Source organism: Juglans microcarpa x Juglans regia, chromosome 6D (genome assembly GCF_004785595.1).
Source record: "Juglans microcarpa x Juglans regia isolate MS1-56 chromosome 6D, Jm3101_v1.0, whole genome shotgun sequence".
Classification (NCBI taxonomy): Eukaryota; Viridiplantae; Streptophyta; class Magnoliopsida; order Fagales; family Juglandaceae; genus Juglans; species Juglans microcarpa x Juglans regia.
In genome coordinates, this window is record NC_054604.1 from 24,533,498 (window position 1) to 24,677,676 (window position 144,179).

The window sequence follows — 144,179 nt, forward strand, 5'->3', positions numbered from 1 at the left end:
TTGTTTGGTTTATACTTACATATGGTACCATTTTATGATATCGCAGCTTTTGATGCAGATGTGGATGACGAGCCTTAAGCTTGGCTCCGTTGGCGGAGTGATATGGGATTACTCCTGTTTCTCGAGATTCGCTTTATCAATTATTTATGTATTGCCTTTGTAATATATTTGGGATAACTGTATAACTTTTAAGGATAATTTGTTATAAATATTTGTATTTAAAATTCTGGTACTTAGTTGACTTATTTAGATTATCTGCTGCAATTTTTACTGTGCACTTTTGCATGTTGCACACACTTGGCACTATCATTGGGATGCGTGACCCGTGTTGTCATCATCCCGACGTCACGATTCCTTTTTTTTTTTTTTTTTGTACGTGGGAGTCGGGGCGTCACAGCCCTAGCCCTAGCCCCACCCATTCTTTCCCTCCCGTCGAGCCCTAGCCCCACCCCCCTCTTTCCTTCCCTTTCTCTCTCTCTCTCTCTGTATTTGTTGAAGCTGTGTGGATCTTTTATTTTGCAGAAGATCTGTCTCGCTGCCCCTTTGAACAAGGTAATGGTTCTTCGAGAACAATTTCTAGTCCAAGTAATAGAATCACAAACTTGCCGAAACGTGGTTGTGGTTCTTTTCTGGATTTCGCTTCATGTGCTTGGTTGTTTATTTAATTTTTGAGTTTTTAATTAAGATTTTACTTGTTCCCATGGTGCTTAATGGATTTGGAATTTTGTTCCCAGCATGTCAGGGTTGGCTTGATGTATTTCCGTTTATTTTTCAAATGGCTTGGCTTGATGATAACATTGCGGATGTTGAGGATCGAAGGGTATGAATGATAATTATATCTATTTTTTATTGCTTATTTCTCTAGATTCTGGTTCTTATTGTTTCTGCATAAATTGGTAAATGCAATGGCTTGGCTTAATGATGTCATTGTGGATGTTGAGGATCGAAGGGTATGCTTGATAATTATATCTGCTTTTTATTGCTTATTTCTCTAGATTCTGGTTCTTATTGTTTCTGCATAAATTGGTGAATGCAATGACTTGGCTTAATGATGTCATTGTGGGGTATGCTTGATAATTATATCTGCTTTTTATTGCTTATTTCTCTAGATTTTGGTTCTTATTGTTTCTGCATAAGAACTCTCCACTCCACTTAAATGTTTTCACCATTTTTTAGTGTCTAATTGTTTATGTGAATCAATCTTTTCGAAAGCATATGCTCTAATTGTTTCTGTGAATTAATAACTTCAAAGATATGCAAGCAGAATTATCAAGCTTAACAAAGGAATTTAGAGCTAGAAAGTTTGGAAGTTAAAATTAAGTGTACTTTAGTTCATGTATGCCCATGGCTCAGACAAATGTTAATCCTAAAACATGAGATGTGCTTTGTGCACTTTAAAGCATAAGTGTGAAAATTGATACCAAACTGTTAAACCCTTTTAGGACTAAGAAATTAATACCAAACTGTTAAACCCTTTTAGGACTCAAAAATCATGCACTTTCATGGTCTCCTTGCATACCAATGTTCAAGTTTTCCAATTTTGTGTCATTGTGGAAGTCATTGTGTCATTATGGAAGGGTATGAAAATAGGAATAATTTTCCAGTTTCATTGTGTCATCGTGAAAGTCATTGTGTCAGTTTCAACCATTGATTGTAATAATTTTTCAGTCACATGCAACAAGCAAAACAATAATGTATTATCTGAGTATTACAGGTGATGCTATCAAGTTGTTCTTGTACTGTTCTTCTAGCAGTTTCAACTATGGAGTATACTTAATTTCTTGTACTGTTCTTCTGGCAGTAACGTAATCCAGAATCAAGCAATATGAAATACGATGACAGCAGTGGCAATTCAAGTTATTGGACACAGAGGCCATTTTGCTACTGTGAGATGCTATCCAAGCTAAGGATTTCGGGCAAGGCTATCAATTTTGGCAGGCGATTTTACAACTGTCCAAATTATAAAAGCAACAAGCAATGTGAATTTTTTCAATGGATTGATCTTGAAGTGGAATTAAACACATGTTGCAAGATGATGTTGGACCTAGCTCAAAGAAGGAACGACATAATAGTAAACCAAGAACGTATAATTACTGAACAAGCCAAATTTACCACTATGGAGAAGAAGTATAAGAAAGTTTTATTATTGTCATGATCCTGTTTTGTTGTGATTTATGTTGTAATCAATTTGTATCCTAGTAACAATTATGGTGTGTTATAGGCCATTTCTATCTTTTGTAGTGTTCTACTTTTGGAATGTAATAATACTTATATTTTAAGAAATGTAATGATGCTTAACTTTATGTATTCCAGAATCTGAAAATTCTTGCTCAATCTTGACATTTCCATAATATAGACATAACATTTCCATTAAATCATGAACATAAATCACATACATTATCCAGAATCTGAAAAAACAACTCTATTACACTTCCCATAAAATCATGAACATAATATTAACATGATCCATAACATTTCCATTAACATGATCCATAACATTTCCATTAACTTGCTCCATAACATAACATTAACTTGCTCCATTAATTGAGCCTTAATTTGCTCCCTCTATTAATTGAGCCATCACCGCAGTCCTGAAATTCTTCACTCTCATTAACTGTAACATTAAAAAAAAAAACAATTACACACCAATTTAAACAGCATCATCACGTTTGAAGCACCAACGTAAACAACGTAAACACCAACCAACCTCATGTTTGAAGCGACGAATCCAAGCTTTGAGATATGTTCCCAGTTATATTTCCAAGATCCCTACATAAAATATAATAAACCATAAAAAAATATTTAAGTAGTGATTAAAACACAAAATATGAAAAACACAAATTTGCATTTTATAAACAAACCTCACTGAAGGACAGTTGTTCTTAGTATGACCCCCAGTTGTTTGAAGCGGTGGATCCAAACTTGAAGTCTTGTTCCCAATTGTATTTCCAAGATCCCTACATAAAAGATAATAAACCATAGACAATTATTTAAGTAGTGATTAAAAGACAAAAAATTAAAACAAAAATTTCAAAACTTTATAAACAAACTTCACTGAAGGACAATTGTTCTTAGCATGACCCTCAGTCTTGCAAATGCTACAACGTCTTTTCTTCGTGGTTTGAGTTTCTTTCGGATTTTTTGCTCTCAACGATTTTGGTCGGCCTTTTGTTGACACCCGTGGAGGATCCAACAAAATTTGTGTAAAATTTGATACAACTTGTGATTTTAACATTTGTGAATCAGTGAGTGACATGTTTCCACCTTCTGCTTTTTCTTTTCCTTCAATTTCTTTCATCAAGAGCAACTCCTTGTGAACACTGTCTAAAGCAAGAGAGAAATGGTTACATCTATGTATTGATTGTGATTCAAGTTCTACAATATCGTAGAATTGCATCATCAACTTATTTTTTCTCATGGTTGGATCATCCTGTATCATTACAACTCCATCAGAATTTGGTATGTCAATAATAGTCCGGCTCTTAGCATTGATGCACCATCTCTCTAGAATATAATGATGTGGCAACATATCTAATTTTGATTTCCTCCCAAGGACACATAGAATATGCCTACAAAGAATCCCCATAAATTCAAACATATGACATGTACATATTACCTTCGCTTTTCCACTCTCCAAAGTTACATAATAAGTAGGTTTATCTTTGTCATTCGGTGCGACTCTGTATATCTTACTTTCACCCTCTTTATCAACTTTGGTTGATTTGTACTGTTGGCTATTGAATAGCTCATCTTGGAAGATCATGAAAGACTTCCTTGTATAGACTGAGGCCGCATATTCTTCAATTTTCCATAACGTTTTCATAATTGCCCGTGTCGATTTTGTTCGCACGTCCTTCTCTTTCTTCTTGAAATAACGTGCATCTAAGGCTTTCTCGTATTGATGCACAAATTCACTCACCATCGTGCTCGAACGAACATAATTTTTAAAAAATTTATTCATACTTTCGCTCCTTTGAGTTATTGACATACCGGCACAAAACGTTATTTGCAAGTAAGCCAGAACCCACTTCTCCCATTGGTTGTAAAGATTTTACAGCCAATCATTATCTATTAGACCGTACTTCGCTAGTATTGCACTCCATTCATGCTCAAACTCATCCATCGTTATTGTCTCATGGATACAATGACGGAACTCGTATTGAAAATCCGGAAACTTGTTATATACATGTTCTAAATGTTCTGGAAATGTTTGTAAAATATGCCATAAACACAACCTATGAGTTGTATTTGGGAGTACCTCACCAATGGCCTTCGCCATCGCCTTGTCATCATCAGTAATTATGGTTAAAGGGGCACGCCCAAGCATTGCCTTTTGTCATGTTCTCAATAACCACACATAGGGTTCAGCTGTTTCATTAACTAACAATGCACAACCAAACATTAAAGTTTGGTGATGATGGTTAACTCCTAAAAAGGGCACAAATGGCATTTTATAAATATTTGTCAAGTACGTCGCATCAAATGTAACAACATCCTCAAAATATTGATATGCTCGCCTTGATCTTGCATCTGCCCAAAAGCAATTGCCCATACATCCATTCTCATCAACTTGCATGGAATACATAAACCCAGGTTCTTTACACTGTCGATCAAGGAAGTAGGCATACAACCTTTGTGCATCTCCTTCTTCAAACAATTTCCTTCTTTTATTTCCCAAATAATTCTCGACCTCCTTACCAATACATCCAATGTTAAAATCACCACTTGATTCTTTACTCAAAACTGATATTATTTTTCTTGTTGGTACATTGGTCTCATTCAAAGTCATAATAAGTTTTTTTTTTTACATGCATCACTGTTCTATGTCCACGAAGCAAACTAGTACTTCTCGGTGTAAGTAGCTCATGGTTGTGTTCAACGACGAACTTGAATATTGTCTACTTCTCACCATCTTTTTTTATACACGTTGTTGCTTTACACCCAATTTTTGTCTCAGCAGGTTCATGAATTTTTCATTCTTTTTGTTTCCGACTTTCATGCAGAAATCCCACCCTTGAGCAAACATACTCTACTAAAATTCGTTTTCTGTCCTCTTTTGATAATCGAGTATGGTTGGTCTTCATTGCAAAACATTTTCGTCTTACATACACCTTGTAAATGGCTTGGGCGTCTTCTACTTCATCGAACTCCTTCCCAACAAATAGCTCAAAAAGATCACTACTCAAGCTAGAAATCATATTTACTCTATCTTCATCACCCACATTATCTCCATCTTCCACATTCACTCGGTCTTCCACCGCTCGATCTTCCACATTCACTCGATCTTCCACCCCTTGATCTTTCACATTCACTCCATCTTCCACATTCACTTCATCTTCCACATTTTTCACATGTAGCACATTCATATCACATTGTTGTACTCCAATTGTAGCCCCGATACTATCATCTTCAACTTCTCGACAGTTTCTACTCATCATTATTTCAACTTCATCACTATCCGAACTTGATAGAAAATCCTTCATTAAAACATAAAACAATGAAAAAAGTTAAAGTTGACAGAAAATCCTTTAGTTGAAGTTAGATAATGGTATTTTGCTCAACAGTGAAGGAAAATATGCTGGAGTGGTTTTGTGTAATACTAGAAACGAGTTTATGCAATGAACTATGAAATTTTGTTAGTTTTGTATGAAAGTCTTAAACAAACTGATGTCATCAATTATGATCAGCCACTTAGTCAAACTAATTCCATTCATGTTCTCTTGGCCCTTTCCATTTGTCTATTGTGTTTTGTAAATTAATATATGGTCTCTCATTAACTAGAGCACAAGAGGAAATGGACAATAACAGTTTCAAGTTCTTTGTGCATTCTTTGTTTCCTCCAAATATCAACTACGACATTGTTAATATATGGTCTCTCATTAACCTCTTTTTCAATTTTTTTCTTGTAGAAACTTCAATCTATCTAAATGCAGAACATCAAAATACAACTGAAACACAGGAAGTAAAAAAAATTAAATATGATCTGAAAATGCAAACCATGTGCGATGACAGGGCTGCAACTGGCTGAAGGGTGCGACGGGTTGAGACGAGTTGCGACGGGTTGAGACTGGCTCCCAAGGGTTGAGACGGGTTGCGACAGGCTGTGGAGGTTCGGGTTGCAACAGCCTGAGACGAGTTTCAACGGGCTGTGGAGTGCAGAGGGCCTGAGACAGGTATAGACAACATGGTGGGCAATGGGGATTCGGGAGGAAGTGCAGAGGGGGAAAACAAATCGTGTATATTTGATTTTTGCTATTCTACAGTGTGGTTCATGAAAATTACATAAGGGTTGCTGACGTGTTTAAAATTTATTCGTTGTCGTTGAAAGCCCAAAACGGCATACCCGTTATGAAGAGGAACTGATATATATATATATATATATATATATATTCATCCATTTAATTACTTCAATCTTGCTTCAAGTGCGGGGCCTAATTGGCTCAAACATAAAGCGATCAATCGAGAAGATCGATCATGGAAGCTGTAGAACAAATAAACTAGGTAATTAATTAAAGTACATTTGACCTAACAAATGACTAGAAATTATATATATATATATACACACACATAGGTCCTTTCGTATATTGAAATATAATTATTTATTTGTTTGTATGCTTCTTCTTTTTTTTTTAGAGAAGAGCCAATAGCCACCCACATAACAGCTTCGTTCCAATTTTATTAATAAGCCTTCATTTGTGGTTGAGAAATACTGTGATAACAAAAGGACACTTGGAGTTTATAGAATATCAAATAAAAAACCCCATGCATCAAAACAAACAATAAAAGAAAACCAACCTATACCGAGAACAAGAAACCATCTAAACATGCCTAATATAAGCCGTATCCATCTTATCCAATCTATACAAACCTTTGATAGTTCTAGGAAGCTGGGAACTATATGTTCGTATGTTTGTAATGGAAGAAGAATATATGTGGTAATAGAAGTAATTAGGCCGGCCACGCATTGAATAAAGTAACCAAGGACGTTATAAATTCTCTTTCTATTTCCCTGGTCATTTCGCTCTTCTAGATAGCTAGACATACATGATCAGAAAGTGATCGAGGATCAGGTTCTTAGAAGCTTAATTGTCAAATATTCTCCTTGTTTTAAAGTTAAACTATCGTATAAAAGTTATGCTTGAGAATGGATCTTCTTTTTTTATATATATAAATATTAAAATAGTACTCGGTCATTGGGTTTTTTTTTTTTTTTAGATAAATTAAGTTCCAATACTCTTATTATAGCTTTTTACTCCACTCCATCATGTGTTTTCAACTTTAATCAAATCAGTCATGTGAGAAGAATCACTAATAAGGCAGCACATGCTTGAGCTCAAAATGCTTTATTTGTTTCTAATGTAACTGTGGAAATGAAGGATTTTCCTTCATGTATATCCTCATTGTTTTAAAGACTAATGAATAGAACAAATTTCCTTTCAATTAAAAAAAAAAAAAAAAAAATCAGTCATTACATTACAAGTCCACCATTAATAATCCTTTAAAATGTCAATTTGGCATTAATAAGTAGATGCCATGTATCGTAATATAAAATATAAATAAAAAATAAAAGTTTTTATGTGCCACTTGGTAATTACCACTTATCCTATAGATAAAATGTAAAGCTAATAGGAATAAATATATTTTAATCATTTATATTTTGTCTTTACGCTCTTCTCACGTGTGATCCAAACTCATTTCTAATAAATGCGCCAAATAGGTAAAATACTTAATTAAATATGGTAGAGTGTGGTAACTCTCTCTCAATAAATAAGCAAATTATGTGAAATATTTAATTAAATAGATTAGAGTGTGAGGACCTCCTTAATGAATGAATCTAACATATAAAATATTTAATTAAATAAAATAGAGTGTAGAGTTATGATTCGAATTGAGAATTTCTATTATGATATCATATAAAATCATTACTTATTTAAAAAATTTAAATTAATATAAAGATAATTTAGATCGAGATTTCATAATTTATATTTAATATTTAACAAAACCCATATCGCATAGCTAGCAAGGAAAGGGCACCACTTACCAAGGCATGACACGAGCTAAATCTCGTGACACAGGCAACAATACCTAGGTGTGACAAAGACATGCATCTCTCTCAAATGCGTTCCTATAGTCAGTCTTTTTATAAAATTTTCGAACTTTTATAATCTTTGAGATAAAACGTGGCATGCATGATGCATCTAATTATTAGTACTGATGGAGTACTATGCTAGCGCGTTATTAATGATGTATTAGTGGAACGATTTATAAATTAAAGAAAAAAGATATTTATAATTATGAATTGTATAACTGCCGAATAATTATTTTAAAAAAAGTGAATAAAGCATAAGACTCACATGAAAAAAAATTAATTTTTTAATAGTGAACTCTACTCTTTTTCAAAACGATTACGTATTATTTATGTACTTTACAATTATATGTAGAATTATTCTTAATTAAAATTAGAGTATATATAGAAACTAATCTTTTTAAAAACAAAATCACAAATGAATAATAACCTTTTCTTTTTTTGGAGATTGCGCGACTTATTTAAAACTAGTCCCAGTGATATGAGCTAACTAGATCATGCTCTAAAACACCAAAAAGAATGAGAAAACACGTGAGAAAATCTATTCAACAGCTCAATATATATATGATTTTGATATACATCAGTTACTATTCACTTTCATACTCCACAACTGACAATTTTTTTTTTTTACATTGAGCGTGGGATGTTTTCTATAGGGTATAGTGTAAGGTGTGGGGTAGTGAATAGTAACTTATGATAAGAATTATTCATATATATATATATATATAGCTACTTTTTTGGGGGTAAGTTATAATTAATAAATGTATTACCGAATAAAAACCAAAACATAACCTTATATATATTCGTTAAATTATGTGTTTGATTCAAATTTCTTCATTGAACTACTATATATCTCTCTCAATTCTTTTTTTCATTGTTTTAAAAGGTACCTTCGGCCTCTTTTATTGTCTTTGCCTTATAATATATTTTTCCGCACAATACTTACGGAAATTATTAAAATAGAAAATTTGTTTTATATATGGTAACATGGCATCATGTTAAGCCGGATGAAAAGAAATTAGATAGATATGTATGACACGTGTAATTAACTAGATCTACGGGAAAAGCAACCCAAAAAATGAGTCATGTCACATGTTATATATGTCTTTGAGAGAGATATATATATATATATGTATATAATATATACATATATATACATTATGTATGTATACACACGCACATTAATATATTTTATGAAAAATTATATTTTTAATTCGGAGTACAAAGCACGTCTAATAAAATGTTTATATGACATAATTTGATTTAAGAAATCAATTTTATGATTTGGAAAATAAATTTACAAATCAAATCTTGCAGTTTTTCTTTTGATACGCTTCTCATTAATCTGAAATATTACAATGCTTGCTTATCTTTCAACACAAGATAAGCAATGAACACCCTGTACTTGTAAAGCTAACTTAGCTAGTTAATGAGTGACTGCATTACATTCTCTATGAATAAACTTCACATACCACTCATTTTTAAACTTAAAAGACCTCTTTTACATCTTCCACTATCTGTCTATACCAAGCCATATTAGTTTCCTTATTTTGTATTGCATTTATTATTGAGAATGCATTTCCTTCGAACATTACTTTGGAGAAACCTAGCTCAATACTCAATTCCACAGCTTTCCAAAGAGCCAAACATTCATCAGCTACACACAGGTTGATAGGCACAATTTCTTTGATATATAGCAAGCTGAAGCCATAATCTCTCCTCTGCTATCTCTTACTATAACCCTCAATACGGCCTATTTTATTTTTATTTTTTGCAATCCACAACAGCATTAAAATTTACTTTGTAAACACTCTCTCTTGGCACTTTCCACTGTTGCTCCCCCACAGAATTTCTCCCCCCTCTCAACTGTTTCTCTATTCGAGATCCGCCTTTCGCTTCTTTAAATTCCTCCAAACTTTCCAGTGCATACCCCATCACTCTGTTAGGACTTAAAAAAGCAAATAAGAATCTATTCCTTCTAAACCAAATGCCTTTCGTAGTAAGAGTTGTTTCCTCCAACTGTTTCAGAATATATCAATTTTTATAAAATTAAATTTATTTTTAATTAAATTATATAATTATATTGGTTGATTGAATTTATTTATTTTTCGATCTTGTAAGAAGGTAATTTTATTAGATTTTTAATCTAAATTCAAATAACAAAACAAAAAAAATAACTAAATAGTAAAATAATAGTAAAGGAACGTAAGAATATCATTTTCATAGCATATTAAAAAGGCCTGTAACATCACATAGGGCTTTCCAAGAGCAAAGAAGAAAGGGATTTGGGGACCTTCCAATTACTTGGATTCTCATCATTCACCCATTGGCCCAACCGTAGTTCACTGTTGAGGGGGACATATTCTCCACTCCACTCCTATATATACGCAGTTAACGCATTCGGTTCGGCCACTTAGCCATGGCTTCCACGTACGTTAAACAAGCGATAGGTGAACTCGACAAGGACTCCTTCGTGAGCCTCCTCTCGAAGCTCATTGGCGAAGCCAAGTACGTCCAGAACAATCCCCCGGAGCTGATCCCTGAGGAGGACAGGGTGGTCAAGCATGTCTTGGACGTCCTCCTTCCCTACAGTACCACCACAGGGGAGGACCTCTGCTTGTCAACCATGTTACCTATTATCCAAGCAGAGGCAACGTGATTGTGGAGTACCCTGGAACTGAGCCTGGGAAGATCTTGTCCTTTGTGGGATGTCACATGGACGTGGTCACTGCTAATCCTAATGATTGGGTATGGTTCTTGTGCTTAATTTCGTGTCATCTTTTCTGGGTTTTGATCGAATTGTCAATTGAATCCCGTTTCATGATCACAAATGAATCTGGGATGGATAGTTTGATTGTTTTCTTTTTCAGTATTATATACAGGGGGCCGTTATGAATTGGTTTGTGCGTAGGATATACTTTCCGTAAGTTATTGGATTTATATATGTACTATTTACTATTTCTTGTATTGTAACTCGTTTATGTGATTTAATTTTAGCATTTCATATTTTAAGGATTATAGGGCCGGGCTGTATGTCAGTTGACTCCGGTGATTGATATTACATCCCATCAACATAACAAATTTGTATGAAAATCAATCTCGTTATAAAAACTTCCTTTCTATGCTCATTCAGAGTTTGCATTGTCTTTCGTGGATTTTATACAAATGGCTTTTACTCCACTCTTTTACCAGATAAGGGATTTACCAATGTCAAGCTTTTGCCCAATTTGTTCTTTTTTTTCTTTTTTTTTTTCTTTTTTTTTTTTTTTTTTGCTCTCTTTGGTTTGTTCTCGCTCATTTATCGGGAAATAAGTACAGAAGTTTTTATTCATATGAGCTGTTTTTTTTTTGCCTGCGGTAAACTCTTCACTTGTTAAAAGGTATTTCTAACAAGTGAAGAGTATTCCTAAATCTTTAATAGGGTTTCAATTTACCCCATAAAAGGGGAAAGAAAAAAAAAAAAGAAACTGAAAGACATCTGTGATTCTCAGTTTTTAGCCTCATGAGAGTACCTTTTCAATGGTTGATCTTGAATGGTGTTGGCACTTTACAATGTATGAAAGATTAGATCTTTCTTCTTTTTTTTTTTTTTTTTTTTTTTTTTCAATTTCTTTTCTAAAGACATTATTTATCTTTGTGTTCTCTGCAATGTACTTGAACTGTTTAGGATCTTTACTTTTTCTCATTGAGCTTTATCCATTATTTATCAATCATAAGTTCAATGAGGCTTCAGCTTAGTTCTGTCTTCTATGTATGAAAAGAATCGTTCCCTTTTCTTCAGATTTGAACATATGTAATGTTTACTTTGGAGAAGATAGTAAAATCTATGCCCCTTTAATTATATACAAAAAAAAAAAAAAAAAAAAAAAAAAGATTGTACAAATCTTTGTTATGGAAATAGGGGTTTTTAAATTTTGTTTTCCATGTTTAGAATGATGGATTTTTCTGTATCTGGTATAGTGATTATCTTTATGCATCTTGTGATTCTCATTTTTATAGGAATTTGATCCTTTCTCATTGAGCATCGATGGGGATAAACTTCGAGGCCGGGGAACTACTGATTGTTTGGGGCATGTTGCCCTGGTAACCGAACTCATGAAGAGGCTAGGGGAGACAAAACCCAAACTGAAATCAACTGTAGTTGCTGTCTTTATAGCCAATGAAGAGAATTCTGCCATTTCAGGCGTTGGTGTGGATGCACTTGTGAAAGATGGACTGCTCAATAAGTTGAAGGAAGGCCCACTGTAAGTAAATGGCATTTATTGTGAATGAAAAGTAAAGCATGCTTTGAAATTTTTACGTAAATGCTTATCAGAGTTTAGTTTAGTTGTTGCATTTTTCACTTTTCTGCTCAGGTTTTGGATTGACACAGCAGATAAACAACCTTGCATTGGTACCGGTGGCATGATACCTTGGAAACTTAAAGTGACTGGGAAGCTTTTCCACAGTGGCTTAGCACACAAGGTATACACACTGTTATGATTGTCTAAGGATCACTTTTGTGTAAATTTTTTTTGTCCATATGTTTCCCTAAAAGACAGTTGCTAGGATTCTTACAATTAAAGTATTTACCAAATTTAGTGGATCAGTTTGCTGGTTTTCTGAGACTCTGAAAATGTTGGATGAAAACAGAAGAGAATAAGGAGGAAGGAACAGTTATCTTTGTTTGCAGATGAAAATGAATTTAAGGAATTACAATTTAGAAGTTCTTGTCTTATATACAACTTTCTGCTCTAGAACTGAGCATTAGTAATGTCTAGTTAAGCAAATGACTTGGAGCAGTTTGGATAGACATGATTCAAGTTAGGATTCCCACTATGAAAAGAGTAAGGAAAAAAAATCTTTGAGTTGAGGTAGCTAGAGAATGCTTGATTGCAAGAGCTAGGAGCAACTAGGAGCAACTAGGGTCGTCAATGGAGTGCATGTGATACCCCATATGATAAGTGATGGTAGGTGGTGTTTGGGGTCCGATATTGCTTGGGAAGAAGAAGTTCTTTCTCTTTATAATGTTCCAATGAGGCTCTAATTGTATCATTGACTAGTCCTTTTAGAGTATAAGCCATGTGGTTTGGGCCTTCCATTGGGGCTTTACAAATGGTATCAGAGTCTATCCTAACTAGAAATGTGGGACTTGAGCCGTGCCATCTACGACGGATAGGCCCGACGAGGATGTCGGAAATTTAAGGAGGGGAGATTGTGATACCACATATGATAAATAATGGTAGGTGGTGTATGGGATCCCACATTGCTTGGGAAGGAGAAGTTCTTGATCTTTATAATGTTCCAATGGAGTTCTAATTGTATCATTGACTAGTTTTTTTGGAGTATAGACCATGTGGTTTAAGTCTTCTATTGGGGCGTTACAGTGCATGTTGCAAGCTGACTTGACATGAGGTGGGTTTCGTAAGACAATATGTAGGACTTGTAAATACATACATCTGAAGTATGACAATTTGTAGCAATTTCCATTAAAGAAATCAGAACAGTGTGCCTTAAAACAGGGTAGAAAGGAAGGTGCTTGCCTAAACAGAAATAGTGACATAACATTTCCAGTTTTTACGCGCCTAGTTCATTCAGGCTTTTGAACAATCTGCAGGCTATAAATCCTTTGGAGCTAGCAATGGACGCACTCAAAGAGATCCAATCACGGTTTTATAGGGACTTTCCTCCCCATCTTCAGGAGCAGGTCTATGGATTTGCAACTCCTTCAACCATGAAACCAACCCAGTGGAGTTGTAAGTATTTTGGCTATACTGAAATTTTGAGGCAAAAGAAATTGCTTTAATTTTAGCAGGCTCACCTTCTTTGTTGCAGATCCAGGAGGTGGGATCAATCAAATTCCAGCTGAGTGTACAATTTCGGGAGATGTCAGGTTTATAATCATCTTGAAACTTTTTCAATACCTTTATCAGAAATGATGTCTCATTCAGAATCTTAATTTACCTTAATTAGAAATGATGTGTCATTAATAATCTCAATCTTTCTTCCTTATTTTCTATGGTTTTCAGGTTAACTCCCTTCTACAAGTAAGCAGCTTGCTTCCTCTTTATATCAGAAGTTGTTGCTTAGAAGCCAATTTCTTTAATCTGTAAATTTAAAGCAGCCTACAAATATAGGGACAAAAATTTAACTTACTAGCTCTAAATTTCATTTTCTAATTCACTATTCAGTGTGAAGGATGCAATGAACAAGCTACAAGAATATGTGGATGACATTAATGACAACATGGAGAAGCTGGATTCACGTGGTCCTGTTTCAAAATATGTTCTGCCTGATGAAAACCTGCGGGGAAGGTCTGTCTCTCTCTCACCTTCTTCCTCACATGAATTTAGACAAGTAATTCGGATACTCCTGTAAAAACTTTGCAGTACTGGAGTAGCGTTTTATTTGGTATTACATTTTCTCTTCTAGTTCTACTCTTTTTCTTTTTCCCATAGTAGTTAAATGGTTTTTTTTTTTTTTTTTGGCCTACAGCCTTACATTAAGTTTTGATGAGGCAATGTCTGGAGTTGCATGTGATCTTAATTCACGTGGCTTCCATGTATTGTGCAAAGCAACAGAAGAGGTAGTTGGGTACGTAAAGCCTTACTCGATTACTGGAAGTTTGCCACTCATTCGTGAACTGCAGGTGAGTATCTCACTTTCTTCTGTGGCTTTCTCATTTTTTCACTATACTTATCCGTCCTTTCCTTTCTCTTTAGGAAGAAGGATTTGATGTGCAAACTGCAGGCTATGGTATGATACTGTTACCATTTCTTTTTCATGATCACTCTTCAAAAAATATAACTCTTCAAGAAATATAAACTATTTCCTTTTCAAGGTTGCAGTTATTTTTTTTTTTTATAAGTAATCAAAGATATTGTATTCATAGAACTAGGCAAGGCCCAGGTACACATGAAGTATACATGAAAAAAGGCCTAGCTAGAGGTTACAATAGAAAGGAGAAGATCATGGATACTAGATTCGTTACAAACTATAGCCCCCGCCCATAGGAACAATGACTTAAAAAAAAGAAAGCTTTAAGCTCAACCAAAGTTCTCTCATGATCATCAAAACATCTAGCATTTTTCTCACTCCAAATACACCAACACATGCATATTGGTACCAATCTCCAAATTGCCGCTACCTGAGAATCACCATGAAGGCCTCTCCAACTTGTTAGAAAGTCCACCAATCTACGAGGCATAACCCAAGACAATCTGACTTTTAAGAAGACATCATCCCATATAGCCTTGACCACCTCGTAGTGTAGAAGCAGGTGATCAACTGACTCCCCATGCTTTTTACACATACAACACCAATCTAAGACAACAACCCGACATTTCCTCAAATTATCTGTTGTGAGAATCTTGTCCAAAGAAGTTTTCTAGACAAAGAAAGCTGCTTTTAAAGGAGTTTTCGTCTTCCATATGCTCTTCCACGGGAACATCAACAAACCGGGGTTCAGTAGCTTATGGTAAAAAGAACTGACAGAGAAAGTACCTTTCTTAGAAAGATTCCAAAGTGTCTTGTCTCCGGAACCCCCGGGAATACTTGCGAAATATAAAGCCGCAAAAAACTCCGTAAAAGATTCCAATTCCCAATCATGAGCTGCCCTAATGAAATCCACATTCCATTGAGGGGCGCCATTTGAAAAGACCAAGATGTCGGCAATCGATGCCTCCTTAACTCTAGCAAGCGCAAAGATGACAGGGAAGGTATCTTGTAGACAGTGGTTGCCACACCATATATCAAACCAAAAACGGACACACGAACCATTGCCTACCACAAAATGTTCATGACCCTGGAAGGTCCCCCAAAGGCTTCTAATGTTTTTCCACAAGCCCACTCCATGAGAACCTCGTACCTCATTCGAGCACCAGCCTCCCCAAGCTTCCCCAAATTGAGAATCTATAACGGACTTCCAAAGTGCCTCCCTTTCATTTTGATACCTCCATAACCACTTATTCGAGAGAGCTTAATTTCATCAAGTGGCAAATCCCCAACCCTCCTCCCGAAATTGGGGTACAGGAAGCGGGAACAAAGACAAAAAATAGGTGGGTAAGTTAGAAAGAGTGCTTTTAATCAAAATCAACCTACCAGCTTTTGACAAGTATAGCCTCTTCCAAGCAACCAATCTACACTCCACCCTTTAGACTACATCGTTCCAAATCCTTTCAGATTTAAAAGAAGCACCCAACGGTAAGCCAAGATACTTCAAAGGAAGTGAAGATATCTTACATCACAAGGTGGAAGCTAGAAACTCCACATCAGGGGCAGCCCCCACTGGCACTATTTCCAACTTTGCAAGGTTAATGCTCAAACTTGACACAACAGCAAAGCAAAGGAGAAGCCCCCTCAAGTCTTGGACTTGTCTAAGGTGTGCACCACAAAAGATGAGCGTGTCATCAGCAAATAATAAATGAGAAATGCGGAGATTGCCATTCCCCACCGAGAAACCATGGAGCAACCCACCATCCACCAGACCCGCAATCATCTTGCTGAGCGCTTCCATGACAAAAAGGAAAAGAAGAGGAGAAAGCGGAACTCCCTGTCTCAGGCCACGAGAGGAGTTGAAGAAACCCACTGGAGAGCCATTAACCAAAATAGAGAAACGAGCTGAAAAGATACAAAATTCTACTCATTTCTGCCATTTCCCCCAAAACCGCTTCTTTCAAGTATGTAAAGGAGGAACTTCCAGTTTACATGGTCATATGCTTTCTCCATATCTAACTTGCATAGCAGCCCAGGTTCTCTAGACTTCAATCGACCATCCAAGACTTCATTTGTGATAAGTATCGAGTCAAGAATTTGTCTACCTTTGACAAACGCATTTTGCGGTTTCGAAATAAGTCTTTCCACCACCGAGCTTAGTCTATTTGCTAACACTTTTGTTAGAATCTTATACATCTCATTCACAAGACTAATGGGGCGATAGTCTCTCACATCCGTAGACCCCACCTTTTTAGGAATAAGGGCTAAAAAGGTGGCATTGAGACTTTTTTCAAATCAAGCATTAGAATGAAAATCAAGAAAGACTTGCATAATATCCTCTTTGACCACCTCCCAACAAACTTCAAAGAAACCCAAAGTAAAGCCATCCGGACCGGGAGCCTTATCACTTGCCATACCTCTGATAACACTGCCCACTTCCTCTTCTATAAAAGGCCTTTCTAATCACCCCCACACTGCGGGTCTAAAGTGGAAAAAGACAAACCATCCACTTTCGATCTCCAATTATGCTCTTCTATTAAGAGTTGTTGATAGTAATGTTCAATGTGGTTTTTAATAACCATCTGATCCAAAGAAGGATCTACCATCAGTGTATCAATAGCATTGTTCCTCCTGTGAAAGTTAGCCATCCTATGGAAGAATTTCATGCATTTGTCCCTTAAGCCAGAGTACCCTTGATTTCTGTCTCCAAGAAATCTCCTCCATGAAAGTAACCCTTTCAAGATCAGCAACTACCTGGCTTTTACAAATTTTCTCAAGTTCAAAGAGGATTCTAGCCTCCTCCTCACCTTCCAGACCCTATAATTTCTCAATAAGAGAGCGCTTCTGCTGAAATACATTGTCAAAAATTTGCTCATTCCACTGTTTCAGGTCCTGTTTCAACGCCTTCAACTTTTTTGCCATAATAAAGCTTGGAGAGCCTTGGAAACTATAGGAAGTCCACCATTGTCTGACCCTGTCTACAAAACTGTCAGTTTTAAGCCACATATGCTCAAATTTAAAATACGTTATGCCCCTTGGATGCCTCTACAATCTAAAATGATGGGAAAGTGATCGGAGCATAAATGGGGTAATCTTCTTTGAGCTACATCCGGGATATGAGACTCCTAATCGAAGGTTAGCAAAAATCTATCGATCATCGACCAAGAAGGAACATCACGATTATTGGACCAGGTAAATGTGCCTCCTGATAGTGGAATATCCATGAGCTCCTGTTCTGAAATGAAATCAGAAAAATCACTCATAGCAGGAGTGATGTGGGGAACTCCCGACCTTTCGCTTGGAAAGCGCGAAGTGTTAAAGTCCCCCCCGATGCAATTTGGTAGTTCCCACCAACTAATGACCCCTGCCAGTTCTTCCACAAAAATCTTCTCTCAGAATCAATATTTGGGCCATAAACCCCAACAAAAGCCCATTTGAAGCCGTCTTCAAGATTAACAAAGGTGCATGCAACCGAGAAATCACCCACACACTCTTCCACCCTTTCCACCACCCTTGTATCAAACATAATGAGAACTCCCCCAGAAGCTCCTCTTGAAGGTAGATAAGACCACCCAACATGTTTCCCTCTCCATAAGTTTCGAACTACTTGTCTTGTGATAGCTTCCAACTTAGTCTCTTGTAAGCAAATAATGTCCCATTTCTATTAGCGAAGTAAATTTCTGACTTGGAGCCGCTTAGTAGGATCATGCAACCCCCTCACATTCCATGATATTATTTTTGGCTTCATAGAACAACCGTTTTGCCCCTCCCCTTACTACGCTCCCGAGTAGAGCTTTTCTCACCTCCATACTCTTTCATAGCTCCATCAAGCCTTTTGAGCTCTCTGTCCCTTTTTTTTGCCGAAGCCACAAATTGATCGGACTTGGATTGGGCGTTCACAGCCTCTACAGTTGTAAGGAGGGCCATAAATTCAGCTTCAAAATCCACATAAGAGATTCCTACCATATGCTTAAGGACATTGCTCTCTGAATAACCTAGTCAGACACATTGGGATGAGAAGAGAAGATTGGAGTTGGTTCAACCTCCCCCACACTGTTATTAGAAAACAAAATCAAAGTGTCAGCATCTTCTACCATATTCAATCCCAAAGAAACTGCTAACTCCGGTAGAGATTCCTCCACCAAAGAGTCAAGCGAAGGGTTAGAGGGTATCGGCGACATAATCTGAGCCACCACAATGGGTGGAGGCCCGTCCAAGAACTCCCCGAGTTCCAACACACCTTGTGCAGGGCCATTGACACCCTCGGGAGTTGCTGTCACTTGGGATAACAACTCTGTGGCTGCCATCACCCCCATAGAGTCCACAGAGGGTACCGGCGACGTGTGCCACCACAAAGGGTGGTGGCCCATCCAAGAACTCCTCGAGTTCTAACAAAGTTTGCGCAGGACCAAAGGCTACCTCGGGGGATGTCTTCTCTTGGGAAATCGAAACTGAGGTTGCCGTCACGTGAGTCGCTGGCGTTGGGGAAGCCGAAAGATTCTGCTTCAGAGTAGATTCCGGTAAAGGAATGGCTCTACACAGATTCAATGAGGTCACTGCCACCTTCGACGACACTAACTCCATCACCCCAGAACACTCCGATGGACCCACCGCCACCTCCGACGAGGTCGCCTCCCTCGCCGTCGACCCCTAACCCACCGCTGACAGTGGACGTTGGTAAGGCGAAGTGGCTTCTTTGTAAGGAGCCCTACGTCTCTAGGCTACTGACCGAGCCCTGGGCCTGAGAGCTAGGTTGGCCCAAAGCGATGGGCCGTAGTGCCACTGGGCAGCTGGCCTGCTCATGAGGCCCATCAGAAGGCCTCTGGGTCATAGGAACGCAGGCCCGCGAAAGAGACCCAACAGAGGGCTATTGGGCTACTGAAGAGATGGCCTGCGAATGTGGCCCATCAGAAGCCACTCCTTTACCCTTAGGCCCAGAAACATGAAACAGCCCATTTGAGGGGCCTTGTCCCTGGCCTATTACAAGAACCATCTCCCTCTGCAAAGCCTCCTCAACACTGCGTTTAATCATTCCCATATCAAGAAGTAAACCCCCCACTTGCATCTCCATCTCAGCCAAGGCATGCTGCAGAGTTGACAAACTTGGCCCCGACAAGCACTTGCCCAAACACACCTCCTCACAGTGCCACACCTTCTCCAGACTTAACCCCTCTGCAGGTTTTGGAACTCGAGACAAGGCCTCTTTGTACGAAGAGAAAACATGATGTCCCTGCGGTGGAGGAGGAGGCAACCATGGGAGGCTCCCTCTGTTTTTTCTTCCCAGAACAGAGGAGGTTGCAAAAAACTCCTTCAGCAACTCTCCAAATTTCCTCCAACCAGTCCCTTCCCTCCCTTCCGAGATCACTAGAAAGCCACGCCGTTTCTCTTGGCCAAACTCTGAAAGAGAGAAATATCTCCCAAAAGAGTTACGTTGCCTCTGCAATACCAACACTTGCGAGCCATTTCTACGTGATCTGATGAACACAGAGGAACCCTAAAAAACAACCCCTTCCTCCACCATAGCAGCCAACCATCCCAAAGAGTCTTGTTCAATAAAAATGTGATTCACAGCGCGACAATTGCTCTCAGTGATTCTCCACCACCTTGTGTTCATCTTCTTAAACTCAAAGCACTTCTGATCAATAACAACATTCGTACTCGACCCCATCATAAAACAACCACTCAAAAAGTACTAAGAATACAAAGACTAAGCTAAAAAAAACCAACGCTGGATCAACCAGCGAAAGCAAAACAGTGACGAAGAAAAAACATTTTTCTCAAGTGTACGAAGAGAAAAACATTAGGAGAGAGAAAAGGGAAAGAACAAATACTATCATATACCTATCCTTCTTCATTAAAAAGATATATACCTATATATCTAAAAAAAAAACAGCTTTTAGAGGGGCCTTAGTCTTCCAAATGTTCTTCTATGGGAGAAATTAGAAATATGCAAAAAAATACAACGGTAGAGCATACTTGCAAAAAGTTAGAAATTAGTCATAGTTATGTTCTATGAACTAAATATAGAAAATGTGAAATTTGATGAAAATTTACCAGTGTTGTTAAAAGTGCACTAAAGTGCTTTGCTTATTGTAGTCGAACATTGAGAGAGAATACTTCTTCTTGTTATTCATTGATGTTCAACAGTATATACATACTACATCCAAATGACAATTATACCCTCATAAGTTACACTAATTGCAACTATGTACTCTACACTCCCCCTCAAACTAGGGCATATATATCATATAAACCTAGTTTGGAACAAATAAGGTTTAACCAACTATAACACAGTGGTTTGGTAAACATATCTGCAAGTTGATCAACAGACTTCACAAAGGGTGCAGAAATGTCACCACTTAATATCTTATCCTGAATGAAGTGACAATCAATCTCAATGTGTTTAGTCCTCTCATGGAACACAAGATTAGATGCAATATGCATTACAGCTTGATTATCACAAAATAACTGAAGAGGGACAGGAGCTGGAAACCCAATCTCATGAAGAAAGTGTTGCAACCATGTCAGCTCACTGGTAGTGTAAGCCATTACTCTGTATTCAGCTTCTGCACTAGATCGAGCTACCACTGTTTGCTTCTTACTCCCATGTAACCATGTTACCTCCCACAAAGGTACAATATCCAATAATCGATCTTCTATCTGAAGGAGATCCTGCCCAATCAGTATCTGAAAAAACTTCAATTCTAAGATGTCTATTTGGTCTATACAAAAATCCAAGGACAGGAGCTCGCTTTAGATAACGAAGAATATGGATTACAACATCCCAATATGAGACCCTGGGCGTTTGTAGAAATTTGGCTCACTACACTCACTGCATAAGAGATATCAGGTCTAGTGATAGTAAGATAATTCAATTTCCCAACAAGTCTTTGACACCGACCTGGATCTCCAAACAACTCCCCTTAAATTTTCGATTTGGGTCCATAGGAGTGTCAATAGGCCGTGCACCCAATATGCCAGTTTCTTCCAGAATGTCAAGTACATATTTTCTCTGAGACAGGTTAATACCTCTTTTAGATCTACCGACTTCAATTTCAAGAAAGTATCTAAGTTTGCCCAAGTATTTTGTTTAAAACTGATCATGTAAAAATTGTTTCAGCCTAATAATTCCAGATGAGTCACTCCTAGTAATTACAATGTCATCCACATATACAACCAATAAAATATGACCTGCATCACTATGTAGGTGAAATACTGAGTGGTCCGTTTGGCATCTATGAAGACCAAATGCCAATATAGCATCGGAGAACCTCCCAAACCATGCTCAAGGAGATTATTTCAAACCATATAATGTCTTTTTTAACTTGCACACAGTAACTTGACACTCCCCCTGAGCAACAAACCCAGGTAGTTGCTCTATATACACTTCTTTATTTAAGTCGTCATGTAGGAATGCATTTTTAACATCCAAGTGAAATAAAGGCCAATCCAAATTAGCAACAAGAGAGATCAATACTCGAATAGAAGAAATTTTGGCAATTGGGGAGAAAATCTCATCATAATCAATGTCATAAGTTTGAGTGTAACTCTTAGCAACCAAACAGGCTTTCAGATGTTCCACATAACCATTAGGATGGAATTTGATTGTATATGCTCATTATAGCCAACAGGTTATTTACCAGGTGGTAAGAGGAACAAGATCTCATGTCCCATTATGGTGAAGAGCATCCATTTCATTTTTCGTAGTTGTCCTCCATCCCGAATCAGATAAAGCATCTTGAAGTGTTTTAGGATGAGGAAGTTTTGAAAGTTGAGAAGTAAAACATGAAAATAATGGAGATAAGGCATGACGAGAGACATATTCGCTAATCGGATGTTGAGTAACACAAGAACGAGTACCTTTTCGAAGAGCAATAGATGGAGAGTTTGGAGCACTAGGTAACTTAGGATCTGAAGATGGAGACAAAGTTGGTGGAGGCATGGGAGTCAGGGGCAGCAAGAGACGCGAGTACACCTGTAAAGGAACAAGGGAAGGCACTAAGGAGGTTTGGGTAAAAGTGGGTGAGTGTGGAGGAGAGAGGGTAAGAGTAGGTAATGATAGAAGATCACACTCAACAATCAAAGATGTGTCCAAGAAATAGGGTATGGACTCAAAGAACATGATATCAACATTCGTAAAGTAACGTCTTAGAACAGGACTATAGCAGCGATATCCTTTTTGAGTCCAAGAATAACCAACAAAGAAACACTTGGTAGCACATGGATCAAGCTTATCAAAGCTTGGGCCAAGGTTATGAACATAGCAAACACACCCAAAGATTTTTGGAGGGAGAGAAAAAGATGGAGAGGAAGGGAACAAGATGGAGAAGGGAGAGGAACCATCGAGAATTGATGAAGGCATACGGTTAATAAGGTGACACGCAATAAGAACACCATCACTCCAAAAACGTTTAGGAACATGCATGTGCAGTAAAAATGCTCGGGTTACGTCTAACAAATGACGATATTTGTGTTCAGCCACCCCATTCTGTTGGAATGTATAAGAGCATGAAGTTTGATGAACAATTTCTTTATTACTTAAGTAGCAAAGGCATTAGATTGATATTCTTTAGCATTCTCATAACACAAAACTTGAACTTTTTGTCTAAATTGAGTTTTAATTTCTTCTCGAAAGACTTTGAATATGGAAAGAAGTTCAGATCGTGGCTTCATCAGAAACAACCATGTCATACGATAGTAGTCATCAACAAATGTAACAAAATACTAAAACTTGTTTGATACAATGTTGATTGATCCCCATATATCAGAGTGAACCAATTCAAAAGGAGTAGATGCTCGATTATCAACTCGAGGTACAAAAGACACGTGATGGTGTTTACTAAGCTGACATGCTTCACAAGGAAAGGAATACACATTTCCAAGATTCCTAACTTGACGTTTCAAAACAGAAAGAGATGGGTGTCCAAGGCAGCAATGCTATTCAAAAGCAAATGATGATGAGGATGTGAAGGCTCAAGTGGGTGACTGATTGACATCAAGGTAATACAGGCCACTAGCTTTCATGCTACGTACCAATCTTCTTCCCTGTCTTAAGATCCTGAAAAATACATACAGAGGGATAAAAGGTCACAGAATATTGAAGAGTTTGAGTAATTTTACTAATGGACTACAAACTAAAGGGAAAACTAGGAGCGTATAGAACATATGACAAGGTTATAGAATCAGTGAGTTTAGTGCATCCAATGCCTATAACTTTAGCAAGAGTAACACTCTTTGGAAATGTCATAGTATCTAACTTAGATAAGGAATAAGACAAAACGGTCAAATGTTCATTAGCTCCTGAATCGATGATCCATGGATCTTGAGTAGATGAGACAAGACATGTAGATGTTGTACCTGAATGGGCAAGAGTAGCTATGGAAGATGAAGTATGATTAGCAGACTCAGATGGTCTAACATGTAGATCTCAACAATAGTCCACCAAGTGGTTAGTGCAACCACAATGGGTGCGCTTACGAGATTCACGACCTCAAGTGCGATTACCTCTGGCATCACATCCCCCACGTGCACCTCTACCACACCGGCCTCCATGCCCACTTGGAGCAACATAGGAGGCAACTAAAGCAGATCTCTCATTACTCAGATCAGAAGACAACTGAGACTCTAGTCCAGATAATGTGGCTCGCTGAAGTCGGGAGAACATATCAGGAAATGAGGGAAGCTGTGGACTTGCCAAAATTTGAGAACACACCAACTCATACTCAGGTTTTAAGCCAACAAGAAACCGAATAACATTAAACTCTTCACGTAGCATACTTGAACATCAGAAGTGATGGGTTGATACATTTTGAGTTCTTCACATATGCTCATCACTTGAGAATAATACTCTGCCCAAAGCACCTTGTTCCAACCCAAAGAATTGTCGACACAACTCATAAATACAGGTTATGTTCCCAGCACCCGAATACATCTGTTTGAGATGCCTCCATACCTTTTGAACGGTGTCAAAATGAATTAAGCTAGTGCAAATATTAAGCTCAATACTGGTCAACATCATGGACAAGATTTGAGCATCTTCTTGCTCCCATTGAGCAAATGTAGAACTAGTTGAGCAAGGCATTGGATCAACCAAGTGGGTATGAAGAAGACCCTTGCCTTTCAAAAACATTCCAACAAATTTTGACCACAACATATAGTTTTTTTCCATTCAACTTCACCGAAGTCATAGGTATACTAAAGTTTGGTGCAAAAGATAGTGACTCAAATTTAGTTTTCATGGAGAAAAGTATCACAACAATTCAACTTGGAGACAAAATCCATACAGAGTATGAAATATGGATGAAAAACTGAGAAATACAATCTGAAAAAGTAGAAACCCAGCTTAAGAACCCAAATTCTGAATCTGTATCGGGTGGAATCAGCCTGTATCGGGTTTGAACCGGTCTGTATTAGGTTCGAACCGGCCTATATTAGGTATGTTTCGGGTATTGCCAGTACCGGCTTAAAAACTGACCTTAAACGGGAATAAGTTATTCTAAACGAGGATAAGTGAAGCTGGGTTTACCATATTCTTGTTACCAAACGGGTATTATTCTGGATAGGAATAAGCTCTTACTCCAGGTTGGGGGCATACGCAGTCAAGTATTAGATAGTTGAGACTTGCAACCAAACACCTCGAGACTTCGACGTCGCTGGCAATAGACAGACCTTCTGGCAGCCGATGACGACAGGAAACTCACCGGAGTGCACAGACAACGCCAGCAAGCTCAATTCTGGTGCCTAGTACGCGAGACAATACCTGAGGTCACCGGAAACACCTTGAAAAAAGCTGTCGGCCACCACGAAAAACCACACTAACCACCACAGACAACGACGGTGATACCACACTAACCACCACTAACCACTCTGTGCCACTAACCACCACTAGCTCCATCGCACAACCACCACCAACTGACAACTCAACTCTCTGATACCATGTAGTCGAACATAGAGGGAAAACACTTCTTCTTGTTATTCATTGATGTTCAAAAGCATATACATACTACATACAAATGAAAATTATACCCTCATAAGTTGCACTAATTACAACTATGTACTCAACACTTTTCAAAAGTGAAGCGCATTTACAAAAGCGCACTTTAAGCATTTTTTTTGGGGGTTTTTTGTGTGAGCTTAAAGAGAAAAAAAAAATGCGTTTTTTTAATTTCCTTAAAAAAAACTATAAAATATCATTTCAAGACCCCAAAAATGACGTGAACAAATCTTCTTAAGTATTTAGATGATATTGAAGGTCATTTACATAACATAGCTCCACATAATGTCATACATGATGTATATGCTTTGAACTCGATATAACAGTCCAAATTGGCTCTCTTGATGGAAAGGTATTTGATTGCTTATGGTAGCATACAAGTCTATACCTACAATTCTTGAACTGTTTTGGTCATGATCCTTTTGGTATATTTTGATTCAAGCATGTACTTCAATTTGATTATGACTATCAAATAATTTTTTAATGAGTGGCTGTCAATATCATATATGTGTATTTTCGTGGGCTTTTTGGGGCAGTAGGAGCTCTCTAGTATGGGTTAGGGATTTTATTATATACATTCAGTGTACTTAGTTACTCCTATTGATATATATATATATATATATATATATATATATATATAATACTTATCAAAAAAATATCATATATTGTATATCAAGAAAAGTACTAGAGAATTATATAAAGTGTTATGTTTAAAGCTTGCCACCACATGGATGGGGCCACCCTCATGGTGGCCATTCCATTTTTTTTTTTTTTTTGTTTTTTTCAAAGTTTGATGTATTTAAATAAATATTTTTAAAAAAATTATTCATTGTTATTTAAAAAAAAAAAAAAAAAATTAGTTGACACATGACAATCTGTGAAGCTGCCACGTGTTTTCAATTAGCATTGATGGATGAAAAAGGTTAACAAAGGGCCTCTTTCTAATTAGCTCAGTCATACAACATTTGGCTAATCCTCAAAAAAATTTTACAGGATCTTAGACCTAAGTACCCCATAGCACAAGGGTGTTAGACCTGAATTTTCTAAATCTGTGTAACTAGTTGACTACTTGATTTTCATGTTGCATTACTCTAATAAATTGAGTTAATAGGCTAAATATATTAGCATCTTGCTTTTTAAACCTTTTTTTTTATTGTATTTTGTGGGTTTTTGTTATTGTACATTAATTTTAAAAACATGAACTTTACTTCAATCAAGCGCGTGCTTGCGCTTTGCGCCTAGGCTCTAGAAGGTGTTTGTGCCTTAAGTGCACCTAGCGCTTTTAACAACACTGAATTTACCTTAATAATCTCATGCTGTAAATGCCATTACTTTAGTGCATGTTGTAGAGATAAAAAAAATTAACAATATTTTCTCAAGTAAAGGATATAACTGCCATAGGCTACAGTAGTCCATAATTTCCTTTGCTCTTCTCATGCACCTCTTCTTTATCTTCTAAATTTACATCACAGCATTGGACCATGGAATTTAGCCTATTTAGCCATGATCAAGGTGAGTGAATTTAGGTGGGGTTATTGCCTAGGGTGGTGCATAGTCTCTAAGGCTGTAGGAGTGACAATATGTGACACGACTTGTAAATCCATATGAAAACAACATGAAATTTGTGGGTTTGGGATTGATATAAATGGGTTCGGGTCAAAATGGGTCAACTCAATAAAACACGATTAATAAACGGGTCAACCAGCATAATCATTTTAAATTTTTATTTGAATGCTACAATTACAATATGCTTATGTTGGGATTGTAATATTGGTTTTATTAAAGGTTAATATCTAAAACTATTGACAATTTTTGTTAGTACGTAGTCTTATTTTTTAGAGATATTAACTATAATGTGGCTACTAAAAATTCTAGATATTAATTTTTATTTGAAAGTTTGTTAATCAAATCAAACAGATTATATGGGTCAGTTGAACTTGTTTGCATGAAGCGGGCCATGTAGTGTTAACCCAATTCTAATTTATGCGGGTCGTGTCGTGTCACCTGTTGTTTATATAGGTTGTGTTTGGATTTTAAGGTTTGGCACATTTAATTAAATGGGTTGTGTTCAGGTTAACTCATATAGTCAAATGTTCATGACTTGACACGACACGACACTACACAAACACAATCTGCGAACAAGAATTGTCACCCAGTCTAAGGGTTTAGCAAGCAGTAATCAGATTTTTAAAATCAATGAGGATAGAAGGGATATTAGGTGCTCAACCATGCTAGGAGGACGTTACTGAGTATCAGCACAGAGAATAAATGCCAGCAGAGCTGCTGACACTTTTAACGTAGGTGTTTTTTATACTGACCACTGGTTTACTTGAAGCATCATTCCAATTTATGTGGTCCGTACCCACTCAACACATTGGGTGGATTATGGGGATAGAGACATGATATTGGTGATTGTTAAGCCTATTCCTTTCTAGAGTAAGGAGAAGCGTTGCTTTCTGCAGTTTGAGGGTTGCTATTTTTTGGTAGCTTTCCATATTTTGATTGAGTGTTACGATGTTAATACTGTCTTGGTAAGTCATGGTTTTTAAATGCTAATAGATTTAATTTCCACAGATAGATTCCTCACATGGATCACATCTGCACTACATGTTTATTGATTTGAATTTCACATAACTTCGATGCGTTCAAGAAGGAAGAAGATCTGATTCATCGCATTTGCATCATATTTTCAGGTTTAATGGCCACATACCATGCCAAGAACGAGTACTGTCTTCTTTCAGATATGTGCCAAGGCTACCAAGTCTTTGTCAGCATCATCTCTCAATTAGAAGATTCTGTGAAATGATATGTGCTAATGATAAAACCAAATAATGGCGCTTGACTCTGTTTTGGACAGATTAGTGATTATATGATTGTCCAAACTTGTTTACGTTATTGGCCTGCTATTGCAAAGTGAGCTACCAACTGTGCAATATGCCAATATGCCTGTTTTTCTGATCTGGAGTTTTGTTCACTTAAGATTTGCTTATCCTTATAACTCAAGGTTTATTAGTGAGACAGTAGATGGATGAACTGTAACAAAAGAATTTAGACGACTCCTCACTTGCAACTCTCTGGAGAATGACTTTCTATTTCTTCACTTGCATAATTCATTGACTGTTTCGAGTCCCATATCTGTCTCAGATTGAGCCGTTTGGCCACTGATAGAATGTATGAGAGTTCAGCAATCTCGTACGAGTAAACCTTGGCTGAAAGGTAAAATTTTACTTTTACCTTTCGAAACCTCTTTTATTTTTATGTTTAAATTATTTTATGTAGTTGTATAATAACTATGATATAGATAGTTGTCTTTCCATCATTTCTCTTTTACTTTTACCTTGAAATTTGAAGAAATATCAGAACTAAAGTGGGATATGCAATATAAATAAAAAATAACCATTGGTATTGAATTTTAGTATGTTTAAGCATTTGCGTCAATAAGTGAGACACGAGTCGCAAGAGGTTAAAGAGACCGCTGGCCAACTATGATACAGAAGCCTCTATTTTGGCTAACAATGCTGTAGTTCTCAAGCTATTCAACTTGATTCAAAGTATTATTTTATATAAAAGTATTAATTACCTTTTCATTACTTAATTGCTCCATTTTTCACTCTACTTATGACCTCCACACTAACGTGGCACAACAATAGTCAACAAGTCAAGTCAAAGCTGAGGCCCCGTGGCAAACACAGGTGACGAAAATGAAACAAACTACACAGATGATAGTTTAGGTATGCAAATCAACTTGTATAGTACTTGGTGAATGTGTGCTTTAACTTTGTAACTTATACATTGTTCATATACAGAGCCTATTTTTCTATGCCATATACAGAGTTAGATACCTTAAATCGAACTTGAAAACTTCTACAACTCTGCCATCTGATAGTATGCTAATTTCCTTCACACTCTGGTTATTCCTTATTGAATAGCTCCTTCATATGTTATTCTGAGTTCTTTCCTTCTAATTTAAGCTGCTGGATTCTTTGCCGTAGTCGCCGCCGGTGGTCATGTATTTTCCAAAGGCCATGTCCCAATATAACGGCAGAATATATGCCATGGGTGATAATGGGAGCAAGAATGTTATTCGTCTGTCACATTTGCATCAAAAGTAACAGAGACCAGATATATCACTTTCAGGTTTTAGATGAAAGTTAAAAGCTGAATTAAATATTGTTAGAATATTATTTTTTAATATTATTTATGTTTTGAGATTTGAAAAAGTTGAATTGTTTATTATATTTTGTGTGTGAATTTAGGAAAGTTGTAATGATAAGAGAAGATGAAACAATTTCACCATCCAAGCGGGGCCTCATTCTCTTGAAATGAAATTATAATCTTCACAATAAAATGACCATCATGTAATTATCAAAAAATGACACCATCATGTAACTAGAATTACCTGGATCCATTCAAAACCAAGGTAAAGTGCCAACAGTCCTTCCAGGAGGGGAGAATAGATCTTTCTCATTTGCCTCTTCTCATACCATGCTGCAATTATTATCCAAAATCAAATGGAGGAATTAGGATCAGACGTCACAGCAGGGTAGAATTTGTATGCAGCAAAATACTTCACTGGTATTTCACTAGCTTTTATCATTTTCAAGGTGGAAGGTTTCATTGAGATGGGAATAAGAGAAGAAGAAATATTGATTTTTTTTTTTTCTGCAAACACCCCCCCCCCCCCCCCCCCCCCCCCCCCCCCCCCCCCCCCCCGGCCCAAGAAAAAAAAAAAATTCTCTCAGCAATTAAATGGTACATAATGCTATTCAAAGTATAAATTAACAAGACTCAGATGGATAATGAGGATGATTAGACAATCAGTAGATCGTCTTTTACTCTACTCTTAGCACTTTATGGCAAACTTTTTTCAGTCGCTTTGGACCAAACTGAGTGATGCCCAGATGAGTGGTACATTTATTAGCGTGCTAAAAAGTAAACTTTTACTAGTTACCGTATGGACACCATATGGAAACAGATCCAAGGAATGTCGAGGACCTCAAGGCTTTCTTTCTCAATCCCACCTACGTCTCTCTAGCTTTAGCTTCCAGGATTTTCTTCATCTCTTCACTTTCTCTAATAATATGTATCTGATGTATACCCCCTATTTACTTGGATAATATCTTTTGATCATTAATAAAATGTATCTCACCCGTACATCCCAAAAAATATCTTATCAAAAAATGAATAAATCTCCGCAAAGACCAAGTGAGAAAGCATGGATCATGTCTGATAGGGAGAAAGATCAATAAATACTGATGTAACTTTTGCAAATGAGTGAAAATGTAGGTAATAAGTTTGCAATTAACTCTATAAAAAACTAGTTCTTAATATAAAGAAATTAGTGGTTAGATTGAAGGTTGATCGTGGCTACTTCCATGAAAATAGTCAAATATACTTTACATTGCCATTCTAGCTGAAGTGGACTGACCACCACAATCACCATCAAGATATTTTTCTAAAGAAGTGGTTTCAAAACCATGGAAAAGAAATAAGCTCATTTTCAAAATTAGTACCTGCAAAGAGCTTCTTCAGATCTTTGCGACCTGTTCGAGATTGCAAAACTGGAGCAACGACATACGTGGGGTCTGAAGAAAAAATGAGCAACTGGTCAATCTAACTTGAGGGTTTAAATTCAGGGAACATTTCATTGATAAAATGATTTATTTGGACATCAAACCTTTGGGAGAAGCAGCTGCATAATAAAGAGAACCTGTCAAGCAAGCTGTAATCACAGCTGCAAACGCCTGAGCAAATGGGACAAAAGGAGGTAGCACCCCGGTCTACACTTGGAAGGAACTTAAAATAATTAGTCGCATGCAATATTTCATTATCGCTACTGATGACAGGAAGGAGCATTACTTGGGTACGTACCAGAGATGCCATTCCTTGAGCATCAGTTACCAGATCAGTGCGCCTTAGAAATATATCAGCCAATGCTCCCTTTTAACTCACACAAAATACAAAATATGTATTTAGTAATAGTGAAATAAAACAAAAACAGAAATTAAAGTATCATGATTAAACTTCTTCCTGCAGAAAAGTGATTCATTATCTGCATAGCTTTCATCTTTCTGAGATACAATAAACTAAGGGCATGTTCAACAAAATTATTGAAAAAAAGAAAACAATAGGTAACCTAGTTAATGCCTTCCAAGATTCCAGAAGTTTCTTGCTATGCATGTGCCTAGATCATATGGATAAATGTGAACTATGCTAAATGTAGCATGTCAGGCTTCCGGATCTTGAAACTTTCAGAAGTCTAGTGGGTGGATTATAGCATCTACCATTTGAAACTTCTGGAATTCTCGCAAAGTAACAAGGTCAGCTTTGAAAGGTATGATGAAACAATCACTGGATGTAGCATCTTATCAGAAAGTGAAAGGATCTGATCTACTCATTTATTCACCCCAATCGATCTCATCCACTCATTTGCATAACAGGACACATTCAATAATTTTTGTTAGTGGATGTAAGCCAAACTCCAGTTAACAACTTAATCGTTAACTTAGGGATTCAAAAATATTACAAACAGAATCTACTAGTGCTTGTACCCTATAGACAACTGTGACACATATCTCTCAAAGTTAAAACCTTATTCCTGGATTCTCTAAACATTTCCTTGACTTGAAGGATTACATCTCCACAGTCTGAATATCTTCAGCATAAGGATAGGCTGATAAGAAACTCAGATAAACTAGTACAGAAGCCTATAATGATTATGATGAGCATGATCATGAAAACAAAGAAAACAATGACAATGGTGATGATGATGTTGATCCCCAAGGCCAATTCATAGTATCTCTTAACCAATACATTAAGGATAGAAATTAACATATCTTATGAGAACAAACCTGAACAGCAGCCCTGTAGAAAAGCTCCTCTCCCACTGAGCTTGCAGCAACGATTAGTATAAACTGCAAAAGGAGGGAGGATGATTAAAACATTTCCTGTACAGAATGACATTCATAGAGTATGTCATAACCGCACAGCTATTAGAAAATCTACCTGCCAAGGTGACATTCCATAGAAGAAGTTCCATAGCTCCTCATCCTCCACATCTCTGATGGCACGAGCATGAGGTGACAACTTCACAACTTCATCCTATATACATGCCGATTTTAAAGGTAATAATTGTGTGTCCATATGTAATAGTGATGTTTCTAATTCCAAAAAACAACTCTTTGTAAAACTGAGTGTAAACCTTATGACCTCGGGTAATTTATGCCAACCCCATACCCCCGCAAAAAAAAATAATAATAATACTAATAATAAAATCATAAATTTATACAGAACAAACCGAACCGAAGATGCTCTGTTCATTGAGATACAAACAATGGAATTGCTCAAGATACAGGAAGCCAGGAGGCAATATAAGAACAAATCACAAATCAACTATTAAGTCAAAACTTACATCTAGTATAAACAGAAGGGCCATGATTGGAGGAGCTGCATATCCAAGTCCTTCCACTATGGCATCTAATGACGAATGGAAACCTCCCATAGAATCTATGCCAGTGATTGAGCATATGAACCTTCCAGCTAGAGCCATTGCGACATAGATACCTGACATAAAACCAAACCAGAATAAATGTTATGTGGGAAAAATAAAACTTTTCAGAAAAAGAAACCCAGGAACAAAAACATGGGCATTCCATTGTACTACGGATTATTATGGTTTTATGCTTACTTTGTAGCATTAACCATTTCTGAGATATAGTGGACATGCAAAAACCGAGAGCAAAATGGAACGAATAAGTGAATGGAATGGAACTGACCGATTCCGTAGCTGAGTCGGACGACGGCGCCAATCTTCTCCCAGACGGGGAACTCGGCCTCGCCGAAACGCTGATCAAATGTGGTGACCTCCATGGCCGGGCCCGTGAACCTTCCTCCTCTTCGACTCTCTTCTCGCTCTATTCTCCCATCAACACCCTCGCCATTCCGCTCCGCAGAGTCCCTAACGCACCGCAGTGGAGCCCTTCCTCCGTCAAAGCACAGCTTCTTCTTCTGTCTGGCTGGAAACTCACCGAGCTTCGAGCACAACCCAGCTATTCCGGGCAACGACGTCGTTGAAGTAAACGACATCAATGGGAGCTCTACTTAGTAAAGGGACTGTTCTTCTTCTTCTTCTTCTCCGTCTTCTTCTCGTTCATCGAACATAGCTTTGGGATGAGTTCTGAGGACTATCTGAGCTTTCACGGTGGCAATACATTTGGGTGCTCGATTCATTGGTCGTGTGCAACACAGGCCCCAGAATATCCTACTGACCTATAACAGCCGAACACGTGGAGATAATGCTGGCAACCTTTTGCAAACTTGGAAATTTTGTAATTATCCAATCTTTGCTTCACAATTCCAAATTTTTCTTCTTTCCTTTTTTTTCCCTGCCTTGCGTTTGATAGTGAGAATAGATAGTAACATATTTTTAGATATTTTATGAATAATACTGAAAAAATAATAATAAAATATTAAATAATAATAAATAATAGATAAAAATAAAAATAAAATATTATAAAAATATCTAAATAACGCTATTCCACCTCTTTGCATTCAAAAATCAAAATTATCCTTGGGGCCTTTAGGCTTTATGTCACATTCTTTTAAATTGTCAATTTTGCTATATTATTATATGAGTACCGCTAGAGACACCGCTGGAAACTCACGCTACCGTTAATTTTAGAATGTGTTTTTTACAAAGATTTTTTTAATATTTTTAAATATTTTAAAAAATAAAATAAATTTAGAATATTATTAAAAAATACTTTTTTAATCATAAAGTAAAACAAAATATATTAAAAAATATCTCCTTAATCAGGAAGTAAAATAAAAAAATTATTTTTTGTGTTTTTTATTTGATTTTGTGATTAAGAAAGTATTTTTTAATGATATTGTGAATTTTTTTATTTTTTAAAAATATTTAAAATTGTTAAAAAAATTATATAAAAAAAAGAACTAAAAAAAACACAAAAAATGCATGCTAGAGCCAGCGGTAGCTCCCATGGTGGCTCTAGCATTGTTCTTATTATATTTTGCAATTCTTGCATATTTATTAGATGGACCATCGAGTAATAACATATATTATTAAGATCCATAATACCTTATGTTGGGTTTAAATGAATTTTGATATATAGCTTGGTGTATAAATATTTAGTTTGGATTAAGAAATCATCACAACTCATCTTATCTCATCATATTATTACAATTTTTTCAAATTCTCACATAAAATGTAATAAATAATTCAATTTTTTCAAATCTCAATTCAATTTTTTGAATTTTAAAATAATAATAATATTAAAAAATAATATTTTAAAAATATTTTATTTAATTTTTAATTTTTATCTAAAATCATCTCATTTCATTTCATTATCTGAGGCTTAATTTAATATGGGGTCTGTTTTAAACAAAAAAGGTTCAAATATTGATATTTTTATGCTAATTGAAATGTTATAAGTTTCCACATCAACAATCTATTTAAGGTGTCAATAAATAAATTCATAAATTAATTTATAAGATTTAAATATAGAAATAAATTTGAAATCATCAGGTATTGCGTCATCGTCATTCAATCTAAGTTTAAGGACCACCACCAAAAAATGAAACGACGATTTTGACATTGAAAGTTTTGATCTCATATCAAATGGGTCTTTGTCTTGAAGGAATGAGAGATCAAAGGTGGGGCCAGCCCCTACTGCCTTTTAAATTTTTTCCAAAAAAAAAAAATACTTTCTCCTTCCAAAATTAAAAATATTTATTTTATCTTTAAAATAGAATAAAATATTAACTCCTAAAAGCTTGATCGACAACCCTTGAAAAGGTTAAAAAATCCTTCTCTAAAATTTTTAAAAGAAAAAATCTATACAATTTTTTACTATTCACACAACCTCTACACACCATACTTTTTTTTTCTTTTATCAAATATTTAATATATAAATAATGAATAGAAGAATTGAATTAGTTTAAAAAGAATAAACTCAAAAAAAAATTTTTAAAAATGTGGTGTGTGGAGGTTGGGGAGGTTGTGTAACATTGCTCAAAAAGAAACTTTCCATATCATCAAAAAGAAATTCTAAAAATTTCTTTAGTTTTAAAATAACCCCAAACTATAATGAATTTCTTAGTGAAGCTAAAAAATTTAGCTTGAATCTTTAATAAAATCATAATTTTCTCACTTATAATTAAAGTCTAACTCGAAAAATCCTCTACACTACAAGAAAAACGAGCTTTTGTGGCCATTTAGTTACGGCGAAAAAATTATTTGTAACCAAAACAGACTCATTTTGGCTGTAAATAATCATTTCGCTGGAATTAACTGGTCACAAATAAGTAATTTTCTTGTAGTGTTAAAAATTTAAAAAAAATATATATTTTTTTAAAACCACCAGTCATTAACGCATGATTTTTCTATTAATATATATTTGATTTCAATTGTCAACCTCTTTATTGCTCGCCTTCGTGATCATAATTTCAAATAAAAATATCGAGTTTCTTAGTTGAAGAAAGAAAATCATAATTCGTAATTCATAATCTAGGAGGCGGCTTCTATATCTAAGAATTTTGTCTTTATAATTTCGTAATTCACAGATTAATGTTCCAGCTAGAAACTGATAATTTGAAGAACAAATGCTAATTATCAGTGATATGAGGTTCAATTTTATTAGGTTTTCTTTTTGGTACGTTATATATAGTATATATTCAACATTATTAATTGAGCTATTCAACGTCACATATATAGCCGTCATTACAAGAAAATAGATCTTGTTATTTTAAACGAAATAATTATTTTCAGTTAAAATAAATTTATTTTTACCGTAAAATAATAATTACAAATACTTTTTTTTTTTTTTTTTTATAGTGCGTTTCAATTCGATTCTTACGAGCGTGCATGCATGCCGCCAATTTCGTTTTCTACTGATCAATTAATTATGTAGATAGAGACGTTAACTTATCATGTCTTCTAATGTCAATAAAATGAGTAGTACGTATAACAACTAATATAATTCACACAGTACTAATTTAGTACCGTATATTCAAGCCCGCCGGCCTGATCATGATCATCAATCTAATTTTTCATAAAATTGAGATGAAAATAAATATTTTATAGATATCATATGACTTCACAAAGATTACGTGCAATCACCATAATTAATATTCTTCTATCTCACCCCATTTTTTCAGCTTGCATGTACAGATCACAGAGATTACTGGGATGCATATATGGGACGATGACATGCATATATGTGAGAAATATCGTAAGACAAATGTAGAACTTTGGAGCTGGGAGTCTGAAACACATGCAGAATGTTATCTTCCCGTTTCGTACTAGATCTCCTCGAGCACCTCTCTTTCTCACTCATTAATTGATCCCTCTTTCTGTCACTCTCGCACTGATCACTGTCAATTGGGGTGACGTGCCATGCACTTGGCCATCGGCAGCACGGCCTGCCTCTCTGTGCCTCGCTGGCCAAGCGCCTAGTGCTAGGTTTAGCATTTTTGTCTATGGCAGCCGCCTACACTAGGACGACATACACACTACGGCCTCTTCCTCACTCTCTCGGTCGTAACATTTTGTTACGATTGGTTGAGTTAAGTATTTATCATTAAGGTGTAAGAATATATGGACGAAAAATAGTTGGTGTTTCAACAAAGAAATGTCCTCTAAACTGGCCGCATGCGGTGGGAAAATAAGATTTATATCCCAATGGGAGGGTAACACGTATGCAGCCTAGCATAATTACTCATGTAGTAGAGATTATATCAAAACAGTCTCCCATTCAACTAGCTATTTCCTTCAGTCCCCCCACCCCTCTCTCTCTCTCTCTCTCTCTCTCTCCCCTCCCCCAAATCTCTCTCCTCAAGCCAAAACTAAGATTTTCACCCCGACAATCATAATATTACAAGACACAGGATCCAGCTTAGAAAAGCAATCAAACAGCGATCGAGCATTGTTGAAAACCCCACAATTCTTGTACATATTAACCAAATTGTTCCCGATGAAAGTGTTAGGATCGAGCCCAAATTTCAAGACAAAACACTGGATTTGTTGGCCTTGAGAGACGGCCAAAAGGGACAAGCAAGACGTCAACGTTGACACCAATGAAAACTCGTAATCTGGGTTGTTGTGATTGGTTGTGCCATCTAAGAAGAGACGAAGATGGTGTTCTAGGTCGGGCCAAGAAATCATTACGATTTTTAAATCGTTGTAAATATCCCAATAATCATTGAATTTGATCATTTGCGGCGATTTTTAAATCCATACATGTTCGATGCAACAAAAGAGCCTTTTTTTTTTTTTATCAATTTTAGCAATTAGAAAAAATCGTCGCAAAAACTTTATTTCCATTAATTTTTTCCGTTGCAACTGTTCAAAAAATTGACGGAAATGGTCTTTCTGTTTACCATTAAAATCGTTGAGAAAAGTCAATTACGGCGATATAGTTCATCGCAAAAGGTTAAAAAAAGGCCTCAAATAACTCAATATTTTTTTCAGCAATTTTAAATTATCGTTGCCATTATGTATTTCCAGCGGGTAAGTTTCACAGATCCATTAAAGTAGCAATCCATTTCTAATTACCTCGATCACAAAGCACCTCACAACTTTAAGCCACCAACACAGCCAACAATGACACAATAATCTTCTTTATTACACATTCTTACAACACAAAATAGAGAGATGAAAGAGAGAGAGAGAGAGAGTTAGAGAGATACGGTGGAGAAGAGATGACCTACCAACGAGGACGAAGAGCATGGTGGTTATGGTGGCGGAGCAGGACCGAGGAGGCGTAGAGATGAGAGAGAGACCAGGAGGTGCTCGGCATCTTGGAGTGGTTCTTGAGAGATGTAAGAGAGAGAGAAACAGAAAGAGGGCCTCGAGCTATTGGGCTAGAAGTGGAGGAGAAAGGGGCTCTGATGGAGGACTGTTGATGAGGTTGAGGTGTGAATGGTGGAGAACGACACCCCTAGTGGCGATGATTTCCAGAGAAATCCGAGAGAGAGAGGTGATGCCAGATTCGAGTAAAAGGAAATTTCCGACATAGGGGCTGGGAGAGAAGAAGGGGTGGCTGTCGAGGTGAGGTGGCGGTGGAGTGGTGGGGTCATTGGCAACGGGCTGTGCGCGGTGGCGTGGGTTGTGGGAGAAGAGGGATTGGGGAAACAGAGGGGGGAAGAGGGGGTGGAGTGAAAAGAAAGAGGGGAACGCGGGCAGTTTAATTTTATTAGCTTTTGCGGTGATATTAATTCACCGTAAAAGCTACATGCCGCCGCAAATATGAACTGATCATTTATGACGGATATCAAAATTGTTGGAACTACTCATTTCCGGCGATTAAAGATTTACCTGAAATAGTATTCTACAATTTTTCATAAATTTTGTAAAGGGCTCTTTGCGGCACTTTTTATTTCGCCGTTAAGAAGCTTTAACTCGCCGCAAAATATCTATTGTGGCAATTTTCGTATTCGTCGCAAATAAAAGCGACAGTCATAAATTTTATTTGCTACAACAAAAAATTGCCGCAAAATGTATAAAAGTCGTCGCAAATAAGTGAACAGTAAATTTAGCGTCAACATTTCCAATACATTATGTTGGATTTCAATGGCGAAACAAAAATCGCCACAACTAGTCCTTATTTGCGGCAATTTTTTTTGCTATGATATTAAAATCGCTGGAAAATGTCTGATTTCTTATAGTGGGGTGCACGCCCCTCAAATGGTTGTGCCATCTAAGAAGAGATGAAGATGGTGTTCTAGGTCTTAGGGAAGTTGAGGAGGGTAGAAAGTTATGGTGGAGACCCATTTGAGATTTTGGATCAAAATTAATAAAAAAAAATTGTGAGGGGGGTCATTCCCAGTGTTGGGCCAGATCACACAAGCCCGACCCATGAGGTCTTGATGGGTCTAAAGATAGCCCGATAGGACAAAATCAGTATGAGAGAACATAATGGGCCGAGTCGGGCAAAGAAGGGCGAGGTCGACCCAAGATGCCCATGGAGAAGTAGCAAGGTAGCATGCGGGGGCTTGGAACTGAGTCAGAAGGTATGACACTTCTACTGGCCGACAATCCGCACACACAGAGTCAAGGACAACCTTGACACTTGGGCACCGACGGCTAGACAAGCTTGGAAGGGGGCGCTCTTGACCAAGGTCACACCGCATTTAATGAAGGACGGAGACGGACATGCTACAACATGGACCTAGGGTTATCAGCTGTCACTACGATCAACCATGGACGACCTGTCACATGGCAAGGAGTTGTTAGAGGACACAACCTGAGTACAAAGCGACACCACTACGATCAGCTTGTCAAGGGATTGCCCCTACCAAGTTTATATATATCCCCCTCGGGAGAAAAAAACTTTCTAAGCACTTTCATTTGATCTCTTATATATAATAGATTAAGAATCCAGACTAACTTAGGCATTGAAGTTATCCCCCAGCACCTCGAACCCTCTTTTCCTAAATTTGTAGGAACGTATTCACCTATCGCGGTGCATCCTAGAGATCGCCTCGACCAAACAAGAGAAACACAAGATGCACCTCGAGCTCTAGGAGTTTGGGGACAAGGAGATGGCCAAGCGAATGGGCACGTCATCCTCCATAGACCAGTTGGTCACTAGCATGGACCTAAAGTATAGCACGGAAGTCATGGATTCCCCCTTCTACCAAAGTTCAAGATCCCCCAAATGGAAGCATATGATGGGTCTAGGGACCCGCTGGAACACTTGGAGACATTCAAATCCCACATCCATTAAAGTAGCAATCCAGTTCTAATTACCTCCATCACAAAGCACTTCACAACTCTAAGCCACTAACATAGACAACAAAGACACACAATATTCTTCTTTATTACCCACTCTTGCAACATAAAATAGAGAGATGAGAGAGAGAAAGAGATGGTGAAGGAGAGATGACCTACCAACGAGGATGAAGAGCATGGTGGTTGTGTTGCAGAGCAGGACGGAGGAGGCATAGAGATGAAAAAGAGACCAAGAGGTGCTCGGTGGCATGGAGTGGTTCTTGAGAGATGTAGTAGAGAGAGAACCAGAGAGAGGGAAGGCCTCGGGTTGCTGGGCTAGTCTTGGAGGAGAATGGGGCTCTAACGGAGGACTGTCGATGGCGTCGAGGTGTGAGTGGTGGAGAACGGAGCCCCTAGGGGCGGTGATTTCCAGAGAAATCCGAGATAGAGAGGTGTTGCTAGGAGAAACAGAAATAACTCAACCAATCGTAACAAAACGTTATGACCGACAGAGTGAGGAAGAGGTCGTAATGTGTATGTCGTCCTGGTGTAGGCGGCCACCATAGACAAAAAGGCTAAACCTGGCACTTGGCACTTGGCTAGTGAGAGATAGAGAGGCAAGCCATGCTACCAATGGCCAAGTGCATGGCACGTCACCCCAAGTGACAGTGATTAGCGTGAGAGTGATGGAAAGAGAGATCAATTGAGTGAGAAAGAGAGGTGCTCGAGGAGAATAAGAAAACTTCATGAAATGCAAAGGCTCACAGGGCGGATGGCAGCCTTGAACCGCTTCATCGCTTGCTCGACTAACCAATGTCTTCCTTTCTTCAAGGTCCTAAGGAAAGCATGAGACCGGGTGTTCAACGAGCTAAAGGAGTACTTAGCTCACCTGCTGCTTCTCAATCAGATCAAGCCGGGCAAAAACTTGACCCTGTAACTAGCCGTATCGCCACATGCCGTGTTCACCATGATAATCCGCGATGTAGAAGAGGGGCAATGGCCCATCTATTACATAAGTCAAGCGTTCCGTGGAGCTGAGGCCAAATACCCACGAACAAAGGTGTTAGCATTTGCGCTGGTGGTCGCTACAAGAAGGCTAAGGCCGAGTTCACCGATTTCCCAGAAGAAATACAAGTTGCACCTCAGGGAAAGCCCTAGCAGGTTTACGTCGACGGCTCATATTGCTGAGCTAAAGGGGTGTAAGGGTGCACATTGTCATAGAGATTGGAGAGGAGCGCGACTATGAGATAAAGCTAGTGAATACAAGGCATTGCTAGCGTGAATGTCGGTGGCCAGGCTGCTAGGAGCCACAGAAGTCGAAGTAAAAGCTGATTCTCAAGTGGTTGTCAATCAGGTGTTGAGAGAGTTCACCACGAGAGGAGAAAAGTTAAAGAAGTACATTCAGCAAGTGAGCAAGGAGCGCGACCTTTTTTATTGCTTCCACATCTATCAAATTTCGAGGGAGAAAATCAAAAGCCGGACTGATTGGCAAGGGCTGCCTACCGTGATCAGGACAGTTGATGCCCTGGCTATTGGGATTCGAGTATCAATTATCTCTCCCATGCCACTCGAGTGGGCCACAACTATCATGAAATTTCTTAATGAAGGCCAAGTACCAAACGACCAGGAGGAAGCGCGAAAGGTTAGAAACAGAGTTGTGCAATTCACACTATTGGAAGGAGTCTTGTATAAAAAGGGTTTCTCTAAACTCCTCCAAAGGTGTATCTCGCCAGAAGAGGCCCAGTATGTATTGGCCGAAATATATAAGGGAATATAAGGGAACTATGTAGGCAAAAGGGCGTTGGTCACAAGAGTAACACGGGCAGAATACTATTGGCCCCATTCCCTTCGAGACGCATAAAGCTTTGAGAAAGAAATGCCAAAAAAGCCAAGAACACGCTAAATTTCGTGAACCATAAGCTGAGTCCTTAGACTCGCCATGAAGAAGTGGTTAGGCCAGAGCATCTCGAGCTCTGTCCAAATGGCCAGTTGGACATAACTCCCTCGACTTGCTAAACTGTGTAAAAGGAAAGGGAAATGGGTAAAGATGAGAGAAATGCACAGGCGAGAGGCACAAAGTCCATATATACATATAGAGAAGTTACATCAGTGGCCTTGTCAGGCTAAAAAGAAAAAAGAGTCTGGGCAATTACAACGATCAAGGCGGAGGAGGGGTGTCTGGAAAGGCAAGCAGCATCACGTCCTTCCCAAGGGTTTTGACAAACTTGAAGACTTGGTGGTCGGGCTTGAGGGAAGCCAGGTTCATTGTGCTAAAATCAGCCACATGGTGCTAAACCAATATAGTCTCTTAGCTGCTCTAGACCCTCATTGCAGTCATATTCCCCGACCTCATCCCGAACAGCTCTAATACCCTTGATTTGGGACATGACCGCCCCCCAGTACGTGCAAATGGCTGCCTGGTTGGACTCCATGGCCGAGATTTTAATGTCTCTAGCTAGGATGGTGTTCGTCGTAGCAACCAGCTTCACCTTGAAGGTGCGGACCTGGCCCTCATGTCACTGCACAAGAGCTTTCTTGCAACGAACTCACTGGGTCAGCTCAAAGTGTCTAGACAGTAGCCACGAGCGTTGCCTGGCTTCTAAAGCGCGCTCTTTAAGTTGTTGATCCCTCTCTTCCAAGAGCTTCAGTAGCCCCCTTCGTGCCTACTGCAATTCCTTTTCTCGCCTTTGTAGGTCCTATGAAATCCCAGCACACTCATCCCTGAGACGCCGACACTCCGACACAACTCAGGAAAGCTCCTCCTTAGTCCTGGCCAACTCACCCTCAACTAGGGCCTTCTCATCTCCAAGTCCTTTGCGCTCACTTAGTATGTCCAAATCCTCTACCAAGGTGTCGCATTCAAGGGTCAACTCCTCCACCTCCTGGTTTGCCTTGCGAACTTCCATATAGGCAAGGAGGGCCAGGGACCAAAGTGCCCAGTTTTTCGCCTCGAGCTCCCATGCTCCTCCACGATCACACCAGCTAGTTGGTCTGCAGCCTGAGTTATAAGCAGTGTTAAAAGGAGAAGAGTTTCAAAGGATTGAAGAAGTGCAAACAAAAATACCTGGGCGAAGAGAGGCCTTAACTTCTGAGCCTTCTGCTTAATTGCCTCAATGTGAGTTCTCTCAAAACCTAAACCCGTCGCCTAGGCCCTCTCTGTCCCAGCATACGAGGACAAACCGACACTCCCCCAATTGCCACGAAGGCCTAGGTGCGTTCCGGACGGATTCGAAGGAGGGGCTTACGCCAAGATCCTTTGGTGCTTCACTGTTGGCATTAGCCTTCGCAAGCTCAAGTGCTGGCTCCACCAACATCAACTCCTTGAACACAGCAGGCCTCAATGAGGGTCCCTCAGTCGTAATAGGCACATCTTCAGCTGTGGGGTTGGCCTCCCTGTCGGGAAAGTGTCCAAGAGAAGACAACAAGATCGATACACGGTCATCGCTCAACTCCACGAAAAAAGGAAAGCTTGGCCTGGCCTCCTTTCGATCGACTAGCCTGGAATCGATTGGGGAATAAGGAGCATCTGTCACGTTGGTCGAGGAGATGGGAGTAACGGCCTTTTCTAGTGAGAGTGATTCTTCGAAGGAGGGGAACAACTCGACCTCCAACATGGGCCCATGGGGTTCAGGCCTGATAAAGGCATTGAAGAAGGCCACTCGAAGGTTGTCGTCACCTTCCTCTTCAACAACAGCATGACCCAAGGTCGACGAGACCACGGGCAACACGAACTAAGGACGCTGCACTTCCTGCACAGGGGCTTGACAGTAGGAAGAGGTTAGGACCTCAGAGTGGTCAGACCGTCCGCCACCTCCGGTGACAGGACGAGACCTGAAGCCCCCTTTCATTGCTTTTCCCTATCGTTGGTCGTAGGAAGGCTGGAATGGCATTTTCGACCCCGGGGCAAAGGGGAATCCCCCTAGAAGTCTGGATGCAACACCTACGAATAGTCGAGAGAGAATAGGAATCTCTGGATGTTGGCCTCTATTAATACCACATTAGTTTCAGTGACGAGGGCATGGGTTGCTACCCAGGCTTGCACGGCCGCCAGCCTGGCCTCCTCTCTTCTGTTCAACCTAATGGCAAGCTCTTTCTATTAAGCACATACGACCAGATGGCCTAGACCGAAAACTCCTGGTGGACCTCATCTCCCTCAGGATACTCCCATCCCGAGCCAGAGATGAAAAAGAATCGTTGGGACTAGTCTTTAAGGTGGGAATACCGCTTCTCCAGGCTGGCGATATGCTTTTTGGGGGAATGTACCTGGAAGCTACAGAAGCTCCCATCGAGGTGCAGCACCAAGTATAATGACAGAAATTTCTAAGCTGTTAGATCAGGATACTCCTCGGGACCAAAACTGAGCACCCTTCAGAAGATCATGCAGCTGGCAACAATAAGCTACCAAGCATTCAGGTGGAGCTGCGCCAGGACCAATCCTAGGAAGTTGAGAATGTCTTGGATGGGTCAGTAGAAAGGGAGATGAATACTGTTCGCAAACATCAAGGGATAGAGCACTACTAGAGATGCCATCCCATCAGAGTCCACCGCAGCAACGTGATGCCCAGGGATCTCCAAAACTACCGACTCTGAAATGTTGTACATCCTCCTCAGAGCACAGAGTTCATCGGCGGAGACTAGTGACTCCAAACTCTGCCTTGGGCGTCGGAAGATCTTTTGGGAGCCATCGAGAACTAGATGAAAGAATGAACGAACCAAAAGAGTGAAGGGAGAAACTAGGAAATTAAGCTCGAAGGAAAAGACTGGAGGATGAAAAGCATAAATGATAGAAAATGAGGAAAATATGGGGGGTTTATACAGAGAAGGACATGACGGTTGGCCTTTAGCAGGCAATGAAGTGACCCCGAGCCAGAAACACAAGGGACGTGCCAGGTCTCGAGAAACGCGCAGATGGCATTGTGGAACCCAACCAACTAAAACCCAAGAAAGCATGAAATGTAAGCAACGGGCGCATAGGAAGCACAATCAAATACCTCACCCAGTGCATGGGCGAACTTCCCGCTACCTCAAACCAACGGATAACAAAGGGGTGCGAAGAAACCGAAGTGCAATCAAGACATTGATGATGTAACCGAACAAATGCAGGGTGCCAGACATGCATTAGGGGAAACTGGCCCGAGAAGGGCGGAAGGAAACATTTTGAATTCTCACCATATGCATATGGTCGGAATTCACAGGGTACTGTGAAAGGGTCATTCCCAGTGTTGGGCCAGACCACACAAGCCCAACCCATGAGGCCTTGATGGGTCTAAAGGCAACCCGATAGGACGAAAACAGTATGAGAGAACAAGATGGGCCAGGCAAGGCCAAGAAGGGCAAGGTCAGCCAAGGAAGCCCATGAAGAAGCAACAAGGTAGCACGCGTGGGGTGTGGAACTGAGTTAGAAGGTTTGACACTTCTTCTGGCCGACAATATGCACACACAGAGTTAGGGACAACCCTGGCACTTGGGCACGAACGACTGGACAGACCTGGAATGAGGGCTCGTCTGACCAAGGTCGCGCCGTATTTAATAAAGGATGGAGACAAACATGCCACGACATGGACCCAGGGCTATCAGCGGTCGCCACAATTAGGCATGGACAGCCTGTCACATGACAGAGAGTTGGTAGAGGACATGACCTGGGTACGAAGCGACATCACCACAATCAGCTTGTCAAGGGATCGCCCCTGCCAGGTATATATGTATCCCTCCCTCGAGGGGCAAAAAAACTCTCTCAGCACTTTCATTTGATCTCCCATAAATAATAGATTAAGAATCCGACTAACTTAGGTATTGAAGGTATCCCCCCCCCCCCCACCCGAACCCTTTCGCAGGAATGGATTCACCTACCGCGGAGTTGCTCGGGCTGCAAAACACAACATCAACAAAAATGGACTTGGTTCTGAAAGGAATGATCATGAGATGATATCATGAGACCTATTGCCTGCAAAATAATTCTTTGAGGATTGGTAGTTTTGGAAGGAAAAAGATAAAGGTGTTTATTGATAGAAGGAAAGAAAGAAGAATTGGAAATGCAATATTGAGAGCTCACAACCTAAGAAACAATAAAAGAAATGTTTGGCAATTGCAAATCGAGTTCCAAATCAAGTCATTGATCTAGGGAGATTTGTCAAAATTTCATAGTAAACAAACATGAATTTCATAGCAGCAAACAGGGAGTTAAGTTCATTAAAATGGACTCACAGGCTGAAGGCTTAAGAGTAAGGGAAAAGAGAGAAACATACTCACATGAGGGAGAAAAAGATTATGTAACTTATACATAGACTCACGGTAAGTATAATAGACTAATGATGTGCCACCCTCCTATTAGAGGTGTAAAATGCACAAAAACACCCCGTTCGGTTTGAACATATTCTCTTGATCAAAATGGTGATAGTCCCGTAAGAGTATTTGTCCCACAAGTTGGTGTTGACAGAGAAATTGTAACTAAATGATTTTACACATGTGGTCTCTATGTGGTCACCACAAGCACTGGCTGGCAAAGGACACACTTCACACTTCCTCAACCAATCCTATATCCATAAATCCTACTGCGTGATAAATGTCGGGTCTCGTACTTATCTTTGCATGCATGAGGCTACCCACAACATGAGCCTAGGAAATTTAAGTATTTCGTTTGTTTCATTTTCATATTTTGGGCACATACTTTTACTAAAAGTATGACTTTTGTAAAAATGTGTATTTAAGGATTTATAATTTTTCATACCAAATATTTTTAAGTATTTTTTTAAATATTTTTCTTGATCTAAATATAACATTTTTAAATTTTTATTTTTTAAAATTCTTATGCCAAGAACATAGGCGACCTCACCCATGTCTTTCATTTCAAATATAGATCTTAATTTATTTATTTTCTTATCCATCAAATCCAAACAATTATTTGGTAACAATATATTATCAACATATAATGATAAATATTATTACTTTATTGTCATATTTTCATATATATATATATATATACATATACAGTGATCCAGTTGACTCCTTTCATATCAATTTTTGAAATTGCCTATGAAACTTCAAGTACCTCTTAAAGACTGCTTAAGTCCATATAATGATTTCTTTAACCTGTAGATTTTCTCTTCATGTCCTTCAATTTGGAATCATTCTAGTTGAATTATAAAGATATGCTCTATTAACTCATCATTAAGAAAATTCATTTTTACATCTAATTAGTGTAATTCCAAATTCATTTTAGCAACAATAGACATGATTATTCTCACAGATGTGAACTTCACCATGGGAAAATATGTATACACAAAGTTTATACCTGGTTGTTGAGTGTATCATTTGGCCATTAATTTTGTTTTGTATCTTTCCAAACTTCAATTAGCATTGAATTTCTTTTTGAGAATTCACTTGCAATCAATGGTTTTTCTACCCTTCAGAAGTTCTGTTAACACCCAAAAATTATTTTTATTTATCGATTCTAATTCATCTTTCATAACTTCAAGCCATTTATCTGAATCGACACTTTTGATTGACTCATAAAAATTTTCTGGATCATTTTCTAAATTTTCCAAACTAGTATTAAGAGCATAATGATCTTGAAATAAGACTGATAGTCGTCTGGTTCTTTTACTCTCATTGTCTCCAACATCAATTCTTGAAGTGACCGAGTAACACTAGTGTTTTCATTATCAGATTATGTAGAGACTTGTTAATTTTCAAGATCATTCAATAAATCTATCTTATCAACCAGAGTAATCAGGTCTGTATTTTCTAGAAAAACAACATTCCTACTTTCTATCAATTCTCTAATAGAGTGAAAAAATCTATAGTCACTTCCATTTTCTACATACCCGATGAACTTGCATTCCCAGCTTTTACTTTTCAATTTATCCCTTAATGACCTTGGGATGAGCACTTGTGCCTTATAACTCCACATTTTTAGTTTGTTTAAACCTAGTTTATGTCTAGTCCATATCTCGTAAGATGTAAGAGGTTTTGTCTTTGTTTCAACTCTATTTAATATGTATGCTACAGCTGACAATGTCTCTCTCCAAAAATGTGTTGGTAGATTAGCATATGGCATCATTGATCTTGTCATATCTAATACAATTCTATTTCGCCTTTCTTCAATCTCATTTTGTTGAGACTTGTATGACATAGTATAAATATATTTTATACTATTCAATTTACAGAAACCATCCAAAATTTCAAATTCTCCTCCTCTATCACTGTTAAAATTTGTAATGAGCCTACTCAATTGAGTTTCTACTCCTACTTTCTGTTTTTTCAATTGCCTCAAATTTGTGTATGAGTAAATAGATATGTCTATATCTTGAATAGCTCAGTGAAAGTAATAAAATACTCCATTATCTCGTGTGTTTTAGCTCTAAAAGGCCCACAATTATAAAAATGTATTATTTCAAGTAAATCAATGGATTTCTAACATTTGAAAAATGATTCACTACTCAGTTTGCCTGTGATAGATGATTCACACATATCAAAATCATCTGAATTGATTTGTAGTATTAATATATTTATCCACTTTTATACATATTGATCATTTTAGTTTTATTTATATGACACAATCTTAAATGTCATAAATATGTATAATTGGTAGACATATTCAAATAATCAGAAATAGACACTTTATTATTAATATCAATATCAATATACAGTATATACATATTGGGATTTTTCACAAAATTCACTGATACATCACTCTTACAAATAATAACGGTTTCAGACTTAAGCTCAACTGTATAGCCCTATTGATCTAGTACAAACACATATACTAAATTACTTCGAATACAATGCACATAGAATACATCATTAAGTAAAATAATAGAACCATTTACATCAAACTTGCATGTACTTTGCTCCAAGACATCACAATGTGTTATTGCCCATATACTCTTTACGCCCATATTGTTCCTGCAAATATGTCTTATTGCTGTAAAGTCAACCTACCAAGAATCTGACTCTGGTTCCATGAGTATTACTTCTAAAATTGTCATCACAATTTCCTTACACTCTTTCCATTTTCTCTTATTAGGACATTATGATTGGTAATGTCCATTCTTTCTACCGAATGGTTTACTTTGTCTCTTTTTCAACCGTTCTTTTTTCTTGAATTTTTTCGCTTCATCTCTTTTTGTGGAGAACTTATGTCTTGACCATCATTAAATTGGATGATCCATTCTCTTCGTTCCTCTTCATCATCATTTCTTGTTCAAGTACCAAATGTACTGGAATTGAAGTCATTATTATTTTCTTTTCACTATGTGTTAAGAAAATAACAATATGATCATAAGATAAAGGAAAACTATTGAGATTGGTTGTAACTTAAATTTAGTGAGAGGATGACCAACATCGAATAATTTTTCCACAAAGAATTTCGTTTGAAGTACATGATTGCTCACACTTTGATCCTCTTTCATGCAAGTCCTATTATACTTGTCTAACAATAATTGTATATAAGTATCAAACTTTAATTGATACCTGTCTTCAATTGCATCCATGAATTCCTTAGTAGTTTCATAGCTTTCGAAATTAGGAATTATTTTGTCATTCATGCAATGTAAAATCAAGGTTCTTGCCCAAGCATTGTGTTCTCCCAAATTTTCCATGATTCTTACATCACTTCCACTTCCACTTTGGTCATTTTCTATATTTTTAGATGTCTTTATTGTTATTAATGTGTATAAGGTTTTTTTTATAGGTTAGAAGAAAACTAATATCCCTCTTTCAGGCTCAAAAATTCTCTTTCATTTAATTTTTCAATCCTCAAGGGATCAATACTTTTTTTCAGTTCCATAAATAACAAAGTTTAAAATTAACAAAAAAAAGTGTAGAAATGATAGACGTCCTCTATTACAAATATAGAAATACAATAGTTCAAAATGTGAAAACCAAATTAATTACAACTTAATTAAGAAATTAATAATAATTACCCTTGAATTTAATCCAAGGTTGTTTCCTAGAAGTCCTCATGTTGTACTTCAAATAAGGAGAATAATGGAAGTGCTGCATGTTTGGTGCAGTAGACTAGTTTTTGGTATGGTCAATGAAATGGGCCGAAACAAAGATCTGTTGCAAGCCGTTGGTGCCACTTAGGTCCAAATGAAACAACAACATTTGGTGTTGCCAAAACAACGTCGTGCTGCTTCTTTTGAGGGGCTCCTAAGGTTCTTGGAACGACATCGTGTTGTTTTTATGTGGAACGATGTCGCCCATTGCTAGAGTTGGAACTTCAGACAAAGCCAAAAGTTTGATAGTTTTTCTCCTCAACCAGCTGAATGAAAATGTTGCTTAGCATAAATATATTTGAATCCTTTTGACCGTCAATCAAAACAGCACCATCTTGACCAACAATGTCGTCTTCTTCCTCTTGGCTAGAAGAGTACGTTCCAGAGGAAAAAAAAAAAAAACTGAATTCTCCCCTCTTCCCATGTATTGGACAACAATGAGGCAACATCTGAAGTGTCCTTGACACTCTCAAACCTCGGTAGTGGTGAGGGACTCCAACGATCGGCCGAAAAAAGTTTTTGAATCTTCTTGGCTATTCTTTGTTTTGGGTAGCACTGCTAATTTCCCCCTTTGTGTGAAAAAGTTTTAGCAGTTTTCCTTAAAGTAATAACTAGTGACCAAGTTTTGTAGATTATCAATATATTCAAGCCCTCCAACCGTAAATTTCATAGTAAACGTGAATTTCATAGTAACAACCAGAGAGACCAAGTTCATAGAAACTAACTCACAGGGAGAGGGCTTGAGAGAAAATGAAGAGAGAGAAATAGACTCACAGGAGGGGAAAAGAGATTTTGTAACTTGTAGGTAAACCTAAGTATAATAAACTAATCATGTGTCATCGCCCATTGGGGGGTGTAAAATGCACAAAAACACCCAATTTGGTTTGAAGATATTCTCTTGAATAAAATGGTGATAATTCACACGAGTATTTGTCCCACAAGGTTGTGTTGGGCAGAGAAATTGCAAGTAAATGATTTGTGCACAAATAGTCTCTATTTATAGACCACAATGCACTGTTTGGCAAATGGCACAACCACTGATAAGGGGCACAATCGTTTGACTCAATCAAATGGTTGTATTTTTGAAAATTCCTCAACTTACACCCCCAATTAGAACCATCACTATAGGGAGGATACAAACTCAAGGGGTACACCGCTTGGTGTGTGATCACCACCCATCAAATCTGCATAAGGGTAGTGGTTTCATTTCGTTGAATTACTCTTATATGATGTGGCATGTACTAGGTTTTGTGTTGAATTTTAATATGAACTCACCTTTGCCTATTAGCGTTAACCAAATACAAGATTCAATAAATTTTCTTGTGTAGTTAGGTCAAGTTATGGCTCAAATCTTACTTAAAAGAACGTCTAGGGCTTTCTATAATCTAGGCCCTTCCTATTCAATTCCCATCAAGTAGACTACTATTATGGTCACACCTAGTTAGGGAGGATAAGCTCGATTCATTTATTAAATTAGCTATATATTCGTGAGATCACACTTGAGAAGTTCAAATTCATTATTTCTTATAGTATTATCTTTAAAATGATTAAATACTTGAAAAGATCATAAGAAGAAATCGTGTTGTTAATAGTACTACACGTGTTGATTGAGTATTTATAAATATAATTATTGATAGATGTATATATAATTAAATATTTACAAAAACACAAAACTTGTTTATTAAATTTGTTTATGTAGTCAAAAGCATGCAACCTTTGTGCAAGTTTTTATTCAAAAAGTAAAATCCACCTAGAAGAATTTACAAAAATCTACATTTTATGGTGGATCTCACTTTTTTCGAAGAGATTGGTCAAAGTTATATGCCCTAACCTTATATCTAGCATTAAGTTTTAAAACACTAATCAAGAGTCATCCACCATAATCAACCCCTATTCAAGTTATGCCAATTAGCACTATATCATTTACCAACCATGCATTGGGATGCCTTCCTAAAGATATGAGTAAGTTGCATTCAATCCAGATTATGTTCCACGATATTTTATAAGGCGATAATTAGTATGTGCTAGGCAATGAATATGTTTATTTATTTTTATATTAGCTAGTAAAAAGGGTAAGAGGGAGCAACTGGAGGCAGCTTCTTTATCTGGCCGTAATCAAAGTAACACCTTATCAATTAGGAACCAGACAAGAGGGGCCTAGACGGTATGGGTGGCAATTCATGTTTGCAGATTGTATTCGTGTCGTGTCAAATCATGAATATTAGACTATATAAGTCAACCTGATCACAACCCCATTTAATTAAACGGGTCAAACCCTAAAACCCAACTCGACCTATATAAATAACGGATGATACGACATGATCCGTTTAACCCATCTAGTAATTAACATTTATTGGGTTAACCTGGATACGACCAGTTTTATCAATTTCAACCCATTTAACCAATTTTAACCCGTTTAATTTGCTTAAACCCATTTAGCCTATTTCATATAATGGGTTGAGCTAACCCATATGTTTAGTTTTTAATCGAATTAATATAATTTCACATATAATACATGGATAACTATATAAATTATTCACAATTATAACCGGATTCATGATAAAATATTTTGTTATCAATATCCAAACCAATAATATAAAACATTAATATTTTAATAAAATAAAATTACATATAAAAAAAAAGTTCAATAGCTTGAGATATTAAGTAGTCTAATACTAATATTAATATTACATATATAACACCCATAACTTTCGAGACTTTTAAATTAGGAAAGATAGGGTTATAATTGAATTATGGGTTTTTATTTTTAGAAAGTGTAATTGGGTTAGACCAAAAATTAGGCCCAAGCCCACTAGGTTGGCAGCGGGAGAGCAAGCCCAAGCACTATGCTTGCCAAGCCCATTGATAGTTTACGAGAATGAGCCTTGTAGGTTAGGCTGAAACCTACTTGCACTACACCTCTAATTGAAAGCACAAGGCTAGTCCCACTCCAACTACAAATCATTTAACCTAACCAAAACTCCTAGGTTGACCATGACTCCAAGTTCCATTCAGACACCTCATTAAGCCTATAATACTAAAAGTTCCATTCCTCCAAACCCTATTTATAGGACCCTAGGGGACGACCTACACACTTTGCTACCCAAGTTTGTGCGGCAATGTGGCTCCCTAAACACACTCTACATTACATTCATTCGGCCACTACACCCAAGCACTTTCATGCCACGTGCTACCCTTGTTGTCAGTAAGTCTCCTTGTTTCCCACACCCTCTCGCACATGCACATGCAATGGGTTGAGTCGTTGCATGCCCGAGCACTCACACACATGTCAGTGCCATGCACATCATCAACCACCACTAACACCACCATCACGACACAATGTCTCTTAACTACTTCCACTCTATGACACAACCACTGAGGTTTGTTGGAGCTGCCCAAAACTAGCTTTTGAGCCACACAGAACTAGGGTTTCAAAGCCAAAACCCTTTTGGTTTGCCCAGGTAAATACTCTCTTCCTTCACTATATGCATTAGATCCATAAGCATATCATGGCATATTAGTATTAACTAAAAGGAAAGAGAGTTCACATTGGATTAGGGTTAAACAACTTGCTTGATTGATGCGCATGAGAGTGTGTTACACATAGTCCATTAGTGATTTAGGATTGTAGGCATTTCACATGCTATAAGAGTAGTCTCGACTATAATGTTTCAAATTAGTGTTTGTAACACGAGGAACTTAGGTTCAGGTTCAGTGATGTCACTTGAGAAGGAAAAAAAGATTAGGTGAGTAACGAGGAAGAGTGGGCGAGTAAGGCAAACACCAAACTGAGCAAGCACTGCTTGGTGAACACTGCACCGAGCAACCCAGTGCTTGATGAGGATTGTATCTAGTAAATGTAGTGATAGGCAAGTAAGGTAGATGAGGAACTGTGACAACCAAGAGACTTAGATACCTAGAGATTTTCATGCAGGAAACATATCACGCATAATGTTTAATGGCTAAAGAATTTTACATTATTGCCTAAATAATTATAGGTTGAGTTTAAAGGTTTGGAGACGCACACAATTAGCTTAAATTCCACAAAGACTAAGCCTCCCCCACCTACATTCTATACCTGGCAACGATGTCGAGACCACCCTGTAAGGGGGTGCAAACCCCTATAAATGGGATTTGGGTGGAGTCCCCCCCCCCCCCCCCCTCTTTTTTTTTTTCAATTTAATTTTTTGTTATTTTTATTTGTGATTTAAGATTTATTTTTTTTTTAAATCTTTCCATTTTCTAAATATTTTAGAATCTTAAAGTATTTTCTATTTGAATGATAAATTCATATGATGTGTAATAAGTATGATATGAGTCGGCTTTTGATTCACTATCAAATGTCATATTTACTCTAATTAAAAAAAAAAAAAATTCTTATCATCAGTTACTGTTCACCACCCCACATTATACACCCTATGAAAAACACTCATACACCTTATGAAAAAATTCTCACACGGTCACATCCTATGAAAAAGCTATAGGTTTGACTTGTGGGAGTGAATAGTGATTAATGCATAAAATTTCTCTAAAAAAAATGTCATATTTTCTATATCCTTAATCGATTAGACTATGATGGACAAAAGTATTTAATTGCAATTAAAAAAAAATTATTTTCATTAGCCACTATTTACTACTACATACCCTACACCTGAAACTCTATGGAAAATATTCATACATCCTATGAAAAATATTCCTACACTCAATAAAAAAAAACTATAAGTATGAAATGTGAAAGTGAATAGTGATTGATATATAGAATTCATCCTAAGAAAAAAAAAAAGTGTCTTGGGTTAGGTATCAATATTGCAAATGTCAGAAACTGCCGTGACCATTTATAAATAGACAAAAATTCAGTTATTGATTTTGTAATTAATCATCTGTTTATCCAAATTTTACTTTTGCACTGTATGATTGGACATGGTAGTAGGGGTGTAACCGGTCCGGTCTGGTCCGGTTTTGGACAAAATCTAGAATCGAACCGGTATGTACCGGTTTTTCATTTTTCAAAACCGATTACGCCCCGACTACCCTCCTAAACTGGTACATCCGGTTTTACCGGTTTCCGATCCGGTCCGGTCTGGTTTTCTGGTTTGTTTAAAATGTAAAAAATATATAATAAATTATTACTTCTTATAATAAAATGTTATTAATAATTTAATATATATATATTACGTTTAACGCATATGATCAATTAAATTTTCATCTTTAAGATTAAACTTTTATTTTATAAATTATAATAAAATTATCTTATATATAATTATATTAATAACATATGATCAAAAAAATTACAAATATTCATATTTAAGATTAACATTTTATGTTATAATTTATAAATTATAATATGAAATTATTTCATATATGATATATAATTATATATTATATATAAAAATTTAATATGTAATTATATATTATATATAAAACTTATATATATAAATATTTTGTATAATATATAAAATTAATTTTTATATATATATTTTTTTTAACAGGTCCGGTTCGGTCCGGTCCGGTTTCGGAAACTACGGAACCGAAACTGGACCGGTTCTGGCCGGTTTTCATAATATAGGAACCGGTTCCGGATCGGACCGGTTCAAAACCAGACCAACCGGTCCGGTCCGGTTCGGTCCGGTCCAGTTTTTTGATTTCTCGGTTTAAATTTATACCCCTACATGATAGTTTTCACCGTAACCTGCTAAATGCTAATACCTTTGTCCTTTTCAATGGAATTGAATGAAATTTATGTAGGTAAAAGAATAAAATAAAAAAGGAACAGGCTAATCAAATTATTTATTATTAATTCATACCAAAAGGAATATTGATTCATCCCCATCAACGGGATTTGCAATTGAATTTTGATTTCATATTCCATTGAATTGAACCATTCACTAATAATCGAATGAAATTGATATAAATTTATATAAAAATAAATATATAAATAGATATAAATTCATATAATCTATTAGATTTATTTTACGATAAAAATAATTTTATAATATTATAAACTGCATCAAAATAGGTTTTTTAATAAATTTATTTTTGTATATTCATTGTCTGAAGTTTTTCTCTTCCAGCTCTTTTTAGAGAACCTAACTCCTAATTATACTGCATTTTTGGTATTGATTTCAGACTCGGACCAACCTTCACTGAAAGCAAACTTCGTGGGGGCAGATCCAGATGATAGTGGGTGTACAATCGCTTCATCTCACCAACCCCAGACACGCGCATGCACACACCCTGTCTCTTCTTCCCTACAACATACGAACACCATAAAAATAGGTACATTTCCATTGGACGATCGCACAGAGATAGAGACCCGCACGGGTTTGAGACCAGAAGTGGCCTCCTTTTTGTCGTACCCAACCTCTCTCTCTCTCGTGGCTCTCAGTCAGTCCCTGCGCTACGATTCGATTCCCTTTCGTTGCTTGCTTATTTCCAGGTTGTGTTATTCCTTCGAAATCCCTTTCAGACTATCGTCCTACTCCTGCTTTCAGGACCCATTAATCTCTTTTCATGGGTACGGTAACGGTTACACTAACTGTAGCTGTGTCTTTGATTGAGCGGGTATATTCTATCTCTGTAACTCTACATGTGGATCTAACGATTTTCTTTTTCTTTTTAATCAGATTCGATTTTTTGAGACACGCGGCCAGATTCTTGGTATTTATTAGGTTCCGATTGTTTTTGCTCTTATTTGGTTGGATTCTCTCAGACACGGTGAAAATCCGCTCCAGTAAGTTTCCTGGTTTTATTCAAGTAGTTTGCGTCCCTTTATATTTGTTATGGGTTCTGTTCTGTTTGAAAAACACGTTTAATTGCAAATGTAATGAATTTGTCCAACTTCTTTTCGTTTCAAAGATAATCCATCAAAACCAATTCCAGACAGAGAAGTGCTAATAGTTGCCATTTCTTGCGTGTCATTCTGGATTGATTTGAAAACAATATGAATTCACATTAGATGACAGTGACATGTAACCGCATAAACTGAAACTTCATCATATTTAATGCAAACAAAGAATTGGTCCGCTAGTAGAAGCTGTCAGATTTCGTTTTAGCGTGTACGAATTTGTTGGTGTGTTTTTTTATTTCGGTGAGATCATGGATGCGTAGTTAGAAGCACAGAGATCTTTAATTACTGTATAATTTTTATCTGTATCAGGAAGCCTGTTATAATCAGGCATCCATGGTGAAAAATTGATCTTGCATCTAATATCACTGTACCGACGTGGAGAAACAAAATTGGGATTCTCTTTTTGATATCGTTCAAGCATCCCAGGAATCTGGAATTGTACTTATGTTTAAGATCTTATTTTATCTGCAAACGTCCTGTTTTGCACTCTTCCTTCTTTTTTCTTTATTTTCAATCTGATATTTTACTCGAAGCTTGGAAAACTATCCCAACTGGTATGTGTATTTACGTATCAAAAAAGGGGATTTGAATTCGAAAGGATATGTTGTGGTTTCGTTGGTTAGTCACATGGGCATCCTCAGAACTTTAAAGAGCAAAGTAGTTTTTGCATATGCTTTAATCAATTGCATTAGTTTGGGTAAATAACAAGAAAATGAATGCAGCATAATGTTTCATTCCCTGCACTAGTTGGTCTGTAAATTAGGATGATTATTATGTATGGGTTCTAAATTCTACTTTCCTTCAACACCACAGCTAAATGTAAAAACTGTAGCTTTCATAACATTTGTCTTTGATGGCTAGAAATGAGGGATTCTAATTCATTCTAACAGAAGAATTAGGTATAGGGAAGTATGTCAAGCATATATATATATATATATATAGGGAAGTATGTCAAAAGGGATTTCCATGAATAGGGAAGTATGTCAAGCATGTGTGTGTGTGTGCGCGTGCGCGCGCACAACGACATGCAATACCATGTTTTAATGCATTGGTCTCTAGGCAATGGCAATGGAGAGAAAATACTTGACAATGGATAGATACTATACACACTCCCATTTCCTTCTCTCCATTTTCTGTTCCCATCCTCTCTCTTCTATCAAACAGACCTAAACAACTTGTTAATATATTTAAGCTATTACAAGTATGAATTTCTGCAACTAATATTCTATCATATTTTTTGTTCTTGATTTGAAAAGTTTGAGGGCCCCTTGTTTAGATTATTTTTCCTTAAAGATATTAAAAACCATCAAGTCCAATACTGATGATATTACACATGCTTCAGCCAGATATTAGGCTTTAAATATTCCAACTCACATGTCCTGTAAAATTGTAAACAAGCCGCCCAACTGAGTATTGGGCTGTTCAATCTTTTTGTATTTAGGATGGGGCCAGCTCAAGATATATTTGAGCTGCAGAATTTTCACTTAAGGTCAATTCTACATATTCCATCTTCTTTTATGTGCCTAACAGAACTCGTATGTCTCTGACATTTGTTGTTACAAGCTCAACACTCTGGAACTCCAATTCTTTTCCATACACACTGACATTGTGATACCACATCAATGTGAACCTTAACCAGGCAGGTTGAGCAATCGTGATTGAATTTTGAATTGTTAAGAGTAGGGAATGAACTTGGTTATGATTGCTAGCTTGTTTCTGTCAGGCTGTATAAAAATTTCAGTGGATTCAATCATGTACTAGGCTCATTCTTCATTTTGCATTAGATTATTTTGAAAGTTTAACAAAATTTGTCTGTTGAGTATGTTTTAGCTGACAGTTGAAAAAGCTCAGTTGAGTGAGCATACTAACTCTCTGGGAAAATGAGATGGTTTTTCAATTTATTTGTGTGGGTTCATGGATTTATATTATTTCTCCTTATAATTTTCAACACATTCAAAATTTATTTTACTTATAAAAAAAAAAAAAAAAAAATTCAACACATTCAAAATGTTACCTCACAGGCAGCGTACTAGAGGGCGTTATTTAGGTTTATTTGCTGTTGGAAAGCATAGGATCTGTTGCAGGTGATTTTTGTGGAGTTGTCCTAGACCTGGCTTCAAGCAAAGGCCAGTTCAACAGTTAGTGTTGTTTCTTCTTAATGTTAGGAAATTTCTCGGACAAACTAGTAGTTTTTTAGTAGTTTAAGATAACACTTTCAATAGAGATCAGTTTTTGAGGTTTATGTTATCTGTTAGATTCCTTATTCCTTCTATATGTCCCTATAAGAATATTTTTTTCCAACAGTGATTCCTTTTTTGCAATATTTCATCTGCTAATGCAGAACCAATACACCCATTCCTACTCGTTTCATCTTGTTGCATTATCTTTTATTTTTGAATGGATGCAAATGGAAAACTGTACTCATTTTCTGTCACAAGCACTAAGCTCTAAGTAGAAATATTCTCCAGCACTGTTTGTTACATTCATAAAAGTTCCTCTTTTATTATATGCTAGATATGCTTTTTTTATTCCCAATATTTATTCTTGTGTGCATTTGCAACTGTTCCCTTGTAAAATAGAAATTTGCAGATGGGGGATGTCGCAAAGGATTTGGCTGCTGGGACTGTTGGAGGAGCAGCACAATTGATTGTCGGACATCCCTTTGACACCATTAAGGTCAAGCTCCAGAGCCAGCCTGCTCCACTTCCAGGCCAAACTCTCAAGTATGCAGGTGCAATGGATGCTGTCAGGCAAACAGTAGCTGCTGAAGGCCCTAGAGGTTTGTACAAGGGTATGGGGGCTCCACTGGCCACTGTGGCTGCCTTCAACGCTGTCCTCTTCAGTGTGAGGGGACAAATGGAGGCATTATTGCGATCTCAACCAGGTGCTCCCCTTACGGTTAATCAGCAAATTGTCTGTGGGGCAGGGGCTGGAGTTGCCGTTTCTGTTTTAGCTTGCCCTACTGAATTGATCAAGTGCAGGTCAGTACAACAGTCATTACTTTCTCTATCCTTGTATCGTGTGATCTGATTTTGAAGTCCCTGAGAGTGAACTTAGATATCTTTTAATTCTATGGGAGAATTTTCAAAACCTTCAACCTTACTTGTTATTGGATATATTGTAAAGAACAGGTTGCAAGCCCAGAGTGCATTGGCAGATTCCAGTTCAGCCAGTGTGGCAGTGAAGTATGGAGGGCCAATGGATGTAGCCAGGCACGTTCTCAGATCAGAAGGTGGTGTAAGGGGTCTCTTCAAAGGATTAGTTCCTACCATGGCACGTGAGGTTCCCGGAAATGCTGCTATGTTTGGTGTCTATGAAGCTCTGAAGCAGTTTTTTGCTGGTGGTCAAGACACTTCTAAATTGGGAAGAGGCTCTTTGATTGTGGCTGGAGGTCTAGCTGGAGCTTCCTTCTGGGTGTCGGTCTACCCAACTGATGTTGTCAAGAGTGTAATTCAGGTAGATGATTACAAAAATCCCAAGTTCTCTGGCTCCATTGATGCTTTTAGAAAGATCATGGCCTCAGAGGGAGTGAAAGGCCTGTACAAGGGCTTTGGACCTGCCATGGCCCGAAGTGTTCCTGCAAATGCTGCATGCTTCTTGGCATATGAGGTGACAAAATCAAGTTTGGGATAATCGCTTCTTCCGGTGTTATTGGTTGAGGATTTGGTTGAATGTCTTCATGTTTGGATCTTGCTTATATCTCACAGCAATCACTCCAAGAATTTAATGTTAGCCGATCGAGAGATTGTTTTGCAATGATGGCAAGCTCTTTGCAATCTGTAATTTCATTTGGTTGCTGGAAGAAACATTCTTTCATCATTTGATATATAAAGGCACCTGTTGCTGAACCTTGCTTATAAGATGTTCTCGGATATGAACTTTTATGTGAGCACATTAGATGGTGGTCCGGTGGACATATAGAGCTTTTGGTGCCGAAGAAGGCCCCCCACGAGGGTTTTGTTTCCACGTTTCAGTCAAGGCTTGGCCATAGTTGTGATAAATGACTTCACAAGGTCTGCCCACTTTACCATTATATACTTGTATTTAGGAATTTTAACTTTCTTTTACCCATCAAACATGAAGAATTCTACAACCAGCTTTAGCTAAAACCTATTTGGTGCTTTTACATGTTTCAGAAGATAAGAGGTTTTGTTTTTATTTGGGGGGTGGTGGGGGACTGACATTATGACAAACTTCATAAAATGTGGACGTTGGAAGACATAACACATCGACATGAAAAACATAAAAACTATTGACTGTGTTTTTCTCATCAATCAACGGATTTATCCTTTTCCTTATCTTACGGCTACACAGGTACTACAGTGCTCCAATAATTAGGTAGGTCGAGCTGCTTAAACAAACACGATTTTTTTCCCAATTTTTTCAAACTTTTATTTGTAAATTTTGCCTTTTTTGTGTGCAAAACAATTCTGCAATTGGAAATGTGGACCAAACTGATTCAATCTTTCAGCACTCAATAATGATACTAATCAAAGGAGATGAGATTTGAGTACTGAATTTGAAGAGATGATGTTCAACTAAACAGAACTTCTACTTTCTTGGCCTTCGGTCTAACTGACATCGACACTGTTATCTCAAGGACTCAAATCCCCTATCTGCAAATAAAGACAAAACAAAAACAATGGGAACAGAAAAAAAAACACAGAATTTCTATTGATAATCAGCATCACCAACGGCATTGTGTGTGTGTGTGTGTGTGTGTGTGTGTGTGTGTGTGTGAGAGAGAGAGAGAGAGGGAAGACAGCCCTAGCAGAAAGAATAGAGGTGCATGCGTACCATTTGCAACATGCAGCTCAAATCAACTCTTTTTCTAGATGTACATACCGTATGATAGAAAGACAGAACCAATATATGTAAAAACAAAAACCCACCCAATAAAAGACAAAATGATCACAACCAAACTAGCCTGTTATGCACGTCAACCAACCTCTTCCATCGCCCCTAAAAAAGCCACCTTCTTTTGCTCTTGCTCTTAAAAGATCACTAAATTGCTGCTTTACAACGCTAGTTGCTGAATATTACTGCCATCCTGTCGAATCTTTGACTCGAAGAAAATCCTTACTGTTGAGTAGATATCGGCAGGTTCAGCCATTGCACCATTGCCAGAATCCCCACATGCCTGCCTCTTAGTGACAGGCGGGATGAGAGAAATCCCGAGTTCATCAATTGACATGAGAAGTCGTTCTGTGAAAGGATTTTTCCACATCATTGTGTTCATGGAAGGTGCAATAAAGAATGGCTTGCTGTAATCCCATGCTCGGACAATGCATGTTAGTAAATTGTCGCACAATCCCCCAGCGATCTACAATAAGAGCAAATCATATGCCTTTAAAACATACTAGGAAAATAATAAAAATTTTGACTATTCAAATAAAATAACAAACAAAATACACAAACAGGCATGCAGAGGGAGTAGAGAAAAGGGCATAACCAGCCATATGTGTCATTCTTAGAGGCAAAAGGATCTCCCTGAGACTTGCATGATCTACTACTTTGATATACATGTACAAATGTACATGTGTACTTTAGACTATAACCAAGCACAGGTATCAGTCCACCCTTTTTTCCTTAAAAACAAATGTGAATTCGTAAGATACATTCATTGCTAGAAATAAATTGAGACTTGCACTCTCCATTCTCACTTTATAGGCCTCTAACTTATGTTCATATAGTAATTCACGAGGCTGCTTGTTGAACTCAGATGATAGACACTCACCATACAGAATACTCGCATGAGACTTTGTACTAAGCCTATATGCATGCAGTATGGGCCCCAACTATGTAAGGGGAAAACAAGTTCCAAAGTTGATGACATCTCAATTATTAATCGCTGCACTCCTAGACACCCAAAACTAAGCAGAGACAGACAGACATGCATTATTGAAGACTAGTATTTTGCAAGCCTACAAAAAAGGCCTAACAACAGCAACCATTCAAGCTCAGTACTCTAATCAAAAGAATGGAAGAAGCACAAGGTATGGAAACATTTCTCTATCCCATATAAAAAAGTACCTTGATAAGCCTATTGAGCATAAATTTCACTCTCAATACATGCCATTATATCATTTTCTTCATAGCTTCTTATGTATTCATATTAAACCAATCAGACAAGCAACATAGCTAATTTTCAGTGACAGGCCCAATATGAATAACGTAACCTTGTTGCACTTATAAGCCAAGCAGTTCTATTCCAATGTCCATTCGTCCCCTCAGATTTATGAAGTGCTTCGACTAAGAAAAGAAACCACTTTCATGCATTTTCCTTTCTTTTAACTCTTTTTGTTCAACAACCAAATTGGATAGTAGAGTTACTCAATTTCCAGGTTGTGAAGTAATCAACCGTCTGAGTAAATGTGTGCCATGTCCAATAAAAGTGTTAAATTGTATCTCATTGACAGTAAAAGTTCAAAGAGGGACTGTTTCTCTGAAATTTCTCAAATATATTACCTTGCCAAGTGTGTTGGCTGACAATGGAGCAATAACCATTATATCAGCCCATCGGCGCAGCTCAATGTGAAGCACATTATCGCCAATTCTATTCCAACTAAACCATTCATCCTCTTCAGTATATAGAATTACATCCTTGGGAAGTGACACCCTATCTATGAAATGCAAAGATGCCTGTGTGGCAACTGCTCTTACTTCTGCCCATTCTGAAAAGCAATGGCAGAGCTTGCCAAACTTTATGGCTGCCACACTTCCACTAGCAGCAAGTAGAATCCGTGGCTTCCTGGGAATAACTTTGACTTGTATTGGAATCCTTTCTCCACGGACAGGTTCTGAGCATGCCATAACCTATTCATAGGAATGCCAACAATATTCTTATCCAAGATTCACGTTGTATCTCAACATATATGCCACAAGCAGATCGACTTGTAACAAAACTTTAACTAGAATTGGTAAATATATTTTGAGCACCAGCAGAATTTGCAAAAGTAACTAACAATACATTTCAATAAAATTCTTTAAAAATTAGAGCCAAACTGCAGAGTGAAGAAAAAAAATTCTGTAACAACCATGCACAGATCAACTGAATATACAAAGCAACAAAAATTGTGCAGTGTGAGCACACATTAAACTGCTATTAATGTAAGCAACAACAAGTAACCTCCTGTTTTAATTGCTCCATGCAGAATAAACATTCTTTAGAACAAAAATAAACAGCAGGGGGAAAACATAAGGTATTACACTGATTGATTTCGCTTAGGCATTGTTGCTCCAGGGGAGCCATTGGTGCAGAGTTACACGGTGGCAAATAAGAAAAATCTTAGTATAAATTAAGATTTTAAATGTAAAATCGAGACATAAAGCAAGCTATTGAAATTGAATCAATCACATAGGTACCTCCTCAAGCTAGACATGCTTGTGCCTACAAGAATATCACTCTTATATAAAAGACAGACTCGCACATCAAAACAAAATAAAAAAATAAACAGAAAGAAAAAGAGCGGACAAGAACATAAAAGGTGCATGTTATACTACAAGACAGATTACTTGGTAATCTTACAAGAAATCTCCTCCACTACTATGTTCAAACCAAAGAAAGAAAAGGAAAACTGAAGAAAGGCATATTCCAGCTAGATGTAGTTGAGACATGAGTTCCTTTCTCCCACTCCATTATATTGAGAGCCAATTAAGGAGCACAGCTTATCATGAGTTGCAAAACAAAGGGCCAACACTAACCAAAACAAGGGTGAAATGATTAACCATTGTGTCATGGACCGAGACTCACAGACACCTGCTTACTCGCGAACATGCGAAACACTTGGCACCTAAAACTCGTGAAAAAATTACCAATCCAACAACGGCAGTTATAAACTATAATTCTGAAATATGAGAAATCAAAACAATCAAGGAGGGGACTGATGAAACACTAGAAAGCAAAATGATAACCTTTGACTACCCAGAAAAGGTGGGAATAAGACACTGTACACATCAAATACACAAACCGAGAGAGAGAGAGAGAGACTACAAGAGAAGTCCACTCCATAGATAAGGAGTTAAAAAGTATGAAATTGCGAAAATTTGTAGGTTCAGTTGTAACAAAACAATCACATGAATCTAATAAGCACCATGATTAAGCATAATTCAAGCTATCACTACTTATCAGAAAAACAATGCAAGCTATCACGATTAGAAGTCCAAGATATCCCAAGTACCAAATCAATGAATCTATCATTAAGTTGGTTAAAAATACAACATTAGCATACTTACTAAATCAATCATACAAGTTACAGGAACGAGAGAAACCTGACATAATGTCTAGCAACCAATTTATAAATAAAGAGAACAGCGCAATGAAGCAGAAACATCAGGTGTGAATCACAAACAACAGGATGGGACATGAAGGAACATGCTAGAGCACCTAAAACATTGATTCAAATAAGAATCTTCAGACACGTCATGCATGGAGAACTACCAACAACGCACGTGTAATAATCAGCATGTAGGAACACTGAATCGAAAAGAAAATGATGCTTTGATCACAAAGATAGTACCGGATTTTTATTTCTATTTTAAGTAATGATTAACAAGTAGTAATCGCACAAACCAAAGTATTTACCACGGGAAATTTAGAATTGTAAGAAAATTAAGCAAGTACAAGTGACAGAAGCAAAAGTAGCATGAAGTAGCTAAGACATCAAATAAAAACCCCAGCCTATATCAACAGCCAGGGCAACACAAACATACATTAACAAAAAGGATACAATTTTTTGTTCGAATACAAGAAAAAAATTCTTGCGGGCTATTGACAATGACACCCCCATCAAGAAACTCTAAAATAACGGTAAATGAAAAGAAATCAGCATGATCGGTTATCAGAGCATATGTTGACTATGTTGGTAAAGAATGCAAGAAACTTTCAAGAAAATTTAATGGATCTTCTTTTAGCATTCTTTAATATCAAAAGAATTATCTTGGTTTCTTTTCCATGGTATTTCTCAGTAATCAGACAGATAAAAAAACTGAAGGTTCTCTAAAATAAGTGAAAATGTAAAGATTCACTGGCCAATGCAAGGGTCGTATGGATTGAGGGGTAAACAACAACTAAATATTTTGTATTTTGTTCGAATACAATTGAACTTACCTGTACTAGAGAGTTTAAATTCCCAAGTGGTGTGAGTCCTTTTAGGGTTCTTTTCCTACAAACTCAACAAGGTGAAGGGCTAAAGGAACCGTATTTCGGTCAAGGAAACGTTTCTGTTGTCTCCTCCACCAAGTTTCAAGGCTCAAGCCTCCACTGCTCTGTTTCAGGCTCGTATTTCTTTTTTTCCCCCCAACTCTCTCTCTCTCTCCCTCCCTCTCATACTCACGCATTTATATCTTAATCGGTATTGCCGGGGCGGGATAAGTCGGATTCGTACCGGATCAGATTTAGGATTCTATTCGTTACATAAAATTAAATTATCTCATCTCATCTCATCTCATTATTATAAATTTTTTAAACTTTTATATAAAATATAATAAATTAATTAATTTTTTAAATTTAAAAAAAAAATAATATTATAATAATATTTTATTTAATTTTTAATAAAACATCTCTTTTCATCTCATATAAACTGCGTAACGAAATGAGGTTTAATATTTTAATTACTCTAGTAGTTAGCTTAAGTGATAAAAGCCTTTTGCTTGAAGGTACGGTCTTTTTAGATTTAAGATTCAAATCTCACTTAGTGTAAATAATTTTTAAGGACTATCATATTAGAGGATTTTTCTGAGATAAAAAATCTCTCCAATTCAACTGGTTAATTTTGTATATGATTTTTGTAGTTTGAGAGTTATGATAAGAATATCGGTTTTGAATAATCTTAAATTGAGTTCAAATTATATATTATTCAATCTTAAGTCAATATGTTTAATTAAACAATTCATACCTTTTAATTTTTTTTGGATACAGGGGTGGGAGGTCGAATCTGATTCTCCTATTTGTAAACCAGACCTTATGCCATCTGATCTAAAGGAACTTGGCATTCTTTTAATTAATTAACTTATAAAGATGCTTAAAAAATACCAATGTTACTTTATTAAAATTGATATATTAACCTATGAGATAAAATATATAACAATTTATGCTAGCTATTGAGCATATTTAAATCTGTCAAATCATGAATAAATTTTAAAATACAATTCGATAATAAACTCGAGTTTGGTTCTATCTACATAAAACGAAAATAATATAACATACCATCAACTAATTGCTCAAATGTAACTCATTTATACGTTTATCAAAAAGTGGCATGCAATATTTTAAGTTTTACTTCTTAGAAATTCATTCTCATTAAGAATTATGACAATTATATTTATTGTTTTTACACAAAGGGAATATTCCTTTATTATTATGTTTCTCTTCATCAAAAATCTTGTTTTAGGATTGGAAATAGAATGTATTTTCGGGAAGCTTTTAGGCAGCCAACATTTTCTTACAATTTTCATCTCATCTCATCTTATTTTCTTTCTAAACATCATTCAAATACAAATACTTTCAAACTAATCATTACATTTTTTCCAGACTTTCAAACAAAAAATCATTCAACTTTTTCAAATTTTAAAATAAAAATAATATTCTAATAATATTTTTTATTCAACTTTTTATTTTTTATTTTCCAAAACCCAATAAATACTTAACTTAAAAAACTATCTCAATACTATTAACAAACTATCTCACTACTAAAAATATATATATATATATCTTATTACTGTTCATAAAATTCTCATCTAATCTAATTGTTCAATCATCCCCTAAGTAAGAATTTGATTGATAGAAAGACGTAAGAAAAGTGGAAGCAAGAATCCTAACAAACATTCATAATCTTATCCTTAAAAATATTCAAATTTTATTATTCATGGGTAACGGATTGCGGGAATCGTTTACCATTCTTCATAATCTTAGAGTCAAAATTAGATAAAATAAAATGCTTTTTAAAAATGATAAAGAATAATGCTACTTGGCTATTTGAAACTTACCGTTCTGATGACACTCTTGACGTGGCATCACTATGTGATGCTATGTAGTTTATTAAAAAAATTAAATGCAAAAATACAAAAGGGGTATAAAGAACCTACAGTTATAGTGATGCCACGTAGTTTATTAAAAAAATTAAATGCAAAAATACAAAAGGGGTATAAAGAACCTACAGTTTCAGTCTTCATCTTTTTGTATTTTATGTTTAAATACAAAAAGGGTAGAGGAAGCCTAGAATTTCAGTTTTCATCTTTTTGTATTTTCGAACACCCTTTTGGTTTAAATATAATTTGTTGTATTTTTAATTAACCACGTGATACTATGTGATGGTGCCACGGTACGTTAAGAAAGTCATCTTAACGATAAGTTTCAGATGACGCAATAGCAATACACAAATTAAAAATACAGCATACTAGAGAATTCTTGATAGATCAAGTAGTTGTTTCATCTCAAGTGATAAGACCCCCCTATCATGTACAGGAAACGACGCCTCCATGTTCTCTTAGAATGATGCATATAATTATTTATCTCTTCATGTTCTTGTATTGTTCTATGGCATCTATCCAATTCAACTTCCTCCATCTTGGATAGCTTAAACGACTGCTAATATTTGTTAGCTTTTATTTTTTTATTTCATGAGACGAGTTTTAAGCCATTTAATATCGGATTCACCTACCAATTAAGTGAAAAAAAATTCTTCTCTCTCGTCTTCTTTGTAAGGCAGCCAAGGAGAAGGGGTAGTCACTTTCTACTCCTTAGCAGTAGAGTGGTTCTTTCCTATAATCAAGTAGGTGATCGGAGAGAGTAATCATGGAGTAATTTGGTGCTAAGTGGAAACAATTGAAGCTCAACAACGAAGAATAAGCATAAATAACGATTAAGGATGATGAACTAGATGAGGGATGTAAGTGGGAAGAACACAGTCTGATCAAAAGAATTTGCATTGAATGACATATCAGTAAAGATGTCATTCAAACCACTATGTTAAAGTTGTGGAAGGTAGACATGAATATCAATTTTTAAGGAGATTTGTTCGAATACATACATTATTATCTTTGCAACTCGATATGACAGAGATCGTGTTATGGAAGGAAGACCATGGTTGTTTGATAATCATCTTTTTGTTCTGAACCAATATGAATGCACAGTGCAACCACACTTAATGAATTTTGATTATGAACAATTTTGGGTTCCATTGGCATCCATGAATTGACACATAGGAGAACAAATTGGTAGCACAATTGAATTAGATTTGAGGAAAGCTATAGCTCGGGGCCGTACCATAAATGTCAGTTTATAAAGTATGTGGGTGCCAATTAGATATGCGAAGTTACCGAAAATATGCTTTAGATGTGGTAAAATTGTTCATAGTGATCAAGGTTGTTTGAATGGTGATCTAAGTAGGAACTACATCATAGACAAAGAAAGCCAATTCGGACCATGGTTAAGGGCAGAGATTGGTAGCCGTCGCAAGTTGTTTGGATTCCAAGAAAATAGTGAAGAGATTAGGAATTCATTCAACAATCAACTTCACAAATCGCAACAAATGGAAGCAATCAATCCAATGGAATCCAAGGCTAATGCATGGAGGAGCCCTTCCAAAGCACAATACTTCAGAAGAGCCAGTGCTTGTAGGAGAAAATTGCGGCAATATAGGGGGGATGCAAGGGTAATTTGAAAAAAGTAGATGCGATGAGGCAAGTAGCAGATCAAGGTTTATCCTTGAAAAATAATGAGAGAAGCACGGGAAGGACTCAAGGGATCAATGGGGATTTAGAGGTAGTTGGGGAAAATGTAAATAAGCTTATGGAGAGAAATGTTAATTTGGGCCTATTGGGGTCCATTTCCCATAGCCCACTAGCAAATAAAATAACTAAAATGCCCAATATCAGATCTGAAGTAAAGTTAGCCCTTTAAACATAGTTGAACCAGTTGAATGAAGATGGGATTGTCACAGTTCAAGGTTAGAAGCAAGAAAGGGTAGCTAGAAGAAGTTGGAAGTGAAGAGCTAGGGGCATTGGAGGTACACGTGAGTCCACATCTTTACCCTTTCTTAAAAAAGGCTCAAATTTGGATCTGGGTGTAGGGATTTTTGAGGAAGAGAATGGGAAAAAGTTTAAAGTTGCTCAAAATAATGAAAAGTGTGGAAAGAATTTGTCATTGGCGGAGACTGCTAGCTAGCCCCACCAGGATTAATGTGTTTACTTAGTTAGAACTGCAAAGAGCTTGGAAACTTTCGGACAGTTAACGACCTTTGCATTACGACAAAGGAAAAGAAACCCAAGGTGGTGTTTTTAATGGAGACATTGCTTAGGTCATCTAAATTGGAAGGTCTGAGAAGAAAGTTAGGATTTTATGGTTGTTTTGGACTTGATCAAGTTGGAAGTTTGGGGGATTAGAAATCTTGTGGAAGTCAGATAGAGGATTGGAAGTTCTTAATTATTCCTTAAGACGTATTAGTGTTTAGATTACTAACGAGAATCTAAATACTAGGTGGTTCCTTACTGGATTTTATGGTCATCCAGAATTGAGCAAAAGAAAAGAATCATGGGAGCTTTTGAAGAGACTTCAACCCATTAACACAGCTTGGTTAGTGGTTGGAGCTGTGTTATTGGGTTGGCAACTTTAATAAAATTCTTTTATACTATGAAAAAAAAGGGGGAAGAGCTAGGCCTGAGAATCAAATGGAGTTGTTTAGAACAACTCTTGAAGAAAATCAATTGTTTGGGATATAATGGGGATATGTACACTTGGAGTAATAATCATGCAGATGAAAGCTTTACAAAAGAAAGATTGGACAAAGCAGTGACAAATAATTTATGTATAGTGGAGTTAGGGTAGAAGTTTTATCTACTATATATTCAGACCATAGACCTCTTGTGATCTCCTTTACAAAGGGTTTTAGTAGGCTGTATAAAAGTAAGAACTTTTAGATTCGAAGCTAGTTGGATTAAAGAAGAGAAATGTGCATATATCATAGAGCAAGAATGACATGTCGGTGTTTTATCTTCTCATCATTTGGAAAGAGTACAAATCAAGGTTTTAAATATCGTGTCATATTAGCCGGTATGGTCGGTATTTACCGTGCTAGAATATTAACCGACACAGGGGAGATAGGTGTTTTGTGTCGGATCAAATATTAGCCATTTCGGTGCGTTTCAGTCAATACCGGCTCATTTTTGGTGTACCAGTCGAATTTGTATTTTTCTATTTTTAGTATAGTTTCATAATTTTCACTCCAATTCTCATCTGAAAACTATAATTTTCTTAACTTTTTTTAATCATCTTTTCTGGAGACCTGAAAATCAAATTCCTACTCCCCTTTTCGTGATGAAAATGAGTGATTTTTTTTTTTTAGTAGTTGGATTTAGAACTTAGAAGTATTATTGAGTTTTATAAATATATATTTTAACTTTTTAAGACTTGCATTGATGTTATTTTGAAATATAATTTATACATATATAATTAATTTATCTATAAATAGACTATCTCAAAACGGTACCGGTACAAAAATATTTCATTTTAGTGCCTTAACTGAAATGGGCACCAAAACGGTATTCAAAACTTTTGTACAAACTACTGTAGTAGTGCTCTGTCCAGATGTAGTAACCAAAGAAGCCCAATTACTGAGAAAGCAATCAAAGATAAATTTGATCTCATTAGAAGGTTACAAGCAACATAGGGGCCTTATAATGTAGAATTGATCAAGAATCTGAATAGTGAAGTAGGTGGTGCTAGAGCAGGAGGATATAAAATGGAAGTAAATGGCCAAAAGAAATTATTACCAATTTGGAGATAGACCAAGTATTTTCATACTTGTGCCACTCAAAGGAGAAAGAAAAACCAGATTTCACATATCAATTGACTTTGATTCAATTCTTTGAACAAATCAAAAAAGGATTCAACTGGCTTTTCAAAACCATTACACACAAGTCTATTAAACAATGTATCCCACAGCAGCTACTATTGAGAACTATTTACAACATGTGGGACACAGCAGCTACTATTGAGAACTATTTACAACATGTGGAGGCAAGAGTGACAGTAGAGACGAATATGGAGTTACAGAAAAGATTCACCAGATTGGAGGTGGAAGAAGCACTTAATCAAATGACCCATTTTAAATCCCCAAGCCCCCATATTGGGTTTGAGGCCTTTTTCTACCAATTCTACTAGCTTTGGTAGGGGATGAGGTTAGCACAACTGTCCTTAAATTCTTAAATGATGATAAATTTGTCCCTGGTGTAAATTCTACTTTTATTGCTTTGATACCTAAAGTGCACAATCCTAAGTCTGTCAGTGAGTTTCATTCTATAAGTATATGCAATGTGTTATATAAAATAATTGCAAAAACTATTGCTAATAGATTGAAAAAGGTGTTGCCAATGATTATTTCCTCAAATCAAAGTGCCTTCATTTCTGGAAGGCTTATTCCTGACAATATCATTATGGCGTAGGAAGTTTAACATTAAATGAAAACAATGAAAAAAGGCAAAGGAGGAAGTATTGCTCTTAAATTAGACATCTCTAAAGCTTATAATGGGGTAGAATGGATGCATTTGGAGGGAATTATATAGAAAATAGGACTTCGTTAGAAGTTGGAGTTAGTTATGTGGTGTGTTACTACAGTAAATTATTCAATGTTAGTAAATTACTCAAGTTAAACAATAGTTCTTACAAGGGGATTAAGGCAAGGAGATCCATTATCTCCTTACATTTTCCTCTTATGTGCAGAAGAGCTTAGTTCATTGATAAATTTCTCAAAAAACAAAGGTGATATCCGAGGCATATCAGTGACACAAGGAGGAATTAGGATCAATCTTTTTCTTTTTGCAGATGACTATATAATTTTTTGTAGAGCCAATCTAAGAGAGTGGAGGAATGTAGCATAGCTACTGGAATAGTATAAACAAGCTTCAGGCCAATGCTTAAACATACAGAAGACCAACATCTTCTTCAGTAAAAACACCAGTAGGGATATTAAGGCACAAATAGTGAAAGAATCGGGAGCACAGTTGAGTGGGGATTCTGAGAAATATTTAGGGTTGCTCTCAATGGTTGGAAAGTCAAAATATAAAACCTTTGGAGGGATCAAAGAGAGAGTATGGAATAAAGTTCATAATTGAAAGAATAACTCTCTCACCCAAGTAGGCAATGGTATCCTCATCAAAGTTGTGATACAAGCAATCCCTTCGTATGCTATAAATGTGTTTAAACTTCCAAAGCAGTTATGTAAAGAAATAACTAACATTATGACTAGATTCTTGGGGCTATATGAAACAGGATAGAAAGATTCAATGGAAAAAGTGGGACCAAATAGGTAATTCTAAAGCTGAATGAGGCCTTGGTATTAGGGAAAAGTGGAGACTTCTTACTAATCCTACTTCTTTGGCAATTAGAATGAAGGAAAAATACTACAAAAGAGGAACCATCATGGAGGCAAATCTAGGAGCATGTCCATCACAAATTTGGAGCAGTATATGGGGGATTCATAAATTTACTAAGAGAAGGGCTAAGATGAAGGGTAGGAAATGGTAGTAATATAAATATCTGGGGAGATAAGTGGTTGTCTACACCGAGTACATTTAGTGTACAATCTCCAGTGAGAATTCTTAACAAGGAAGTTAAAGTTAAGGAGCTCATAGACAGTGAAAAAGGTTGCTAGAACACGACTCTAATCAATGAAATATTTGAAGAAAAAGAGATAGGTATTATCTATAGTATGCCTTTTAGTAGATTGGGATTGGAAGATAAACTGATATGGGGTCCTACTAAGAATGGTCTTTTTTCAATTAAGAGTGCATATTACTTAGAAGCTAACAAAAAAATAAGAGAGAAAGGAGAAGCATCAGGAAGTAAAGGGAGCTCTATTGGATGGAAAAAAAATCTAGGATGTGGATGTGCCAAATGGAGTTAGAGTTTTTATTTGGAAGGTAGTTGGTGATGCTCTTCCTGCAAAAAATAAGCTGTTTTTGAGAAAAATAACTGATAATGCTAATTGTCCCATCTATGAGACAGTGGGGGAGACTAATTGTCATGCTGTGTGGAGTTGTGCTGCCTCTACTGATGTTTGTGCAGAACCTCAAAGTCCGATTCATAAAAGGCACAACAAAAAGGATGTTTTTTTTTTTTCCAGTATTTGGGAGGATATGATGAATAGTTTAAAAGCAAATGAAGTGAATGTTGTGAAATGTTGTGCAAAACATACAAACAATGATGAAAATTAAAGTATAAGCAATCACAATCAAGCACACGACACACAATATACATAGTTCGGCAAATTGTATACGTCCACAAAGCTGTAGAAATCTTATTAACCAAAAGAAATTACAATCACTCAATCTCAACTCACACTCTTTAGGGCTTTTTGCTCTTTTACATAAATGCACTCACTTAGACAATTGTTCTCTATAAAAAATATGCTGAAAGTCGTATAAAATAAGTCAAATATGACAAATATATAGCAAACAACATTGGAAACCCTAATCTGGCAAGATCAACGTCCTTCGCTCGAGCGGCGTGTCGAGCACGCTTCGAACGAACAGCCAAATCAACATTGACTCGAGCGGGGTGTCGAGTGGGACTCAAGCGAACTCACGGGTCGAGCTTCGCTTGAGCCCACTGTCGAGTGCAAGTCAAACGAACTCACGGGTTGAGCTTTGCTCAAGCGCACATCCAACAAACACCTTTTTCAACTCTAAAACTAGTCTCCACATACATCCCAACAGTGAAGGAAGTTGATGTTATTTTAAGAAGAATCTAGAATAGAAGGAATAAATTCATTTTTAAAAAGAAGCTTGAGAGCCCAAAATTAGTAATTGTTGAAGCAAAAAATGAATTAGGAGTCTTTCAGCAAGCTCAAGGCATATTGAGGAAGCAAACCAATTCAACTGAAAGAGTAGACAAAGGAGTAAAATAGTAGAAACCATGTAAAAAATTCTTCAAATTTAACTGGGATGCATCTTTAGATTTGAAGAACAACAAGATGAGAGCTGGTATAATTATAAGCGATTGGAAAGGAGAGGTACTTGCAACACTATGCATGAATGAAGAGTACTAACCATTCCACAAATAACAGAAAATAAAGCTTTATGGAGAGCTATGGTTCTATGTTCAGAAATTGGATTACACACAATGATCTTTGAAGGTGATGCTAAATTAGTGATTATAGATGTTAACAGCTCAAAAGAAATCATTCATGGTATGGCCAGCTTATTCAAGACATTAAATGTTTTGGTAGTTGTAGAGATCAGTGGTTTATCTATTCACACCAAGAGAGGGGAACACTGATGCCCATTTATGGGAGGTTTGGATAGTGAGTTGAGTTGAGTTGAGTTGAGTTGAGATGAGATGAGATGAAAGTTGAATAAAATATTATTAGATTTTGTTTTTTTTTTATTTGAAAAAGTTGAATTGTTTATTACTATTATTCTTATTTGAAAACTTGAAAAAATTATAATAATTAAATTAGATGAGATGAGTTAAGAGTCTTCTTGAATCCAAACAAGGCCTTAGTAGGCAAACGAGAATTATTATGTGAAGAGGAGAGGTGGTAGTTTGGATTGAAGAGTATCCAAAGTTCATCAAAATTTGTTTTCTCATTGAGAAACAATGTACAGATTGTATCCATAATTGATGAATGAAGATCAGCTATTCTTTAAAATAATAATAAAAAAAAATATCGAATTCCCTTGAGAGGGATGAAAAAAAATCAATCTCTCACACTTACATGGATTCTTCAAAATGTAGATAGTAGTACAAATAAATGAAAAATAATTTATAAAGGTAATATTAGTTTATAAAAATACTCTTCATTTAAAATATGGTTCTATAAAATATTGTAAAAACTATTGTGCATGTATCATTACAATTTACTCCAAATAAATTATGATGCAATAATTCGATGGCACTCCACCTGTTGGTGCTAGAAAAATCATACAACAAGCCGAAAGGAGAGAAGTAGTCATTCCCAGCCCACTAAGTCGAATGAGTCTTGATTAGTGTTGTTTGGAGCCCCCAGCAGTGTTCCAGTGCGGCTATACGATGGCGATGCATATGCCCATGGCAGTGAATAGAAAATAAGTGCAGAGAAAGTAAGAGTAAGGGACACACAGATTTACGTAGTTCGACATGTCGCCTATGTCTACGGGCGTTTGGGGAGGGAAATTTCACTATAATATACTTGTTTACAGTCTCTTATGACCTCTCATTTCTCATTGCACAAAGAAAGTTGGAGCTCTTCCTGTTGGAGACACTATCTTCCTCAAGAGGTTGCTAAAGAAGAAGAAGATCTGATCTAGAAAGAGAGAGCTTGAAGTCTTTTGGACAACCCCTTATATATCATTCTCTTCCTGCATGGTCCTCGGTAGTTGGTGAGAGATGACTGTTGGCTTTGCATGTCTGAGTCCCTTTCCCTGACACCCCATGCCTCCTGACCTTATTGACTCTTGACACATTTATTATTATTGGATGATTCTTTATTATCTAATGGTGATAAATGTGTCATATATTACATAATAAGATGAAAGTAAAATGAGAATGTAATGTATAGGATTACTCTTGTCGAAATGCATACGGAGAAATCAGAAATGTTGCACAAATGGACCCAAAAAAAAAAAAAGAAGCCCTCCCAAGTCACAACAGATCATCCTACCGTCGGGTGGAATTAATCCAATGTAACTCTCTGGGCCATACAGACTATAGTACTATTGGGCCATAGGGTGGAATTAATCCATCTTGCTACGATTATGGACCTTCCTACTTTAAAAAACCTGATCGATGGAAAATATAGAATTACCCCAATAATTTCTTCGTTTCTCGATCCTGTGCCATGCACGCAGCGTAACAAACTGCGCATGACTTGTACGAGGCATACTGAAACTGCAACTGCTTTAAAAATCAGTGGAAAGCCCATCAACATACTCAACAAGATCTCAATGAAAATGGAAGATGGAAAACAACCTTAAGCCTCTATCCATACCTAGCTAGCTAGCTCTTGTTTTTAGGTTGGATCATTTTAATTGGGATTCATGGTGATGAGTTTCTCTCCCTCATCATGTTTTTTTCCCTAATTATTTACCTTTTTCTTTGATTTTCTTTTAATTCCTCTTATAGAAAGAAGACTACGATTCATGACCTGATCTTATATATAAAATGTTATGATTATGTGAACTCAATCGATGATGATCTGGTACTGCTTCTTTAATTTCATCCTATAACATAACTGTTTTGGATTTTCGACACTAGATCATGATGAAGTACTGTTTAGGACGACTGCAAAGACGTCGACAATGCATGCCAATGGATTTTGCAGTAGCAGATCAGGAGGCTGACTTTAAATTAGGGTCACTGCTGGCTGATCGGGTGACATCTCTTGAACATAGGCTTTGTCAGGTAAACTAAATATAAATAAATAAATAATTGATCGCATATCAACGCTATTTTGTTAACCTCGTTTGTTAATTTAAGCATTTTGGCATGAATATTAATCTGTACATGTGATCACGATCTGCATGCTGCGCGCAGCTGTGCCTAGAGATGCAATCTAGCAGCAGCATATCAACACTTGGTGACACTTGTTCAACCCAAGGATTGATCAAGATAAAATCGTCTTCCTCACTCCCAACTTTCAACATTCCCATCCATGGAGATCAGAGATCTCATGTATCCCATGTCGCTTTGAGTAGTAGGCCATTAGAAATCCTGCAGGTAAATTTTATATATATTGTAAGTTTATATATATATATATATATATATATATATATATTTATATATAACATGATCTAGAATTGATAGATCAGTTGGGTGTTGGCGCGCTCAGGAAAAACCTAATTATGGAGTGCCCAAAAAGTTGAAGCATGCAAGTCCTGATCCTAATAAGCAGCGCCTTGGGAACACTACTTGGGCCAAGAAGGATGATGATCATCATGATCAGAAGAAATGCAAAAGCCGGAAGAAGAAGAAGAAGAAGGGACTTTCACCAAATCGATCACGCTTGAAAATATTTGGCTGTTAATCATCTATCTATTTCTTTTATTTATCTATTTTCATTTCATTAAATCTATTAATGCTCGATAATTTCACTACCCTATTTTTTTCATATATATGTTCGCCTGGAGACTTCTGGTGGTAGCTAGCTGGTATCATGAGTTAATGTAATTAGACTTCACCAGTGCTACTCGACCTTTCACTTCTTTGAAAGGAAATAAATTAAAAAGAATAAATTAAGGTAGACCTTTTTCCTATATATTATCTATCTATATTATTATCTAAATTAAAAATCATTTATATTGTTTTTTTTTTTTTTTTTCATCAATCTCTTTCTCAAATTACAAATTACCTAGCTAGTTAGATAACTTGCAAGAAAATCATGATCATGCTATATATCAAATTAACAAGCTTCTTTCTCTCGTGATATAATTGCAAATATAGAAGGGCCGATATATATAATTGCAAACACACACACATATATGTTTTCCCAAAATTAGAATGAAAACTAATTTGGAGGGACCAATACGAATTAATATGGGGTAATGGATAATTAATTAAAACAAGCTACCAAACTTTTGGGGGGGGGGGGGGGGGGGGAGGGGTAATCAGCAATTAATATGCACTCTAAGAAAATGAGAAACATGAAATAAAGTATGCCAATAAAATAATTAGGGAAATCTTCTAGCTACAAAGAGATTATATAAAAATAATCCTACAAACTGATGTAGTTTGATGTGGTTTATCAGATTATAAAATTATTTTTATTATAAAGTAAATCTAACGAATTAGATGAAATTACTTAAAGTTATAAAATTATTTTCGTATAATTTATTTGTGAACGTAACAATACTCTAAAATAATGGTGAAGCTAGCGGCTCATACAGATAGATAGATATGGCTCAAGTCGTCTAATCTCTCTAGCTAGCTAAGATCAGTCTAAGATCATGCATGCATGATCATCGTTAGTGATAATTTACACCTATAATCGAATACTTTAAGAAAAGGGATCAAATCCACAAATTGAGGCCTATGAAAACTTCAACATCAAATAGCTTAAGATTAATGGGACAGAGACTAAGCAAGTTGCAGTTACGGACCAATCCAATATCCTCTTTGCTACTTTAATTTTCTTTACATATAGTCAAGGAAAAGGTACTCATGTGGAAAAAAAAAAACTACTAAAGCCCACAAGAAAGGGATTAAAACTAATTTAATATGGCATGGCTTTGTTGGATGCTTCATGTCCTCTCCTCATCAAATAATTAATTAAAGTGTACGTACGTTTTTCCTTAAATTTGTTCTTGTGGAGAATATAAGACATAATATACTAATTGATCATTTCAACCGTATTGGCCGGACTTTATAGGGCCGGCTAGCTGTGAAATTTGGAAAAGATTACAATTAGATAAGTGATGGAATTTTATGTAATTATTATAATATTTTTAAATTTTTATATAAAATAAAATAAATAATTTAATTTTTTTTAATTTTAAAATAAAAATAATATTAAAAAAATATATTATAATAATATTTTATTTAATTTTTAATTTTTATCTCAATTCATTTTATTTCATGTAAAACTACAAACAAGATTTTAAAAAAAATATTAATTAATATTTCTAAACTGCTAAAGAAATTGTAACGACATAGAAAAATTATTTATGAACTTATATTAATACTAGAAAAAATAATTAAGATTAAATTCTTATAAAATATAATAAATATTTTAATTATTTAAAATTATAAAATAAAATTATATTTTAATAATATTTTATTTAACTTTTATATTTAGCCTATACCTTTCACCTTCGTTAACCTCCGTTACTCCAAGATTTTATGAATTTAACAAAATTGGTAAAAAGAAAAACCCTAACAAAAAAATGGACAGATCATGGGTGATAAGACTTGTTTCTAACCAACTGCATTAATTTACTGCAGATTGATGATAAGACTTGTCACTATCTCATCTAATTCATCGAGCACCTTCTTGATCTTTTTTGGCAGAGCATACAACACTACTTAAAATCAGTCACGAGGAGTACGAAGAAATCGATCGAAGGCTGTAGTTATATGATGCAGACCAAAGCTAAGGCTTGGTTTGAATAGAGATATATTTTTATTTTATTTTATTATTTAAATATTATAAATATAAATATTTTTTAATTTTTAATTTTTAATTTTTTTTATTTAATCATTATTTAATTATTATAATTTTTTTAAACTTCTAAACAAAATATAAAAATAAATTCAATATTTTCAAATTTTAAAATAAAAATTATATTAAAAAATTATATTATAATAATATTTTAACTTTATAATATTTTTATTCAGTTTTTTCTCTCTCATTTTCAAAAATTACAAAAAACATTTCAACTCAAATCATTTCTAACTCATCTCATCTCATTTTATCTCAACTCACTATCCAAACCAAGTCTAAATATTCAATAAATTAGAAAAACAAAATTATATGAGAAAAAAAAACTTACAACCACTTTCGCAGTGTTGCACAACACTGTATAGATGCATGAGACTTTGGTTTCGTTTGGTTATACAGTTCAGATGAAATGAGATGAGATATTTTAAATAGTAGTGAGATTTTTTAGTTAGAATGAGATAAGACGATTTGTAAAAAAAATGTGTATTTAGATAATGAGATGCGATGAGATGGTTTTTACTTTTTGAGATTTGATAAAGCTGTATGTCTCACTAATGATTAAAAATTATTTTATAATTATTGAGTAATAATTATAAATATATTAATAAAAAGTAATATTTATAATTAATTAACAAATATACCATAAATATATTTATATCTCAAAATATATTTTTTTAAACGAAATTACTCTATATTCCCACCAAAAATTAAAATGGTGGGTTTCGGCAGAAGGGAAGAGGCGTGAGCAAAGAGGGAGAATGATCTCTAAATGGGATGAGAAAAAAAGAAAAGTGTACTATTTACATAACTTTTTACTGTTTATGTCAGTTTTGTACTGTTTATAGCATGTACTGTTTATGTCAATTTTATTCTGTTCATTGCATTGTTTATATCAATTTTTGCACTGTTTATGTCAATTTTGTATTGTTCATTTTACTATTTATGTTAGTTTTTGCATTGTTCACTTAACTTTTTACTGTTTATATCAGTTATTAATTTCAAAATACAAATAAAGGCTGAAAATGCAGAGATGAAATAAAAACATCACACTAGCCGTTTGCATACACATATGAGACTTGCCGTACAACCCAGATGAGATTGTTTTGGGTATCTAAACCGAGCCTTATATGTCAATAAGAAGAGGGGTGGGGCAAATTAGAGGCCAATATCTAACAGAAGTGGACGATCCAAAATAGATCACACATATGGAGTACATATTATTTGAAATTCATATATGAACTAGATTAAAGGTTTTAGGATCTATCAGATAAATTTATATTTCTCTTGAAATTAGACCATCTAACTCCGTCAATAACCTACCAATAAACGGGTTTGATTTCATAATATTTTTTTATTTTTCGGCAACATCATGGAGAATGGCGCAGTTTTCTTTTTGGGGAGATGGGGGCTAGATACGTAGCTTAATTGGAGCTGCATCATTAACTTGCTGCATTAGTCATCAATTGATTCTGCTTGCTTAAAGCAATGGGCACGAGTCAACGTGAATATTATTTTGCTAACCCAAATACGATTTTAAATGGTTTAAAGAAATAATTTTTAAACTCTACTTCACTACAAGAAAAAGGGCGGTTTACAGCGACGAGAAGTCGAAAAAGTACTTTATTCGCCACAAATACTTATTACTATCCGCTTTCTCATCGCTAGAATGTAGCTGCAATTGTTGAGCCAAGTAAGCAAATTTTTGGCATTTTCCCATTAGCCGCAAAGTATTTAGTTTTATCGACAGTATGTGTCGCAGCAAATATATGTTCAACCATGGTTATTGTCGTCCGGAAGACTTTTTCTCGCAATTTTTTTAACGGAAAATACATATTTACCACTATATGAAGCGCCGGAAATCAGTTTTTGCCTCTATTTGGATGGATGAAAATAATTATTTTTAGTGTTTATAGATTGCCGTAAATACTCTTAATTTAAAAAAAAAAATTAAGAATACTGTTAATACCTTGTAGTCACAATTTCCACACAAAGAATCCTGCAATCACAATTATAATAACTTAATTAGGAGCTTTTTAATATAAGGATCCTGCATTCACAATGATAGTTTGATATTTAATATTGATAATGTTAAAGCTATTGAGAATATTTATTGCTTAACAAGCTGGAAAAAATAGCGTGAAACATACCAATAGTAATATTTATATAAACTGAAGTTTCACGAATTGCCACTGGCCACAATTGCAACACGAAGGGAGCAATGAATAACAAGAAGAACAAGTTTATGGGCTTCATTTGAACATAGCCAAACATAAACTAAAACCTTAGCGTAAGCTGTTGATGTAAAAGTTATTAGCTAGGATTAGATGACTAGGATCTATTTGAATTATTGGATGAATATAATTTATTTTTATCTTTATTTATGAATATTTAAATTCAAATATAAGTAGATTAATAGATAAAGGTTTGTCTTTATCTTTATCTATGAATATTTGAATTCTAAGATAAGTGGTTGAATAGATAAAGATTCAAAAGACTTTTGATCAAGATTGAAGGTTCGAAAATATATGAGATATCAAGTGATCTGGATAAAAGATTAAAAAAAAGATATTGAGCAGTCAAGAAGTTATCCAAAACAATTATCTAATGAAGCTTCAGCGCTGGCCATTAGCAGTCCGTCAGCAGCATAACAGAATTATAACTGAATGTAACCGTCAGCAGAAATAGATAACCACTAAGTAGCTTATTTAAAGAGACTTGGCTGAAGGTTTCAAATATCCTTTGGATCAATGTTTATGTTGAGAATTTGGAGATTTGAGAGAGATCCAAGTACTTGAGTGTGGAGACTCGCCAGAGGTTCTGGCTGCTACTGCATTAGAAGACAAACGGATCATTTGTCTGGTCAACTAAGAAGTCAAGTTACAAAAACTTTGTAATTGAGATTTATTTGTAATTGATTTTCAAATAATAAGATTGACTCTTCTGGGTTTGGCTGCCCTGTAGGGTTTTACCTTTGAGGAGTTCTTCAAAGGGTTTCTTTTTGTAACCAAAATTGGTGTTACGCACTTTGTTTATTTTATATATTTGATTGTTTATCAAATTATTGTATAATTAACGGCTAACCAATTTGTTGAGTGAGCTGGTAGATATTTCCACTGCATTACGATACAGGGTACATGGGTAATTTCAATTGGCATCAGAGTGTGGTTCACTCATTTGAGTGTGATTCGTTCCCCTGTTGACCATGTCGTTATGTGTCCTGCCATACTTTGATGGGAAAAACTATGTATATTGGAAAGTTCATATGAGGGCTTTCCTCAAGGGTTTGGATGAACGTGTTTGGTATACAGTTGAGCGAGGATGAACAAAACCCGAGACAACTATTGATGCTTGGAAAAGAGATGAGATCACCAACTCTAATTGGAATAGCAAAGGACTTAATACTATCTTTATGGTTTTATCTCTCGATGAATCTAAAAGAATCTCATTGTGTGAAATTAATAAAGAAACATGAGATATCTTGGAGGTTATACATGAGGGGACAAAGATTATAAAAAATTCAAAATTATAGTTGCTAACCTCAAAATTTGAAGAGATTAAGATGCTGGAAGATGAAAGTTTTAATGATTTATATGCAAAACTTAACGATATTGTAAATTTCAGGTTTAATCTAGGCGAGAAGGTGGATGATTAAAGAGTCGTGAGAAAGATTTTAAGATCCTTGCCTGAAAGATTTCGCCAAAAGTTACGACCATTGAAGAAAACAAGGATTTGGATGCTATTAAGGTTGAAGAATTGGTCGGCTCCTTGCAAACATATGAGTCATCGCTTCCTCAAAAGAGAAAAGGTAAATCCATTACTTTTAAAACTGTTAAAAAAGATCAAGATGATTTGTTTAATGAAGAAAATCTGAACGATGATGATATAGATATTATTTTATGGAAATTCAGAAAATTCTTGGTTAACAAAAAAGCTAGTGGAAAACAAAAACGAGGTAAGGAATTTTCTGAAAAGAAAAATGATAAAGAAAAACCTGAAAAAAAATTACAGGGTACAATGTTATGAGTGCTCCGAATATGGTCACATTAAAGGGAAGTGCCCAAACATTAAGAAAAATAAGAAAAAAAAAGTATTGAATCTAAGTGATAGTTAAGAATTTGAAACTTCTAGTTCATCGTCTGATGATAAAAATTCCTTCATAGCTCTTACCACTGTTGTTGATTATTCTAAAATTGTGCTAACAAAATCTAAGAGTGGTGATGAGAAAATAACTCGGATGTAGAGTTTATTGATGCTGACCATGAGCTAAGTATACAGGAAGCTTATAATGATTTATGTGAATAAGTGGTCAACCTGAAAAAAATTAAAGAAGAAACTATACAATAAATTCACAACTGTGAAGAATGAAAAGACTAATATGTCTAAGACATTGAAAATTCTAAAGTTGAAATTTCGAGGTTGAATACTCAAAGAGGAGCACTTGAGAAGGAATTATAAAAAGCTCAAGAATATAAGCAAAAAATTGCAACTCAGAAATTGTATGAGATGTTGAGCATTCAAAAATCGAGTTATGATCGTACGGGCTTGGGGTACACAACTTTCCATGGCAAAGAATCTCTAGCCTCATCACCCGCTGTCACTACTTCTAAAGGTATCATCTTTGTTAATGAAAGTCAATGTGTGGATGCTCCAAATAAGGCTGTGTCAAAATCAAACAGTCCGGGAGCCTCTCATGAAAGATCAATGCCAAGGAAGCTTAATCGAGGTAAGTTTATACCTATTTGTCATCATTGTAATATTTCTAGCTATATAAAACCATATTGTTTTAATTTGAGCAAAGTGCAGAAAAATAGAGGTGGAAGAAAATCAAATATGAATGGGAAGACTCTAGAAAATAAGATTGAAGAGTTGAGTCATCAAATAACCTCCATGAGCCTTAAGCTTGGTGAACTATCTGAATTTTGTCTTCACAATAAATAATAAAAAATGGTGAGGATGAAAAGAATTGCTCAAAACTTAAAGCAAAATGGGTGGTCAAAGAAGATGCCATGTGACATTAATTAATAGGACAACTTGCATGTTCTTGCATTCCTTGCATATCATTAATTTAAGACATGCATTTCACATTATTTTATTTGTTTGCATCTCCTTTTGTTTGATTTTAGTTTAGGTGTTTTTTTTTTTTTTTATGTATTTTGATTTGGTTAATTTGCCTTTTATTTTTCTGGTTTGTCATATAAAAAAAAAATTAATGAAAACCGAAAAGGAATAGATCATTTTTGGCCTAGCCAAGTCAAAAAATACTTGAACCCTCACACTTCTCATACTTGAAATTGGAACATCTCTCTATTTTTTAGTGCACTGTGAGAAACTTATTTTCCACATATATATGTTCCATAGAGGCTCATTGATGTTATCCAAAGTGGCTGTCTTCATCTTAAATTGACTAATATTAGTTGAACCTAGTACTAAAAGTCAAGAGGTCTCTTCTTGCCGGACATAAATAGTTGATCCATATAGAAAAAGTTGGTATTACCTCATTGCGAAAAAAGACAAACACCTTGCACGGATATTGTCCCTTAAATCCTTATAGAAAAAATCGTTGCTCTATTCATTGTGGAAAAATATGAGCAATAAAATGGATATATCAAGGTGGTGCAAAATTGTGTTCGGAGGACATACTCTTTTCAAGTATCTAGACCCTAGCATAACATTTGAATTTTGAGGACAAAGATAACTTATTTGGTAGTATCTAAAAGAAATGGGGCAAAATATAAATATATATTTAAATAATTATTTTTTGGTGATAGTAAGTTGTGTCACTCACACACCCACATAGACTTCGGCCATTATGAATTTGTGGTGTGTCCACACTTATTTTTGGGGTCTTTATTTTAGATAAGAGAATATGAACATCTTTCAATGTTGGTTGTGATTGGTATATTGTGTTTGAACTCTTGATGCATTTAGGCAAGTGATTTGGCTTCAAAAGAGTTAAGTTGTTTATTTTTTTTATTTTTTTAAGAGTGTGGGTTCACTTTTATGTTATTTATATTTTATTTTTGTAATTTTTTTATTTCTCATATTTTTTGGCATCTAGACATTTTTTCATGTGCATAATTTTTTATTTTTTTTACCATCACGAATATGGGATCTTTGGTGGGTTGGTGCTTTATATACATCGATTTTTCATATTATGCCTACCAAGTGTTTGATGTTTTGCCTCAACTATTTACATATAATGCATTTGTAAATATCTTTACATGCATTCATGTTCAATCATCATTTTACTCTCATTGCATATGTTTCTAATTTACGATAAGGTTTATGAATTGTTAGATTAGTGACAGAAATGAGGGGATATTAGAGGAGCAGATTGATGGTTTTTTATATTGTGAAATTTAGGAGTTGAATGAATTTTTATTGTTCTGGTTAATAAAAGTTAATATTGAGGGAGAGATCTAAATTATGGATATAATTCAATTCCAAGACTAGAACATGCGTAGATTTTAAATCTTGTGAATTTTAGTCTGTCATTGTTCTATGTCATTATTTTTTATTCATGATTATTTGCTCAGAATTTCTACTCGGTCTATTGGTTTACTGTTTGTACTTTTGACAGGTTTTATATTACATTCATCAAGTTAGTTTTATCACCAATCTACCAAAGGGGGAGATTGTTGATGTAAAAATTGTTGGCTAGGATTAAATGACTAGGATCTATTTGAATTATTGGATGAATTTAATTTGTTTTTATCTTTATCTATGAATATTTAAATTAAAAAATAAGTAGATTAATAGATAAAAGTTTGTCTTTATCTTTATCTATGAATATTTGAATTCTAAGTTAAGTGGTTGAATAGATAAAAGTTCAAAAGGTTTTTGATCAAGATTGAAGGTTCGAAAAGATAGGAGATATCAAATGATCTGGATAGAAGATTCAAAAAGAAGATATCGAGCAGAAAGAGTTTTGAACTATCAAGAAGTTATCCAAAGCAGTTAGTTGATGAAGTTTCAGCGCTGACCATTAGCAGTCCGTTAGTAGCGTAACAGAATTATAACTGAATGTAACCGTCAACAGAAATAGATAACCACTAAGCAGCTTATTTAAAGGGACTTTGGTTGAAGATTTCAAGCATCCTTTGGATCAGTGTTTATGTTGAGAGCTTGGAGATTTGAGAGAGATCCAAGTGCTTGAGTATGTGACAATTCTTGAGAATGATTTTCTACTGTTTTTGTTATTTCTCTCTTTGAGTGCGTACTTACTCCATGCCGGAGTGGAAGTGATGAAGTTCAGTCACTGAAATTCTAGGAAGGAAGTCAATAGTTTGAAAATCGCCAGAGGTTCTGGCTGCTACTGCGGTGAAAACAAATGGGTCGTTTGTCTGATCAAGTAAGAGAGTCAAGTTATAAAGGTTTTTAATTGAAATTTACGTGTAATTGATTTTCAAATAATAAGATTGACTCTCCTAGGTTCGCCTGCCCCGTAAGGTTTTACCTTTGAGAAGTTTTTCAACGGGTTTCCCTTTGTAACTAAAATTTGTGTTACGCACTTTGGTTATTTTATATTGATTGTTTATCAAATTATTGCATAATTAACGACTAACCAATTTGTTGAGTGAATTGGTAGATATTTTTGCAGCATTACGATACAGGGGTACTTGGGTAATTTCGTAAGCCAACTAGTGCATAAAACAAAAAGCCCATAACCAATACATATATATATATATATATATATAATCAAATAAACACAAAACTCAATCCATAAATCTGGTAGGAACTTCGTCCATGAAAATAGTAATATTTATATGAATCGAAACCACATTGACCAAATGATAAACAGTTCAATTAACAAGGAGAAAAAAATAAAAGGAAGAAAGATTTTCGTCTCTAAGAACATTTTCTCTTTCTTTTAGAGACGTGGAGACACTGAGAAGGGTGATTTCCTACGAAGCTAAAGGTAAGGCTGATAAGAGGAAATACATCATATAAAGTAATAAACCCTAAGATCTTAAAAAACATTTGTAAACGAAAAGACAAAAAATATTTGAAAAAAAGCAAAAACTAAAGGACTCATGAGACAAACCTAAAACAACGGTAGGTAGCCGTGGTAGAAGAAGGGAAGACGAACCTTCAAGAAAGGGTAAACCTTCTATTGAGATCAGCTTGGGTTCCGCCTACATGGGGCTCCCCATCCATGGAAGGCCCCGACCTCTTTTCAAGAATAAAGAAATGAAAATCACATTCAATGAGTCTCCTTGTGCCATCCACCTTCATTTGAAATCCTCTCATTTTTTATTCAAAAGCTTGACTCCAAGATCTAAGTTTAGATGAGTTTATTGCTACAACATCACAAGATATTTGGAGATTTTGAATGATGCTTTCGCGTGAGATAGGGATTTGGGTATTTCAAACGAAGGGTTAAATGTGATTGAAGTATTACTAGTTCTGGTGGGAGATTTTCGCAGGGGAGAGAAAGAGAGAGATAGATGAAGAGAGAGAAAGTGGGAGACGGAGGACTGAGACTCACCGGTATCCCTCAGTGAGCGAAGGCATGGTAGCATGTGGGCTTGGGATAGCAAAACACTCGAGAGAATGGAAAGAGCAAATATCAGGCTAGGAAAAAAAGAAGTTAGTGTTAATTTATGTCCTAATTTTTTGTGGCAACCTTTTATCACTTCAAAATCAAGTAAGTTTAGTAACTCTTTCATGGTATATTTTTATGCGGCAACAAATAAGTAGCCGTAAAAAGTCATATTCATAGCGACTTTATCAATCACCGGAAATACAACGTGATTAGGGAACTCTTTCACAACAGATTTGTTTGTGGCAACATTTTGTCTAATCAAATGATTGTCTCTTGACACTTCATAAACCATCATCCCTCATGGGAATCATCACCATGAAGAGGGTGTTAGTCCAAGGAGTACACCATTTGGTAAACACACCTCTTAGAATTACAGGATCAAGTGTTACCTCACATTAGTAATCAGATAGAATAGGAGAGGCATGCCCACATGGCCGCCCATCCATACTACACTTCACAATATATTAATGTACATATTATATTTGAAGGTCCTCTACCTATCAGTCGAGAGACTCAATAGCTTGGATAGAAGAATCCCTTACTCATCTTCGTGACTCTTATTCTACCAAAACCCAACATTCGAGATATGGTGGCCATTGTCTCTTAGAAAAACTGCAATGTTTGGAATTAAGTGGGTCTATATAAGATCAAAACACGGGTAAATGAATTAATTAAACAAGAAAAAAAAGGAAAAGAAAAATAGTTCAGTGGCCATGCAAGAATATGCATGGCATATATCAATTTTCTCCAAGATATCATGATCAGCATCCATCTCTCAAGCTTTTGTCGCCTGCATCCGTGCTCGCCATCTTGCCCCACAAAACGAATAGCAAAAATGCTCGTCTTGGGCAATTACCACAGACGAAAAAAGCGGTGGCCCTCAGGGAACCCCAAACGAGCAGTATTGTTCACCCACTAGGCGATCAAATTCATTCACTACTTCGATGAGTACCACGGAGTAATTATAGTGCTTATCACCTTAGATATGGGGAACCACGTACTCCATTCTTACTAATTATTAAATGAACTTTGTAAGATATAAAAGGTGGAATTCATAATCTTATATATTATAATAAACATTCGGATCTAAGTTAAGCATCCAAAATACCATGTACTAAAACAAATCATAAATTATATAGCATAGATCACTTAGGTTGTATTTGGATGTTGAACTGAGCTGAGCTCAACTGATTTAGGTTCTTTATAAATAGTAATGAGTTAAATAGTAAAGAGAATTATGTGAGACCTATCTAAATTAAGTTTAAAATGTGTTTAAATGTTAAAATAAGTTTAGTACTTTTTATAAAAAATTAAAAAAGGTTGTGGGTCACACATATAAAGATGTTTTAAGTTTAAAAAGATTGTGAATTTTATATATAAAAAAGTTTTAAATTTAGATAAATTTAATAATTTAAAAATTAAATATTTAAATATTAAACTTATTTTAAAATTAAACTAAACTCCGCTGAATTCAACTGAATCCAATAACAAAACGAAGCCTTAATATTACTATAGAATAGCATGCTGACCATAATGAGTTGTGAAAAGAAAAGAAAATAGCAAGCTGCAGGACTCGGCTAGGCTTGCAGCCGAGCCAGGGTTGATCTATCAAAGCATTACCCACACCTGTCAACCTCACCAACTTGACCCCTCTCCTCTATCCCTCAAACACCATACTTTATTCTTAAATTACTCGCAAAATAAATTATTTGGTAAAAATATTTAAAAATAAAATAAACTTCCCATTTTATCCCCGAAAATTATTCAAATTGCCAAACTTTTATAAAACCAATAAATTCCCTCTTCTTCTCTCTCTCTCTCACAAAACAACTCCCCCTCCCCCAAATGGAGAAAGGCGAGGGCTCAATGGCGGAGGCAGACGAAACGCACAACACGACCCACCACCTGGCGGCCCCAACCGGTTTGACCCAGGCCGAGTTCGACGAGTTAAAGCGGCTAGTGATCGAGTTCCACACCTACAAGCTCGGCTCGGGCCAATGTTCCTCCCTACTCGCGCAGCGCATTAACGCGCCTCTCCACGCCGTCTGGTCCTTAGTCCGGCGTTTCGACCAGCCCCAGACCTACAAACACTTCATCAAGAGCTGCACGGTGAAGGAGAACTTCAGGATGACCGTTGGATGTACCAGGGTTGTGAATGTCATCTCCGGGTTACCGGCGGACGCCAGTACCGAGAGGCTCGATATGTTGGACGAAGACCGGCACGTCACCGGGTTCAGTATCATCGGAGGGGAACACAGGCTGAAAAATTACCGGTCGGTCACGTCGGTCCACGGGTTCCATCGCGACGGGAAGATCTGGACCGTGGTGTTGGAATCGTATATAGTGGATGTACCGGAGGGAAACACCGAGGAAGACACGCGTCTGTTTGCGGACACCGTCGTGAAGTTGAATCTGCAGAGGCTGGCATCCGTCGCCGAAGCCATGGCCCGTGACGGTGACGGTAAGTCTGAGGCCTTTTAAAAAAATAACACGGATTTCATGAAACCCAAAAACACACCAAAAAAAAAAAAAAAGTGGGGATTTTTCTTCGTCTATTTTCTTTTTCTTTTCTCACTGAAATTGAGTTTTGGTAGCATGTTTTTACCTTTGATATGTAAAATCACCGAAATATCTTTGGTTCAAAAACAGATTGACTGGGGCAGTATTGACCTCCCTTTCAATTTTTTGTCCTGCCCGAGTTCGTTGTTTGAATTTAATATGAACATCGTCCACATTGTTCAGAATTTCAGTATCAAATATTGTACAAGATCTAGACATGTTATGTCTTTGATACTGGATATTGGTGTCTTTTTTTTTTCTCGTGTCATGTGAATATTAAGTCACTTTTTTCTTGGAATTTCTGGGTGACAAACCTAGAAGATGAATTTGATATCTTTCCATTTTCATTTTTCATACATTATAATTTCATGAGACTTTCATCCTCTTAATTGTTTGCTGAGTAAAGACAACACATGAGAGGAAGCTAGCAAGCAAGAACGAGTTCCTTAATAAAAACCAAAAAAGAAAAAGGAAAGACAACAGTGACGATTTAGGCATCAGCCTTACTGTTAGTATCAGCTTTAATGGAATCTATATATGCTTTTAACCTTATCTTGTTTGGAAATGAAAGAATCTATTTTGTCCTCTCTCTCTCTCTCTTTCTGAACAAATCTACACACACTCAGTAGGCATGCAAAACAATACAAGGGGCGGCAGGTGATGCAGTGAGATGAAAACTAGAAACCGCTCTGCCTGCTTGTATTTAAATATATATTGTTCTGTCTGTGGAGTAAAACAATAGACTAGGGTGAATTTAAACCCTAATCTTTAGAAGTAGCTTTTCTTGGGGCCTAGAACTTGGTGTTATTGTAGGGGGATTGGATAGAGGGACCAGCACCAATTGTGTGCTAGGTGGAAACAGTGTGGTTTTAGAACGTTGGGGGCTGGGGAATTTTTTTTTTGTTTTTGTTTTTGTTCTGGGGGAGTGGGGAATTTCTAGGGAAGCGAAATAACGCAACAGACCCCATTTCTGACAAGGGATTGAAGGCTGCATTCTATTTTCAGCTTAAGGTCAAAAGTACTGTTCTTGATAATTTCTTGTTTTTTGCCCTAATGGTCGAGGCTGCCTCTTCCGCAACCTCTTTCTTCTTTTTTTCTCCATTGAACTCTAGGTTGTTTTTTGAGTTTTTTTTACCTGATAATCATATTATATTTTTCTGCATACTGGGCCCCATTTCCAACGACTATTGCATCATACCATGTGACGGTGGGAATCATATCTACTTGTGTTTGCCCCCATCAAAGAGTAATGCTGAGTGCAATTACGAGATGGGCAAAAAAGATAAAAATTTATTATTAAAAAATTAATTTTTTTTCATGTGAATCACGTAATTATTTATTCTTTTTAAAATAATTATATGGTGCTTACATATCCATGATTACAACTATTATTTCTTCTTAAGAAAATGATCTATACCCTCCTATTCATTTATTATTATTTTTTATTTGATTTTTTTAATTTTTTATTTTACTTAATAATTAAGGAAGTGATTATTAGTAAAGTTATATATTTTTTAATTTTTTTTAACAATTAAAGATGTTAAAAAAATACTTAAAAGAAAATAATAAAAAAATAAATACACTATAAATAATAAATAGATAATAAATAAGTATTAACCTATTACTGCTCTTATCCTTAACTTTGAAGTCCAAACTTTATATTCTATTGTATTCTATCTTTTTTAAATGATTAAGATTTTAGATTTTCTACTGCTTTTTTTAATATTAAGAAAAATAAAAGAAAAGGCAACATGCACGATCGGAGACTAAATACAGCACAAAAAGAAAATAAAAAAGGGGTTCGGAGTCTCGGACTACGAAATAAACGCGTTCTTTACCCTTTTCCTCCGAATGAAAGTCGCACAAAGTTAATAGCTTCCTTAGACTAGGAAAATATTAATTACTTTTCTTCAAAGCATATATTTACGCTTATTTTTATATTGTTAGTAAATATTTAGTTTTAAGTTTTGGGTGAATCTATTGTCTTCCTGTTTCAATTATCTGTTGAAATTAGTCGTTAAAATTAATCTAAATTATGTCTGGCGTCAATTGGTATCAAAGCTTTAGTATCTTTCCTGGAGTGATATCTCATCAGTTTCCATGGTTGGTGGTCGTGGTTGTGATCATTGTGGACAAGTTCCAAACAAGAAAATCTCTCACTATGATCGTAGCATTTAGGATGTGATAGTCGAAGATTTGAAGAGACGGATTGCAAAATTAACTCGGCGTTTAGCGGCGCAAGATATCGGTGATCGTGAGATAGAAGATCACGATTCCGATTCCAGTTTCGAGAACCCGTATCATAATTGTGCTTTAATTCAGGAGTACCGAAGTAGGGAGGAGCGTCAAGGAGATCTTAGTTTTCGAGTGGGCCTGCCTGAGTTTTTTGGTACGTTACAAGCTGAAGGTTTCATTGCTTTATTGGATGAGATTGAGTGGATTTACTATTCTGATGAAAAAAAGTTGTAGGATGAACCTTCTTTCATAGGGTGGAATTCTAAACCAATCTATAATATCTATCCTGATGAAAATAACCTAGTAGATATAACTATTTTTATTGAAAACATAGAAAATTTAGAAAAAGAAAATGGTGGTGAGGTTTTGAAGTTTGAAGATCATGAAATAACTTTTCAGACAATTAACTATGTTGATTTTGTTGGAGTTGATGATTTTTTTAGATTTGAGATGTGGGAAAAAAACTTAATTTTGGAGTATAAGATGCTCATAATTATTTTATTTCATGCCGATCAAATCAATTTTAGTTTTTTCATGATCATCGAGACGATACAAAAAAAGAAAAGAAAGATTGATCTAATTGGACATCCAAAAGATCGAGGCAAGAAAGTTTAGGATTCGAGGACGAATTCTTTCCAACCGGTAAGAATGATGCAAACCCAATTTGATATGGAGTATCTAGGTCCAAATTCTACATTAATTGCGTTGAAGTACTACTTTAAAAAAATAAATCTGTACAAATATAGAATGAAAAGTTTAATATCTTCCTTGGACTAGGGCAATATTAGTTATTCTCCCTCAAATCATATATTTACGCTCATTTTTGCCTTTGTTAGTAAATATTTGATTTCATATTTTGAAGTGATTCTGATTCTAATTTTGATTAAATTTTTTGTAGGACTCTTGTTTATTTATATATTTATTTTTTAAAAAATAATTTAGATTTTTCCATTTTTTAAAAAATCTTCATAATTTTGAATTTTATTATTAATGGATATTATTCTGAAGTTTTGATAATTCTCGACTGAAAACAGAGTTGTTTTCTTTATATTTTAGGCGAATCTCTTGTTTTCACTATTTCGATTATCTATTGAAACTAGTCGCCATAATTAATCTAAATTCTTAACGGTGTCAATCTTGGTGGTTGGAGTGAATTTATATAACAATTGCTTCGATCTTTTTTTTTTCTTTTCTTTTTGTATGTAAAGGGGTTGTTAACGCCTAAAATCAGCACAACAGGCCGAAAGGGGAGAAAGAGTCATTCCTGATCCGCTATGATGATCTGGGCTTCGATCAGTATGGTGTGGAGCTCCCGGCAGTGATCCGGTGCAGCTGTACGATGTCCGTGCGTACATCTATGTCAGTGACTATGTAGTAAATGCAAGGAAAATAAATAGAGGGAGGTACAAATTTATGTGGTTTGGCGCAGGGCCTACGTTCGTGAAGGTTCGGGAAGGGAAGGATCCACTATAATAAGCTTGTTTTACAATCTCTCATGGTGTCTTATCCTCACTGTACAATAGATCTTGAAGGTTTGTCTCTTGGTTGAGATATCATCGCTGGAACTCTTTCATGAGGTTGAAGAAGCCCCTAGAGGAGAAGCCTGACCAAAAGTCCCTGAAGTTGTTTGTGTCCCTCCTTTTTATTTCCTGCCCCATCCTTTATGTCCCATCATATTTTCTTTATGTCACATCACTCATTTTCCCTTCTGACACTTTGCACTCCCTCAACCCTTTATCTCTTCCTTCTATCTCTCTCTGTCTTTCTTCTCTCCTAATGAGTCACACATTAGACTGCACTTAGAAAACACCATGGATTTGTTGGATTTTATCCCGTCCAGGGTGCGAGCTCTTGATTTTTGAAAAAAGATTGTTCATTGTTTGGACAGCTTTTGAAATTTGTAGAACCTGCATCGATATGTGAGTTTCACACGTTGGCCTCGATATGGCCAAGGTTATCAAATCTAGATGATCTGAGAGTGGAGAATCTTTTGAGCTGATGCATATAGAAAATTAGGCTCTGGTTATGGCTAGCATGTGGGGTCCGCGCACCACTTTGGGTGGCACGTGCAACACATACACCCATTTTTAGGACTACATCACTTTTACCTTAAAGATCGGTGGCTCGAGAGTCTATTTGTGGGGTGCAGGCATTTTTAGGGTGATTGAAAAGCTATATATTGGTTGTTTTCTGCCTTGGGAGGAAAGGAACAACAAAGAATTTGGAAAGAAATAACAATAGACGGGATAAAGAGGTAAGAGCTAGGAAGGGAGAAGGATTTGGTAGAAAAAGGGCATGCAAGAAAAGGAGGGAGGGAGGGTTTTGGATAAACTGCCACCAAGTTATTTCTCAAGCAAACTGCAAGGTAACAAAATTTTAGATGTTATTTCAACAAAACTAAATATGGCATTTATGATTTAATGTTTTTCCTATTCGAATTTCTAGAACAAGAAAGGAATTCCTATTTGAATTTCCTAGTACATATCATATATATGAAATAGATTATACAATATTTGTTATATTTATGTTGTAGTAGCGGCCAGTGAAATGGAAGTAGCCTAAATTGTGAAAATAGGGTTGTGGGAGAGCAATACAAGCATTGTGCTGCTGGCAAAACAGTGAATGTTGCACCCTAGATGACGATAGTCCAGTAGCTGAAAGCATCACTAACTTACGCTTTGACACAAGTAGCATGGGGCACATGATATATCATGAAAGAAACTTCTCTACGCTTAGACCCGAGTACCCTCTTAGATATACGAAGTTTTATTGGCGTGTCAATGATATCGTCAACATACATCTTCATGTCCGATTGCTGATCTTTCCTTATTCTAGAGAGAGAAGCTTCAACTTCTCTCTAACAACTTCTCACTTTCGAAAATAGCCTGAGGGGGCTGAGGGGGAGGAGCCAACGCTCCCACCCCCCTCACCCCCTCCCCCTTGTTCTTTTCTATGGTCTTGTTTCATTTTTGTGTTTTTATTAGATATAATAAAAGCAGAACATGCTCCGATTTTTCCAGTTCAAACTCTTTCTTTCGGATCTCTGTTTCTTTTTGTTTTTAGATCTATTTTCTCCCTCAACACCATCTATCTCTTTATTTTCTGTGTATTCTCGCATGGTGCCGTCGCTGGGGCTGAAGAGCCGCAAGGACTAGAAAACCCGCATGAGATGGTACCAGGATGGTGCTCTTGCAATGGTGTCGTGCGTTGCTGTACGCTGGTCCAAGTGCGGTGCGAAGGTCCTATGTCGTGCGATGGTGCGATTTGTGCTGTGTGCGGTGCAAGGTCGTGGTGTGTCTGTGTCGTGTGGTGCGATTTGTGCCATGGTGTGAGGATGTCGTGCACTCAGGCTCGTGCGATGGGTGGTCGTGTGGCCACTATTTTCGTGCGTTGGGTGGGCGAAGCTGGGGCTGGGTGAGAGGGACGGTGGAGGAAGGAAGTCTAGGTGGAGGTTGCCGAAGCTCGCGCGGAGGATGGGCGGCAGAAGAAGATCAGGCTAAGGAGGAAGCGTTTCGGGCGACAGAGGAAGAAGAAAAGAACAGAGAAGGATAAAAAAGAAGAAAAAAGAAAAAAGAGGAAAAAGAAACTTGAAGAAGGGTGGCGGCCATAAGTTAGAGATGAAACCTTAGGGCTGCTCTTTTTTAGGTTGGGTTTTGTGTTTTGTTTATTTGTGTAGGGTATCTTTGCTCTTTGCAGGGTTTTAATTGGTGTTTGTATTTTGTTTTATCTTTTTTAATAAAAGAAATAGGCTATTGGACTTATGTCCATAGCTGGATGGTTGGATATCCCTCCCCTTATGGAGGATGGGGTTGGTTGGAATACCTCTCCTCCTTTGGAGGTTGAGGGCGGTTGGGATACCCTTTCCTCCTTTAGAGGTAGGGATGTGTTTTATCTTTGTTTTATACAGAGAGTGATACTCTCTTATGAGAGTTTCTAGAAGTTTAGACAATACCTGTTACAAAGTAATTTATGTGCGGGGAGGCATACAATAGATGTGTAGTTTGGCTTGTATTCAGAGTTTTCTCTATATTGATTAGTCACAGATGTAACTTCCTTCATGGATGAAATGAAATCTATTTTCTATAAAAAAAAAAAAAAATTAATTTAAAGTTCTTCATTAGATAGTGATTAAGGTTAATATTTAAGACTACCCCATGAGCTTAATTCGAGCAATGCGCAAACCCATCTAGGAAGGATTTTTGTTCTTTACTCACAGTTTATTCATGTGTATCAATTACACTTTAAAAAAGAATAAAAAGATGAAGATGATGACGAGAATAATTTTTCTTTACTCAATATATACTCGATGCATTGCTTTAAAAACACACCCGTAAAGGGAACACATGCAACGAACTTTTGCTAGTCTGTATCTAAATTCAGTGTTGTCTGGGATGTCAAAGATGGTTGGATCTTGATGTTGTCAGTGACATTAACAAAGACACACCAGGCCTACGAGATATATTAATTTGTCGAACCTTTACACGCGAGCACGCAGACATTGGTAATTATCAAAAGACATGCCTTTGCATGCATGGTGGCATATATCATGACTTTAGTCCTGGACAAAGTCATCTCGAGAAAAAAGAAAGAACTCAAGCTGCTGCTGCTCTTGTTACAACAATTCTTTGCTGAGAACCAATGGATCACGAGAGCTCTCGTCAAAATCAATCACCAGCAGTTCGAACTACAGTCAAGCGCTTACAAGATAAGGACCAACCAGTAGATGAAGACATGAAGCATTATGTGGCATTAGCTAGATAACATTAAGGGGCTCGCATTGCAACCGTCGAGAGTTTAAAGATGAAATCTTCATCACGATATTCTTTCGTAAGTGAGGGGATATTAAGAAAATTATAAAATAGTACCGTCCTGTTCATAAAAAAATCTAGATAAATATCGTGAGAATCATACTATTATTATATCGTAGATAAATTTATCATAAATCCAAACCCAGCTCCAAAAAGTTAACCAAGAGAAGCTTTTTATACTTTTATGTGTTTATATATATATATATATATATATATAATATATAATGTTATTGTTTGGAGTAATACTACATTGCTACAAATCGTGGAGTGTATTTTGAAAAATAATAGGGTCTACTATTAAAAAAATTAATTTTTTTTTCATATAGATCTTACATTTACTTTTTTTTTTTTTAAAGAGATTGCACTCCATTAATAATGTCATATACAGTCATGGAATACATAAATATCGCACAATTGCTTTAAAAAATTTATTTTTTATATAAATATTATATTTATTAATTTTTTTAAAAAATATTATATGACACTTACACACTATATAATATAAATATCATTTCCCTCTTTTTTTCTTTTGAATAGTTATTTTCAAAGGCGAATGTGTGGCAGAGCAGCTTAAGGCTGCGTTTGGATGTTGAAGTGAGTTGAGTTGAGTTGAGTTGAAATGATAAAATATTGTTAGAATATTATTTTTTAATATTATTATTATTTTGAGATTTGAAAAAGTTGAATTGTTTATTATATTTTGTGTTGAAATTTGAAAAAATTATAATGATAAGTTGAAATGGATTGATGATCCAAACGAAACCTAAATCGTTCAAGTAATTGAGTCGGCATTTTGACCGACGGTTGTTTTGTAACTTTTTTTTTTTATTTTTTTATTCATAATTTTTAATATTTTTAAAAATAAAAAATATATATCAATATACTTAAAATTACTTATTTAATCACTGAAAAAAAATATATATATCAAGCGGTTAACTTGAGCGATCAAATTGAAAAGTAAAGTAGATTTTTTCAATCCAATTTTATGAAGGGATTGGATGGATGCAATAGACGTGACATTGGTATAGAGTTGAGTTGAATCAGGATCGCACACCGGAGAGAGAGGAAGCTTTTATGATTGTGTGCACCCACGTGAAGAGCACTAGTACCCAGACGACAGAAAAGTCTTGAGAAAGTGACATCCCCTCCCCCTCTCCTTTTTTCTGTAGGCGAAACCCATTTGGATGGGGATGCAAGTTGCCAACTTGATCATTAAATAAAGATTGATATGACTAACTTTAGCATACTGAAATGCTTTGCTTTTGCTGCACCAGAGAAAATGGAAAAAGAATAGAATATCCTCAGATCTTGAGGCATTTGTTTTATTTATTTATTGGTTTTTATTTCCGAGAAAAAAAAGTGGCCACGAATAGGAACAAATGGCTCTCAGAAAATAGCACGACCAGAGCAGCAGCTAATTAATTAGATTGCCCCCACCAGCAGATACGTATACATTATAGTCATTAAAATGTTTTAACCCCAAAAAATTCTATAAAAATAGATAAATAGATTAACTTTATTTTATTACATCATTAGTTAAATTATAAATCTATTTTAATTTTATTATAAAATAAATTTAACATATTAGATGAAAATACGTTAATTTATAAATTTATTTTTATAAAAACTTTTTATGATTATAGCACTTATATCTATCCTCATGTGTATCATATGGCGTAGCAATACAGGAGACAAGGAGCACGTGCGCAACAATAAGAAGGGATAGTGGTGGAAGAATTCTTTCTGTGAAGACAAACCAACTCAAAACCACCCAGTACCCCAACCAAGGAGGGGTTTGAGCAGCACTTCTAGCAGAAGCTTAGCAAAAGAGTTTCGACAAAGTAATTATCTAAAGCTATAGTACTTCGTAGTAGTTATAACATCCCATTGAAAATTCAAGATTATCTTAAGATTGGTATATCAATCCCATCATTTAAGACATTTCATGATCCATTTCGAGGGTCTTTTATATATATATATATATATATATATATATATACACACCTCTTAATCTGATTTCTCCACATTATTGAATAAAGACCCTCCGCTTGGGTTGTAATAATTAGTATCTATACAATGTTTACTTCTACTTTTCATATTATATAGTAATAGAGAGCTTACCTTTGAGAGAAAAACAAAAAAGTGACGCCTCTCTAAATCTCAATCAAATAGGCATAAAAATTATTTAAGTCATCGTACGTGCAAGGATCTTTTTTTTTTTTTTTTTTGGGAACTTAGTGACCTTTATTGCATCAAACTGTTCTATGGCCTTGAGCCATTACAAGAGACAATATACATGGATTTATATGATCAATGTCTATAATTTCAGTACATAAAGAAACAACTTGCTGAGCCAGTTGGTGTGCCACACCTTGTTTGCATCCCTTTTGGCATGTTTTATTTCCCATCTTGTATCAGCCAAGGTAGTTTTGACATCATCCACTAGGCGGTTAAGCATCCCATGTTGCTGTTTATGTTGTCTCAGAGTATTCACAACCTGACTTGAATCTCATTCAAACAAAATATTTTGCAAACTCATTTATTTACACAAAATTGCAGCTGAAACCAGTCATCTAGCTTTTGCAAGAGCAGGTTGTGAACAAAAGGATAAAGCCTGCATTAAACTAGTACATCCCCATCATTGTCTCTTATCACCACTCCAACTCCTATCTTATTACCTGCCACTCTAACAGCTACATCCCAGTTCATTTTGATCCAATTTGGTGGTGGAGCTTCCCAAGTTGCATTCACTAGTTGATTTGATATTAGTCTTGAACTACATTTTTGTCTTTGTGCTTGTTGGAACTCGTCATATGCTTGTGTAGCTCGATTGAACAGAATTGAGGGAGGCAAAAAACTACCTTCAAATATCATTTTATTTCTTCTAACCCACATTGATCTTGATATCTATGCAAATAGACTAATATCTGTTTGGCCTATTCTTTGAAGCACTTGCATAAATATACGCCCAAAGTCCTCCTCTGTAATCGAAGCTTTTTGAAGTTTCCTGCTTCCTAGCAACCATACATCTTGTACAAATGGACATGTCCAGAGGAGGTGACCCAGGATATCTAGCAAATTGGACATAAAGGCTCTGTGGTGATTTTCCTTTTGTATAAATTATGTTTGGTAGGTAGAGCATCATTGCATGCATGCCAGATGAAAACTTATCAGCATTTGTAGTCTGCATGGATGTATTTTCTTAGGCGTCTTCGGCTACATATATCAAATAAGTTGATATCATTACAATTATACTAAGAATTTCTAAAATTATTTTGAATTTTACTCTAGACTTTAATATTATAAAAATCGTTTCAGAGGATATTATGATATCCCGAAATAAAAACTTTAATAACTTGAAGGTCATATACCTATAAAAATCATAAATAATTTATTGGTAAAAAACATGTTCATTTGATTCTTAGTTTTTTTTTTTGGAAGAAGTTTATTTATCCATTTTGATCGTCCTAAGACATTGCACGTACGTGTATATGTGTGTGCGCGCGCATGGATAGTATCATCCCTGAAGAATAGTACTCCAGATCGTCAATTACCTATATATATATATATATAGAAGGAAAGGGCGGAGCCTGACCGAAGAAGAAGAGAAGGAAGAGGAGGAAGATCAACAGAAGATCAGAGAATTGCACAATAATTAAATTATGCAAGCACAAAATAAGTAGGCGGTTAGACCGTCCATATGCATGAATGTGTATGCAAAGATAATTGTAATAAACATATAAGCTTTATTAAAATTAACAAGCTTAAAGTAATTACAAGGCAGCAGTTGGTAGTGCAGATTTGCACTTACAAATATTGGGGTAGATAGGGAGAGTCAAGAACAAGGTTGAGAGGATTAAGGGTTTCTCTCGAGTGAGTTCTAAAATGAGCTCTGACTATCTCAGCAATGAGGTTCTCCTTTTATAACATAAGGAGTTCCTGTTTACAATCATTAAAGTAAAACCCGTGAGTGCACAGTAGGAACTGTTTAAGCACGGGGCACAGGGGTGTCATCATTCTGTCCTCCAGCTGTCTCTGTGGGCGGCTGCTTTGGGCATAAGACGACAAATTAGGATTCGGTCCACTCTGTGACGTCCAGCTGTCTCTAGGGGCGGCTGATTTTGGCGCAGAGTGTCAATTATCTTCAAAGAGGACTGTATCGGTCTTCTTTGAGCTCAAGTAGTAGTCAATCATCTTCTAGCTTTGGGATGCCTTCCGAATCATGACCAAAAATATTACTGTACGAAGCCTCTGATGATGCTTCTGAATTTTCTTCAGAATTATCACTCGTAGACTTGGACAGTTGTTGTTCCAACAGTTTTAACAAATCTTTTTTACCGAGTCTGCTGAGGATGTTATCTTTGACAGACTTGGAAGATTTCTTAGAGGATGAGCTGGTGGCTTTTCCTCTTGATGAAGCTGTTGGTGAATCAGGGGCCTGAATTACTAGGGGGTATTCAGGTATTATTGAACCAGTCTTAATAGCGGGGAATTCCTTCTTGTCTTCCAAATCAGGGGCGACTTGAGGGAAATCCTTAATCATCTGACTGATTACTTTTTCAGTATAACCGTACCTATCCCACCATTTTGTGAAATAAGCTCGGTCCAGCAAATTGGCATTTCTCTCATAAGTCCATTTGAAGATCCACGGTAGTTTGTAGGTCTTGCAGAAATGGAGCTCAGGAGGGAACATCTGATTGTGCCGGTTTAATTTTGTACCAGCAAATTTTTTGTAAAAATCAAAAGCTCTGGCGAGCTGCTCAGGGAGATTCTCGGGAATTAGTCCAAATAGGTCCCACCATTGGAGAAACCAGTAAGGGAAAGTTCCTTTGAATCTTTTGTCAAAATTAAAGAACCATGAATGGCTCATATCAGGTACCTGAAAGAACATGAAACGTCTCCAGGCAGTTATATAATCAAAATAATTATAACTCAGTGCTGAGTCATGGAGTTTTTTGAGGGTGGATGGGTTTGTGGCCCATTCGTCTTCTGTAATAACTCGCAAGATGTAGGCACTGTGATAAATTAATTTGGTGGAGTCATTCTTATCATAAATTGGTTTAATGATAAGAGAGTTGGTGAGAATCAGGATACTGGAATAGAATTGAAGATTTTTGGAGGAATCTTCAGGTATCCAGTGGAAATTGGTTGGAAAATAGGAAGAGGCTATTTTGAATGGATCTGTGATATTAGAACGACAGGGTTCTATATGAAACAGATGGGTCAAAATTGGCTTCTTCATGTACAAAGAATTTCCTTTTGGGAGGAAAAACTGAGGAGTAATTAGAGCAGGTCCTTTTGATGCAATTGCTTTCGCATATGGATCAAAAGGGGTAGAAACCGTAGACGCGAAGGTCGACGGTTGCACAATTGTACCAAGAGGTGTAAACCTATTGGTAATATCCAATGCCGTTGAAGGGGCACTGGGCGCAGGAACAGTAGATGTCCTAGACTCATTCTTGATGAGTTTTATACTAGGTATTGGGGGTGGGGGATTCACTCTCTGTTTTTCTTTTCCTTTCTTTTTGCTGACGCTCATGGTTGGGTGTCTGCAAGAATTCTCTGGTAAGAAAATCAGGGATAGAATTATCAGTGCCTTTGATGTATTCAATATCAAAATCAAAAACACTTAAAATACTTTGCCATCGTGCAAAAATATGTTTTGATGCAATGTTTTGAACATCTTGTTCTAAAACAAATTTAGCACTCATGCAATCAATACGAAGTAAAAACTTCTTGTTTAATAAATCAGATTGAAATTTAGAAATACATAGTACTATGGATAATATTTCCTGTTTAATAGTACTATATTTTTCTTGTGCAGGGTTCCAGGTTCCAGAATGGAATCGAACAATTTGTTCAGAAGAACCTGGTGAAACAATTTGTTTCAGAATGCCACCATAACCAATGTTTGAGGCATCTGTTTCAACTATTTTAAATGAATCAGAAGTGGGGATACCAAGGCACGGCAAAGTTTTGACATGTGCTTTGATTTTCCTCACTATTTTAGTATGTATTTCTGTCCAAGGAGGAGGATGGGAAAGAAGTCTTTTGAACAAAGGACGACATTGTTTCCTCATATCCTTGTAGAAATCAGCAACATAGTTAAGAGATCCTAAGAATCTCTGTAACTGGTTTTTGTCAAGAATGACATCAGGGAATTTATCAGCAAAATCAATGGCTCTTTGGATGGGCCTGATTTTACCTTCAGCAATATCATAACCAAGGAATCTGATCTTGGTTTGAAACAATTTGATCTTTTTCGCAGAAACGACAAGACCATTGAATCTAATGATGTCAAGAAACGAATTTAAATGTTTCCAGTGTTCATCAATAGATTTTGAAAAAACAAGAACATCATCTATGTAGACGATGGTAAAAGCAGTGAACGAATTGAAGATGTCGTTCATGATATGTTGGAACTCACTGGGGGCATTTTTGAGACCGAATGGCATCACATTCCATTCGTAATGACCAAAGGGAGTAACAAAGGCTGTTTTGTACCTATCTGACTCAGCTACCTGGATTTGCCAAAAACCAGACTTGAGGTCAAATTTGGAAAACACTACAGCATCAGTCAACCTATGAATTAAGTCGTTTTTGTTGGGAATAGGGTACCTAATCCACTGTAAGACTTTGTTCAAAGGTTTGTAGTTAATAACTAGACGAGGGACACCTCTCTCTAGTTCGGCCTTTTTCCTGACATAAAAAGCTGGGCAAGACCAGGGGGACTTACTCTCTCTGATTATGCCTTTTTTCATTAGGTCACTAATCTCCAGTTTACAAAACTCTAAAGTCTGACTATTCATTTGAATTGGTCTGGCTTTAGTGGGGATTGTGCGTTCATCAAAATTTTTGATATAGGGAAGAGAAACGATGTGTTTCTTCCTATGCCAAAAAGCATTTGGTAAATCAGAACAAACATCAAAAACAAGACGCTTGTTAAAATCATCAATTTTTGAAATTAAAATTGGGGAAGATAAATGATCAGAAATCTTTTTGTATCTTATTTCCTGTTTGAGGAAATTCAGATGTTTTTGTTTTGCAAAAAGCAAAGATTTCAATCCTTTATCTTGATCAATCTCTTGACGAGAAGCAAATTTGAATTTGACTTTTTGACCAAAAGGGTCGGTAGTGATACCGTCTTTTTCAGTCAGAAAGGGATATAAAGCCGAAATAAAAGGAATGCCTAAAATCACTTTGTCAGACATGTTTCTGACTAAAACAGAAGGGATTTTAAAACAGACATTATTTTGGCAAACATGAGCGTTGTTGAGTTCAAAAGTAATTTTCATTTGAGAACCATTTGCAGAAAACAAACGCTCAGAAGATTTTTCAAAATATTTACTAGGAATGAGTCCTTCCTGAATACAATTCAGGTCTGATCCGGAATCAATCATAGCAACAACAGAAAATTGAAAATCATGGGCAACAACAATAGTAACCCTTGAAAACCATTTCGGAGGAATGGTATGATGGATTAAACAAATCTGGTTATCAGCAGCTAACTCATGTTGGCTAGAACCAGAGTCGTTCGTTTGCTCATTATCAGAAGGGATGTCCTGATCAAGTTGTTTATCAATTTTAAACACTAAAAATTCTTGTTTTAAAATCTCATTTTCAGACTTAAGGTTGTTAACCTCAGATCTGAGTTCAACGATTTCTTTTTTAACAAGATTTATTTCGTGTTGCAAATCATTTGTAGAAATATCCTTGGGTTTTTTCTTTTGAAATCTTTCCAAGGTTTCTTGAAAACTAATCCTGTGTTTTGAAGGTTCTGGTTCTTGACGACCCAGAAGCTTTTTTAGCTTAAGAAGATATTCTTCTTTGAGCTCAGGATTTGTAATTTGAGAAATTAAGGTTAGCAAAAGATTTTCTTGTTCTTCAGATTTGGTTAAGACATGGATTGTCTTTCCTTTCATCTGACAGCAAGTATCATTACAATTGCAACCTAGCTTAGGACCAGAAATGACAGGAGATTCAGTTTCTGAATGATATTCCGAATCACTAGAACTGAACTCGAGGGTATCAGATGATGAAGACGAGACTATTTCTAGGAGTCGAAATAGTTCTTCTTTATCATTGTTACCAATATTTAACTGGTTAAGCTTTTTCTTAAGTTTTTTATCTGTTTTGGCTTTCTGGGGACATTTACTAGCAAAATGCCCTTTCTTGCCACAGATATAACATTTTCCTTCAGAAGATTCTTTCGAATTCTTTTTCTTAGAAAATGGCTTAGAAAATGGTTTTTTATAAGTTTTCTTGTAAAATTCATCACGGGGTTTTCTCCTGGTATCCCTGTGAGGTTTAGAAAACTTGTGTCTCCTTTTAGAGGGAGCTATAGCAGGAAGTCCAAATTGTTCACAAAATGTTCCCATTTCATATTTGGCTTTCTTGCTATTTCTCATCTGCTCTCGGAGCATTCTTTGATCATTACACATACTAATACCAAGTTTCTTTATTACTGCACATATATCACCGTAGGTGTATGCGTCGTAATTAAGAGACCCAGCAACAGTAAGTTCATCCTTCACTTTGTAAGCAAATAAGCGAGGTAAACCATCAATATATTTCTCCTTCCAGTAAGGCTTTTGACTGTCGTCACGAAGCATTACCTTTGAAATAAAAACATCTTGGTACCATCTATAATCAGACATCTGATGACATCTAAGATTATTTAACTGGTCGCTGATACGACTAGTTATATCAGATGGTGTGCCAATAAAATGCTTTAAAATTGTATAAATCAAAGTATTAACTCCATCAGCTTGAGCAGAACCAATGGATTCATCAAAAATAGGAAATCCTTCATCATTACACTTGACAGCGTTCTGAATGGATTCCTTAGCATCTCTGGTTAGGTGTTTATCCCACCAGTTTCTTAAAACACCGGAAAAACCTTGTGTTAAAATCTTAACAATATCAGGTTGTCTGATATTATTATTAACATAAGCATTTGAAATCAAAGACATTTTACTCATGGTATTCATGATCTCTTGTTCAGAGAAACCATCAATATTCCATTCGTAAACTTTGTCAGCAGAGTGAGAAGATTGGCTTTGAAAAACTTTTTCTTCAAACTGTAAATCAGGGGGAGTAGGCCTGGAATACCAGTTCTTCGTCAGACTCATTGGTTGAGGTCCTTTTGAAGAAAATCTGGCGATTTCAGGTTTTAAATCAGTATCTTGAAAATTGTTTTCAAGTAAATCAAGATCCTTTTCTTCAGAGGAGTGTTCGTCAGAAGACTCATCTGTGGATTCCATTAAAACTTCTTCTTCTAATTCTTTGTTAGACAAAGCACTAGTAGAAGGAAGTTCTTTCTTCAGATCTTTAAGCATTTGATCAATCTTATCTAAAGTCGGGGTTTTAAAATCAATTTTGGCTCGACTTTCAGGTAAGATAATCAAAGGTTTTTCAATTATTTTCTTTGGTTGATCTGTATTTGAAACCAAAGGAATAGGATCAGGTTTTTGAACCTTTTCTTCAATCCGATCCAACTGTTGTCCGATCGTATGAAGAGCAAGATTCACAAAGTTATTTTGAGAAATAACTTTTTTGGTTTCTTTGAGAATCTTGTCCTTCTCAGGATCTCTGGAAACAGTTTCCGAGATTTTGAAAGGTGAAGCAGATATCTCAACTCCCTTGTGGGTGATGAGAACAGTCTCTAAAGGTGGATGGCTTGACTGAACTACCATCTTGCCTTCTTCCTTGACAAAATCAGTTTTAACAACATTTAAAGTGTTGTTTGAAACATAAATTTTTTCAACAAAATCAAAGAAAAGAATATGCTGTTGTTGCTTATTCATTTCTTCTTTCCATTTCCGTTTAACACGTTGTTTTTCTTTTTCTGAATACTTTGCATGATAGGCTTTACGCCTAGCACTGTTTTTTGAAAGTTTGTATTCTTCAAAAAGATAAACAAGATCAAACGCAAATGGTTTATTCAACACAGTTAGACTGTGATGAACCTGGGGGGCAACAGGAGCTACCATTTCTGAAGCCGTGGGTGATTCAGAGGATTCCTCCTCTTTATCAGCTTCATTGTGAATAGGTTGGTCTTTAGAAGAACCAACATCCTTTGCCGAATAAAAAGCAGAAGTAACTTGAGAGGACGTAGAAAGTCCTTTCAGTTTTAAAACAGGTTTAACAGGTTGGGCAGTTTTAACAGAATCTTCCAGAAATTGTTTGAGATTTTGGTCTCTTCTTACTGGAATTTCCGACCCATCAACCGAAGAACTAGATCCAGCATAAGAATTTCTTCTTAGCCCTGGAGATCTATTCTTTTGCTCAAAACTAATTTTAATAGTTCCATCTAAATACTGCTGAATGTTACTTGGGTAACTATCAACAGGATTTCGAGGAATTGAAACAGGGGGTATTTCTTCCTCCAAGATCCATTCGTTTGGAAGAGTAATGTCCTTCCAAAAAATCATTCTTGGGGTTGTAACTTCCGCATCTGGGGTAGAACTCTGGATCAGAAGAGTTTTCCTTGGATGGGTTTTGCAATAGCACGGGGATTTAAATTCGTTTTTAAAAGACGATAATAAATCCTTGAAATCAAAGTGAGGGGTTTGCTACCCTCCAGCATGTCATAACCAGAAGTCAAAATATTTAAAGTTAAACATTTTGAAATATGACCATCATCAATAGCAAGAGTTAAATCAGGGAAACAATTAAAATGGACTGGTCCGTTCGTCAATGACGATTGGATCATTCCGAGAATACTTGTTTCAAAATGATTGAATCTGGCATCCCTTAGACAGAAGAGAACGGATGCGTCGATACCTCTCCTCGTTAAAGGTTTGGCAGCGATTTGGACAGATCCAATATGAATATATCTGAATCCTTCCTGGAAAAACTTGGTCATTTGTTCTTGAGGGAACAAATAACATTTTTCTTGGGATTTAGATATAGCATAGTTTTGTTCAATAGTACGCACGCAGTGGTGTGTGTGTAGGGTTCTTTCGAACCAATTGGTCCGATAGAGCTTATCAACATCAAGTTTTGGGATCTTCCAAGACCCAAACTTAGAAGACTCAACTGCCTCGAAGGCACAGTCTTCCTCATTCACTATGTCAGGCGGCATAGCCGACCTGGAACTAATTGTTGAATTGGATCTATTTATCCAACTCATTTTGTCCTAGGACAACACCGACCGTCGCATCTCAGGGGTCTGCGAACTTACCACTCTCGGCCCTCGGGTTTGCACCACTAACTGCCCTCAAACGCCACCTAGGCTTAACACGGGACTTACCTGGGTACCTGACCTACTTGTCGAAAGATGATCCTGAACCAACCGAAGTAGAAACTTCGTCTCAGGGTTGTCAAAAAACAAAATAAGTTCAACAAAGAAGAAGCAATTCACAACAACTAGATACCAGATTGGCTCTGATACCAAGACAGCGAGAAGAAGGAAAGGGCGGAGCCTGACCGAAGAAGAAGAGAAGGAAGAGGAGGAAGATCAACAGAAGATCAGAGAATTGCACAATAATTATATATATATATATATATATATATATTCAATTATTGTTCATGGTTGAAATCAAGTACTAGCTAGGTAGAAGTTGTTGGTAGAAGTTGGTGATTGTTAAGCTAGGCACCTAATTTATACTTCCATTAATCTCACCATACTTATTATAAATTAGCTTGGTAAAATGAACTAGTTTTCTATGTAAACTTGGCATTTACTGGGAAAATACCACGTTGATGGAGGCCGATCGAGTAAGAATTTCCACATGATGAAATATTCTAAAGTTAGGTATTGAGGAGATTATATATAGTTCCATCTAGGCCAAAAAAGAGATATGTGTATTTTGTGGTGAGGGGTGTTGTCATGATCAGTCCTGCCCCTTAGAGATCATCTTGAAAGGAGAAAAAGACTTTCGATGAGGCATTTTTGGTCGTTATCATGCATGTACGTTGGCTTCTATTTAGAAGCCAAAGAGGAAAGATAATCACCACTTTTCAAGTAGTACTAGTACTTCGCCCTCTCCTCGAGGTGTTTTTGATCGTTTTGTTGTTCTTCAGTCGTTTTTATCATTTTCAATCGCACTAATATATTTTAATGCGTCGCACTTTAAATAGTTTTTTTTTTTTTAAATAGCTGATTTATAAATATCTTAAATGTGCACAATAATAGATGTGATTAAAAATGACAAAATCCATGATGAATTATATATAACATTTCTCTATGATCTAATGCTATTATATTTTTTTTTTACTTAATTAGAATAGTACTGATATTCTTCTCTTTTCAAACAGCTATAAGATCCACTTTCTTTCAATGGAAAAGAAAAGAAAAAAAAATCTAGTGATTTTCTAACAAGATGCTATATATATTATTTTAAAGTTGTCTATGTATGGAATGAGTGGGTGTTGAACTCCTTTCAGATTATGATTCAGCTTTTGATCAAGATGTAGATATTAGTCCGTTTCAAAATATATTTTTTAAATGCAAATAATTTTTGTAAAGATCATCCTAATCCTTTAATCATTTGTCAAATGCTTATCAATTACATCCTCCAAATGTCATGATCAAAACATTCATTTCATTTTTAGCATTAAATTATGCCCCCACTTATTTTTCATTCCTTAAGTGATCATTTGAGAGGTCATATTCATTTCCTTCTTCTATAATTAATGTCAAGGCCGATAACTCCAAAAACTACATGAATTAATACATATCATTGAAACTAATTAGTAAAATCTTAATAAAAGAAATGAATGCTTGTATATATGGGAAATTCAATTTCACCCAAGTTTTCATTTGGAAGAGATCAACTATAAATTGTAAAAATTAATCACATAATTGGGGTGAGTTGATGATGATCATGATGGGAAACAGCTAGAAGGGCAGCTCATAATGCTAATGGAAAATACACTAATTGAGGCGGCATATTCATGCATGCATGCAATACTATGCACATGATGATGAAACAAATAGTACTTCAAATTGGGACCAATCGAATCAACAGAAAAACTTAATAGGGGGAGGGAGGGTATTTAAGATCAGGCAATCGATTAGAAAGGACAAGAAAATATTACAATTAAATGTGAAAATATGTCGTACATATATATTGTAGGTTTGGGATTTTTGGGTTTTAAGACTACAGTACTAAAAAGTGACGATTTGATGAGACCTTAATTTTATTACATTTTATTTTAAATATGATAGATTTTTTTAAACAAAAATGCGTAATAGTTGGAGATTTCTTTTATGAAAAATGACAACCTCACAACTATTTGGTAACTCTACATGAAATAGAGGGCAGTTTTGAAATATTAAAATTTATTTTTAATGGAGTACTGACATGATTTCATTGGTTGTTTAAAATGAGTTGTAAAAGAGTTGTAGGTAAGGCTATAAATGAACTAGTCTGTTCGATAGCCTGCTTGGTACTCGTCCGGTTAAACTCGAATTGAACTCAACTCGTGAAAAAAATAAGTTCATCCATGAAACCAGATACCCGCTCGATTTGTAAATGACACATATCCAACAAAACTCGACTCGGCTAAGGCTCGTTAAGACCTGCTTGTTTATGTATGAGTTGACTCGTTAGCTCAACTCGATTAAACCTCATTTATAAATTGATAAATATATACATACACCTATGTATATATATATGTATTAGCTAATAATATAACCATAACACTTTTATAATTAAATATATAATATGTAACCTAATTACTTATGTCTATATATTGAATATACTTCATAACTATATTTTATAATTTGTACAATTATTAGTCGATGATATTTAATAATTTCATATACTAGTATGTAAAAACCATATATGAAATAGATATATGCTATCATATTATGTGTATGTATTAATAATATATATAGGCATATAATATATTGTTATTCTGGATAAATATCAACTAGTTAAATATTAATTATTTATAAATTTTTAAAATCTTATAATTCAATGGAGGTTCTACTTGTTAGTTGTACAAATTCAATATTAGATTTTTTATTTTTTTTATTTATCTAATTTATTAATTATTAAATCTTATTAAAAAGAATAAAAAAATAAACAATTCGACTCGAGTTCGAGCTCGTTTGTGGGACAAGCTCGAGCTCGAGTTGGGAGTTTAGCTTATCAAGTTGAGCTTGATCAAAAATAAACAAAAATAGCTCTCGGGGTCAAGCTCTAACTCGAACTTTAGTATTTTGAGTCGAGCCAAGTTAAGTTTGGCTCGGCTCGACTCAATTACAACCCTAGATGTAAGTGTATTATTACTCTTCTTTTGTACCCTAAGAGGAAAAGGTCAAAAATAAAAAAAGAAAAAATATTATTTGCCAGTGGTAAAGGGGGATCCAAAGATCATGTGTAACAAAATGACAATGTCTCTGTTTAATAATTTATTTGCTTTTTTAGAATAAACATTCCCAACAGTTGTAGATATTTGTTTAGATAGCCATGAGCAGTGGAGTAATTGAATTAGGCATTTTGCTTGGTTCTATTACAATAGTTTTGATGACTCTATCTGAATTGTAAGGTTTAGAATAAGAGGGAGATGTATAAAATGGACTCTACATGCAGCTAGCATGTATATATAGTTGTTTGAGTGAATTCTTCCAACAGTAGTAAATACACGTTCGTACAATAAATATGTAGGCTCACTTAATAATAAATATGTCTTTCTCCCACTACTCATGCCGCAAGAAATGTCATAGAACATATTTTATGTATTTATTTCTCCCTCACTCTAAATGAGTAAAAAGCTATAGAAATTTTAATACGTAGTGGAGACTTTGCAAAGACCAAATCAAGCAACAAAATATTGGATAATACACTAATCACATCAAATCAAATCTCGACAATCTTCTCTTTATTTGCATCAAATGGCTACAATCCTGACCAATGGCTATAAAATTATGACAAGACTATAGATTTCGGTGTATATAAGAGTCTATTCATTGTGATCAATACAATTTCTCATACAATTTAAACTTTTTTTATGGTATCAGAGCTCTAATATAAAGGCTAATACAACTGTGGTTTTTTTTTTTTCTGTTTTCATAGTTGGGACATCCTGTTAACATAACTAATATCATTAGTAATGATCCAGCTCAATCTCCTGCCCCATCTACTGCTCAATCTCAAGATCTCTCAAATGGCAAGATTGCTCAAGATAGCAAGACTAAGGATAGTTGACTTCTATTTATTCTTAGGATTAATCTATTGTAAATCAATCATTACATTCTGCATATTTTCCTTACATGCACATTTCCTTTCATGTATACTTTCTTAATTCTATACATAGCCTACGGCTATATATTTATGATGGAATACAACCCTGGTTTGCGTTGAACACCAAACCATTTCATCCTCTATTCTTTCATGGTATCAAAGCAACCAAAGGAACACTCCTTTGATCCTGCTTTAAACATGGACTCATCTCCTCATACCAACACCTCTACCGTACCAAGTATTACATATAACATTTCCACCAAGTTAGATGGTTCGAACTATTTAAATTGGCTTTCACAATTTCTTCCTATTCTTAGGAGCCATGAATTGATGGGTGTAGTTGATGGCCCATTAGTTCCTCACTGATAAAACAAGAAAGACAACCACAGTAATCAACCCTGATTACCTATCGTGGCAAAAGAAAGACTAGTATCTTCTTGGTTGGTTTACAACCACTCTGTCTGAGATAATTATGTCCTCTATATACGGATTGAACACCTCTAGACAAGTGTGGACATCTCTGGCAGCAAGATTCGCTTCTCAATCTCGTTTTCGTGTAGCTTATCTAAAGTGTCAATTGCAACCTTTACAGCAGGGATCTTAGACTTGTGCTGAGTATCTTGGTCTTGCCAAATCATGGGCTGGCCAATTGATGGTTGTAGGCAAACCAGTAGAAGATGATGACCTCATCTCCTACATATTTGGGTGGTTTGAGTCTTTCATATACTTCTTTTATTACCTCTTACAACTTTGCTACTCGTGATGTTCCCATGACATTTCAGGACTTTCAAGCTGAACTTTTGAATTTTGAAACTCTGCTTGACAACCAACATCAATCTGTTGGTAACTCAGGGAATTTTGCTCTCTACTCTCACAAGCCAAAACCCACATGGACAAACCACAATGGCAAGGGCAAGTCATTCGGACAGAACAAAGGCAATTACAAACTAAATCAGAGAAGAGACAACAACAACAAAAATACTTTCAAGTTGACTCCAACAGGGCACCATGCCAAATTTGTGGAAAAATGGGGCACTCAGCCTTGGACTACTACAAGCGTATGGATTATGCTTATCAAGGCAAGCATCCACCTGCTCAACTAGCTACAATGGCAGCAAGAACAAATTTTGAAATAGAACACTCACAAGAGTAGGCTTGGTATGTTGATAGTGGTGCAAAAAGTCATGTGACAGCAGCTTTGGAGAAGTTATCTATCCAAGAACCATACAAAGGTGATGAGGAAATTGATTTGGGCAATGGAACAACTTTGACAATTCCAATCAAGGTTCTGCAGTTTTCTTTAATTCCAACACTCCTTCCAAGTTGAACAACATCCTTCACTGTCCATCAGCTGCTGCAAACTTACATTCTATACAGAAATTATGTTAAGATAATCATTGTTTATTTGTCTTAACTGAATTTCATTACTTTGTGAAGGACAAATGCACGGGCTAGACACTTTTGCAAGGGCTCAGTAAGGATGGATTGTATCTAATCTTCTTCACCAAACAAATGAATAAAACCAAGAAGATCACTGCCTTTCTTGGAGTCACTGCTGATCCTATCACTTGGCACAGAAGACTTGGTCATCCAACTAACACTACCTTTGACAAAATCAAATCTTTAGTGCAACTTCCTGTCACTAAATCTCTTAAGCAGTGTTCATTGTGTAAATCTTGTCAATTAGCAAAGTCTAAAACTTTACCTTTCTCTGAGTCTCATAATGTAACCTATGAACCTCTTTAAATAATACATACAGATCTTTAAAGTTCACCCATAGTTTCAAACAATGGTTACAAGTATTATGTGACTTTTATTGACAATTTTTCAAGATTCACTTGGATCTATCCCTTACAATCAAAATTTGAAACTTTTGAATGCTCTGTTAAGTTCAAATGCATGGCTGAAAATCTCTTATCTAAGAAAATCAAAACCTTCATTCAGATGGTGGTGGTGAAATCATTTCAAACAGATTCAATCAATTCCTTAAAACATATGGTATCACACATAGAATGTCATGCCCTTACACTACTGAACAAAATGATTTAGCAGAAAGAAAGCATAGATACATAGTAGAAACTATTCTAACTTTGATTTCTCAGTCCAAGCTACCCTTAGACTACTGGGTTTAGACTTTCAACATTATTGTTTACCTCATTAATCACTTGCCTACTGCTCTTTTGAAACATTAGTCACCTTATTTCAAACTACTTCACAAGCAACCAAATTATACCTTTCTTAAGGTATTTGGTTGTACTTGCTTCCCTCTCATTCGACCATACAACCTTCACAAGCTGATGTTTAGATCCAAAAAATGCATATTTTTAGGCTATTGTTCCAACTACAGAGGTTATAGATGTCTTGATCTTGCAACTCGAAAAATTATTCTTAGCAGACATGTTGTGTTTGATGAAGGTTCTTTTCCTGCTCAAGATTGGTTTCCATCCCCTACTAAGCCTCTGCAACAGCTTTTGGTTCCTCAGCAGAAAGTTCTTCCTAGGTAATGAATCTTACTCCTCCTCTATTCAGATCTGCAAAAATTAATACCAACAGCCATGTCATTTCCAATCATGTTGATCCCATAAATGAACTTCCTTATTCAGTCACTCAAAATGAATTCAATGACCTCTCTACTGGTTTTGACCCTCGTGTTATAGTGTCACCTTCTGATGACCAGAGTCAAGTATCTAGTCCTTCCAATCCCTCACAAGTTGACATGCCCTCATCACTCTCTCCAAATACTCAGTCTTCACACCCAATGGTGACTAAATCCCAAGATGGTTCCAAAAAAGTCAAAACTTTTTCAGATTACAAAATGTATTCCACTAAGTATCCTCTGCAGGTTTACTCTACCACAAGTGCCTTTGTCACTTCTAAAAATTTTGCACAAGCAAGCATTGATCCTCAATGGTGCCAAGCCATGCAAGAAGAATTTCAAGCACTTAGGACCAACCAGACTTGAACTGTTTGCCCTCGACCTCCTGATAAAAACATTATATCAAATAAGTGGGTCTAGAAGATTAAACAAAAGGCTAATAATACAATTGAAAGGTTCAAGGCTAGGTTAGTAGCAAAGGGATATGAACAACAAGATGGCGTTGATTTTACAGAAGCCTTTAGTCCAGTGGTCAAGGCATCAATTATCAGAACCATTTTTGCTCTTGTTGTGCACTACAATTGGCCAATATAGAAGTTGGATGTCTCCAATGCTTTCCTCTAAGGGTGTATATTAAATCGGAAAATCGGTCCAGACCGGACCATACCGGTTGAATCGATTTTAAACCGGTCCGGTCCGGGACCGGTTCTTGAATTATGCAAACCGGCCGGAACCGGTCCGGTTCCAATTCTACGATTTACCGATCGGACCGGACCGATTGGGGAAAAAATAATATTTTATATATAAGTTTTATACAAAATTAATATTATACAAAATATTTTATATATATAAGTTTTATATATAATATATAATTATATGTGAAATTTCTATATATAATTATATATCATATATGAAATAATTTCATATTATAATTTATAAAATAAAGTTTAATCTTAAAGATGAAATTTAATTGATCATATGCTTTAAACATAAAATATATATACTAAAGTATATTATATATAGTCTAATATATTATATAGCTATACTAATATATAAGTTTATAACTAATACTTATAGTCTAATATAAACTATAGTTATACTTATACTAATATAGCTATACTAAATCACTATAAGTTTACAACTAATACTAATATATAACTATACTAATAGTATAATATTAATACTATTATATAGTCTAATATACACTATAGTTATACTTATACTAATATATAACTAATACTAATCACTATAACTAAATCACTATAGTCTATTAAATGTATTACAGATTTTAGTAATGTAGATTTTGTATTACAGATTTTAGTATTATAGATTTTGTATTACAGATTTTAGTATTACAGATTTTAGTAGTGCCAATTTTGTAATAGGAACAGATTTTTTGAAGCAGTTTTTTTTTTTATTAACAGATTTTTATTTTTTAATGACAAACATACATTTTAAAAAACTGGAAAATCGGACATCAGTAAAACTGGAGATACCAGTTTAGGAGGATAACCGGTGCGTAATTGGTTTTGGAAAATGCAAAACCAGTATATACCGGTTCGATCCTAAATTTTGTCCAAAACCTGACCGTACCGGTTACACCCCTACTTTCCTCCATGGATCACTTGAAGAGAAGGTGTACATAGAACAACTACAAGGTTTTGTTGACAAAATACATTCCACACATGTATGCAAGCTGCCAAGGGCAATCTATGGGCTAAAGCAAGCCCCTTAAGCCTGGTTTAACAAACTGACAAGCACTCTACTTGGTCTCGAGTTTGTTGAATCCATTGTTGATTATTCCCTTTTCATTTTTCACATATCCAATATTTACTTGTTCCTACGCATTTATGTTGATGACATAATTCTCACTGGAAACAATTCACCTACCATCACATATCTTGTTTCATGCCTAAAGCAAAGTTTTGTTATGAAAGACCTTGGCGACTTGCATTTTTTCTTAGGTATTCAAGTTCATCGAACCACAGCAGGTCTTCATGTCTCCTAGCTCAAGTATATTACTGAGTTCCTTGAGCCAATTAGAATGGTTGGGGCAAAGCCAGCCAAAACTCCAATTCCTGATGGTACCAAACTATCACAACATGATGGAGATCCTTTGGACAATGCCACTGAGTATAGACACTTGGTTGGATCCTTACAATATTGTGTTTTTACAAGACCTGACATTGCATTTTCTGTAAACCAGTTATGTCAATTCATGTACAATCCAACCATTACTCATTGGGCAGCAGCAAAAAGGGTTCTCAAATACCTTAAAGGCACCATTCAACAAGGTGTATGCTTCAGTCCAGGTTCTCTACAGTTCAATGCCTACACTGATTCAGATTGGGCAGGGAATCCAAATGACAGAAGATCCACAACATGTTATGCTATTTTCCTTGGTCCCTACTTCATTAGTTAGATTGCTAAAAAGCAACTTGTGGTGTCAAAATCCAGCACAGAAGCTGAATACAGATCCCTTACTCTTGCCACTACCGAACTCTTTTGACTCAGAATTCTTTTCCAAGATATGCATATTCCACTAACCAACACTACTCTATGATGTGATAATATTGGTGCTATATCACTTGCTTCAAATCCAATTTTCATACTAGTACTAAGCACGTCGAAGTAGGCTATTACTTCATTCGGGACAAAGTAGTACAGAAGGACATTGTTATTAATTATCTTCCTACAACTCAGCAAATTGCAGACATTTTTACGAAAAGCTTGACCTTTGCTCGTTTTCTTCTCTTGAGAGACAAGCTAAAAGTGTGTCCCACACCCATTAGCTTGCGGGATGATGTTAACATAACTAATATCATCATTAATGATCCAGCTCAATCTCCTGCCCCATATGCTGCTCAATCTCAGGATCTCTCAAATGACAAGATTGCTTAAGATAGCAAGACTAAGGATAGTTGACTTCTAATCTATTGTAAATCAGTCATTACATTATGTATATTTTCCTTACATGTACATTTCCTTTCATGTATACTTTCTTAATTCTATACAAAGCCTACGGCTATATATATATATATGATGGAATACAACACTGGTTTGCATTAAACACCAAACCATTTCATCTTTTATTCTTTCACACCTGCGCCCGCCTCCAACCACACCACCACGTACAAGCCAAAGATATTCTTGGAATTGCCAACGTAACTAATCATTTCCCTTCTAAATTCGTTGATTGAGGAGGGAGAACAACATATATGCACTTGAATCCAGAACATGTCATTTGGAACAAAAATGACTCATTTTTACTGAGAAAGATTAATGCTACCTAAACTGACAGTCTTATCCATGCAATGTTTATTGACAAGGACAGGCAAGCTCAGGTCTCTTTTCTACATAAATATAAGAAGCGATCACAAATACAAATGTTACAATCAATCTCATCCTCCTCAGTAGATGACTTAACAACAACCATTCAATACTTCACAAATCTTGATTTGAAATGGGTAGACAATACTAAATTAGTTGTTGGCCCCATTGAAATAGGTACAAAGCATGGCTTCTGCCTAAAGTCTTCTCTTAACAAAATGGCTTGGATTATGTACACCACATCTTTCGGTCCTGTTATTAAAGTAGCCATTTTATTTTTCACCTTATTATTCTAGGCTAAGCTATCCATTTGAATTGGTACAATATTGGACAATTTTTGGCTTGTCAAATCCCTTCTTCCATAGGAGTTGGAGGAAAATCTTGACGGAGCAACCACAAGGTTTTTGAGGTTGCATTCATTAAACCTAATAACGTGTGTCAATTATACAGCCATTTGGGGGTTCAAAACAAGCTCCAGGGATCATCAGTATTTTAATTTGGATTTGCAAGCTCCTTGGTTGATTCCTAATCCTTGTTGTTTGCCTTCCATCAACATCTTATCCACTTGTTTCTACTAATTAATGCTGATGATATCAAAGTTTCATATTGTCTGTCCATTCAAGCATCCTAATTAATTATTAACTGCTTCATTTTCACCAATCCAAACATATTAGCTTGGAAGTACTTCTTCATTTTACCAACACGATTGGTGCAAATCCTTATTCCTCTATCATGTTTTGTAGGTAGTACATGACGATTGGAGGTCTACAAGTGGCTATACGATACACCTTGGTCCATTTCTCATTTCTTAAGAGTGGAAATTAGAAGCAGCCACTTGTCTCAAGGTCAAACACCAAATCCAACTAGTATCAGTCTAGCCAATTGTATCATGGCTAAGGATGTTGCTTAAAGAACTCTAAATTTCATTGCCCACCCCTTCCACTCTCTGGTGTGATAAGACAAGGCCAAGTTTTGACATTTGTGTCGAATCGTATTTCATGCTCATACCAAGCATATCAAGATCTACTACCCTTTTGTTTTAAAGAAGAAAGTGCACAATGAGGATATTAATTCATTGCTGCTAAATACCAGTTGACAAAAACCTTAGAAAATGAAAATTATATTTCTACTAGTCAATTAAAGAATGAACGTCCAAACTTACCCTCACTTTCCATCATTATTTTCAAACTAAATAATTAAAGTTTTATCATAATACAATATGTCAGTTATAGAAATGTGATGATATATATATATATATATATATATATATATGACAGGAACAATTTGAAGGTTATGAATATTCCACTACAAAAAAATAGAACTATTGCAGGGCATTTTTTTTCGTTGTAATAGAAATCGCCACAATGGCATACTATTTGCAACGACTTTGAATTCGTTGGTCACTTTTTATAGCAACTTCCATTGTTATGATTTTATCGGTATTCATCCCCTTTTTGCAGCGATATCTTACTCTATTGCAGCGAAATGGTTCGTCGCAATAAAAACAATGATTTTGCGACGTTTTTCTCAGTTGAAAGATTGTGTTTTAACGACATATATATCAAAGGAGCGTCATAAAGCACCAAATTGTCTTTTTCAAGCCCTCGAAAGCCAAAACGCAAATTTCAGCACTAAAGATTCTCTTCCATTCCTGCACACTTTACAGTACTCAAACAGAAATTCCAATCCCCTTCTCCAATTTCCCAAACTTTGATTAGTTACATCCACTCCATTCTTGCAACTGAAACTCACCTTCTCCCTGGCTTTGATTCCTCATCCACAGATTAGACCCCTAGCATTTCTCCACTGGATTAAACCTTTGGCATAAAGAAATCATTACAACCGGTCCGACTGGTTTTCAAATAAAAGTAGCCTGCCACTTATAAACTCACACGTAAGCCTTCCACCGTATCTATCTTAAACCATCAAACATCAGAAAACCAATTTGTTTGCAAAAATCGCTCGCACCCCCTTCGAAGGAAATCCCTTGCACAGGCCTTTGTCCCTCACACCTGCACCCCCGATTCCTCTTCGCAACCCTCAATCGCACCCACACCCCAGAATCACATCCCTTAGGTCGAAGCTCAACCTAAGCACCACCTTCATCGAATCACACCCGCACCCCCGTTCGCAACCCCGAATCGCATCCCCTAGATTGAAGCTCAACCCGAGCACCCCCTTCGTCGAAGCTCAACACAAAGAAAATTCCCACGAATTGGCGTCGGTCGTCCTCCACGCCTTCCAATGACTTCGAGTATGATCACCCCCAGTACACCTCATATGTCGAGCCATCCGCCCGTCGAAGGATTTTGGTTTGATTGTAGGTTGATTGTGAGTTGATTTTGGTTTGATTGTGGATTTTGGTTTGATTGGGTTTTGATGTAGAGGAGATGGAGATGATTGACGGAGATGGGGGAGATTGGTGATAGAGATGCGTCGGACTGAGATGGTCGGAGTCGGCGTTGACGTCGGACTGAGATGCTTATGTCAGCGTTGGCGTCAGACTGAGGGCATAAAGACTAGCGAGGAAGAGAAGGCAGAGGATGGTGCTGAGGAAGAAAAGGCTAGCACATACGAGGTGATTGTGTGGTGGGGTTTATTTTTCTTAAGAGTGTTTTATCTTTCGTGGCTTGAGATGAATAGAGGGCTGTTTTTGTGGAAAAACCAGCCCAATCGGTGTGAAGTGATTCTCTTTGGCGAAAGGCCCTTCGATTCGTCGCCTCATCCACAGGTTTGGCTCCCCCTCATTCAAAGTCGCCGATGGAAGTTTCCATCTTCTACCATTTTCAGAGAAAAACCCGGTACAAGACATCTTGCATGTGATACCTTTATTGCGATTCCGGTAAACACACTTCTAACTCGCCTCCTCCCCGTCCTCCACTTTTCCAATTCCTCCTCGAGTTCCATTCCGATTTGGCCAATTCTAGACACCGATTGACTGGTGGGCAGCCCATATCAGAGGTTCATATCTTTCAATCAACACGAAAGGCCCGACGATTTGGTGCCCTACAAGTAACTCTGTATCTCTTTGAAAAATCTCTCTCCTTCACCCTTGCAATTCCCGATATTACCTAGCCATATTCTTGCAAAATATGGCAAGGCCTTGAATCTTTGTCATTTCCGTCATTAATTAATTTTATATATATGCCTTTTGTATGCTTCGTGCCATTCTTATGATGTTTGTATTACATGTTGAGAAATTTTCCTAATTATAATAAGCTTTGTTCACAGAGCTATGATGCATGAGCAAATTATGTCGGCCAAACATACATGACCATCTAACCCTTTTGATATGTGTTTTAATACGGCCACGTTGGAAAATCGACTTGTAGGCAATTGGACTTTGGATTAGCATTATATGCCATGAGATTTTGCATTATTAGCAACAACGTGCAGATATATGCACTATCAATTTGTGCATAGTTGTAAATATTGTAATCACAACACTTGTCCTTAATGAGTTAACCAAACTATTGTCACTTGTTTTAACAGGTGTATGCTCCATAAGATGCTGACATGACCGGCGTACTACAGTTGACAAAAAGTTCTTTTCTTAGCCCTTCCCATTTTTCCTGGACAATTTTTATACACATTAAAATATACACCATAACAAGTCCCTAACATTGAGCTTTCAATGTATGTGATATTAATGCAAGTGAGAGGTTGGCCTACATGTTCCAAAGACGTGGTTTTGTTGTGGTACTGAATAAAAGATGGAAGATCTTCTATTGATGTTATTAGAAAATATGTTGTAGAGTAAAAACTAATCTTATTGATATAGCAAAATGCATGGCCATTAGTGGCAATATAAATTATTCCAAAGTTGATCATTATATAACATAAGCAACTTAATTTATAAGATATCCTACATAACTATCCTCATTTGAAGAATTGATATAATTTGAACCATTGATGGAAGATTAAGATGGACTGATTTAATATTGTGTACTGTGGTATTAATGACTTTATTCAAATCTAGCCAAGTTTGTCAACTGGAATAAACAGGCAAAAATGACAGCACCTTTAAGTGTAATATTTGCAAAACAATTCCACCAAATGGTGATTAGATTATTAATGCACCAGATTTATGTAATAATGTTAGCCATTTCCAATCCCAAGTTGGGTTTATTATTCAACATGTTGGAAAAAAATTGGTTGTGTCATCTCAGTATATGACCAACCAGGGTTGTATTTTGGAATGATGCTTGCTACATTTTGGAATAATAAGCAGGTATTCATACAAAAAGTGTGCCACAAATAGGGGGCATTGCTTCAAGGCCTAAAGAGAAGTACTCCATGAGTGATGAACAAATTAAACTTTATGTTAAAAATTGCACAATTACAATACAAAAATTGAAATTTTCAACTTATAACATGTAAATGATAAATAACTCCATGTAAATGGACCTTACATGTAAATGATAAATAACTCTATATAAATCACTTAACTATACATTGTGATTAAATAGTTTAAGTGTTAGATGCAAGGCAGTTGAATAAAGAACAGGTAAATACATAGACATAAAGTGTATTAATAACCATTTTGATATATGATGTGAATCAAGGCGAATGCACTACTATAGTTTGTGCCAATGTTTACAAGTGGGTTTCATCACTCAATATACTACATTAGAAACCAAATTGTCCGAATGCACGGCCATTTCCTACACTAACATTTATGCAAAATGTGTCATCTCAGGTGAGGGAAATAAATTGGCGCTGGGATCTCCAGATGGGCGGGAGTTTTACAAAAAAAAATGTAGAAGAAAAGGTAAAACAGTGAATTCAACAAGAAAAAATAATGATGCCGAAATATAGACTTACACAGTTCCCATGGGTACTCCATATTGGCATTCTCGCACGGCAAAACTCAGAAAACAAATAAGTGAACACTTCAATCCTCTATCTTGCCTCTATAGCCATTTTGCAGACTAAAGATAGGCTCAAACTTTTCACCCTTACTGGCCATAGCTGGTGGTCACTTGAGGAGTATATTATACTCCATCTTGCACCCAAAAGTGGACTTTTTTAATGGCCAATGCACTGTCTATTTAGGACAACTTTGCATAGAGGTTGGTATATAATTTTTTGTGTTGTAGAATATACCAAATTTCTAGGTATGTGTTGTACTGAACCCTTAAGCATTATCGGCAATACTGGAGTGGGATGTTGCTTTTCTATTTTTCCATTTTTTCCTTTGCTTAGCTGGGGGTGCATACATATGGAAGTGATTAGGTATATTAATTTTTTCTTTAGAGGGGGTGCGGGTGAGATTAAAATACCATGCAAGGAGGGCAGTAGCTATTTATGTGAAAGTTGTAGCCAATAAATAACTCAATTTTATGTAAAGTTATTTGCTTGGTTTGGACTTGAAGTTTGCATAGCATTGCACCCACGTGATAAGGGAGTTATTTTGGGTTTCACATAACCTAAAAAACATTTAGTGTAAATTGTGTGTTCAGTTTATCATTTTGAATAATAAAAAATATATGCATAGTTGGGGAGTTGTCGTTAGAAATTATTTATCCTACAATGCCACCTGATGTTATGTTACTATATGGTGCATGCATGTGAAAAGAGTTACCACTTATAACTTGCCATTTGTGCTCTCATTGACAGTAAATGACCCTATGTTTGGAGGACCAAGATAGTCGTGGGGTGTACTAGACCATCAACAACTTTACAGGTAGATTACTAACAATCAAGGTGATGGCTCAAGTTCTACTTAGCATATCTGCTTGTGTAGTGTGTGTTTCAATTTTCTGTGTGCATCATCTCTGCTTGTATGGTCACATTAGAGATTGACATGTAAATATATTAGTTGGTCCAATCAGTGAATATAGGTTAGCCAATATTAGAATGATTGATGTGAAGAAAGGCTGACTAACAATATAATTGCACCAGCTTCATGTTAGAGCTACACTGTTTTCGATAGGGCCCTATTAGAAGCATAAATTTGATGTGTAGTTTGAGATTATTTGACATTTGTTTGTTAATTTTTGAGGTTTGCCCGTATTTGTACCCATTTTATGTAATAGTTTTGTTATATCAACTACATAAATTGTGTGTAAGTGTATTTTCAATAAAATTAGAACCATAAGTGTGTTGTGAAGAAAAATACAAATTGCACCCATTATATATACACTGTTATAATATCGAAGACCAAATATGTTAAATAACAAGGTACAAGCAAATCACAAAGTAGACAAAATCTGATAAGAGACATTAATGAAATATTTTAGTCTGAGTTACAATAATTGAAGTTATACAAACCATGTCAATGTAGCTTTAAACCTGCAACATATTTTTCACAAGTGCGGCTAGTTCACAAAAGAATTATTAAGTTAGTTGTATGCATTTCGGTGCATCAAATTAGATCCAATACAGCATTAACACAATTAGTTTTATTCCTTGTTTTGTTGGGTTGAAATCAAATACATTTTAGTGTATTATGCTAGCTCCAAGACACAGACATTAGAATTTGGCCAACAATTAGAGGCATTTCCTGCCACCCCAATTTTTATAGTTCAACATTAGATAGAAAAAATTGCACCCGCGGGGGGGGGGGGGGGGGGAGCGCTGTTGATTAGTTATCAACAGGAAAAAAATTGATGTTAGAAGGTGCACACTATTTATTGTAGCTTAATATTGTTCCATCTCATTAAATGTACTTAGCATTCCATGGTTTTATGTTAGACAGCTTTCATTAACTAACTCTTTTGGCAAGTGTAATGAGTTATAAATTCAGGTGACCTCATGTTACAAAGTGGACGTGGAAGAGCGAGAGGACGAGCTACTCGTCCTAGACAACTTGTGTCGTACGCGTGTCGAGCCCGTCGACCTCGCAGAGTGATCATCAGTTCATACCACAACCCTGGAGATACTGTTGAGTCCAACTCTGATGACTCAACATAGCCTCCCAACCACGTTTGGGAGACTTCACCTGCTTTTTCCAATCTCACAACCTGAGTCTAATAGAGAGGAAATTGGTAAATTTAATTACTGTGTATTTTTAAAAAATTATTGGGTTTAATCATATAATTGTACAGTAGGAAAAGATTAAATATTGTGAATGAGATAATCTATTATTTTTATATTGTCATACAGTTGGGGATGCGCCGATGGTGCGTGTTGTTAACCAGGTACAAAATAAACTTGGACATGGGCCAGCGAAGTGCACGGAATTTGAAAAGTTGAGGAAGCACAGGAAAATTCCCTTAAAGATAAATGATGGAGAAACTGCACCTTCTTGTAGAACGCGTCCATGTTTACAATGCGGGTGACATAGATATTAAAACATCACTTGGACATGAGCTACGCTAGATGGAGTGATATACCCAAGTCGGAGAATGACGAGCTGATTGAACGTGTCCGGGTAAGACATTCAAACCTTCACTGAAAATGTTTAAAAGCGGACGTAGTATAATGACTCTCGTTGATATAATTTCGGGATATATATATATATGTAGGGTGACTTCTTCTTAGATTGGGAGCTAGATAATCATCAACTAGCAGTGTTTCAAAATAGCTATGAAAGAAATTTAACACTTTTCGCCATGAGTTGCATAAGAAGTACTTGGAATATGGCAGCCATGAAGAAGCATTGGCGTCAAGGACTAGTTTGGTCGACCCAATTGTATGGGTAAAGCTATGTGGTTGATGGGGATCTGAGTCATCTGACGCCTTTAAGGTTAATGTCCATTGTTTTGTATTTAGACTAAATACAATTAAGACATTACCAAATTGGTTTATTTTGATGTGCACTTAGCTAACATTGGTTGTTATTGCAGAAAATATCAAGCCAAAGTCGGGAGAACCGGAAGAGGCTTAATACTAATCACACTGCTGGGCGTCAATCATTTGTAAGGATCCTAGAGGAAAAGGTAATATTCTACTTCAAGCCAAAATTGAGAGAACTTAAAGAGGCTTAATACTAATCATAATGCTGAGCGTAAATTATTTGTAAGGATCCTAGAGGAAAAGGTAATATTCTACTTTGGTTGGCATATGATATTATGTGATCCTTAAAAACATCCTTCATTAAACTATACCCAAGTTTAATTAATTTTGCATGGCTGGTTAGCAGTTTATTTTTACTTGGGATGCATTTTCCATACAAAATTTATAAGCTAATTGATACATGTTCCACACACACATATAGAGGGCTAAACATCAAATTTGATGGAATTCTACAAGAAAGTTCATTGGTTTAAGAAGATGGATAAATTTGTAACGCCTGCCACTGAAGAAATCCATATGAGTCTTCACAAAATTAGATTCAGCCACTACTACTACAAGCATTGATGGTTCTATTAGTTTGTATATAAAGTGATAAATGTGTAAAAAGCACACTCATGCCAGTAACATTGTATATCTCCATGTACAGAAATCCATGGTTGGGAAAATGGCTGATTTAGGACCTCCCGAACGTACTGACGAAGCTGCAGCGACTGTCTTCTAGGAAGTACTTTGAAGTAGACCAAGATATGCACGAGACCTAGGAGAGATGGTGATCCCTGAGTCCACAAGAGTCTGTGACTATGAACGAGAGCAACAATCTTAGCTCTAGTGGCCAAACATAAGAAGGATATAGATATGTGCAAAACTTAACTAGACGAGATGAGGGCAGACATGCGAGTACTTGTGGAGAGAGAATGAGACTGACAAGTTGTGGAGGAGTTTTTTTGCCAATTTCCCTGACACCACGGAGTCTCGTAGGGAGACTCAGTGAGCTAGTTACAGTTTATCGCATGGCAGCGATTTTTTAAGTATTTTGGGTGCGTTTTGGTAGCTTGTTGGTGGATGGGCAGTGTGTGTATATATATATATATATATAATATATATCAATAACAGTTTAAATATTTAGTCATGTTTTTTGGTAGCTATCTCTTGGAAGTGTGCTTGGCTTTTGGTATATTAATCATGACCTCTATTTTGATAGGAGAAATCAGTTGCTAGTAATAGGAATGTAGGATTTTTGTCAAATATAGAGGGGGCAACACTATGTGGTATAATGGTAACGAGGTAAATACAAGAAATTGATTCACAACTTTTCCTGCACATATTTTGAGATTTTCTTATGATGGGAGGCATGCACCCTAACTATAACAATATTGTTGTATAGGTACAACAAATGGCAGATTTCATATTAAATTGGGATAACGAGGTAACAATTGACGTGGGAGGCAAGGCTATAAGCAAACTGGTATTCGCAAATGGCTAACCACTTAAAGGTAATAATTATTCCTTTAGTTGGGGGTCATTATCATGGTCTGTGATAGCTAGTGTGGAATATATATATATATATATATATATATCATTTAGATGAAATTATGAGATATAACTGCTTGCCACCTATAGAGTTGTGTTTTCTTGTTTCCGTTTTGATTAGATTTCAAATCTCTTCCACACTACATCAAACTATGGTTCAACTTTAAAACTGTTCATGCATTATGGTTGATGGCATGTAATCTAAATATACATGGGAAAAAAGATAATACAATGGCAAGTGAAAAGTAAAAGCGATTTTGGAACATTCAATGTATCTGATCATCATGCACATGGAATGTTTATGGAAGATCCCATAGTTTGTTTGGGATCTTTAACTAGTTGATATTGGTTTGAAAGTTTCTTGGGTATTTTTAAATGTCCATGCAGTGTGTTGTAATTAGGAACATCCTGAATGTGAAATTTACATAGAAGTAGTAACTACTCTGTCATAGGACTTTCATAGGTAGAGCTATGGTCATGAGATGGGGGTTTAGATACTCCTCATCTTTAACAACTTTTTAGAGCACATTGTCAAGAAAAATGGTACGTGCAGCATATATCAGCTTGTAAACATAGATGCACATCATAGAGAACTGTATAAATTTCCTAGTGTCTGTGACTTTGGTATAAAAGCATACTCTTGGGGTCATATTCATATACCAAAGCTGATGAAATCGTGGTGCCATTTGTCGGAAATGATATCATTATGCATTATTGTACTCTCTATAATGTTACTATATATATATAGTATTAGGGGACTATAGTCTAAGTTGTGTAGCCAATTGAAAACACAAACAGTAATGATGTTTAACAAGAATAAGAAAGAATGATGACTTAATAAAGTTAAATTGCAACATCAGTGATTTATAGGTGGCAAAATAATGGGTCTGAGTAGGATATAATCTATAAATAAGCATAAACCCTAGTTTTAAAAAAAAGGTCTAGAAACATATTAAAAAACTACATTTAGAAAGCTATCTTCAGCACTGTTATATGAGCAGGCATGTACTAATGCATGCTTTGACGTCATCTTGAGGATTGCATCGTATGACAAGTGGTTTGATGCCTCATAGAGGAACAGAGTAAACTGGGGTAAATTGAAAATTTTTTTGCATTGTTTGCAGGGTTTTTACAAGAAGCATGCCAGATTAATGTTGGGTAAATGTTGGGCGAAGATGCTACCTAGATTTTGATGGACAGTGGATGTTTGTTAGATAATCCACACAATCCCGCCAATACGAGTAGCAGGTGTTGCTGCGAAGGGCATCTATTACTGAAAGAGAAAGTTGCAATTCATTGAGTCCATATGTAAGACTGAAATAGAATATCATATCTAATTGCTCAATGTAAACATATTTCTACATATTTACTCACTGAATGCACCGGTGTATATAGTTTTTTAGGAAGTGAAAAATACATTATGTAAGTGACTTGGGGGCACCCAAATGACTGGTTTATTTATATGATGAATGAATGAGCATTTGTCTTAGCATGATGATGGTCCTTAATTATCTGCAGACAAAGGTTGGTGTTGAGATGAGATGTACAATATATATTCAGCATGGGTGTGCATATATAGTCATATACTTGATTAAATGTATTCTATTTATGTCAACTTGATGAAGTGTATTCTACTTATACTTGATGAAGATTGGGTTGTAAATTAATGCTGATTTATATAACTGCATTTGAATACAGTATTTGTTTAACATCCAAATGCATATGGATGGAAACAAATTTGGGGTATTGGTCCCAAGTTTGTTGAGAAATAATTACTTAGAAGTAATTGTTTCCAAACCACAGTATTTATGCAAATAATCATGCTTATTTAAATAAGCATGAATATTATTTTTGCAATATATAGTTGTGTACAAAAAATGCAGCCAAAAGTGCAACAAAAGTAGCAGTAAACTTTTGTGTTTAGACCCTATGTGCCTCGCAAATGCCAACCAAGAAAAATGAATATTTTATTATTGGGACTTAAATAGGATATTGCGACGAATTTTTTTGGACGCAAACTTCAGCACCTCGACAACCATTTTACCGTTAGAACCTCAAAAATTGTTGCAAATGTACCTATTGTTGCGAAATTTGCAGCGGCCGAGAATGCTTCCAGAATTGTGGACTCAGTTGAGTCAAACATCAAGTCGTTAGGAAATCTATTATTGCGGCGAAATTTTTGGTGCCGCAACAACCTCTACTGCATATGAAACACAATTGCATCGAAACAAAAACCGTTGATAAAAACCTATTATGGTGATATATGAACAACGGGAAACCGCAATATAATTCAGAGTAGGCATTAGCATCGATTTGGGGAATCGTCAAAAAACACATTAGCAGTGAGAAATTAGCCTATTAATGAGGCGATATGTATACATTGAAAAATAACCGTTGTGGCGATTGAGGAGATTGGTCGAGAAAATGATCCACTATTTACAGTGAAGAGTTAACCTATTACGACGAACATTTATACCGCAATTAACTTTTTTCAACGATTTAATGTGAGATCTATACAGCCAATAGTGGCGATTATAGATGTACTTGCGTCGACCATAATTCGCCAGAAAAAGGTAACTAATTGCGACAATTTTTTTGGTTCGCTGATTTTGTGCAAAAAAAAAAAAAAAAAACAATTCCAACGAACATGCGACGATGGAAATAGCGACGAGAATTGTATTTCCGGCTATTTCCCATAATACTAGCGACAAAATGTGGCGCTGGGAAAAGTCTTATTTCTTGTATCGTTCATTAATAAAATTGGCGATCGATGTAATAAACTCCACACCATTTTGAATTTCTTTTTTAAGATTTTGAAAATATTATAGGACATTATCACAACATTACTATACAAGATAAATAATGTGCGTATCCAGTTGCTCTCTAACACCTCCACCTCTCCAAAGAAATTCCAACGGAATATCTCGGGAGGGAGCATAATCAACTCACAGCATCGATCGATAACCAAATGCCTTCAATCTCCACATCGCACCTCTCCTCTGTTTCCATCCTTTAATCCTCAAATTTTCCAGTTTAAAGGACTTGGAGTTTAGAAAACGAAACAAAGTCATGCCTTCCCTTGTTTGCTTTGGCTACAACCCAAGACAACAACACTCGAGAGGACAACCTCGTAATAGTATAAAACATAAAGCTATAAGTTATACCAATTGTTAAATGTATCAGTTGGCGGTTTTATCACAAAAGTCATTTAGGGGAGGATCAATCAGTACCTTAATCTCAACCTTCCTCTGCAATTCCTGAAGCACCTTTGCAGACTAATTTTCTCTCTAATACCTCCAACTCTCACAACCTAGTCAAATTGCATAATTCCCATGGAAGCATCTTCATGTGTAAAGACCTTTTTTTTTAATAATAAAAAAAAAAAAAAAAGGGGATTCTCAAGTCAGAACCCAAATGAACAGTCTTAATAGCGACTGAAAAGTGAGGGAAAAAAGAAATATTAAAGTTTACTTCCTTTTTATTTACTTATTATTTTTCCCACTCTGTTCTCTTTTTTATTTCTTTTTTTATTCCCTTCCATCATTCCTTAAGTCCCATAGGTTTGATCACCTAGAATTTGGCCCATTTTCTCATTGAGCAAAAGGTACGAAATAAATCAAATTTACTACCTCCTACCACCCATTTGTTACTTTATTTATTTATTTATTTATTTTTACTTAATGGTTAAAAAAATGACTATTAGTGAAGATATATATTTTTTTAAATTTTTTCTAAATGATTAAGAATATTAAAAAAAATTAAAAAAATAAAATCTAAAATACACTATAGAGTAATAAATAGGTGGTAGGAAGTAATAAGTCTATCATTATCCTTTAGTTTAGATATATCCTTATTTTTTATTTAAATAAATAAACAGCACCAGCAGCAACATCTATATATATTGTACGGATGGGTACTCAACCCACCCCCAACCTACATGTGAATTTATTTATTAGTCACCTGCCCATATACCCGCACTTAGGATGGGCGAGTTGGGAAGGCTAATTGCCCAGCCCTATTCGTTCTAGATGTATAATTTAATGGCGAGCTCACAACATTAAATTCTGCTTGTAGATGGTGTGGGCTTCGGTATCAAATATTCGATAGCACGCCTCTATCACTCAATGTACAAGGGCTGCCAAATTACCAGCCTCACCTGCGATTTTCCATCATGTAAAGCCTCAAAGGACCACAAAAACCACTAATATGACTATTATGCTGAATTGCAAAGCTGAAATATTTTAGTTAGATTCAGATATTATTCCATAAACCTGGGTTTCTCAATAATACAGCTTGGAATAATTCTTGGTCAATATTCAAAGGAGAACCACAGGTTAAAGCGACCTTTCTGGTTTCATCAGAAACTACAGCTTATTTCTACCTAGCTACTATCCAGGAAAATGCAAGAAAGATAAAAAAGATTGGAAATTCCTCGTATCCTCAATTACATTGACTTTGACCTCACCAGAATACACACACCCCCAACTCTACGTAACGACTGTTCAAAGTCCTAAGAAAAGTAAATGGCTTTTTCTTTATAACAAAAAAGATTCTAGCAAGCAATTTTTAAGGCTCAGCTGAAGCCACAACATTCAAGGTGAGAGAGTTCAGAAACACAAGATGTAAGTTTGTGAAATCGACCTAAAAGTTATCAGCTGTCTTGTGATAGACCATAGAAATCACTATCAGCTTCGCAGTATATCTTCCATATCACTTGGTAAATGCCAAAACTATGTCTATAAACCTCGTTTATGAGTAAAATTATGTCTGCAACCAATTGTGCAAAATATGTATTGCTTTCCAAAACATATAAACTCAGGAATTGGTTCATGTCAGCATCAAGCACCCCCCCTAATGATGCCAATGTTTGAAGGAAGGGGGTTGGATGGGAAGCAAGCAGAGACATTACTATAGCATAATTGATGAACATGGATGAACATAGGAGCAGCTTCAAAATTTCAGCAGGATTCTGAGAAATTTCAGGATCTCGGTAAATACTCTAGATCGCCACCAGAACTCATTGGCATGCATAATGCAAATTAAAACTTAATCAATATCTATAATGCATCTTTAAACAAGCGTCCCCATTCAAGTAAATGCAACAATATATTCAACACATAACAAAAAATGGCTAAAAATATTAACTGCAGGCAGATCTATACATGAGTTTTAAAGTTCATAAATAGCTCGTAAAAAATGAGATAAATATAAAGTAGATACATTGTACTCTCCTCTGCTAATCTCTTTCTGATGCAAATCAAACTCAAAAGGAATAAAGATCTTTCACGAGTTACTCAGTTTCATAGAGAAATTTGAATAGCTCAAACAATAAAAATCTTCAATAGAATGCCAGCAGCCAGCAGCTTGAGAAACAACAGACCAATTAGATGGAGATGAATTTGACTTTAAACTACATAAGATTACAGTCAAAATCTGACAAAAACACGAGAGTTCGTGCCTTAGATAGCCTACATCAAAATTTTCAATTGCTGTGATCCTACCTCCTTTTATGTTACAGCTCCGTTGAATTGTCCAGATGAGTTTTCTGGCCTTCACAACATCACCCAAGGTAAAAGTTGTCCAAAAAAATAATTATTGCAGCTGCTACAGGATCTATTATCAAAATATACTACAAGAGGGACATCAACGGATTGACAAACAAGAAAGATGAAATAAACACTACCATGATTAAAAGGACCTCCTACAGCAGTAGTGTTGTATGTTACATTTTCACAAAAACAGCTCTTATGAGTGAATGCGTCCATAAAAGATGCAATTCCTGATAAAGCAATGAGCTCACAAGCATAAGTTGCTATGACAAGGATTATTGATCCCTCCATCTTGGACTTAGGATGGGAAAGAACCCTGAAGGGGATAATGGAAATAGGCCTGGAGAAGGTGGAGGTTGAGGACCTGGACCTAAAATCCCTGATTGTGCCATGGGAGAAAATGCAAAATTGGGTGTCAGCGGCGGAGGGAACTGAATCCCCGGTGAGTACAATGGATATGATGATCTCGGTGACCACAAATTCATGTAACCCGATGGGGATGGCAAGAGGAACTGAGAGATTGGGGAGGGTAAAAGGGCAGGGCCATTCGATTGCGGGGAAGGGAGATTAGGCATGGGTGGGGTAGGACCATTCACCCTAGGAGAAGGGAGAGCAGGCATGGGAGGATTAGGAAGTAAAGCAGTGGATGGTGGATGACCCTGAATTTGACCCGGAAATTGCAGTTGTGGTTGAGCTTGAGCTTGGTTACCCCTTGGACCTGGATCCATTATTGAATTCTGAAGATACCGCATGTAAGCTGAGATAGGAGACTCAGCTGTATTTGCCCAAATTGAGTCCCCAGGTGTCAGTGGATGCAGCGGTGTGGGTGATGGCTGTCCAAACTGACCATGTCTGACAAAGCTATTATTGTACATCATTGGTGGAGGAGCTACAGGAACCGGCATCGGAGGGGGCATGTGAGGCCGGTTGATGGGCGTTAATGGGGGAGGCCGAATTTTCTGCAGCCGCACACTCTGGGGTTTTGGCAGGTTGTTCGGAGGTCTGGGCAGAGGTTCTTGAGAAGGTGAACCAGTAAGCTGCTGAACAATATTTCGAAAGTCGTTCTTGCTAATGTTGTAAACCTGCGGCTGAGGCTGCTGCCTGGCGGGATTATTTGCAAAATTTGGTTGGTGCAAGGGACTCTTCCTTATATTTTTCCCCATTTTATTCACACCCAAATGATCATTATACCTGTTCTTGGAATTATCCATTTGGTAAATCTATATACCTAAAACCCACAATAACAAATAAATACTGCCTTTTGTATTGTCACGCAAAGTCAAATCATTCATATGCTTCAAAGCAGCAGCCAGAAATTTAAACTGCAGCTCAAATGCTAGCAATTTTTGAGAGAACCCAACCTCAATCTCCAACCATTTCGGAAAATCAAATATTTAGTTTTTTTCTACGCCCACAAACCATTCAAGGCTTGGAAAGACCCAAAACCTTATAATTCAAGCTCAAAATAACTTTGACTTGTTCACGGTGATGTAAGCACAGAACAAATCAACCCCACAAGAACAAATAGCAAACCCGATAAAGCTGAGAGTCAGAAGCAGAAAACATACCCTTTTCTTTGCTCAGTCGAATCAACAAAACCCAGATTAAATCAGCTTCGGTAAGCCCAGGAATTCCTCAAATCCCAAGCTCAGATACTTGAGTTATACAAAATTATGAACCTGAAATCTGCAACAAGACTCCACCGGCCACACCCACAGAACCGAGAAGAAACCCCCCAAAATTATGACAAAAGGCGAACAGCAAATATTCTCAAAGCTCAATTCCAGGTCACCCAACAAGAAATCATCTTCAGAGTGTACGAACTCGGAAAAGAAAAATAGCAAACGCAAAGAAAGCAAGTGAATAGGAAGAGAGAGGGAACAGGGATTGGAAAAATACGTCTCGAGTAGTGGAACTCAGCACCAAGGAGAATCCAACTGAATCTTCTTCTTGTTCTTCTCCCTTTCTCTCTCTAAACGAATACGAAACCCTAGAGGTCGAGTTGAACGGATACAAAAATATAGTTCAAAGGTCAATGTTGAAACGAAACGAATGACTTGTAATTCATTCAGCTAAAAATAAAAAATAAAAAAAGAATGACTTGTAATTATTTGGGAGAGAGAAGGTAATGGAATGGGGGACCTAGCAGTGGGACCCGGCGGTGAGTCGGTGACGATAGGAATGCATAAGTTGATTCGTGACAAAACTAGTTTCCGGGTATGAGCGTTTCCCGAGAGCCACAGAGAGACCAGGAAGTCAGTCAATCTGTCTGCACTCTGTACAGTTCAAACTTTTTAGGATTAAAAAAAAAATAGTAACGCTGTGTACAGTCACGAAGTCTACAAATATTTTACAATCGTTTTAAAAAAAAAATTAAAATTATTATTAAAAAATTAATTTTTTTATGTATATTTAATATTTTTTTTCTAAATAATTATGTGATATTTACATACTCACAATTACAACCAGTATTTCTCTAAAAAAAATTTATAATAGATGATATATATAGTAAATTTTATAGTATTTATTATATATTTAATATAGTTCAAAATTAATATCAACAGTTATAAGTATTACTGGCCCTTTTTATTTTTTCACTTTAACCTTTTTTAAATTTATAAGATCTTTATTTGCAAAATTCATACGACTAAGACTACTTTTTGTTTAAATTTTGTCATCATAGTTGTTAATTCAATGTATTATAAATAGTTTTATATGGTAATAGAGTAGTATAACAATTTTATTCACAATATTATACATACTGAAAAATAGCTTCATTTGATCGGTATTTTTTTTTAATTTAAATTTTAGATTTCGTATTTTAAAAGCTTCATCATTTTCAATAACATAGACATTAGTATGTACTAGTAGTGGCTCAACGTGCGAGGCACATTTGCCCATTTGGAAGAAAAAAAAAATCAGAACACAAAAATCCTCTGCTCTAGAAGCAGAAAATAGCACAAATTGATTAAAAAATGTATTCATTACATACAACATAAATGTATTGATTTTAAAGCTGTAATAGCTTAGAACATAGGAAATTAATTCATTTCAGTATTCTATACAGGTAGATTTCCATGCCTATTATGCAATAGTTATCAGTCATCTTCAACTATAACAGATAACAGCTAGTTCTTCTCTTTCGGGTTCTTCAAGTTTTCAACCCTTTTCCCTTGATTTCTAAAAATTTTATAGCTATACAGCATCCAGAAATGATTGCTAATGGATGTGAATTCTACATCATGAATGGAAGATACACCATTCACGCACTCAAAAACCTATTTTAATTTGCTAAAAGAAATATCGGAGGTATTACAAGCCTTCTCAAAGTCTTCAACCAAATGAACTAAAAACATTTAGGATAGAAACCTATAGAACCTCATGGCCATGCATCAGGAGAGAATTTTTCACCGGCCGTAGAGCTAAATTTGGGGCCGCTCTTACCATACTGGATAAGGTACTCGACGGGGTACCCTTTCAGCTTATGAGGTGCAATCCCAAGATCATTGAAAGTTAAAGTTGTAGATCCAATCATAGAAATCAAGAGATGATAGAATAAGACAACTAGATGGAAAGACTACTCAACTTATCAAAAAAAGGGAAGAATGATTAACCCAGGAAAAAAGGAGGGGTCATAAGACAACAAGCATGGAAAAAAGAATGAAAGGTCATGGGATAACATTTATTTGAAAACATTGTTTGAACTCACCATTCTCCAACAGGACTGTATTTGCAGTTAATGCAAGGGTCTGATCTAGGTTGAAAATTTCAAGATTGGTTAATGGAAAGGGAACTTTTTTAAGAAATATTTCTTAAAAAACATGTAAAGCACACACATGGTAAAACCACTCCAGCATTCAAACAAAGGAAAAATATGCTAAAAACATTTATGCACATAAAGTAATTAAGAAAGTTAGCATATAAAACACATGGTAAAACCACTCCAGCATCTAAGACTAAATGAAAAGCAGACACAATCAGAGACACAAATATTGCCCATGCCCCAAAATATATGGCAACAAAAAAAGTTGATCATGGCTGATTGGCAAATAGCACTAATGAAGGGTTACTTGTACATCATGATATGTCAAGATGCTCAGCACAAACTTTTCATGTTTGATAACTTAATCACTTATAGATATTCTGAATAAGGGCTGCTAAAGGCCAACAAACCCACTCATATAAAGCAATAAAAACTAAAAATGAGTTAGTCAATGTCACTGAATGATAGTATTCAAAAGATTCATCCCAATAACCTAAATATATTGTCGTTTATCTATATACCTTTGCAAGAGGGAAAGGAACTTTCACATAGCAAGGTCATTCCCGAATCATGTCATACATAAGTTCTGCCAACAGCGTGCCAAGATCTTGGTAAAAATCATATCATACCAATGCAACAGGCAGAACAATTTATTTTATTAATAAAACTTTATTTTACCTATAAAAAAAGCCAGAACATTGAGGAAGAGAATTTTTACCAATTCATGTATAGTAGTAAAGACCCCTACTGCACCAAGCTCATAAACTTTTCTCATGCTCATGCCATCATCTTTTAAGACTGCAATTGCACCAGGGTTGGATTCTGCAAAAAAACATTGCCAGGAAATTGTCAATAACTAATTTAAAAATAACATACAGCCACCATGAGTGGTAATGATTAGTTTTAAACTTCAACTAAAATAATTTATCACCAGATTGCAAATGATAGATTCAAGACATATTTGGTATATCCATCCCCAATGTGTAGAAGAAAGCCATATTGTTTTACAAAGTGTGCCCATTGATTCAAAATCCTATCCTCAGTACCAATCGTTGTAGCAGGTCTCATAATTGTGGCATGTAGAGGAACTACATTCATTATTATCCATGTGACATGCCATGTGAGCATATTTTCGTTCAATTGCTCAACAAAAATCTAATGGAATGATCTTATTGAAAGAATTATCAAACCCAAGGAATAAAGATTCAACCAAATGAGTAAAAATATGAATGTGTAATTTAATATTTAACCTTAAATAAGACATGAGTAGTAGGAAAGCCATAATTTTGGTGTTCTCTTCCGGTCAAACATTCTCTCGTATCTTTTTCTTTCTCTCTTTCAACTATCTCTGCAAGTAATAATATACATATAGATTCTACAACCAACTACCACCATTAAACCAGAAATACATTATTGAACAACATGAACAAACTTTGATTTTTAATTAGAAGCCGCAGACAATATTAATCTGACTCTTTGTTCTAAATTTGGTTAATTCTACTACTCTAGTACTATCTAAACATGAATATATATATATATATATTGATTAAATGGCCGTCTCCAGGATCCGGAAGGTATTTCACTCCCAATTTTACTAAGAGTTGACAAAGTATACAAAAAGAAAGTGCATTTTTGGTGACGAATCAAGAGAGGAAAATCTTGTAGTACTGTATGATCCATTGAAGAGACCAGAGTTCAACAATTAGCGAGCATGACATCATTAATTTGTACAATTTACAACAAAAAATTGATCTAAAACAAATGATCTATCATGCATGCTAGCTGCATGATCATGTATTACACATGTATATATATTGATTGATTCTTCGACTACTAAAAGAGAACAAAAAAACCTAGCTAGCTACCATATCATAGAAACTAATTACCTCTTAATTACTTTCTCTTTCTGTTTCAACTCCAACCCTATAAATCTGTAGGGTGAGAACCTAACCTTGTACTCTGATATGGTTTCAAGCTTAGGTGACCAAAGTTGTACTTTAGACACAACAAGCTCTTCGTAGTGCTTCTGCAACTCAGGCGTCACCGCAGAAATATTTAACCTCGATCAATTATTGTCTATATATAGCAGTAAAAAGAATTACTCTTGAAGTATTTTTAACCAAAAAAAAAAAAAAAACAAATGCCCAAGACCCATGTACCTCTGAAAGAGCAGTGATATTCAGTTCTCCCGAGCCAGAAATAACGAACGCATACTTTTTGTGTCCTTGAGTGACTGAAAAAAAGAAGAAAATAAAGAAAATAAGAGAAGCAAGTTAGCGCCTCAGAAAAATCAAAGCAGAGAGAGCCGAGAGGCAGAGCTGAGAAAAAGAGAGAGGAACTTGAAATGAAGGTGGCTGGAAATACAGTATCGGAAACAAACAAACACCACCAAACAACACCAAATAGAATCGAAAAAACAAAATGAAAATTGACAGTGGCACGTGCATGACATGCGCCACATTGGAAAGGAGCCATTCGACCAGTCAAGACGTTGTCGGAGTCGCTGGGCCTTGAGCTGCCGCGCATGGCGTCGACGGAAGATGAATAGCGGTGGTTTGAGAACCTCATGTGTTTCCTTTAAAACGTGCGTCGGGGATTGGCTCCCAATCCAGTCGACCGTAAGATCGACAGGTGAGACTTCTCCCGGTGGTGCGCGTGTCGAACGGTGGTCACCGGAGGAGCTCGAAACAGCTACCCCCTTTATTCGGCCAAAAACCTGAAAAAAAAATACAAAAAACAAAAAAACCAAATCAAAACAACTGGACACGAAGCGCCGACGAGGAAAGGGAGGAGAGGAAGAGGAAGAAGGAGCCGAAGCTCCCCTTCCCCCCAGCTTAATTCAGACGAGGGAGTTTCTAGAGAGAGAGAGGGCCTGTTTGTATCGAGAGAGAGGGTCTGTTTCTATCGAGAGAGAGAAAAGCTATGGTTTAATTGAGAGAGAGAGGCTATCAGACAGAAGCTTAACGGAAATTACTGTAGCTCCTTTAAAACAAGAATTTCTGTTTTATTCCGTTAGATAGCCACTTATATAATAGTAATAGATATATAGTTATGTAAGTAAAATTATAAGTATAAACAATATTTTTCTATAATAATAAATTAAATGGTATTAACCACTCAAAACAAACGTGAAAAAAGAATGACGATGACAAAATCTAATATATGAAATAATATTTATAAATTCGTATATATAAACTCAAAATAGCAAATTAAATCATTAATAAACAACCTAACATGTTCATACAGAAAACCAATCTTTTTGGATGAGTTTATGCAGACTTTTGTTAGTGATTTGATGCATAAACTCAAAACAACAAAACGAAATGCATTCAAATGTGAAACCAACCCCAAATGGATTATACGTATTTGCACCAATAACTCCATAATTTCCGCTCCACCAAATATGTTTGGGATTGATAAAATAGTAGAATCTTTGTTCTGTTTAAAATCATTTTGAACTACGAAGATGTGAATGTGTTTTTTAATAGAGAAAAATTATTTATAAATTTTATTTTTTATGCAATCAGCACACCGTTAATACTATGTTAAATTTATAATAGATTCTACCATAAGTGGCGTATTAACATATCAACTTATGTATAGCAAAACTATTCTTAATAAGAACGAAAACAATGAAGTAGCTAGACTATATAATGTCCATAAAGTTATTAAGTCCTCAGTCATATTTATCGGAGCCGTATTGAATCCACCATTGAATCATAAAAAGAAAATGAAAATGCTTTGTTTTTTCTTCCCCACCGACATCCTCATGCCTAATAGTTTAAATCAAAGTTGAAAAAATAGGTGTTACATTGTATTTACACCTATACAATCCAACGACTGTAATAAATCAAATCCAACTTAGACTTTAATCTCTTGATGGAGACTAATCACGTGAATGATCAGTTCTGAACCGAAAGCCAAGAATTTCATTGTTAGAGAAAAAAATAAAAAAAAGAATTGCAACCAAGAATTATTCAAGTTAGCAAAATCACAACTTTATTAATTAAGTAATATATATATATATTGGATTACACTTTTATACGCTAATAGCACGAAAAGTGTGACTTCCACAATAATAATCGCAAGTACATTATATATATATATATATAGTGGGTCTACACCCACTGCTGGGGCTGAGCTTCCGCTAGGCTAAATTTAAAGATTTTTTTTTTATTTTTTTAATATTTTTAAATATTTTTTAATTCCTAAGTTAAAAAAAAAAAAAAAACCTCTCCCAGCGGACCCCTAGCTTTTTCCATATATACATATGGGCGCACATGAGCATTGGTCAATGATCAAAAGGGCGGCCTTCCTTGGGCCTATAAGTTAGGCAGATGGCGGAGTGGCGCCTATTGCCTTAATTAGCAGCCAACGTGTGTTGAATCCAAGCCCTCGGAATTCGGATAATGTTTATCACTTCCTGCATTTTTCTAGGTAACAAAAAACATTCTGTTGAAAAGTGCTCGTTCAATAAAGTAGCTGGACGTACGTACTTGGTTTAAGGGTGGTTTGTTTTTACAATTTATTTTAATTTAATTTATTTTATTTAATTATTATAAATTTTTTTAATTTTTATATAAAATAAAATAAATAATTTAATTTTTTTAAATTTTTAAATAAAAATTATATTTAAAAAATATTTTTTAATAATATTTTATTTAATTTTTAATTTTAATCTCATTTTCCAGACGTAAATACGTGTATGGGGTGAATGTAGTAGTTTAAAGAATACAGAAGTTCCACTTTATTCTATCTTATGCTTTGAATGCTGATTGCACTTACAACTTAGCACATGGATGACGCAGCCTATCTAGAACTTAATCATTACCGTTGAAAATAGCGTCTCTCTCTTCAATTTTTCTTCTTTTCTAGAGCACGAGACCAGAAATGCTTCATAACTCATCATCCATGCAATATTTACCACGATCGGATTGGTTTGGATTGAAACAGATTTTATTTGATTTCATTTTATTCCTCAAAACTTTATAAAACATTTTAATTCAAATTATTTCATTACTATTCATTCATGATCTCATCTCATCTCACTATCTAAATTAGTTTAAGATTGTGTTTGATTTCTACCATCTCAGATTATTTTACTATTATTTACCATCAATTTATTATTATTTATAAACAGTAAATTATTATTTACAAATTATTTACTATTATTCATAAATTATTTTATTAATATTTAAAAATAATCTGAAATATTCTTAACATCCAAACGTCCCCCACATGAAACAAACAACAAAAAAATAGATTTTGATAATAAGAACATAAGCTACGTACATTAATTTAGTACAGATTTTACTGCTAATTGAAACGTTTCCTGATCATCATGTATGGTCAAAATCATACGTTTTATGTGAAAAAAAGTTATGCTTGTCATTTTTTATTCTACGCACTAATATTTGATTTATTATTTTTATTTTTTAATTTAAATATACACATATTATTAATGCATAAATATATATATTTAAATAGAATAATAAAAATAATAAATCACATCATGATGTATATTGTGTGGTATGAAAATAATAAATACATTTCTTTTTATGTGAAATATAATGGTTAAAAGATAAACATGATTCCAAATGACACGAAAAAGAGATGGGAAATGTGAAATCTTAATTTTTCTATTCAAGCCCTTCTACTCATCATCTATACACCACACGTTACAATTGATTTTTTTATTTTATTTTTACTAAACTAAAAGAATTATTCTACTCATTATTCATACATAACACATTTGATAAGAAATAAAAAATAAAAAAAATATGTGTGATATGTGATGTAAGGATGATAAAAATTGTGATTTCTTAAAATCATTTGGTTTTCAAAATAAATACA

The 144,179-nt window shown here is 35.9% G+C and overlaps 8 protein-coding genes across 15 annotated transcripts; 4 read left to right on the top strand and 4 right to left on the bottom strand.

The window, feature by feature from the left end:
- Positions 1-2,708: 2,708 nt before the first annotated feature.
- LOC121235472 lies at positions 2,709-3,922 on the bottom strand. Its single transcript, XM_041131823.1, has 4 exons — positions 3,617-3,922; positions 3,051-3,430; positions 2,862-2,957; positions 2,709-2,769 (listed from the first exon to the last, which is right to left on the bottom strand). The coding sequence occupies exons 1-4, from the start codon at positions 3,920-3,922 to the stop codon at positions 2,709-2,711; spliced, it is 843 nt and encodes a 280-aa protein (XP_040987757.1).
- Positions 3,923-10,365: 6,443 nt separating this feature from the next.
- LOC121234638 (acetylornithine deacetylase) lies at positions 10,366-28,732 on the top strand. Its single transcript, XM_041130653.1, is given in 11 exon segments — positions 10,366-10,686; positions 10,689-10,834; positions 12,086-12,330; positions 12,442-12,550; positions 13,683-13,821; positions 13,901-13,958; positions 14,095-14,112; positions 14,257-14,379; positions 14,561-14,714; positions 14,788-14,821; positions 28,466-28,732. Coding segments are annotated over 11 exon segments (1,320 nt in total). The 5' UTR covers positions 10,366-10,505; the 3' UTR covers positions 28,579-28,732.
- A 766-nt stretch (positions 28,733-29,498) lies between these two features.
- LOC121235310 lies at positions 29,499-33,975 on the bottom strand. Its single transcript, XM_041131647.1, has 9 exons — positions 33,548-33,975; positions 33,184-33,335; positions 32,778-32,873; positions 32,624-32,686; positions 31,644-31,712; positions 31,450-31,552; positions 31,286-31,357; positions 30,172-30,260; positions 29,499-29,860 (listed from the first exon to the last, which is right to left on the bottom strand). The coding sequence occupies exons 1-9, from the start codon at positions 33,855-33,857 to the stop codon at positions 29,714-29,716; spliced, it is 1,101 nt and encodes a 366-aa protein (XP_040987581.1). The 5' UTR covers positions 33,858-33,975; the 3' UTR covers positions 29,499-29,713.
- Positions 33,976-56,575: 22,600 nt separating this feature from the next.
- On the top strand, positions 56,576-61,293 carry LOC121235000 (mitochondrial carnitine/acylcarnitine carrier-like protein). Of its 6 annotated transcripts, none has more exons than XM_041131178.1 (4): positions 56,576-57,012; positions 57,122-57,228; positions 59,925-60,326; positions 60,477-61,293. In XM_041131178.1, exons 3-4 carry the CDS (start codon positions 59,935-59,937, stop codon positions 60,976-60,978), a joined length of 894 nt encoding a protein of 297 aa, XP_040987112.1. In that variant the 5' UTR covers positions 56,576-57,012; positions 57,122-57,228; positions 59,925-59,934; the 3' UTR covers positions 60,979-61,293. The 6 variants fall into 6 exon arrangements, with proteins under 6 accessions (XP_040987112.1, XP_040987113.1, XP_040987111.1 ...); XM_041131179.1 differs by having other exon boundaries at positions 56,576-56,934; XM_041131176.1 differs by having other exon boundaries at positions 56,577-57,012; positions 59,935-60,326.
- Positions 61,294-62,123: 830 nt separating this feature from the next.
- LOC121235001 (probable phosphopantothenoylcysteine decarboxylase) lies at positions 62,124-66,671 on the bottom strand. 3 transcript variants are annotated; one of them, XM_041131182.1, is made up of 4 exons: positions 66,455-66,671; positions 65,105-65,138; positions 63,814-64,161; positions 62,124-62,668 (listed from the first exon to the last, which is right to left on the bottom strand). In XM_041131182.1, the coding sequence occupies exons 2-4, from the start codon at positions 65,120-65,122 to the stop codon at positions 62,363-62,365; spliced, it is 672 nt and encodes a 223-aa protein (XP_040987116.1). In that variant the 5' UTR covers positions 65,123-65,138; positions 66,455-66,671; the 3' UTR covers positions 62,124-62,362. The 3 variants fall into 3 exon arrangements, with proteins under 3 accessions (XP_040987116.1, XP_040987117.1, XP_040987115.1); XM_041131183.1 differs by lacking the exon at positions 65,105-65,138; XM_041131181.1 differs by lacking the exon at positions 66,455-66,671 and having other exon boundaries at positions 65,050-65,108.
- A 10,902-nt stretch (positions 66,672-77,573) lies between these two features.
- On the top strand, positions 77,574-78,403 carry LOC121235984. Its single transcript, XM_041132455.1, has 3 exons — positions 77,574-77,692; positions 77,855-78,037; positions 78,150-78,403. The coding sequence occupies exons 1-3, from the start codon at positions 77,579-77,581 to the stop codon at positions 78,342-78,344; spliced, it is 492 nt and encodes a 163-aa protein (XP_040988389.1). The 5' UTR covers positions 77,574-77,578; the 3' UTR covers positions 78,345-78,403.
- A 12,395-nt stretch (positions 78,404-90,798) lies between these two features.
- On the top strand, positions 90,799-91,817 carry LOC121235942 (abscisic acid receptor PYR1). Its single transcript, XM_041132390.1, has one exon. It carries the CDS (start codon positions 90,865-90,867, stop codon positions 91,498-91,500), a length of 636 nt encoding a protein of 211 aa, XP_040988324.1. The 5' UTR covers positions 90,799-90,864; the 3' UTR covers positions 91,501-91,817.
- Positions 91,818-134,154: 42,337 nt separating this feature from the next.
- Positions 134,155-136,636, bottom strand: LOC121234937 (protein HAIKU1-like). The gene has a single exon (XM_041131081.1). The coding sequence runs from the start codon at positions 135,772-135,774 to the stop codon at positions 134,839-134,841; it is 936 nt and encodes a 311-aa protein (XP_040987015.1). The 5' UTR covers positions 135,775-136,636; the 3' UTR covers positions 134,155-134,838.
- Between the last annotated feature and the right edge of the window lie 7,543 nt (positions 136,637-144,179).

Excerpts from the sequence above, each read along its gene's own strand:
- LOC121235942 (XM_041132390.1), top strand. The coding sequence starts at position 90,865 with ATGGAGAAAGGCGAGGGCTCAATGGCGGAGGCAGACGAAACGCACAAC.
- LOC121234937 (XM_041131081.1), bottom strand. The coding sequence starts at position 135,774 with ATGGATAATTCCAAGAACAGGTATAATGATCATTTGGGTGTGAATAAA.
- LOC121235472 (XM_041131823.1), bottom strand. The coding sequence starts at position 3,922 with ATGGTGAGTGAATTTGTGCATCAATACGAGAAAGCCTTAGATGCACGT. Across the intron at positions 3,431-3,616 it reads TGGAGAGTGGAAAAGCGAAG|GATGATCCAACCATGAGAAA; the intron begins GTAATATGTACA and ends GTAATGATACAG. Across the intron at positions 2,958-3,050 it reads AACAATTGTCCTTCAGTGAA|GGATCTTGGAAATACAATTG; the intron begins GTTTGTTTATAA and ends TCTTTTATGTAG.
- LOC121235310 (XM_041131647.1), bottom strand. The coding sequence starts at position 33,857 with ATGTCGTTTACTTCAACGACGTCGTTGCCCGGAATAGCTGGGTTGTGC. Across the intron at positions 32,687-32,777 it reads ATGGAATGTCACCTTGGCAG|TTTATACTAATCGTTGCTGC; the intron begins GTAGATTTTCTA and ends CTCCTTTTGCAG. Across the intron at positions 31,358-31,449 it reads TGCAGCTGCTTCTCCCAAAG|ACCCCACGTATGTCGTTGCT; the intron begins GTTTGATGTCCA and ends TTTTTTCTTCAG.
- LOC121235984 (XM_041132455.1), top strand. The coding sequence starts at position 77,579 with ATGATGAAGTACTGTTTAGGACGACTGCAAAGACGTCGACAATGCATG. Across the intron at positions 77,693-77,854 it reads GGTCACTGCTGGCTGATCGG|CTGTGCCTAGAGATGCAATC; the intron begins GTGACATCTCTT and ends TGCTGCGCGCAG. Across the intron at positions 78,038-78,149 it reads GGCCATTAGAAATCCTGCAG|GAAAAACCTAATTATGGAGT; the intron begins GTAAATTTTATA and ends TGGCGCGCTCAG.
- LOC121235000 (XM_041131178.1), top strand. The coding sequence starts at position 59,935 with ATGGGGGATGTCGCAAAGGATTTGGCTGCTGGGACTGTTGGAGGAGCA. Across the intron at positions 60,327-60,476 it reads ACTGAATTGATCAAGTGCAG|GTTGCAAGCCCAGAGTGCAT; the intron begins GTCAGTACAACA and ends TGTAAAGAACAG.
- LOC121235001 (XM_041131181.1), bottom strand. The coding sequence starts at position 65,076 with ATGGTTAATCATTTCACCCTTGTTTTG. Across the intron at positions 64,162-65,049 it reads ATCATTTCACCCTTGTTTTG|GTTATGGCATGCTCAGAACC; the intron begins GTTAGTGTTGGC and ends TCCTATGAATAG. Across the intron at positions 62,669-63,813 it reads CAGCCAACACACTTGGCAAG|ATCGCTGGGGGATTGTGCGA; the intron begins GTAATATATTTG and ends CTCTTATTGTAG.